The 144179-nt window shown below is 36.8% G+C and overlaps 2 protein-coding genes across 3 annotated transcripts; one reads left to right on the forward strand and one right to left on the reverse strand.

Annotated features, from left to right (window-relative positions):
- Positions 1–43121: 43121 nt before the first annotated feature.
- Positions 43122–110958, forward strand: MSR1 (macrophage scavenger receptor 1). Of its 2 annotated transcripts, none has more exons than XM_070044626.1 (10): positions 43122–43167; positions 51075–51181; positions 52652–52765; positions 58577–58989; positions 63302–63488; positions 75169–75249; positions 78176–78265; positions 83624–83677; positions 100640–100828; positions 110772–110958. In XM_070044626.1, exons 2-10 carry the CDS (start codon positions 51079–51081, stop codon positions 110903–110905), a joined length of 1365 nt encoding a protein of 454 aa, XP_069900727.1. In that variant the 5' UTR covers positions 43122–43167; positions 51075–51078; the 3' UTR covers positions 110906–110958. The 2 variants fall into 2 exon arrangements, with proteins under 2 accessions (XP_069900727.1, XP_060147583.1); XM_060291600.2 differs by lacking the exon at positions 43122–43167 and adding an exon at positions 46451–46511.
- LOC115839813 (axonemal dynein light chain domain-containing protein 1-like) lies at positions 67609–69951 on the reverse strand. The gene is given in 2 exon segments (XM_030831999.2): positions 67609–69570; positions 69871–69951. Coding segments are annotated over 2 exon segments (2043 nt in total).
- Positions 110959–144179: the final 33221 nt, after the last annotated feature.

A 144179-nucleotide genomic window follows, 5' to 3' on the forward strand; every position in this document is an offset into this window, starting at 1 on the left:
TTTGGCCCCATTCCACTGGCCCACCTTTCCTTGGAATTAACTTTTCAAAAGGACTATGGTATAAGTTAGATGTGCTGACATTGGCATAATATTACAATATCACCTTATATTTCACACAAACTAAGTTACCTACCCTAGAAACCATAGGCTATCTGTTTATGTTTGGAGTAGAGGAATACCTGAACTTTTCTTTGGATTATGCGCTACTTCAGTCAGGATAGAAGGAACAGCATACATAAGGCAAAGATGAAGGAATGTTTCTAGATTTCTCATGTACCTATTTGGGAAATTGAACTTAAATTTAATAAGAATGTCATAGTAATTTTATGTTCAATCATATACATACTGATTTTATTTTTTCTATTTTTTCATTTATTTGTGGCCTCGTGACAGTATAAACCGCCAATAAAATGAAAAAGCAGCCTCACTGAAGATTGCCTAAGAGAAAAGCAATTTTTTATAAGCCTCTGTAGAGATTTTCAGAATCCTCCTTCCTCTTTTTAATTTTTCAAAGTTATTATATATATTTTTTACCATTTGAATTAACTTTGTATTTTAGAATTATTTTAAATTTACAGAAAAGTTACAAAGGTAGTACAGAGAGGTCCCATACACCCTTCACCCAGTTTCTTCTATTGTTAATATCTTACCATAATATATTTGTCAAAACTGAGAAACCAACATCAGTACATCACTGTTAACCAAACTCCAGGATTTGTTTGGATTTCACCAGTTCTTCCCAAGTTCTGAAGATGTTCGTTTTGCAATATGCATCGCATCTTGGTAAAATAAACAGTTTAATAAAAAGATACATAATATATTTCTCTGAGGAATGGTAACAAATGGGATATAAGTTCTACCTAAGGATAAAATAAATAATGAAATGCCTCTCAGAACATGAAGGAAATAAAAAAGAATATGCATTTTTATAGTGATTCATAACGTAGTGTTGAGTGGGTGAAAAAGTAGAGAACCAGCTTTGAATAAATGTGTGCTCTTTCAAAATAACATCCGTGAAACAGAAAGAACACATCCTACTTCTTGTCTCAAATTTCATAACTAATAACACATGATTTCTTATTATTCTCTATAGACTGAAAGGTACAGCTGGGCAAATAATATAGCTTAATTTCTTTCCCTGGAATATTTGGTACTTCCCACCAAGTTTGAGTTCCTTCCAGTCACTTGTGACACTGCGGAAGAATGGTAAGTACTCTCAGGCGACTGAAACAAATATGGCGCTGTTGAAACCAGGAGTTCCACAGTCCATTTTATCCTTCTATCTTTGAGGAGTTTATAGCCTGCAGATGTAAAGTACATTTTATCCTATATATGGAATTTAGTGCTATATAGAAATGGATGATAAATCACATACATAGGGAATATAAAGAGAGAAAATCATGAAAAACAGGGGCTTGAGAAACTTGAAATTGAGACATCAGATAAAGGATAAACTGGCAAAGGAGACCAGTAAAAGGGGCCAAGACTGTTGATGAAACCATGGAGAATACAGCGTCACAAAATTCAGTGACAGTGTTAAACCGTGTGAAATATTCTAAACTTACAAATCCAGTAATGGTTGGAATGTTTGAATAGGGATTGGCAGTAGGTAGGCCATTGGTGACATTGACAAGAAGCATTTGGGTGAATGGTGAGGATGAAAGCCAGACAGGAGTGGGCTTCAGAGTGACGTGTAGGTGGGAAAGTAGAAAGTTTGCCTGTGTCTTCAAACTTTGAGTAATTGGAGTCTCAATTGAAGCACAAAACAGGAGCATGACAACAAAGAATGCAGAGTTAAGAGCTTCTAATTTCATGAAAACAGTCAACAAACATAGGTTAAATGACTACTATAGTCCAGGCCCTCTTCCAGGTAATGGGACTATGACACTGACCAAGACTGAGAAAACCTGTCTTCTCATGGAGCTTACATTCCTGTTATGGGAGACAGAAAATATACTCGATAATTAAGTAAAATGTATATGTTCCTTGGTGATAAATACTAGTGAGAAAGATAAAGCAGAGAATCAGAGAAGGGCTATATAAAATGACAGGTGAGATTGGAGACATGTCTCACCGACAAGGTGGCTTTTCAGTAAAAACCTGAAGGAAGTGAGAGAGCTATCTGTGGCTACTGGAGAAGAGCATCCCAGTCGGAAGGAAATTCAAGTGCAAAGGCTCAGGAGAGGGAATGTGTCTGATAAGGTCCACCAACAGAAAATAAAAAACAATGAAAAAAACTACTGTAGCCAAACGAGAAAGAATAAAACAAGAGAAGATCAGACAGATACTGAGACACACAACACGCACATTCTAGCATTCTGGGGAGTCACTGTGGAAAATCTGTCTTCTACTCTGAGACGGGCAGACACTGGGGGAGTGACAGGCCAAGACTTACATTTTAACAGGCTTACTGTGACTGTGGTGCTGTGAATGCTCTCCAGAGGCCAGGGCAGAAGTCAGAAGATCAGTTGGGAGCCTATTTCAATAACTAAGGAAAGAACATGGTGCCGAGGTCAGCACAGGGCCTGCTGGGTTCGTGACACATTATAGAATTCTGTGTTTCTTTTTAAGGAAGAGCAGATAGGATTTGTTGATGGAACAGATGAGGCTTTTGTGGGAAAAGGAGGAGTCAAAGGTGGACACAAGGTTTTTAGCATCAGAAAGGGAAAGGATTGAGTCACCATTAAATGAGATGTGGATGGCTGAAAGGGGAAGATGGTCTGGAAGAGAACAGGAAATATCAGGGGCTCAGATTTTGTTAAATTAAGGATGCCACTTAGATGTCCACATGGAGACATCAGTTAGACTATCATTGGACATGCAGACCTGAAGTTCAGGGGAGACATATGAGCTGCAGGTATCAATGTGGGAGTTATCAGGTTGTACGTGATACTGGAAGCAATGAGACTGGATGAAATCGCTTAGGGCATCAGCATAGGTAGCAAGGAAAAGATGTTGGTAACTGAGACTAGGGTTACAGAATTTACAGGTTAACACATGAGAAGGAAGTAGCAAAGGATCTGAATAGGAACCACCAAAAATGGTGAGAGGAAACCCAGGTGATAGGCTATCCTGTGAAGGAAGTGTGTCCAAAGGGCAAGAAGATCAATTTTACCAAATGCTGCTGCATTAAATAAGATGAAGACTGAAAAGTTCAATCAGTGTCAAGCATGGTGGAAAAAAGTCAACATGGAAAGGAGATGAAGAGAGCCTGAGAAGTCAGGGCTGGGAAGGCCTCTTCCAGTGGGGTTGTCAGAGAGCTCTCACATTTGGGGTGAAACCTGAATGAGGAAAAGGAACCAGCCATGCAAAGATGCAGGAGAAACGCAACTCAGACAGAGGAATGTAAAGAAATGTGGCCAGAATTAGCTTGGCAAACTCAAGGAATGGTAAAAAGCCGAATGGTTAGAGCAGTCTTAGCGACAACAGTCAGCACAAGGGAGGCACCAGCAGAATGGATTGTGTAGATGTTATAAACCTGGTTTATAATTAGGAACATGTCTCAACTACAGTGAGATGCCACTGAAGAATTTTAAGTAGAGAAATAATATGTGCAGCAGGAACTCTGAGGCAAGAAAACAGGAAAAGAGTACTAAAGTCACAGTTTTGGAAGAGTATTGGTTAGTGACAATAAATCCTGGTTTGTTAGGGATTGTCCTGGGTTCTCCATGATGTCCCAGAAAAATTGTTAACATTTCCCATGTTGGATAGTAAATGTTCTGGTCTTTCTGCTATCAGTTCACGTATTGGCAACATTTTCTAAAAAATTTGTTATAACATTGCAACACAGAATATTTTGCTTTCATTCTATTTTGCAAATGATAGAGAGTGATTCTGGTGAGAATGATTGAGGCATCACTCCACCCAGATTCACATCATGCTTCATACTAGACCTCTTTGTCATTTCCACTCCAGTGCCAGGATTTTATGAATTATATTATTTCACATTAGGTTGAGAATTATGAGATAGTTCTAAGCCTGCTTCAAGAAATTATCCAAATGGATTGTAAATCATCTTTTTATTATCCCCACAGTTGCTGCTGAATTGTTTAGGTAGGAAAGAAGTATCGGCTTCTTTTATTAACTTGGACAAAAGTGGAAAAGCAATAAAATGACCAGAAGTGCCACACAGGGGCAACGAATTCATTATAAAAGTGACTAGGATTTTGTTATTCATATTTGCTGTTTGGTGTCCAGTGCTTAGAAATAGACAAGGGAACCTTATTTTATGGACAATAAATTATTCAAAACCTTTGAGTTGTGAAGTTAAAGTGCTGAAATACCAAATATTCTTTCTGGTCTGTTCTTTTCCACTTTCCTTCATTACCATGTAGCTAGGCTTTAACTATTTAAAATGGAATCTGAGAAGGAAAAGCAAATAAAGCATGAAGCAGCTTACTTCCACCAGAGCAATGAAAGGCAACGAAACTGTAGCATTAAAACCTAAAGTATTTAAAAATCTCAGAAATCCAATCCAATTGAAGTTTTCTAGGAACCAAGCCACACCCTTGCTCTGGGCAATTTTAAATGTTTTGCTATTTCCATATCCGCTGCAGTCAGATGTGATACAACTTTTCTTCTGAGTTTTTAATAGTTTATTTTTACTATTGTAAAGAATCTAAAGTATCAAACTTAATGATGTAGGGTCTAAAACACAAATTATGTGGAAATAAACTGTGAACATCATTATAAACAAAAGGGAAAAGGGTAAATATCACAGCTTGCATGTTCAACAAATAACCCTTGGATTTTCTCAGAAATAATTGTTTTATTCCTACTTTTGATCTGTGGGCATCACCATTTGGGACTTTCCTATAGGTTCTGTGATAATTTCAGCATTAGGAGAATGACTGACGGTCAACAAGTCCTTCTTGGAGACATCAACCTGAAGTGGGAATTATCTTTCTAAAACATTTATTTCCAGTCAGCATTTGGAGTGACCAATGAGGTCATTGCTCTCATTAAAACAAAACAAAACAAACAAGCAAACAAACAAAAACTTAATAATATCCAGTTATCCACAAGGTAAAACCTCTCGATAAGTTGTATATTGTGAAAACGTCATTTCACAGACCAATCATTCTGTCTTTAACTTCTACCACTCACCCCACAATTAAATTTCAATTCATGGGGCTTCCCTGGTGGCGCAGTGGCAGAGAGTCCGCCTGCCGATGCAGGGGACACGGGTTCGTGCCCCGGTCCGGGAAGATCCCACATGCTGCGGAGCGGCTGGGCCCGTGAGCCATGGCCGCTGGGCCTGCGCATCCGGAGCCTGTGCTCCGCAACGGGAGAGGCCACAACAGTGAGAGGCCCGCATACCGAAAAAAAATTTCAATTCAGTCATGCATTTTGCATACTTCATACTTTTGCTCATTTTATTTCTCTTCTGATGCTTTATTTTTAAGACCATATTAAATGCCTTCCTTTCTTTGAAGCCTTCCATGACTGTGAGCCCCTGGGAAGAATGAATCTCTCTCCCCACCATTTTCCATAGCACCCTGTTTCATGGAGGTGGCACTAAACTGTCTTGGGCACTATGCCTGGGTGGGTGGCTTCAGCTTTGTGACAGTATTAATCCTTAAGACTATACTGTGTGGAGTAGAAATTGCTTCTGCCACCCTAGTTAAAGCCACTGAGAGATGGACAGTGGCCATTCAAAAGGGAAACAGAGCCATTAGGAGAGGGAGCCATGATTCACTGCCAGTTTTGACTGGTTCCACACCCTGTGCAATTTCCATCATGTAGTTCGACCCTATCATATTTTATTATGGTTATTTTTCCAGTCACCTCGATAGGCTCATTTAATATTTGTGAGTGCAAAGAAAGAGGCTCATGTATTTATGTCTGAAATATTTAAAGTTCTAAATTACCTCCAATGTCCAGCTTAGGTCTCACCCCAGGGCCCAGCAGGCACCGCAGCCAGCCCAGCCAGCGTGGCCCTTGTAACCCACAGCTTAAAGTTGAAGGGGCCGAGTTCCACCATCCCTCACCTCCCTCCAGCCCTGCTGCCTCTGAGCCTTGGTTTTACCTGTTATCTGCTGGAGCAGCACTGGCCAAAGGCATGCCTGGCCCACTACCAGATCTGCCTGAACCAAAATGGAGGTCTGGAGAATGGGTAGTTTTCTCTTCCTAAAACTTCCCTTTTCCAACAAGCTTTCTAGGCAATTCTAAATGCCTCCACCTGGGCAGAGGAGAAGGCGGGAGCATGGAAATCTGCAGAACTGGTCCGCTTAGATGCTGTGCTGGGTGATTTGGAGAGGCCAGCTGTAAAAAGCACAGTCACGCTTTCTCTGGACCATGCTCTATACACACTGGGGTGTATTCTCCTTTCCGGGTGGGTACTCAGGGATGCATCCTCTTGCTTGGGGGGCACACTTCTGCCTCTGCATTTTCTCTTGGTTCATTAGGTTGCTAAACTTTCAAATAACTTTCTCATAAGACCAAATCAGGGGAAAAAAAAGAAAAAAAGGTCCTTGTGTTTTAACATTTGTAGATGTGACCAGGCCTGAGGGTGGCACTGTCCTCAGCTAGACACTGATTGCAAGCGCTGGGCTTTATTCGTCTTATTACAGTCCTTGGAAAAAATTAAGGCCTGCATGATTGTTTGCTAAATGAATTTTAATGAGGTAAAATATGATTTCTATTTGAATCATCATTAATGAAGAAGTTATATTATCCTCAGGGACACATAGCATAGCAGATGTGTAATTTCAGAGAAGTGTAATAGTCACTTAAAACTTCACATGCTGCTATTTCTGATTCATAGGCTCTGTAAATTAACGGTGTGTTTGGGTCATTTTCCACCTCTTTTTTCTATTTTCTTTTGTATATTTTACCAATGAGTGTTCACCAACATTGCTCAAATCACGATTCCATATCTTCAGAGATGTTTAGTCCTCATGCAACCCAGAGAGATATATAGGACGGCTGTGCCTTCACAAACTATTTGTTTTTAGACATACAATTCCATGGACTCCTCACACCTTTCCCTTGTAACCTGGAAATTCATTCGTTTCTTCTGAGCACCTATTGTGTGCTAACCAGTGAGGGCACAGTAGTGAATAGGTTTTTAAGCTGATCTCCATCATTACATTTTTTCCCCTTACAATCCATTCTTCTCAGAGCAGCCAAGGTGGGATTTTAAAAACAGAAATCAGAAAATGCCATTTCTATAGTTAAACCCTCCAGTGGCTTCTGAATGCAGTAGTCTAGGCTCTTGGCCAACATTTGCCAGGTCCTTCCAGATCTCCGGTCCTTTTAAGGCTTTGCTACGTGGGTTACCATTTGTTCACTACTCTCCAGACACCCAGGGCTTTCAACTCTAATACACCACACCTGTCCCTACTGCAGGGCCTTTGCATGTGAGGTTCCTCATCTCAGCCATAAAGTCATCTCCTCAGAGAACTAATGCCAAATCCGTTTTTCAAAAGTTACTCTCTGCCTCTACCTTGGTACCCTTAGTTACTTGGTGGCATGTCCTATGTTCTGCACAGCAATTATACATGAGTGACAGTATCTTACGTATTTACGAATAATTTTATGTGAATGCCTTGTAGTTTCTTCTACACCTACCTTATTTCTAATTTCAGACAAGGGACTCTGTGGCCATGGAGCTATGGAATCTGCCATTGCACTTGCTTAATAAATACCTGGTGGGTTACAGTCTTCACATGGAGATGAGGTTAAGGATATCGTCTACAAAACTGTGCTAGGACTCCACTGCCATCATTTCAGGAAATGACATTTTATATGCTTAAATGATCTCAGCTCTGCTTTTCTCATCTAAGTTACTCTGAATATGGGGCTCTTTTTTTGTCCTTGTAGTTTCTTTTGTTTTGCTGTCTTTGTCTTGAGATGTTAAATGCTTGTTTAGTTATTACTTGAGGATCTATCTATACATATATATGTGTGTGTGTGCTTTAAAAATTATTTTAGGTACAAGTCAATGTATGTTTGAAATAGCATTACTTTTCAAAATGCAAAGCAGCCTGCTGGAGATCATTAACATACATTTAGTGTTTAGCATACATCTGTTATGGTTTATTAAAGATATGTATCCTGAGGGAAGGTGGCAGAAATACTCAAAGGCACATTACATGCTAAGATTGTAAAAGCAAAAATAGTTTTACTGGTTTTCTTCAGAGAATGTTACATTTCAAATTGAGTTGCCCTTGGTTATGTACTTTTTTTCCTTTATATGTATAATCTTTAACTTATAGAATACTGTTTTTTTTCTTAAAATGATTTGCTTAAGTATTTATAAAGAATTACTCATAGATGATCCATATCCTCCTATCTAATCATGTTTCTGAATTTCTTTTTGAATACTAGCCTTCATATATTAGAGAAATACACCAAAAGTAAAATAATACAATTCAAAAACATTGAAATATTTGGTAGCTTTATTTTTAAAAACTGTGTCTGAGAACTGATGAAAAATATTTCTAAAAACAAGCAATGTATCATTTAAAACCTTCAGGTAAATTTTTATACGTGAAAACAGAAGCAAAATTCCTGCTAACACACTGGCTTTCTCTATTCGTTCTACGGAAAGAACCTTTGTCGAAATAAGAAACAATCTGACATGAAGGGTTCAGTCAGTGAGAAGCTGTTCTCTTCCTTCCCCAGGTTGTCTCACTCCATTGCCCTCTATCTGTTCCTGTGTTATCTTGTCTGTTTTAATATAGTGTCTTTCTTATCTACATGAATTATGAAAATTCATTTGCTAACTAAATCTTGTAAAATTCTGTTATCAGTGACATAGTACATGTATGAAGATTTGGCATCAAAATCCTTTAAAAATCAATTCATAGGATTTTGTTTTTTAATCACAAATCAAAAAACTTCAATTTATTAGAAGGTAGAGCCAACAGATGTAGACTTGGCAATTAGGATTCACTTAAAGTCACTTTACATCTGTTTTCAGGTTTTAACTCTTTCACAGAAGGACTTAAAAAATTTTAATTTAATATTAGTATTGTATTATTTTATATATTATATATTACATGTTATTTTTTTCTGGAAGTTTCATCCTCCAACATTTTACAATCAATTTATAGGGATTTTTAATTTAAGATTTTTTTTTAAATTGAAGTATGGATGGTGTACAATATTATATGAGTTATAGGTGTACAATATAGTGATTCACAACTTTTAAAGGTTGTTCTCCATTTATAGTTACTGTAAAATATTGGCTGTATTCCCTGTGTTGTACAATATATCCTTGTAGCTTATTTTATACTTAATAGCTTGTACCTCTTAATCCTCTACCCCTATCTTTGCCCTCCCCCCTTTCCACTCCCCACTGGTAACCACTAGTATGTTCTCTATATCTGTGAATCTGTTTCTTTTTTGTTATATTCACTAGTTTGTTTTATTTTTTAGATTCCACATATAAGTGATATCATACAGTATTTGCCTTTCTCTGTCTGATTTATTTCACTTCGCATAATACCCTCCAAGTTCGTCCATGTTGTGGTAAATGGCAAAATTTTATTCTTTTTTTGGTCTCTATTGTCTGTCCATTTAAGAAGCTTCCCTGCGTTCTTTTCTGAATTTAAGTTTTATGCTTCCATATGTTTAATACAAGTGACTTAAATTTTATTTTTGTAAATTTTTACAAATTTACAGGATAATATTAAGGATATTAATATCCTTAATGTAAGGATACGATAAATTATATAAAGGATAATATTAATGATAAAAGTTCACCATATAATAAAAGGAGATAGTTAAAAGCATTCTAAATCTACCACCCAGAGGCAAATACTATAAACATTTGGATGAACATAATTTCAGATATTATCTACTTATTTATCCTCTCTCTCTAGCTATAAATCTATAAAATCAGAATCACTAAGAATATTCTTTTATAACTAGGCTTTATTCCCCTAACAGTGAGCCATTAAAAGTTTGCATGTCAATAAATATACAGAAACATACATATAGATACATATATAGAGAGATATGTATTTTTATTTTAATAATTACTAGATATATAGAGAGATACATATATGCAGGCATATGTATGTATTCAGAGGCATATATCATAATATTAACAACTGGATAATTTATTATATCAGCCATGAAATATCTAATAAATATGTAATATTGTGTATAATATATAGAGTGTAAGTAATAATAATAAAGTATTTCTCTGCCCCCCACACACACACTTAAACAATAGATTATTTATAATTGCCAAAACTTGGAAACAACCAAAATGTCCTTCAATACAGGGATGGACAAACAACTATGGTACGTTAATGCAATGGAATATTATTTGATGATAAAAATAAATGAGCTATTAGGTCACAAAAAATGTGGAAGAACTATAAAGGCGTATTGCTAAGTGAAAGAAGCCAATCTGAAAAGGCTACATACTGTATGATTCTAACTACATGACATTCTGGAAAAAGCAAAACTATGGAGACAGTAAAGAGATCAGTGGTTGCCAGGGGTTATGGGGAAGGAGGAGGGATGAATAGGTGGAGCAGAGGGGATTTTTAGGGCAGCGAAACTATTCTGTTCATACAGTGTATGACACTGTAATGATGGATACATGACTTTTTACGCTGTCAAAACTTACAGAATGTGAAACACAAAGAGTGAACTCTAATGTAAACTATGAATTCTAGCTAATAATAATGTATCAGTGTTGGCTAATCAATTCTAACAAATATCTCACAGTAATGTAAGATATTAATAATAGGAAAAAACTGGGGGAGGGGTGAAGGGAAGGGGTTTATGGGAAATCTCTGTACTTTCTGCTTAACACTTTATGAACCTAGAAGCTCTTCTAAATAATAAATCTATGAATGAAAAAAATAAAGAGTATCACCAGTATTTTTGAAATTCTCTGGTGTTCACCCAGATTGCAGGCTGAAATTTATCCATTCATGAGCCTGAATCTTGAGTTAATAATTCATCCATTTTCCTTCATGGTTTTGCCAGTATTCTCCAGAATAAAATATTTATTTTTTTCCAGTTTTAAAATTTTCATAAATGTAATCTAATTATATGTATCCATCTAGAATTAGCATTTTTTCTCCACATGTTCCTGAAATCCATTTATGGTGATTAGCTCTTGCTTGTTCATTTTCTCTTCTTAGAGTAAGCCATTAAATCAATAGACCCAATTTAGTTATTCATCCTACTGGATATTTGGATCTTTTTGTGAATTTTTTGTTTGTTGTTTTCTGCTATAATGAAGAATGTTCCTATTAATACTCTTAGGAAAGCTTCTTCCTAGTCTGTAAGTTGTCTTTATATTTTCCTAACAGTGTCTTTCAAAGAGCAGACATTTCTAATTTTGGTAAAGTCAGTTTAACAATTTGTTATTTTATGAATCATGCTTTTGTTGTCACATCTAAGAAACCTTTATCTGCCCCAAAATGTTAGCAAACTGATTCAGCAACCCAATGACAAATAAAATAAATTGTTAGGAAAAAAATTTGGTTTCCTCTAGGATTGCAAGGTGTTTTTCATGAGAAAATGTATTAAAATAAATTAATCAAATTAAAAATTAAAGTGAAAAATCATATTATTATATCAATAGACCCAGTATAACAGCATTTAATACAATTCAATGCAATTATGATAAAGACTGTCAGTAAACTAGATGCAGAGTTGAATCTCCTTAATCATCAAAGATATCTACCAAGATGCAGAGAAAATGTAATTCAGAAATGTTAGAAGCATTCTCTTTAATATCAGAAACAAGTAAGAATGCCCCCTATGAATACTTATATTCAACCTTGCACTTGTAGACATTGGCAGCCTCCAAAACAGGATAAATGTCTATATTCTAAAATATTTTAAAAGAAGAAACAAAATTGTCATTATTCACAGCTAATAAGCTTTTATATAGAAAACCGAGAGAATCAGCAAGAGAATTTAGTAAATCATTGGTTACAAATCCAATATATAAAAACTAAATTCATTTCTACACACAGGAAGCAATTATAAATGCTATACTAAAGGTTGTATTTGCAGTAACAAAAACTCCAGTATGTTACCTATGAATAAATCTAATGAGAGTATGCATCATCTATGGAGAAAATGAAAACTTGACTTAAGAACATTGTCCTAAGTAAATAAATGGAGAAACATACAATAGTTATTGATAGGAAGGCATAGAATTTTCAAGGTGTCAGTTGTGCACAACTGGATCTATAGATTTAATGATATTCTAGTTAAAGTACTAATAGATGTTTTTGGTAGAATTTATCTCTAAAATTTATATCAGTGAGTAAAGAGCCAAGCAGAGCTATAATATTCCTAAACATGGCTGAAACTCAAAATAATTATTCTGAGTAAAAGAAGCCTTAAAAAAAAAAAAGAACAGTACTATATGATTCCATTTATATAAAATTCTAGAAAATGTAGCCAAATTTATTGACAGAAAGTAGATCTCTATTGCCTGGTTAACAAGAAAAATGTGGAAAATGGCAGGAGGGAAGGATTACAAAGTGGCATGAGGACATTCTAAAGGATAATAGATAATAGATAGGTTTTTTATCCTAATTGTGGTGATGTTTTCAAGGCTGGATGCAGGTCAAACATATCACATTTTATACTTTATATATTGATAGTTTATTGTATGTAAATTATACCTCATTAACATTTTAAAAATAAGTAGTCACAAATTTTTTAAAAAGTAGATGCCCTTGTTTGTTTGATCTTTTTCTATACAAGATAAACGGCCATGGAAGTATGCAAGCAATGCAAAATTTTAGAAAGGCACAGTAAAGCTGCATCCCGCTATCATCCTCAGAAGTGCAAAATGATGACTAACAGCGCTTTTGTTTGTCAACAAGACCATTAGAAACTAAAAGCAGCTACAGATGCTCAGTGGAGCCAGTCTGGACCATAGCTAGCAGGTGGAATGCATTAACCTGTTGCCTGCAGCTCTGTGTGAGTATTTACGGGTCTTGACTGGAATCCATTCTCATTCTTATTTTAGATTTGCATGCCTAGTAACTGAAGGAAAGTTCTAACTTTCTGAGAGACATATCACAGAAACTGTTATTCACTTTGAATCCTCTGCTTATATATTATCCGATGACAGAAACAGTTTTACTGTAGGTGCAATATTACAGTGGTCTAAGAAGCATCATATACAATGGGCTTATCGTATACATATATATGTGAAAAGAAGAGGATTGATTAAAAATCAGAATAGTTGTTGAAATACCTACTTACTAAACCATCAGGATAAGAAAAGACTGAAGGGATGGCTTGCACAATTAAATGATAGTGTGTTAAAATTTAATATGCATGGAAATAAGGAGGGATCATCATTGGTTAGATTGTTGAAATATCGTGGGAAGATAGGGAAGAAGCGGTAAGAGATGACACAAGAACTTACCAACACATAAATTTCTTGCCTACTCCTATTTTTCTTCTCTTCCTAATCCTGTAGCACCAGGATCTGGATTGTATTTATAAGCTCTGGATGAAGGATTGGTTTCTAAATATTACCCATGGCACTTCCTCAAAATTTTACTATCCCAGTTCTTAAGCATGTGATGGCATGGGTTGTTTCCCTCACCTGCCTAAGCTGAGATCAATGATTTCTGCCTCTCTCCCATGTAGGAGATGAGCTAGTCCTACAAATTTGTACTTAATCCAGAGTAACCAGATTCATATTGCTGCCAATTCTGTGCATCAGTCCTTTGATGGAACCTGATGGTCCTCCCCACAGGCTCTGGTGAAAATTAATGCTAAATGGCAGGAAGCGGCAGTGACTGCTCTGAGAAAGGAAACCCATAAGTAACCATTCAAAAAAGTAATGCCTATATTCACTTGGTGCCTTTTGAGAGGCTGAAAACAAGATTATTATCTCTTAGCTATATTTGTTAATGCCCGAAAGACTTGGGCTATTTGCTTACAGAAACCGCCTCATTTGTTTTGAGCCAAAAGTCTAGTGTGGAGATTTAAGCTGATTTAAGTCGCATGCAACCTGGAGTCGCCCATATGCTCTGTGTCAATGACACTAACAACACCTTGTGAAGAAACACTGGGAGTAATTCTAATGCTACTTCATCTGTTCAAGGGTAATGGCCTGGGATCATGACAGTAGAAGCACAGGGAATGATTTTATAAGAGATTTATTGTCCCTCTAGCCTATGAGAATTAATAATTGGACAGTGTAATTTTCATAGGTGCTTTCTAACTGCCAAGGTCCACTTATAAACAAAAACCATATGCACTCAGCAGTGCGATCAAGTTATTAAACTTGACTAGGATTTTTACCAGTGAGGAGAAATGGGCATTAATTAAAGATTAGACCCAGTGCGAAACCATATTAGTACAACTTTATGGCATGAAACAAGGCATATGTCTACACCCATAAGCGATCTGGAATCCAGAATTAGCTGAAATTTACTTTTGATTTAGACCCTAATTCCTGACAACATTTCTTATATGGATAAGGGCTCCTTTGAAAAGGCTGGGATAATGCTATTATATTTAAAACTGACTAATGTTGTAAATGATCTTTTTCTAACTCATAATGGGACTGCTTTTAATCCTAATATTCGTGTAGTTGGTGCAATTAAATTGGATTGATAATACTGATATTGATATCAAATGGAATGGGAGATTGAATTAAAATCTTCACAAAATATTCTTCTGTTGGAAGCTGATTGGAGAGAGTAACTAGCTTTAGTTAATAATTGAATAATTATTAATTAGTTGATCTATTGATAGCATTCCCAAAGTTCAAATTTTGGTAGTGAAAGGAAGTAAAAGAGTTGTCAAGTTTTGCATGATTACAAACAAGTAGGGCTGGAATATTTGGAAATGGACATGTTTCTCTGAAGCAGTATACATTTCATTGAATGATACAAGTAATTATCATTTTTGTTATTGTTCTTTGCTTTTACTGTTTTGTAAGTGGTGCAAAAGTTACAGAAATGTGATGATGAACAGTTTATAATTTTAAAAATGTGAACATGAGTCAGAAGTGGGGAATGTATAAGGTAAAGGAATCCTGCAGCTGGATTGGGGCGGCTCTATGCTCATGTTTGAAGATGTCTGGAATTCTGGTACTGTCCCTAGGCCAAAATTAGGATGAGATGCGCAAACTAGTGATTGATGATGTGCTGTTTAAAGTTCAAAACTGTCCTTCAGACACCAGGGGCTAGCTTTTTTGTCTTATTTTAGGATATATGGAATGATGACTTAGACCTGGTCATACAAGTTTTACAGTCTGGCTTGGCTATGTGACCAGTTGGGCATGAAAGATCCCACTGGAAACTTTTGCTGAGGCTCCCCTGGAGCTAAGATTTCCGAGGCATATCTTGGTGTTTTGCAACCTGAAGATGAAACACCTCCTGTGCTCCCAAGAAAGGCCCCTGTGGGGCGGAGCCTGAAAATCTCTCTAATTCCGGTGCTGCCTGCGCTCACTTTCTCCTCTTCTCCTCTATCCTTTTGTCTTTATTAAGAGCCTGATGTGACTCAGTGGGCACTAAGAAGTCTGTGATTATCCCCAACTGATGTAAGTGACACATTTCAGTACAATTTTATCTCTATGAAATTTGTTTTTGTACTACATACAGTTACATCTATCAACAGTTTTATGGTTTCAGATTTTGCTAATATTAGTAATAGCTAATATTTAGTTGAATGCTTATTATGTGTCAGACACTGTTCTAGATACTTTTTAAAATATTAATTCATTGCTCCTCAAAACAACATTGCATGCAGGTTAAAAAAAAAAAAAGAGGAAACCGAAGGGCTGAAATCCTAGGAGTAGATTCTTCCAGGTCTGTCTTATTAAGATGCCAACCAAAGCAGCTGGGTCTGCGTAATTCCCTTCCATTCTTTACTGCCTAATATGGTATCATGGTATCAAGCTTAGAAAGCTTTTTCTCAACCCCAAATTATAAAAATATTTGCATATATTTTTTCTCCTGTCCTCATTTCTTTCATACTCAATTATTTGCAGTTTCTTAAACATTTAATAGTTTCTTATTTTGTTCGTTTTTCTCTTTACATAGAAGACCTTTTTCTGTGCCAAAGCCCCCTTTTATTTAATTCTGCTTGTTAGTTATGACTCTCCCCACCACAGCAGTCCAAGCTCAGTGCCCCTATGAAATGTCCCTGTGACAAACTCTGAACTCAGGTGCTATAAGGACTCTTAATGCTAGATTTTAACCTTTTTTTCCTGATATGCATATATTTTCCTAATGTGTATTTTAACCTCAAAATGGAAGCTTCTGAGATCAGAATTATGCCTTAATTTTTGCATCTGCAGGGCTCAACACAATTTCTGAGACATAGTAGTTGTTAATGAAATACGTGTTAGCTAAGCGTGCCAAGGTTTATATTTTTGTTTAAAACAATTCTGTCCGTTTGACAAGTTTTTACCATTTACCTTTATTATTTGGTCATTTACTTACCCCTGCTTTCTATTCAATCAAATACCACTGGTTTACTTAGGTTTTTCTTTATGGGGATTGCAACCACTGAACCATCAACATTCACTTTACTTTTTTTGGTTGAAACAAATGGAGTGTGCAATAATATATAAAAATGATTATCTTAAGACACTAAGCAAAATATAGCAAAACATAAATTGATATTTGTAGCAGAACATAAATTGATATTTATATATGTTAAAGTTATAATTTTCTAAGAGGAAAAAAACAGATACTACAGGTCCTACTTTGGGGGAAATGCTGAGTTTCCTGTTCTGTTCTAAACTCTAAAATCTCTTTCAGCTCATTCCAAGAATATGTACCATGAATTTCCTAAAGAATATTGTCAATTATTTCTTCTTTAAGAAAGGTGAAATGAGAATCTCAGTGAATATAATTAGGTTCATTTATTAGGTATGCTTGAGTTAGAATGCTAGGTCTTGAATTAATGAGTTGGAGACAACTTTGGACTGGTTTTAATCAATCAGGAAACTAAAGCAATTCTGATCTTGTTTAAGAGTCAATAAATCAGTGAGATTTCAGACCTGCATCTTATGTAACATCCTTTCAGTAGATTGCAGTTCTTAGCTTACAACATTCATTCTGTTTGGATACGACCCAATCCTACCCACTTATAATGGAAGCCACAGATTGGCCAAGAGAGCACAGCCAAGTCATATCCAAGGTGAGCCATTAGCATCACACTTGTCACCATTCTCATTTGGGTCAATATGAATAAGTACTTCAGTTAGAAGAGTTTCCTGCCCTACTTCAGGTGAGAGAATAATGCCATCTCTTATTCTTTGTATTCATAGGAGACCCCTTTGCTTTTTATTTCTACTTATTTATTTTTTAATCTTGATTTTTTTTCTTAATAAGTATTTAACTATTGTAGGGACCATCCTTAGCAATTGGTAACTTCATTTTAAAAATATTTCTCACTTTTTATAATCTCTTTCACTCTCCTTTCCTAAGACTCAGTGTCTATCCTGAAATCAATGAGGCTTCTCTGGACATACACATGGGGGTTTCTGTGTCAGGATGCCTGCTGTCTCTTATGGGAGGGAGACAGACACATCTTTAAATATCCCTGTTCATGGGATCTAGCAGTATTGGAGCTACTTTCCTCAGTAAATACAGGATCGCATGACACAGCTTAACTATCACCTGCAAAACCTCCATTTTAAAGTTGGGCTTCTTTTCTCCTATGATCCAAGTGCTTTTGTCCTTAAATCCCTCCTCCTGAAATATTTGTGAAGTGTGGAACTTTGCTGGTTTCACCTTTACTCTCACTTCCACCCATCTGTCAGTGAACCACTCTCTCAAGAGCAGTTCCTCTCTCTGCCAGAGGTCCGGGTCTTTGACTCTTGGTCTTTCTCTGCAACTCATCCAGCCAGGCTGTCGCCTGGTACCATTATCAAAACAATGTGGTCATGCTCATATCAAGATCCTCAGGGGCAACAAACAAAATCTGCCCTGTAAGCCAGTTCGCATTATTATTCCCCTTTCTGTGCTCCTCTGGCCTCACACGGCAGGAACATATTTTCCTGGAGTGGCTTGAGATGCTCCTTGGACTCATTCATTTCTAGATGGAGGAATTGTAAGACAGTCTAGTGGCCTTTTTTCTCTGGTCTGGTTATCACTCTTAAGTGCCCTCACAGGAAATCTAAAAGTGTGAGTCTAGGGAAAATGCCATTACCTAGGAAAGAGCACAGCTTCAGACCAGCTGAGAATTGAATTTAATTGTTCAAATATATTTCTCTGTGACTTAACCAGCCTTTGGCCTCATACACAGGAGGGGAGCCTTAATCTTTCATTGCATTTTGAATGCAAGATGTGAACACAAAGGAAGCGTCACTAAAATTCCCACAGCAATTCCGAAGTTAATGACTTGTAATAAGGTCTGGAGCCACCAATCCCCTGTTCCCCAAGCCAGGCTGTGATCTATGTGGTCCTTTATGAAGTACATCTAGGATGTCAGGGGGTCACAGTAGGAGCAAGGAAGATTCACCCTGATGAAATCTCATTCCCTGAAGTCTTTGTCACAATTCCAAAAAGAGAGTCCTGGAAAACTTGCTCTCCAATCTAGAGACTGGAATGAAATAAACTCAGTTCCCCTGTGATAGGAATGCATGTAAGTTTATTCATGCTTGCTTTGTCTTTTCTTTCCCACAACAGCAGGCTTTTGTAAAGATTTTCTGCATCCAGGAACTGTGCTAAGCCCTCTACAGGCAAGGTTCTAAAGGACTCCGCCAATACCCTATGGACTGACATTGTTAACACTTCTGTTTTAAAGATGAGGAAAATGATGCTTATAGAGATAGTGTCTCCATTTTTTCAAATTCTTATTTAGAGTTCAAAATGATCATCATCAAGAAGTTAGAAGTAGACTTTATAATAAAATTTTTTTCCCATTAGGGCACTTCAAAGTGCTACATTAGATGAGAAAAATAATATATGTGCTTGTGTACGTATGTATATATGTGTGTGTGTTTGTATATATATATATGTCGTTATAATAGCATTCAGAATCATAAAGTAAGTTTCAGTTTGTGCTTACCCTTTTTTAGCTCCTGTCCTAGCAAATATAACTGGCTTCCAGTGAACAGACTTAAAAAGGATTTTGTAGGGGCTTCCCTGGTGGTGCAGTCGTTGAGAGTCCGCCTGCCGATGCAGGGGACACGGGTTCGTGCCCCGGTCCGGGAGGATCCCACATGCTGCGGAGCGGCTGGGCCCGTGAGCCATGGCCGCTGGGCCTGTGCGTCCGGGGCCTGTGCTCCGCAACAGGAGAGGCCACAACAGTGAGAGGCCCGTGTACCGCAAAAAAAAAAAAAAAAGGATTTTGTAAAATTTACTTGATTAGTAAACTTGCCTAGGAAGGTATGGGAACAATTCTTTGCTTCAGTAATGATAAAAATTTAGGCAAAGAGGAAGGCAAGAGGCCCAGATTTATTGCCTACTCATGACTCTGGAATTTAATCACTGTTAATCCTGAAAGCTACCGTATTTCCTGCTCCCTGTCCATGCCCGTCAGCTAGGAGAACCATTTGCCAAATCTTAGGGAGATTCAGCCCATGAATGTCATCACCTCTGTTAGATGTGGCTGCATGGACCCAGCAGAAAATGCCATTGAGTGAAGTAAAAAGATTATGATTCTATTCTACTTACTGAAGTGTTCCACAGTGAGAAGTCCAGTGACTTGGAAACCCAGCCATCTCCTTTTTCCTTTGTTCAATTTTGTTTGTCTGTTTCATAGGCTGGCTTACATCACAACATGGACTCCCATATACTGGGAAAGACCTGGGCTTGGCTGGCTTACATCACAACATGGACTCCCATATACTGGGAAAGACCTGGGCTTTCCTCCTACCCTGAAGTGCCACTGAGGCCAAAATTTCCAGGCTAACTTACTAAGATAACTAGTTAGGTTTTTATTACCCTTGAAAAGTAGTCCTTCTTTCAAATGCTGCCGTATCTTCTCTTAAATTTAGTGAGATTTATTTTCCTATTTCTTCTTCATTCACACAATCTAAAATATTTCCTCATCTTGATTTAATTCAGTTGAAATTCAGAATTCTATAGACAGAAAATGTGGACCAACTATCTGGCATCATTTAATGTGAGAAATGTATCCATTTGCTTAGATTTATTCTTAACATAAACTGTATTTTCTTAAAGCTAAAAATTTGGATAAATACCCAATTTTGAATCAGTTGATGAAATAATAGAAAGTAAAATTATGCTGCAAATTTTCACTTTAATAAAAGTATGAAGGAGCAAATCCAGATTTCTTTACTTCCTGGGATCAGTTCATTTTTCCAAATCAGTCCTCTTAATCACCAATTGCTTATTCTTGATGATAATGGGAAGGGAACATATAAAGTACATAACCCCATAAAAGACTGTCATTCTCTATGAACATGAAATAAAATTACATTATGATTCACTTTTATCTGATTCTTTATATTTAGACCATCCCACTAATGGTTTTCACACAGAATCAATCAAAGAGCTAACAGGCATCCTAGCAACTATGTGAAGACATACTTTGGTCTAAATAACAGATTTTTATAAAAGTTTTGAAAGTTGCTCCTAGATTGTTCTTTACAGAAACTTACACAAATATGTTAAAAGCAGACACCCAAAAAAGGGAAGACTGCCATTCAGCAAAAGTTGGAGGCAGGTTTGTGCGATTCTAGGCCAAAGAAGATTTTAAGAGGGAATGATTAACGGGTCAAGGATGTGGCATTAAAGAGCAGATCTCAACTATATTTAAATACAGAGTGAAGAATAAGCAACAGTAACAACTGCCTGGTCTCACCCCACCGCCATTCCCTCCATCATCTGCTGAGTCCTTTACAGGTTCCACAATTTACAGGTTCTTCTGCTTTGGGTTAAATCATTCGTGCTCCTCCCTGCACTTCTGCCAGACAATAGGCCAGGGCAACCGGGCAACCAGGCAACCAGATTCCCCTCTCTCAGGGATCATTGTCTTGTGCTGCCTTGTGTCTATTATCTGAAAACTGTTTTCATGTATTTTATCTAGTTTTACAATTGTTTCAGGCAGGAGGAGAAATCTAGTCTCTATTACTCCATCATGACTGAAAGCAGAAGTTCTGTTTATTTTCCATCTTAGGAAAAAAAGAAGCAAGAGAAAATTAAAATTTACATCTGTGTTTTATATTCATATTGAAAGTGGCAGTTTCATTTAGTCCTTCTGTCACATGCTGTATCAGGGGTTATCTTGAGATAAAAATGTTTCTTAATGCAGGGGGTTGGTAGTGGCCTTATTTCCTTTTCAGAGTATTGAAATTAATATAACATTTCTGATTAAGAATATCAGGAGTTTCTGTTTTCTAGTTTTAACTACCATGAATGGCCTAGTATTTGAAAATATTCACCAAAACAAACCATATATTGAAGATCATTAAGGACAAGGGAATAATAAAAAAAAGTCTTTTGTTGTCATGTCTACTCTAAGTATGAACTCTTCATCAGCCTCATTATGAGGCAAAAACCTTGATGACCTAATAGAATATGAGAAGTTCCAAAAAAAATAAATTATTGAGTGTTCTGAAATACAAAATTGCACATATTATTGTGAAAAATAAATTGGATTGTGAATGGATTCTGTGTTTGAGATATTTGCTAATAATACAATGAAAACTTCATGATTAGCAAGATATTTAAAGAGTACAACAAAAAGACCAATAAAACAGAACAAGAGCCCAGAAGCAAACCCATACACAGAGAGTCATTTGATCTGTGACACAGGTTACAATGCGGTGCTGTTGGGTAAAGAATATCTTTTAAATAAGTGGTACTAGGTTAATTAGATTTCTACATGGAAAAGACCAAATCAAATCTCTATTACACAAAATACAACAATCAGTTCCAGCTGTATTATACAGCTAATATTGAAATAAAATAATAAAGCTTTTAGGATAAAGCATAAGAGAATACCCTCGAGACCTTGATGCAGGCAAAGATTTCTTCCAAAAGCTACAAAGTTAAAGAAGAGTTAAAAGAAGAGTCAACTACTCTCCTGAAAGATTATTTTCTATATATGTTTGACAAAGAACTTACATAAAACATAGAAAATCTCCTATAAATCTAAAAGGCAAAGTATCAACCCAGTAGAAAAACAGACTAAAAACTCAAATAGCATTTCACAGATGAGGATATCCGAAAGCCAATAAACATATAAAATGGTGCTCAAATTGATTAGTCATCAGAGAAAGGCAAATTAAAGTCACACATATAACAGAGTGTCTAAAATGAAAAAAGCAGAAAATACCAAATTAATAAGAATGAAAAGCATCTGAAAACTAATTTCCTGATAGCATGGGTGCAAATTGGTACTAATAGTTTGGAAAATTGCTCATCATTACCTACTAAATCTGAATATTTGCATACTCTGTTATCTATAAATTTCACTCTTTCGTATTCACACACACACAAAATTTTAGTGTTTATAGATACTTTTTATCTCGGGATAACCCCTGATATAGCATGTGATAGAAAGACCAAATGATACTGCCAATTTCAATACGAATATAGATGTAAATTTTAATTTTCTCTTGTTTCTCTTTTTCCTAAGATGGAAAATAAATCGAACCTCTGCTTCCAGTCATGATGGTGAAACATACCAAACACATATACAATAATCTTTATAGCAACATTATTTATATTAACCCCAAATGAAAAAAAAAAGTAAAAGTCAATTTAAAGAAAATTGTACAACAATTCAAATGATTTCATTTTAAAATTTGGTGTTCAAAATAGCAGAGGGAATCTTTCCATAGGCGAAGCGTTAGAGATCCTTCATGGGTACAACCAAGAAAAATAACTATCAAGCAGGGGCATCTGAGCTGAAGTTGAAAAATGTTATATGACAACGTGTGCTTGAAACAAAATGTTTTAAGAGAAACATATAATATTTTTAAATATTATAAATGTATTAGAATAGAAATGTGTAAGAAATAAAACTTTGTTTTTAACTTATATTGTGGTTAGTTAGAAATAGTTGTTTGCATGAAGAGATGAGAAAATGAAAAGGCAAAATTAATGGTACATTTTCTCTGACATGGATTTCAAAACTAAAAATCTGACCCCCAACACCTATGGATTATATCCTACATTGAGTCTGATCATATGTAAACATGCAGTGAATAGAAAAGGGACCAGGCAACAGCAATATGTCCAAATTTCTAGAGAAGAGCTAGATGGAAATGAGAAGTTTGGTACTTCAAGTGTTCTGGTTTCTTGAGCAAACTGCCTGCTGTTAGTTCTGTTTTGAGTCAGAAAATAAAACAGCCTGGAGATGGGACAATTTACATGGAACCGTGGAACAAACTAAATTATTAGACTCCAGTGCTAATCTTTCCATCTAATATATTTGCTGTGATTCTTGCTAATAGAGAAATGGTCTGAGACCAGGGTCCCCCTCAACCTTGCCTCTTTTTTTCCATCTTCTGTACATGGGATGAGGAAGATTTGAGTGGGGAAGTTGTATAAAAATGAGAATCAGGAGTTACAAATCAGTAGTGAAGCTAAAAGGAGGAGTTCTAAAGATTAATTTGGAGAAAAATGACCCAGAGGCATTTGATCCACTTAAAATGCATCTATTTGTATGTGTATAAAAGTACCTGAAATACAGGCAAAGTTCATTGCAATAGTATATTCTTAGTAGTTTTGTGGATAATTTAAATTCACTTGTTTATAACTTCTCTATTTTCCAAATTTTCATAAATGAAGAAAACAAGAAAATTTACAAATGTTATTTTCTTTTCTCATCCATTCATTGTATATGAAACCATAAAGACTTGGAGTGAGTATTAATATATACTTTCTTCACAGTAAGGCGAGTCAAGACAATTGTCTTGGGAATAAAATCTTGGTGTAGATATAGATATCTTATACATTTTGTATGATTTAGCATAAAATTTTTATTTATTTTTTCATATTCTTTTCCATTATGGTTTATTACAGAATACTGAATATGGTTCCCTGTGCTATATAGTAGGACCTTGTTGTTTATCCATTCTATATGTAATAATTTGCAGCTACTAACCCCAAACTCCCAATCCAACCCTCCCTCGCTCCCACCTTGGCAACCACAAGTCTGTTCTCTATGTCTGTGAGTATTTCATAGATAAGTTTGTGTCATTTCACATATAAGTGATATCACGTGGTATTTGTCTTTCTGACTTACTTCACTTAGTATGATAATCTCTGGGTGCAAAATAAATTTTTTATTGATTTTAATTTTTAAATTGTCACATTAAAGTACAGTTATGGTGTTTTAGGAATAATGAACCATAATAAGCTACAAATAAGCCAAAAGGTCAAGTATTTTACTTCCATCCTAAATTTTTATGTAGACTTGGCCTCATTGTTCAAGTTATTGTTTTTAATATTTATTATTTTATTTATTTATTTATTCATTTTGGTTATGCTGGGTCTTAGTTGTGGCTCTCATGCTCCTTAGTTGCAGCTCATGGGCTCCTTAGTTGTGGCCAGTCGGCTTCTTTAGTTGCAGCACATGTACTCCTTAGTTGCAGCATGTGTACTCCTTAGTTGCAGCTTGTGGGATCCTTAGTTGCAGCGCCGGCTCCTTTAGTTGTGGCACATGAGCTCCTTAGTTGTGGCAGGTGGGCTCCTTCGTTGCGGCTTGCAGGCTACTTAGTTGTGTTTCACAAGCTCCTTAGTTGTGGCACGTGAACTCTTGGTTGTGGCGTGCATGTGGGATCTAGTTCCCTGACCAGGGATCAAACCCAGGCCCCCTGCATTGGGAGCACGAGTCTTAACCACTGCACAACCAGGAAAGTCCCTGGTTACGTTATTTTGAGATTAAAGATCCATCCCACTACATATACATATATATTTGCATAAAGCTGTATGTTAATATGCATAAACACTCTAATATGGTGACTAATTCTGCATAAAGTTAAAAACTTTAAAAATTTTCATTTAGTGATTCTTATTCATGATGTGGTAATGCTCATTCTTCATCAAGGTGGAAACTTTCTTATTTATACCTTGCAGTTGCCATATAAGAGTTCATAAATTTAATATGACAATTTTGTCTGTACTAACATTTTAAGATACAGTTTCCTAATTGGTTACAATGTATTGCTGTCATGTTTCTAGAGTGACACTTAACCCCAAACAGTTATAGCCAATTACAGTAAAACCTATTGAAGCACATCTTGCAATCTTCAATAAAGAAGGGGGATAATGAGGGAAGAAGACACTCCGTGTTCTTCTCAGAAATTTTCCTTCTACCTGGACTATCATTCAGTGGAGGAAGAAAAATTAATTTAGCTCCTTGCTGCCTGAGTGACTACCTAAGATTGAGTACAATTATTTTTTGATCCATTCATTCAAACATTTGTCATTAACATTTACTCTGGATTGTTCATAAAGAAAGGTGAAAGATTAAAAAGATATGGGCAGTATAGCTGATAGTCTACTGTTCACCTTGAGACAAAGGACTTCTCTAGCTCAGCAAGTGAAGAGCCAGTTGACACAGGCCAGATAAAAGCGCACGGAGGATTTGAAACAGTGGGAGAGGAGGGTACAGCAGGAGTTGTCTGGTGAGGAAAGATTTCAACTTGATAAATAGCTTGTGATCATTCTCATTCATTCTTTAGTTTCAGCTTCACCTCAGGCAGAGGAATAAAATGTGCACATACAGGGAGCAACTTAATGCCATTTACTTTATTTTAGCTGCCCTCCCCCACTCCCCATGCCCAAGGTAAACGTGATGCGAACACTCATGTGCAAGCAGTTTTTTGTTTGTGTTTGTTTTAGTTTTAGGTTTTGGCTGATCCTAGGAAGAGACCTGGAAAGAGAAAAAAGGAAGGAGTTAAAAGAGTACAAGGATATTTTATCAGGTTGGCCAGTATTATAGCTATGTCTATGAGACTCAAGCCCAGGCCTGAAGAGACTTAAATGATGTGTCTCAGAGTAATCTACCTGAAGAAAGGGAGAAGACCATTTAACCGCCAGTTTCTGTCCCTGTTGGTCAAGGCTAACCTTACTTCCTTAAAGAACCCTCCAAGGTTCCAGCTAATCCTTGTATCAGAGTGACATCATCAGCAAAACTCTGGGATACAAAGCAAGAGGTACCTGGTAAGGGCTTTCGGAAAATCTGGAGGGGTCTCCAGTTTGTGGGTAAAGCCCACTGTGAGCTGGATGCTTCAGTAGCAGCCAGAGCAAAAATTGTGGCCCAGACTGTGCACTGGTGCAGAGGTATCTAATGAAAATTTCAAATATTGTACAATAAAGCATTACTTTTAAGAGCATACCTCTCTAGTAAAGGGAAGCCTAATAGAATATTATTTGAACTTAATATGAACTTAGTATGATTTTGTCAATGTGCACATTAGGGTGGAGGAAGAAAGGGAACAAGCCCTACTTCCACCTCATAGTTTTCCAAAAATGTGCCTTATTATTTTCCAGCATGATTTCTAGACTAATTTAAATGTCCAAACTGGGGTTTAGAATGTTGAGTAAATCAGATGGTGCCACATGTCTTTGTTTCTCTTTAAATTTAGACAACATAATGTGCCATACACATTTAGAAACTAATAAATTTCAACACAGAAATGCTAAACCAGTTATAATAAAGAAGCCTCAGATCTAGTCTACTCAAATTTATTTTCAAATTTTCATAGGAGTATAAGGAATGTGCAGTGAACCAGAGACTCAGATCACAGAAATGCTAAAAAGAGCTTTACAATTCTATGACATAAAAGCAGGCTGGGGACAAAGCAATCTCATAAGCTAGGGAATTAAAACTCACTTGTCTTTTAACCTGTGTGCACACATCTGCAAAATGCAGAGCAAATGCTATAGTGGCACCATGGGAAATTGTCAATATTGATATTGCTTATAGATAAAGGGAACTCACAATGTGAAAACAGCCTCAGCAAATCAACTTAACTATGTCACAGAATTCCAATTAAATCATTTTTGAGAACTGCTCCATTTGAATATTTACCATGCCTTTGATTAAATGTGTCATTAAATCTATATCAGTTTAATTTAATTATAAATTGTTTGATTTTAAAAATGGTAAGTTTGTATTTAGCTTCTTGATCACACTGTTTCAGATCACAACTCATAAAATGGTACCATCTTGCTGGCAGTGTTCAGCGAATCAGAGCAATGTGTTTAGATTGTTTTTTTCTGTCATTATGTCTGATATTTTAGAAGGAAATTGTCTACAAATAACATTTTTCTTCATGTAGACTATCATTATCGTATCTTAATTCTGTTATGTTTTCACAATATGTGCAAACTGTCAATTGGATAAAACACCATTTCACCATCTTATAAAAACACCCACTTAGGAATATAGACAGTGCTCACTTTGAATGGTAGTGTGGGACAGGGAAAGGACTGTGCCAGTTGAAAATGTTATCAGCAAATTTAGTTAATGAGAAAAGACACAAGAGTTCCATTAACTTTATGCTTTATTTATTTTTTTAAAATTCTGAATGTCAGCTACAATACTTGTTAACATTTTTGGAACTATTTCTTTATGAATTTTTTTTATTATTTTTACCCTCCCCTTCACCCATTTCTACCACCACCCACCACCCACCTCTGGCAACCACCAATCTGTTTGATGTATCTACATGCTTGTTTCTTTTGTTTTTTGTTTTTAATAGATTCCGTATGTAAGAGACCACAGTATTTTTCTTTCTTTGTCTGACTTACTTCACTCAGCATAATGACTTCGAAGTCCAGCCATGTTGTCATAAATGGTAAGATTTCATTCTTTTTATGGCTATATAATATTATATTCTCTATATATACCACATATTCTTTATCTATTCATACGTTAATGGACACTTAAGTTGCTTCCATGTCTTGAAAATTGTAAATAATGCTGCAGTTAAAGCGGAGGTGCATATATCTTTTAAACTTAGTATTTTTGTTTTCTTTGGATAAAAACCCAGAAGTGGAATCCTGGATGATATGGAAGTTCTCTTTTTAATTTTTTTAAGAACTTCCATTTTGTTTTCCGTAGTGGCTCCACCAATTTACATTCCCACTAACAGTGCACAAGGGTTCCCTTTTCTCCATATCCTCACCAACACTTGTTATTTCTTGTCTTTTTGATAATAGCCATTCTAACAAGTGTGAGGTGATATCATACTGTGGTTTTGTTTTGCATTTCCCTGGTTATAAACAATTAGCATGTTTTCATGTACCTGTTGGCCATCTGTACATCTTCTTTGGAAAAATGTCTATCCAAATCACCTGCCCATTTTTTCATCGGATTGTTTTTTGCTGTTGAGTTGTATGAGTTCTTCATATATTTTTGGTTATTAGCCCCTTATCAGATTTATGATTTGAAAATATTTTCACCATTCGGTAGGTTGCCTTTTAATTTTGCTGATGGTTTCCTTTGCTGTGCAGAAGCTTTTTTACTTTGTTGTAATCCCAACTCATTTATTTTTGCTCTTATTACTTTTGCTTTTGGGGTTAGATTTAAAAAATCATCTCAAAGACCTATGTCTAGGAGATTACTGCCTATGTTTTCTTCTAGAAGTTTTATGGTTTCAGGCCTCATGTTTAAATTTTTAATCCATTTTGAGTTAATTTTTATGTATGTTTTAAGAGAGTAGTCCAGTTTCATTCTTTTGTATGTAGCTGTAACTGTAGTACAGTTTTTCCAACACCATTTATTAAAAAGACTGTCCTTTCCCCATTGTATATTCTTAGCTCCTTTGTGGTAAATTAATTGACCATATATGTGTGAGTTTATTTCTGGGCTCTCTATTCTGTGGCATTGATCTGTGTGTCTTTTTATTGCCAATACCATACTGTTTTGATTACTATAATTTTGAAGTATAGTTTGAAATCAGGGCGCATGTTGACTCCAGCTTTGTTCTCCTTTCTCAAGACTGCTTTGGCTGTGTGGGCCCTTTTGTGGTTCCACACAAACTTTAGTATTATTGTTCTATTTCTGTGAAAAATGTCATTGTAATTTTTATAAGGATTGGATTGAATCTGTAGATTGCTTTGGGTAGTATGGACATTTTAACAATATTGATTATTCCAATCCATGAGCATACAATATCTTTCCATTTATTTATTTCATCTTTAATTTTTTTCATTACCATCTTATAGTTTTCAATGTATAGGTCTTTTACCTCCCTGATTAAATTTATCCCAAGGTATTTTATTCTTTTTGATGCAATTGAAATGGGATTGTTTTCTTAACTTCCTTTTCTAATAGTTTGCTATTAGTGTATAGAAATACAACAGTGTTTTGTGTATTGATTCTGTATCCTGTAATTTTACTGAATTTGTTTATTATTTCTAATCATTTTTGATGGAGTCTTTATAATATCATGTCATCTGCAAACAGTAGTAGTTTTTTTTTTTTAACTCTTTATTTTATATTGGAGTATAGCCGATTAACAATGTTGTGATGGTTTCAGGTGCACAGCAGAGAAACTCAGGCATACATATACATGTATCCATTCTCCCCAGAACAGTAGTAGTTTTACTTCTTCCTTTTCAATTCGGATGCCTTTTTATTTTCTTGCCTAATTGCTCTAGCTAGGACTTCTAATAATATGTTAAACAAAATTGTTGGGCTTCACTGGTGGCACAGTGGTTGAGAATCCACCTGCCAATGCAGGGGACACGGGTTGGAGCCCTGGTCTGGGAAGATCCCACATGCCGCAGAGCAACTAAGCCTGTGTACCACAACTACTGAGCCTGCACCCTAGAGCCCGCGTGCCACAACTACTGAAGCCCATGAGCCTAGAGCCTGTGCTCTGCAACAAGAGAAGCCACCACGATGAGAAGCCTGTGCACTGCAATGAAGAGTAGTCCCTGATCACCGCAACTAGAGAAAAGCCCGCACGCAGCAATGAAGACCCAACGCAGCCAAAAATAAATAAATAAATACATTTAAAAAAACAAAAAAACCCCAAAAGTGGTGAGAGTGGGCATCTTTGCCTTGTTTACTGGACATTTACCAATTGGTTAAAGCTGGATAACTTTCCTTACATGGAGCAAAGAGAAGTCTTGGAGCTAGGTTAGGTAACTTGTGCTGAGCAGGCAATTGCTGATTGGTTGGCATAGGACCTCCTTTTCTGTGACAGCTGAGCATAGAAAGTTAGTTAAATTTTGGTTTGCTAATGTGGGTCTTAGCATGAGTGACTTCATCTTGTTCCAATCTGGTTACTTTAACAATGATAACTAGAAATCATATCAGAATCATTCAAAGTGAAGATGACCCATTCAAAGACACTAGTAGGTTAAAAGTTAAAGGATAGACAACAATATTCCATGTCAATACACACAGACACACACACATGCACACATGCACATGGACACTGGATATAATAATATCAAAAAAGTAAATTTTAAGAAATAGTAACAGGCTTAAGAGAAATTGTTCATAATAATATGGTCAATTCAGGACATAAAAAACATAAATATGTAAAATCTAAAAAAAGATACAAAATACATGAAGCAAAATCTCTTATATCTGGAAGAAGAAATAGATAAATCTATAAGCATAGAGATTTGAACATCACTTTCTCAATAATTCAAAAAAAATTGGTAGGAACATTTGAACAGACCTAGTTGACATTTATAGAATAATTCACCAAACAACAGGAGAATACATATTCTTTTAAAATGCACACAGATTATATACCCAGATAGATGATACTTGAGACCATAAAACAAGTCTCAATAAATTTATAAGTATTGAAACCATAAAAATATGTTCTCTGAGAGCAAGAGAATAAAAAAACAAACAAAAAAGAATGTCACTAATATTCCCAACACTTGGAAATTAAACAGCATGCTGTTGCATAACTCATGGGTCAAAGAGAATATTAATGGAAAATTAGGAAATATTTGGAACTGGATAAAAATGGAAATACTACCATCAACAATTTGTAGAATGCAGCTAGACCACATCATTAGAAATAAATTTGTAGCAGTCAACATTGTATTAAAAAAGAAGGGCAAACTTAACCTAAAAAACAGGAAAGAAAAGACTAGAAATTAGTGAAATTGAAAACAGAAAAACAGTAGAGAAAAATCAGTCAAACTGAAAGTTTTTTCTTTGAGAAGGTGAATAAAAGAATAATCCTCTCACCAAACTAATCAGTATAAAAATGGAAAACACATTAAAAAGTTGGGTGAAGAGGGTTAAAGATACAAACTTCCACTTATAAAATAAATGTCATGGGGATGTAATGTACAGTATGATTAACAACACTGTATTGCATATTTGAAAGTTGCTAAGAAAGTAGATCTCAAAAGTACTCATTACAAAAAAAAATTGTAACTGTATGGGGATGCATGTTAATTAGACTTATGTGATGATAATTTTGAAATATATAGAAGTACTGAATCACTATGTTGTATACCTGAAACTAATATACTGTTACATGTCAATTATACCTCAATTTTTTTTAAAAGTCACTGGATACCTAAAGAAAAGTACTTAATCCTAGTAACTTCATCAATCTTCCTTACCAAAAAAAAACCAAAAAGGGAAAACACAAATTATCAATATCTATCATGATATCTAGCAGTCAAGGTCTAAAGACTTTAAAAAATAAGTGTGAAATAATATGAATATCTTTAAGACAATATATTTGAAAACTTAGAAAGAATAAATAAATATCATAAATGACACAAACTAACAAGCTTCACAGTGGAGAAAATAGATAACCTGAAAAGCCCTATAACTTTTTTTAAAAAAACTGAATATAGTTGATGTACAATATTATATGTTACAGGTAAACAATATAGTGATTCACAATTTTAAAGGTTATACCCCATTTATAGTTATTATAAAATATTGGCTATATTCTCTATGTTGTACAATATACCCTTATAGCTTATTTTATATCTAATAGTTTGTACCTCTTAATACCCTACCCCTACATTGCCCCTCCCCACTTTCCTCTCGCCACTGGTAACCACTAGTTTGTTCTCTCTATCTGTGAGTCTGCTTCTTTTTTGTTATCTTCACTTGTTTGCTGTATTTCATAGATTCCACATATGTGATAACAAACAGTATTTGTCTCTCTCTGACTTATTTCACTTAGCCTGTAATATTTATCCTCTAATCAAATAATTTTAATAAGCATAATTGTTGCTTTTATTACATGATCAGGTGGATTCTCAATATTGGCTCACTGAAAGTCTGTCCATTCTACCCTTCTTCTAGATGAAGATATTGAAAGTAAAAAAAAAAACAACAAAAACTACATTTCACATTTTCCAGATTCCCTTGTAGATTGAGCCTGAGTAAAAATTATCCAGTAAGAATAACTCCTTTGCAAATTAGAAAGTACAATAGGTAGAGCCCATCTTCCTGGAGTCCTTGCCTTTTGCTTCTGAGAAGCAAATACATGCGTCTGTACAACTTTCCTGCAGCAAAGTTCTGGAGAATGGTATTCATTATTCAGCTCTTTGGATGAGAAGCAGTTGAAGAGGCAGAGTCCTGGGTCCTCTTCTTTGGGCCCAGATCCCTCCTTTGGGTACCTCAGAGGTAGTAGGTACCCTGAAAGTTCACTCCTAAATTGTCTGGGAGACATTCCAAGAGCCCCAGCCTAGATTTGGCCCCTTCAAACCTTTCAACAATTTTGTAGATATCTTATTCCCTGAATTAAATACCTTTCTGCTTAAAACTCCTAAGTACTTTAAAGATCATTAGGTCTCTCTTTTGGTGCACTGAACTCCTGAGTGAAATTCAAAATATTTAAAAATGAATAAATTAATAGAAATTCTTTATAAGCAGGGGTTAGCAAACTTTCTCATATAGGGTCAAATAGTAAATAATTTAGGCTTTGTGGGATATGCACTCGCTGTCACAAATGCCTAATTCTGAAGTTGTAGCAAAAGCAGCCATAGACAATATGTAAACAAATGGACATGACTGCATTCCAATAAAACTTTATTTATAAAAACAGACCATAGTTTACTATAAGGATAACTCAGGTTTTAATAAATATTTGATTCAAATGTCTTGAAAAACAAGTCTATTTTTTAAATGACATTATTTTATTAAATTCCATGACTCAAAATAGATGCACATACATTTCAACACTTTTCCTTTTGTTTTAGTAAATAACAGAAAATATGATTTGAGTTCTTGTGATTCATGAATAAAATGTCATTCTTTTTTGCAGAATCTGTGAATATCATGAAACTGATTGCATTCTAAAGACGTCAAAACATTTCTGAGAGTTCTGTTAAATTCATTTTGTTTGGAATTTTATAAACTATTCTTACGTTTTGTGAAATTCTCTAAAATTAAGGTGTTTTATTTTCTTTGAAAAGAGACAAAGTTATTAATCTAACGAACAAATTATCATACTAAGAAATAGTATTTTCAATACTAATTCAAATATGTTATGTTTTGTGCATGTTATGGCATGTTATTTTTGGTGTCATGTCATTTTCTTTATAATGTGTAATTTGATATTGAATAATCTTTACAATCTTAAGATTCCATTATGCCTTTCTGCTTGAACTTGCACTTTTCATTGCCTTAGCCCCAAAGTGACTCATATTACTCTGTTCGTATTTTTTCAGCCATAGCAGTCACATGACCCCACAAGTGGGCTGGAAAGTTTGATCTCCCAAACACCCAGGAAGGAAAGGAGAACTCACTGTTGATGAGTCCTAGCATGCCTTCCACATGCCCCTTCTAGATTCTAAACCCAAGCATAATGAGTGTTTTATTATATTTATTCCACCTACATGTCTGTCAAAGCAGCTAACTCATAACAGATCCTCAATAAACATTTTTTTGAAATATTGACAATGTCAAAGAAATTGACATCCACAAAAAATTACAGAAAGTATATATTTCACGGGTCCAAAAATGGACACAAAAATTAAAATATAACGATGTCACAAGAACTATTATAACAATACCGATTATAACTGGTATTAGAATAATACCAATGAATACTTATGATTATCTGCTCTGTGAAAGCACAGCTATATAAACTTATTCAGTTTTCACCATAAAATATGAGATAACGTTCTCCTTCATCCTGTTTTAGAGATGAGGAAGACTGGCACAGTGAGGTTAAATAACTTGCCCCAAATCACGTAGCTAAATAGAGTAGATCTGGAATTTGAAGCCAGGTGGTTTGGCTCTAGAATGTGTGACTTTTTTCCCATGTTGTCAAAATGCTAGAATTCATGAGCAAATCAACCATGATGGTATACATAACAAGAATCTTTCCAACCATTTTAAAGTTTAAATGGTTCATTTAAATTGCTGAATTTTCAAGGACAAGAATAATTCAGGAGAGAAGTAAATAAGAATATAGAAAATATAACAATCCATCTTGCTGACATCGAAGTGTACTCAGGTGAATGTACTGGGTAAAATAGTATGCCAATATTACACATGAGTTATCAGAGATGAAAGAAATTTGCTAGTCAGTTTGTCTTTCCTAAGAGATTGCTGTTTTAAGAAAAAGTATTGTAATATTAATGAAGAAGATTCAATGTTGGTTTTACATTTTCCAATTCTAACCTTTTAATTTACCGTATACAATGTAACAATGTACTCACGGAGGACATACCAGATGCCAAGCACTGTTAAACGTGCTTTACAACTATGAACTTATTCAATTCTAATAGATCTTTTTGAAAATCAACTTACAGATGAAAAACTGAGATAAAATAACATGCCTGATGGCACAGTCAGCAAGTACCAGAGGCAGGATTCAAAATCTTGGCAGCCATTCTTTATTTATTTATTTATGGTACGCGGGCCTCTCACTGTTGTGGTCTCTCCCGTTGCAGAGCACAGGCTCCGGACGCGCAGGCTCAGCGGCCATGGCTTACGGGCCCAGCCGCTCCGTGGCATGTGGGATCTTCCCACACCGGGGCACGAACCCGTGTCCCCTGTCTCGGCAGGCGAACTCTCAACCACTGTGCCACCAAGGAAGCCCTTGAATAGCTTTTTACTAGCTGATTTATACTCTATCTTTGAAGACCTCATCTTGCTTGTTTTTTCCTATGTTGTATGAATATAGCAAGTGATTTGGATGCAAAGAGTTTATTTTGAGACATAATAATCTCAGTAACCAATTTTCTAACAATTCTCCTTAATCTGTCTCAGCTAAGTAGGTATTTTGAAATGTAAGAAATACAGTGTTTGGGGTATAGGTTTTGGAGACGGGCTGGAATATTTGATATGCCACTGTCTCCCACAGTAAAAACAAAATGAAATGAACAAATAAACAAAATCTCTTCCATCTGATGTAAAAGCAACCAGGGAAGACTATTCCCTTTGGTTAAATCAGTGCAATGTGAAGTCTGTGTAAACTTGTTGTAAGCATTATGACAGATGGGAAAGAACTCATTTAAATTTAAAAAACCTTTTGCCTTGCAAAGGAATTTTCTTAAGATAATTTGTATTCACATCTAAATAGTAGGAGCCTGAAGATTAAGCATTGCAATTGCCATTTATATTACAGAGAAAAATGCAATCTTGAGCAGGTTATATGAATTCCATTTCTTCATTTTTCTGAATCATCCTCTTCTTTGAACTATTATTTGGAAGATGGTGTTGCTTTTTGTCTTTTATGGGGTTTCTTCACTTCGGTTGATGATAAAAAGTTGCCATTTCCTTTCATCCTCATCATGTTCATTGTTCTCCTTAGTTGGGTGCTTTTTGGATGTTCTTGTCCTGCAGAGAGCTGCAGGACTCCCTCAGATCTGTTCAGGCATCAGAGCCCAATTAACAACGTTCTAACTATTCTTTTCATCTTAGATATGGGTAAATTAAGGTGTTTACCTCTAAGTAGCTAAGGATTGAGTGCATATTTTTAAGTGGGTCTTTACTAAAGATCACAAAGCCTATCTCCATATTACATATCTAATGAAGAGAAATAGAATATGACCAATTTTTATGTAAGAATTCATTTATTCATACTGCCCATGATTCAGTAGAGACAGCATTCCATTTATAAAGTTACCATTGAAATCATGTAAACTATTAAACTTTGAACTCTTTTAACAACTGAACTGGGGAAAAGAAAAAAGTCCTAGACAATGGTGATTAGCCAGAGAAGAATATGTATTCTTGAGACCATCTGGTTTCTCTACATCGGCTTCTATTTGGTTATCATCATCATTGTAGTAGTAAGAACTCTGGCTAATGTAAGCAGCAAAAAAAAGGACTTAAAGACTCTCTGGTCCCTCTGGTCCAATTAGTGGGAAGATTGGAGAGCCCAGCTTGAGAAGTAAAGTGGACTAAGCACGCAGGCCCAAAGCCACCTTCAGTTAAGGATGTTACTCATAGCATCACCCACATGGGATCCTTGATAAGAAACTTTTCTCTGGACTCTCATTCCCACCATTGCTATGAATTGTTTCCTACCTATCCTAAAGTCTTTGTCTTATTTTCTCAACACTCAGAATTCAGGCAGGATTGAGTCACTGGCCTGGCCTCCAGTTTTCAAGGAGCAGGAAGAGAAACCTTCTTGAACTTGCAGCCTTGTGGACCCTGGCTCCCCAGAAGATATATACTCACAGTGGGGGATTTACTAGCAACCAAAAGTGTTTCTAATGCTCTTTAGCCAACCTCTTTGGACCCATTTCAGTCATCATTATCATATTCACAGGTAGTATAGTATTGCAAAGAATGATCAGTTAACAAACAATTTGGGTTTTAATTCAGTCATTTACCATCCTGATAGTTTTGGCTAAGGAAGTTATCTTCTCTGAGCCTTTGTTTTCTCAGTTTTAAACTGGGATAATACTATTCTGTCTAGAATGTAAGGTCATTGTAAGGAATGATATGAGATAACCTGTGTAATATTTCTTTCGATTTTTGTCCATTCAAAAAAAGTATTAAGGGCCTACTAGGTGTGGGACTGAAAAAAAAAAAGTAACAATATGTGTCCTAAAGAATATATTATTGTGGGAGTTCCCTGGGAGGCCAGAGCTTAGGACTCCACACTTCCACTGCAGGGGCATGGGTTCAATCCCTGGTCAGGAAACTAAGATCCCACATATCGTGCAGCACAGCCAAAAAATAATAATGATAATAAAATAAAACAAAATAAAAAGTTAATCAACATTAGAAAAAAGAAAGTATTATTGTAAGGTATTTTAATTAACATTTTAATTAAAAATATATTGAGAATATGCATGTTCTCATTCTGTTTGAAAAATGGGACAAATAGGTGAAAAGTCAAACAACACTATGATAAATAAGAAATTTAAGAGAACAGAAAATTATTGCTAGGATATTCCTGTACCACCAATGTCTCTTCTGAGACATATTTCTTATCCTAATCCAACCACTTTATTTGTGAGAGAGCTGGCATTCTTATAAAACCCCACCTCTAGGGGAAAATGAATGGTCAAATGTAACCAATCAGAACCCATTCCTGAAGCCTTTGAAGTTGGAACCATTTATAAAATATGTGCCTTGGTCAGAAAAAATCTTGTGTAGAATACATCAGTGTTGAATGAGGGATTCCGTGTATCTGTTAACTGGTGCTGGGGAAAGCACTGAAAGCAGGAAAGGCAAACCCACATCCTAAGCAAGTGTTTATTCCAGTGAGGATTAAACATTCTTCCCTGGAAGAAGCCAGATTAGGTTTTAGCATTAGCCTCTGCTGTTGAAATATTGGAAACTCATTTGCAATATGCAGATCATCCTTCTTGAGAGGAAGCCCATGTTGTTCAGCTCAGGAGCCACTTTCATCTCTTTTGCAATATGACTTACACGTGTACTAACTGCGGGGAAAAAACTGGCTGGCTTTCACCAGAGAAAGTCATTTTGTCAGTCAGATTATTCGGTCCCCCAGTGGGTGCCCTCTAGTGGACATTTACACCGGAAATGAGTGTTTTCACGTTTCATTCATATATCATTTCCCCAGAATCACAGCTTTGCGACATTAATATTTGATTGTGCCCTGATCTCAAGAGTTTTCCTAGTGATGCAGGAAGGCTTTTGGATGACTATCCTGATAGGGAGGGGAAGTTTCATTAGCTGCTATTTGACCCTTTCCACCATAAGAGGTTTTGCCCAATAGATCAAGGAACCAATGTGCATTCGTCCAATTGTTAAATATATCTATTCTCAATACATATTTATGACTGGAGAAATAACCATAGGATGGGTCTGTAGACCCTTAGGATCCACTGTGAAATGGACTTGGGCCAAGAACGGCATGAGCTCTGAGTCTCTATTTAACAGACACCAGTAAATCACCTTGGTTTATTGCCTTAGGAACCTTTGGAGAGGGCATCAAGGGAGGTTTATGATATAGTTTTTGTTAATAAACGGAATCGTGTTCTCCCCAAATTCATATACTGAAGTCCTAACCCCTAGTACCTGAGAATGTGGCTGTATTTGGAAATAGGGCCTTGAAAATGGTGATTAAGGTAAAATGAGGCCTTAATCCAATATGACTAGTGTCCTTATAAGAAGAAGAAACTTGAATGATAGACACCAGGGGAATGTGAGCATCAAGGGACAACCATGTGAAGGAGAAGCAAAAGGGCAGCCATGTGTAAGCCAAGGAGAGAGGCCTCAGGGGAAACCAAACCTGCTGACACCCTGATCTTGGACCTCAGCCTCCAGAGCTGTGAAAAATAAATTTCTATTGTTTGAGCCACCCTGTCTATCTAACGCGGTGTTTTATTATGGCAGCTCAAACAAAGAGTCCTGGGTTAGTTTTCTACTGCTTCAATAACATATTAACAAATTTAGTGGCTAAAAAGAATACAAGTTTATTTTCTTACAGTCCTCTAGGTTCGATGTCCAAAATGAATCTCACTGGGCTAAAATTAAGTTGTCATCAGGGCTGCATTACTTTCTCAACACTTAAGGGAACATCTATGTTCTTGCCTTTTACAGCCTCTAGAGGGCACTCACAGGCTTTAGCCTGTGGCCTTTTTCCTCCGTCACCAAAACTGGAAACTTCCTCTGACCCTCTTCTTCTGCCTCCCTCTCCTACTTTTATGGATCCTGGTTATTACCTTGGACCCACTCAGATAATTCCAGAATAATTTTCCTAAGTCAGCTGATTAGGAACCTTAAATCCATGTACAAACTTAATTCCCCTTTGCCTTGTAACATAACATTCTTCTGGGAATTAGGATGTGGATAGCTTTCTGGGGGAGGACATTATTCTGCCAACCCTAAGTCCTATCACCAGCCATTGGTTATTCTTAAAAGGTAGTGGATATTTTAGCTATCACAGTTCTGGAAATGGGTATGATACTGAAATCTCCACAGTAACAAGAGGTTTCTGCCTAACAGAAATTTTCTGCTTACATAGGTCAAGTAGCCCTTAAGAGGCCACCAACATTCCCAGGTAATAAGTATTTATTTCATTTCTAGACAATTAACATGAAGAACCAACTCTCCTTCCTTTCACAAATCTCCTGCTGGGCTGCCATTTGCCAGACCTCATCGGAAGCCAGAGATCAAGAGAGCTGTGTGTTTCAGCCCAGAAAGTCAAGCTCCTGGGGAAAATAGAAGGGTAGAGAAAGGTGGAGAGTGGGTCTGGAGTAGTAAATGAGAAAAATTTAAGCCCACCATCTCTCACCATCAAATCCATTATCAAGTCCCATTAAATTCGCCTTTTAATATCTTTCTCCACTTCTCCCCTTTACCACTGACACCACCCAAGTCCAAGCTGCCATCAACTTTCCCAGACACCATTGCAGTAATTTCCTAACTAGTTGACTTGTGCTCAACCACACTGCCCACATCCAACTTGTTCTCCATGTTGCATTCAGTCAACTTTTAAAACCCAAATATGGCTCATTCATCCCACTTCAAAATCATTAATGCCTTTCCACTGCTTTTTTGTTTTTTTTTTAATTTATTTTTTTTGGCTGCGTTGGGTCTTCGTTGCTGCGTGCGGGCTTTCTCTAGTTGCGGCGAGCAGGGGCTACTCCTCGATGTGGTGCGTGGGCTTCTTATTGCGCTGGCTTCTCTTGTTGCAGAGCATGGGCTCTAGGGCATACGGGCTTCAGTAGTTGTGGCATGTGGGCTCAGTAGTTGTGGCTCACGGACACTAGAGTGCAGGCTCAGTAGTTGTGGGACATGGACTCAGTAGTTGTGGCTTGTGGGCTCTAGAGTGCAGGCTCAGTAGTTGTGGTACACGGGCTTAGTTGCTCTGCGGCATGTGGGATCTTCCCGGACCAGGGCTCAAACCCGTGTCCCCTGCGTTGGCAGGCAGATTCTTAGCCACTACACCACCAGGGAAGTCCCTCCACTGCTCTTAAGATAAAGAAAAACTCCTCAGTTCATGGCCACCTACCCAACGCTCAGCCTTAGGTGGAACCTTGCTTGCCACTTTTTCCATTTTTACCCCGGCCACGTTGGCCTTGCTCTGGTCTTTGACACTCTTCATGTTCCTGTCTTTTTCAGGCATTTGGATGACTGTCTTTTGCACCCAAGGCAGTCTTTCCCCCTTTTCAGCAATTCAGTATCCACTCCCTCTTTGGATGGTAAGTGTCCTTTTCTGAGTTGTCAGACTACATAGACATCCACTATTGCTTTTTGCCTCACTACACTTTTTCTATCTTTCCTGTGCCCCACGGGAGATGCCAGGAACTACATTGCTCAGAATCACCTTCCCCATACGATTCCTGGTTAGAGTCGGCTAAGGAGTAGTGTTTTCAAGAGATCTGGAAGTCAAAGAGAGAGCCCTTTATTCTCTGAAAGCTAATGGAGGCAGATCAAACAGGAAAAGACAGATCTGAGCTTTGGAAGCACTCCTGGAAATCATCAGCCATAGCTTCTGAAGATATGGGAGAAAATGGAGATGTAGAGATGAGTAATTATGTGTGTTCATGAAAACTAAGGATCCAAGTGGCATAGTGGAAAGAACAACATAGAATATAGATTCTAGTTCATGCTCTGTCACTGGCCAGGTGTCCCTAGATAAATTTTTTGAAGAGTCTTTAAGTTCTCTCATTTTAAAATGAAGAATTTTTTTGCTGTGAGTAGGAAAGAATATGGCACATGTAAAGTTGCTATAAAATGAGTGATACTCAGTTTGCTGCCATTCTCTTAGCTGTGGTAGAAAGTTCTGTTCTCTTTTGAGCCCCTAGCCTGACATCTCATAATGATTCCAGGAGACTTCTGGATAAGAATTTGCTTAAGGAGGGAATTCCCTGGTGGTCCAGTGGTTAGGACTCCAGGCTCTCACTGCTGAGGGTCCAGGTTTCATCCCTGGTAACTAAAATTCCACCAGTCGTGTGGTGTGGCAAAAAAAAAAAAAAAAAAGAAAGAAAAAGAGGAAGAATTTGCTTAATGAATTTTGCTCAAGCTTAAATTGACACTTTTACCACATTTAAGCTTATTTAAACTACATGCGTCTGTCCCTCTGAAGCCAGACTTCCCTAAATTCAGGGCATTCATGTTTTAAAAGTATCACTTAAAAATATCACAATCACTTTTTTCTTAACTGGCATTTTTGTGTCTCACGAGGAAGGGGTGATTTGTTAATGTTGCTTGAGGGAAATTAGTCACTAGTATTTTGTACATACTCTACCCACCCTTACCCCTCACCACTTCCCTAACTATCCAAGGAACCTGTGACTTTTAGGGCCATCACACACTTTCTTGACTTGCAGCATGTCTTTTGTTGAAAACTGGAGTTGATACGTCAGGTCAGGTATAGGAACTGAGGTGAACAGTATGTTAGTGTGAAGTTTTATGGGAACCTCACTAGGAGTTGGGCTGTGTTTAATATTTGCTGGAGCTGGAGCTGTCGGAGGCTAAAATTTCCTCCAGTGTCTGTTTCTGTCTCCTCTGTAGTTTGGGGGTTTCCCTACAAACTTCCCTTAAAAAAGAACTTTTTGCAGGTCTTTCCGCTCTAATCCACTCTTATCCTACTGGAGCCCAAGAGGCGGTAAGGTATGGGGGAGGGGAAGTGTTCTATAACTGATTAAATCCCAGTCTTTCACCGGACATTTAAAAATGCTTACTTTCCCCTCCCTCTTCCAGAGGCGCCAATTGAGTTTTTGAGTTTTCTTGGCTCTTCGCTGTAAGAACCTGGTGGGGTTCCTGGGGATAGAGCCCAGGAAGTTTGGGGTCCCGCCTGAGACTACAGCCCCAGGAGTCCCTCACTCTCACACTGGCCCTCACTCAGCCTCCAGCAATTGGTCCAAATTACAATTTAAGTGTTCTCGCTGGTTTAGGATTCTAGCGGCTCTGCTCCAAGTAAGCGGAACTCAGCTGTGAGTTTGCACTGTTCCTGCATTCTCTCTACCAGGCATGTTATCTCCTGGGGGCAGGTAGTGTTCTGTGGTGCCCATGGGCAAGGCAAGGTCATTTTGACCATCTTTTGGTAGAAAGTAGATCCCTCCCTGTTTGGAGCACCAAGAAGTATCCATGGAATATAAATTAAACACCTTCCCCCAAAAGAATCGATCTAAAAATTAGCTCATTCGTGTAATGTTGTGTGTTTTTTATTATACGTGTCCTACTGGAACTTGAAGTGATTAAATAAATGAGATTAAAAGTGTAAAACTCTGACAGGGGTAGAAGATGAAGGTCATTCCTTTGCTCTGATTCTATGCCTGAGACCCCTTTCCTCTATTATACTCTTGGGGAAATAAGTAACTTTTTAGGTGCTCGAAAGAGATCGATAGATAATGCTAACATCACTATAGACAGAGCTGAAGTGAGTAGTATGGGATTACTACTTTTACTTAGTAGGAATCCTTTCCTCCTGTGTTTTGTGTTTGAAGCTAGAGATAAGGGATATAGGGAAAAGGATTAAGAAAAACAAATCACTTAAACATGGAGTCTTCCCTCAAGGTTATATAGTACGAAAGAGATCATGAGAATTAGTGGAAGATAATGAGATTAATAGAAGATAAATAATAATGAGAATGTTATAGAAGGCAGACATATCTTATTAAAAGGAAAAGATCAGTCTGCCATACATTATGTACCCTGTTACATTAACTCCATTTCTTTTTCATTTTACTTCTCTTTTTCTTTTGTGAAGTCCTAGATGGGAAGAGGAATGAGTTATCTGACAAATTTAGATTTTGCAAACTTGTGCACTGAGGGGAGTACTATTGAAATACATTGTTAAGAAAGATTTCCAACATACAAATGTGTCATTTCCTTTTTCATGTGCCCTGCTGAAATATTATGTGATAAAGGCTTTAGGTTTCAATTGTTAAGAGAGGGAAGTGGATAAATCAGTGCTGCCGTCTTTAGGACACGGTAAAAGAAGTTTACTTATGCTTTTCCCAAATTGCTTCTATTGAGTGTATGTGTCTACTCTGTGTGTTTGTGTGTGTCTAAGCGTATGCGTGTATGTGATATGTGAGAGATATATACATATGGGATCAATAATTTGTGATAGAATTTTTTTATCGTATCCCTAATTATTTGATTTGATTGTTTCAGTGATAGATATTTCTGCTAGATTTTCTGTGGGTGAAAAATGTATATGTGTGCTGAACTAGCAAGAGATTTTTGGCATATAATTTTGCATATTTTATTACAAATTATTGACTTTATTCAAAATATGACTAAATATATTTTAATTAGTCTCATCTGCTTAGTTTTTACATGATACTTTTGACTTTGTACTTCATATTGTCTTTACTGCTCATATAGCAGATCTTGGTTGGGCATCTATTATGTGCACTTCCCTGAACTAGATATAGGGAAAGGACACGAAAAATAAAATATAGTCTCTGTCTTCAAGAAGATCATGACCTAAGGGAAATTGGCATAATATAATTTGAGCACTGTAAGTGGTGTGAAAGTGCTCTATATAACTACTGTGGGGGTACAGGAGGGCCAAACCTACTTCAAGAGGAGAAAGAAAAACCTTCATGGAGGTGTTAGAATTTAAGTTCACCTTGAAGAATGATTAAGATTTACACGACATAAAAAACGGGGGTTAGGCGTCTCATTGGCAATGTGAGAATAGTGATAGAAAAGTCATAAAAGTGAGATTATAAATGTTTTACACAGGGTTTAGGAGCCGTTGTTCTGGTAGTACACTGCCGACCTTCAGGCCCTAGCTCCCCCTCTCCCTAGCTGTGTTACGTTAACTAGGTACTTCAATGTTTTAGCTCTTGGTTTCCCAACCTGTAAAATAGAGAAAATACCTCATGGTGCTGCTGTGAGGATAAAATAAGAAAAGTTCATGTTAAAAAAACATTGGTGTTTTAAAATATTGGTGATTCATTTATTGGTTGTTCTCTGTGTACTAGACAATTTACAAAAGTTATTTTTAATTCTCATAATCTTTAAATTGATATTATAACCATATAAATGGTTATATATAGTCATGTGTATATATATATTTTATATATATATATATATATATATATATATATATAAGAATCTGCAATCAAATGAATTAAAATATTTGCCAAAGATCACATGGCAAGGAAAGGACACAGCCAGCATTCACATCTAGATCTCACATTAAAGAATTGATGCTCTTTCTCCTTCACTGCAGAGGATGAATATGGGTAGCATCAGGGGCAACATGGATGTTTCCAGGCCTTACCTTAATCCCTCTTACGGATGTGTTCTGTAAGTGTAGAGCTACTGGTTTCACAAGCATGTTAATTTTATGTTCACTTCATGTGGATTTTTAACTGTTCATAAAATCAGAGTTTTTGTTTTTAAATAATAAGATTACAAAGTTATTATTTACTCCAAATCTTAACAGTGAAATTAACATTGAGAGTTTGAAGATAAATTCAAATAAGACATAGTCTTAGAAAAAAAGAATGTGCATTAAATTATATTACGTAAAGAAAGTTTTTTTTCGTATCTATGTAAAGAAAGATACCCTGGGGAATGTATGAGCAATTGATATGAATAAACAAAAACTCAAGAAGAAAAATAAATAGTAAAAAATTACATGGAAATAGCCTTTCTACACTAAAAGTAAAAAAATGCAAATGAAAGCCACCTTAAGGTATCATTTAACTCTTACTAAAATCTAAATAATTCTAAAATAAACATTGTTACTGAATAGTGGTGAATTTGGTTTAAAACATAAGTGACTGGAATCTTTGTAAATGTGTACGATCTTTTTAAAGAGCAGTAAGACAGTAGATACTAAGAAGTTTGAGGTAGTCTTCCTGTCACCTGGTAGTTCAACATATAGTGAATTATCCTAAGAAACATTTCAAAAGAAGAAAGCTAAGTTATAAAAATATTTACAGCATCATCATCTATATTAGTTAAACATTGCCCTCCAAAGAACAGGGAACATTTTTCTAAAAAGAATTGTAGGAAAATGACTGCATAAATAAGATACATATATTTGATGAATTATTATATAGCCCATCATTTTAAATTTGAAAAAATAGTTCAAAGTATAAAGTTATTGATATGATTTTAAGGGAAATGCATAAGACCAAATGATAATGTACACTATGGTATCAATTTATAACAGGTATACACTCAATGTTTTTCTTCTGTTAGGGTGATGGGATGATAGAAGTTTTGTCCCAGCTTATCTTTAATAGTGTTATAATGTTTTTGTAATAAAAACAGGAAAAAAGAAGAGTGTGTTTTCAAACAGAAAAACACTGAAATTCTTTCATTGTTTTTCCTGTTGTAGCTTCTCTAAACTTTTCACCCATTTCATGAAAAGCTGATATTGCAGAGATGTGTTTCACTTCTCATGAGAACATGATTTCAGTAGATTATACAAACTCAAACGATTTCATAATTCTTTATCAGTGCATTGACAGTTGTTAGGAATAAATTTATGAGAAGTTAGTTTTCTTCTTAACTTTGGAAAAGGCATTTAAAGGCACACTTAGATTATGTGAATTGTTCACTGGCTGATAAAGCCTCACATGTGTATATTCTCTAACATTACTAAAACATGTATACTATGGAGTAAGGAACTGGAGGAACCTGGTAAGTCTCACGAATGTCTTTGAGGCAAAAGTGGGAACCTTGGGGGTGAGACTTTTTGTTTCAGTTTCCTATTTACACACAATTCAGAGAAAAACCTTTTATTTCCCAAAGTGTAGCAGAAGAATTTTTTATATTTCTGCATTAGTGAAATGCAGACTTTTCTTGAGGCATAACCCCGGGTCTAAAATCCAGTCATCTTGCAAAATATTTTGTCTTTCATTTATTTATGGAATTTCTCCTAGTGATGAACACATGCTAAGTGGCAGGAACTCTCTAGTCATTGAACCAAAGAGATAAAAACTCCTGAGTCATGGATCTAACTTGTGCAAAAAGAGACAGACAATAGACACGATAAACAAGGGAAATGTATTTCATGTTAGACGGTGGTAAGTTTGGGGCTGGGAATCAAGGCAGGAAGGAGAAGAGGAAGTGAAAGAGGTAGGCTGCCATTTTAAATCTGATGCTGGAGAATGGTCTGTCTGAGCTAGTGAGCTTTTAGTCAGGACCCACGCGAGATCGGAGAGTGTTCACATGTTTTGAGCAGAGGAGTGATATGATCTGACTTATTTTTTTCAGAGGAACATTCTAGAGGCTGTGTGGAAAGTAAAGTGGAGGGAACTGAATGAAGCTGAGAGACCACATAGGGAGCTATTAAAATCGTCCAGGTGAGAAAGATGATGGGGCTTAAGCCAGGATGGCAGGAGGGGAGGTGACGAGAAGCAGTCAGTTTCTGCTTAGGGTTTGAAATCAGACCAGCAAGATCTGATGGTAGATTGGATGTGGAGGATGACAGAAAGTGGGTGACAAGGAGACCCCTAGGTTTGGGCCATATTAGAAATCCAGATGGTGGTGTTGTTAGGGAGATGCATATCCAGGTCTGCAGTTAAAAGGAGTGGCCTGGGTGGGAGATGAAGATGGAGTCATCAGCCGTATAGATTGTATCTAAAGCAATGAGACTAGTGAGCTCACCGAGGGAGTGAATAAAGATAAAAAGAGGACAAGAACTGAGACCAGGCACACTCCAGTGTCAGTAGTTTGGGAGATGAGAAGAACAAGCAGGAAAAAATAACGCTGTCCTCAATGTACTGCCTCAGTACTATCTTCAGCATCTCTTCTCAACGGAAAAGCGAGAACATGACTAGATTTCCAGTGTACACTCAAGGCATTTCATTTTTATACATTTACTGCTTCTTGATTTCTCAGCATCTGCTTCTGCCTCTACCATATGAGGAATACAGCTCAAATTCCGTGTGGCAGGTTATGGGTGACCTGCATGTCTTGACATTCTTTTCTTTTTTCCCTGACCCTGACTTCCTGTTCTACCGTAGTGTCAGAGTTTCTTCCTTATTTTTAGTACTGCCATTCTTTCTTTACTAGCCTACTAAATATGTTTGTTTGTATCTGCCATATTTTTTCCCTGAAAAATAATTTCTACTCTTTGATTTTTTTCTCCTAGTCTTTGTTAAAGTGCTACATTTTGATGCTTGTTCATCAATTCTTTTGAATTTCCTCCTCCTTCTTAATGCCTCTTGGATTCGCCCCTCAATTGCCTACCCCACTGCTACTATCTAAGATGCCTGGCTGGGTAGATAAAAATGAACTGAAATCTAAAAATTGGGATCGAGTGGAAGGAATGGCTTTGAGGAAGTGAGGGGTTGCTATGCCACCAGATACGGGTCTTTGGGTGAGAGTGATCTAGAATGAAGTCCTGGCCTCTGGTTTGAATGCCCATGCTTTTCTAGCACTGCCATATTAATTCTGTATTGCCACACACCTGATTATGTCATGTATGCCTTGCTACACAAAAAATAGTAAAAAGTAGTAAAAAAAAAAAAAAGAATGATTATAATAATAAACAGATGATATAAATGGGTGGCATGCCAACATTAAAAATCCTGGAAAAAGAAAAGTTAGGTTGATGTGGAAAGTACACCATTGTAGCTAGCTGTATTATTAAAAAAAAAAAAATCTGATTCTGAGACATGAGATCTGAGCTGGATATATTGGCCTGGTCAGGACGCAGGTAGTGGTTCTGCCATGTAAATAGATGAGAGTCTCAGCGAGTATGGATACTAAGAATAAAAGAAAGAACAGAAAATGCCAGCAATCTTATGACAACGTCATCTATGATTAACTTAATCTATTTTTTAATAGAAAAAAGTATACTGATATTTCATACAGATCATGATTAACCCTTGTTTATACACTGCTCCAGAAAACAGACAGAACTCATGGTGCACCCAGAGTAGCCAGAGGGAAGTATTTTTCATTCATCATGCCACTCAACAGATTTTAGTGTTCATCTCCCTTTCACCCTCTATACCTCTATAGCCCAGTTATTTATTTATTTATTTGTTGGCTGCATCACCCAGCATGTGGGATCTTAGTTCCCCGACCAGGGATCGAACCCATGCCCTCTGGAGTGGAAGTGTGGAGTCCTAACCACTGGACAGCCAGGGAATTCCCAGATATGGTCATTTAGTCTAATCCACTTGTAGGCATTTATTAGAGGGTTTTCTTTTTCAGTTTTAATAAATCTACCCAAAGAAATCACAGTTTGAAATACAGTAATGTAAAAGATGTATATTATCCTCTAAAGCCCATAAAAGATAGATCAAAGTGTAGAGGGCTAAAGAAAAACAAAATTGAGAACGTCCCTGGTGGTGCAGTGGTTAAGAATCCTCCTGCCAATGCAGGGGACACGGGTTCAATCCCTGGTCCAGGAAGATCCCCCATGCCGCAGAGCAACTAAGCCCATGCACCACAACTACTGAGCCTGCGCTCGAGAGCCCGCAAGCCACAACTACTGAGGCCCACGCAAGCTAGAGCCCGCCCGCCGCAACTACTGAGCCCACGTGCTGCAACTACTGGAGCCTGCGCTCCACAATAAGAGAAGCCACTGCAATGAGAAGCCTGCTTAGTTGCCCTGTGGCATGTGGGATCTTAGTTCCCCGACCAGGGATCGAACCCACGTCCCCTGCATTGGAAGGCAGATTCTTAACCACTGGACCGCCAGGGAAGTCCCAAGGATGTTTCCTTTGTATATAGGTGAAAATGGAGTCATAATATCTCAACTATTAGAGCCAAAACCATAGTCAAACACGTAGAGAAGGGGCTGGTAGACAGACTGACAGGAAAAGATTTCTAGGTACATAGCAGGGGTGTCTAAATGTATATACTTTGTGAGCCCATCCTTTATAAACTGAGCTCAAAGTTTAAAAGCTTTGTCACAGTCCTAACTGCTTTTTTTTTTTCTTGGCTGCGTTGGGTCTTCACTGCTGCACTCGGGCTTTCTCTAGTTGCGGCGAGCGGGGGCTACTCTTTGTTGTGGTGCGTGGGCTTTGCACTGCGGTGGCTTCTCTTGTTGCGCAGTGCGGGCTCTAGGTGCGCGGGCTCTAGAGCGCCAGCTCAGTAGTTGTGGCTTGCGGGCTCTAGAGCGCAGACTCAGTAGTTGTGGCGCACGGGCTTAGCTGCTCCACGGCATGTGGGATCTTCCTGGACCAGGGCTCGAACCCGTGCCCCTGCATTGGCAGGTGGATTCTTAACCACTGCACCACCAGGCAGGTCCCCCAATTGCTTTGAATTGTAGTTTTAAAATGCATTTAGCTAAGTTTTATTGTCGTCTCATTTTAAAAACTTATTTGTTTGTTCATTTGTTTTCCATGGCAAGTAAAAAACTGTCATCCAAATCAAATAATAGAGTGAATTAAAAGGGGGGAAATGGCAGGAGAGTCTGGACCTGAATTAATCAATTTGGTTTCCTATAATAGTGAATGTTCCCAGATAATCGTTTATTTAGCTTCACCTCTGCCTTAGAAAAGAGAATGTAGGTTCTATAAATTCCCCCTCTGCCTGCTTCCTCCAGAGTGGCTGAAGCATTTAAAGAACACACTCCTTGGTCAGATCAATAGGATTTACAAAAAACTAAGATCAGGTTACGGAATGATACAGGTACAAACTGCAAAATAAAGAACCTCCTTGGTAATATTTTTAAAAATACATTGACAGGAGTTGAGTCACACCCTTACTTGTCAAAACCTCTTCCCAAAGTAGGATGAACGTTTGCATATGAATGGTTGTCCTTCAGTTTCTGGAGGAGACATGAGTTTGATGTCCTGGAGCTGCCAGTGCACTCAGTTACAACTTCAGCTCTGCTAAATCCATAACTCATCATTAGAGAAAATAAATAATAATCAGAAGATGTTGGCTTTAGGCCAAATTTATCAATCAAATGAACTGAACTGTTTCCAAGAAAAAGTCATACAATTTCTCTTCATGGCAAATGTTCTTAAAATGCAGTCCTCAGATGGACAGCAACAGCATCACTAGAAAACTTGTTGGGATTGCAAATTCTTTACCCCACCCTGGGGGTGGGGCCCCTCAATGTGTTTTAAAGGAAGCCCTTCAAATGATTCTGATGCACCTTAAAGAGACATAGACATAGACTGGGTCATAAAATATAGTAGATTGTGCTTAAAAAGATACAAGCACATATTTGAGATGCTGCCAATGTATATGGTGAAGGAACCCTGAAAGAAAAATATGTGAGAAAGAAAAGAAAAAAGGAAGCAAAGAGAAGAGAAAGGAAAGGGAAGGGAAGCGAAGGGAAGGAAAGGAAGACAAAGGAAAAGAAAAAAGCTGGCTCCTAATCTGTGACTAGACTTTGTTAAATCTTTCTAAAGGAATAAAGCTGATGCCTTGGCAAAAGAAAACTTGGCTCATGAAGCTCTGATAAAAGATCACAGGAAACATTTTTTCCAAATTTTGCATAACTGTTTGCTCTATCTGGAACCTCTGATAAAAGATCACAGGAAATATTTCCTTCAACTTTTCAGCTACTGTTTGTTCTAAGGGAAATTCTTTTTTTTCTTTTCGGCTGAATGGTTGTTTTCTGCCAGTTGGGTTTTTTTTTGTTTTTTTTTTTGGCTAAGAGAGCAAAGTTACCTCTCACTCTAAAAAAACACACATCTACAATCACAGGTACACATTTGTACATAGAAAGATACATGAGTGGATTCATGTAAATCTGTCCTTTAATGTTAAAATTAAAACTTATGGGTAAGTATAATATGTTGCTATATAGGGCAGATATGTAAATTTAACTAACTAATTATACTTGTTCCCTTGCTAAAATTGGATTTTAATTATAAATGTCAATTTGAAACTTTTTGCCAAAGGGCCCTAGCAATTCCATGTGTAATTATCATATTTCTCCACGTGTTTGATAGAAGTATGGAACCGTGGGAGAGCTTTCCCAATCAACAGGAGGACACTAATAGCTGTACAGAATCTGTGAAGTTTGATGCTCACTCAATGACCGCTTTGCTTCCTCCGAGTAAGTAGAATGAGAGTGGGGTGCTCGTGGAGATTGTCCTTAGAGTTAGTGACACTATGTAAAATTATGGTCTTGAGACTTACCCTAAATGTGTACATTCCATCTGCCAGGTTAGATTTCAAATTTAGTCACCTGACAGATGGAACATCCCATCTTGCTTATCGTGTGGCTGCTGCTTCTCTTTTTAAAAAATGTATTTATTCATCTATTTATTTATTCATCCATTTTTGGCTGCGTTGGGTCTTCCTTGTTGCGCACGGGCTTTCTCCAGTTGCGGTGAGCAGGGGCCACTCTTTGATGTGGTGCGCAGGCTTCTCATTGTGGTGGCTTCTCTTGTTGTGGAGCACGGGCTCTAGGCATGCAGGCTTTAGTTGTTGTGGCCCGCAGGCTCAGTAGTTGTGGCCCACAGGCTTAGTTGCTCTGCGGCATGTGGGATCCTCCTGGACCAGGGCTTGAACCCATGTCCCCTGCATTGGCAGGCGGACTCTCAACCACTGCGCCACCAGGGAAGCCCTGCTCCTTCTCTTTTTTCCTTCAATTTTCCCCCTTTTCTTTATTGTTTTCTTCTCTCTACTTAATTCTTTTCTCCTTTTTTGTTCAATCCCTCATAGAACGTTATTGAACAATGTCTAAACTTTTGTTTTAATTTAGGAGTTTACAACCTGAAAACAAAATTTCCTTCCTTTTGATTAAACAATAAAAACAATGGCCATAGGAAAGAAATTTGTATTCACTTAATCAGAGAAATGTCTTCCTTTGCTAGTAAGTTTCCCCTCTACATTGAGTTATCTTTTCTACAATTAGCATCCCATTATGTGAATTGGTGTTCCATATAAACAAATAATACTAAAATATTACAATGTTCTGAAATATCCAGAGAATGGGCTTCATTGATCCATTCCAAAGTTTAATCAAAACGTGAGTCATTTTATTTCATTTTTTTCACATTATATTCAAATCATAAGAAGCATCCAAATACAAAACTATTGAGATGGAATTAGGAGAGACAATTTGCATAATTATCATTGACAATAATGTTTCTCTTATCTCACTTAAAATCTGAAAAAATGGTATAAGTACATAGTTGCATGAAGAATTTTATTTTCACCCAGAATATATTCCCATGTGAAATAGAAGAATGAAATTTAGGTTTGCATGTATGTTGGTATGGTATCAATACTAAAGTTTTCCAGCTAGTGCCCCCAAATGAGACAAGTACAACTTGCAGAGAATAGTAACTTTGTCCTGGATGTTTAGTTAATGGATAAGACAATCAAATGTCCATACTGATACCTGTATTGGCTTCTTCTGTGACTGTCCCTTTTGCTTTGTACTGAATAAATAAGAACCTATTTTTTTGTTCCCTTTTTATTCCAATAGGTTTGATACTAGCAATGTAATTGGAGATTTCAAAAATTTTAAGTAAGAAGAGTAAGTTTTCTAACAGTAGGTTGGGCTTTTGTTTTTCAGATCCTAAAAATGGCCCAACTCTTCAAGAGAAAATGAAGTCTTTCAAAGCTGCACTGATTGCCCTTTATCTCCTTGTGTTTGTAGTTCTTGTACCTATCATCGGAATAGTGGCAGGTACAGTATTCTAGAGTTCTGAACCTCAGCAACTCATCTTGTGAATTAATTATTGCAGGAGCAAAAAGAAGCATTCAGTCTTTTGTATATGGGAGATTCATAAGGGTGACTTCACATCACAAAGTGTTCCTCAGAGTTATTTCATGAAAAAATAGATTCTGCAAAATTATTAAGTAAAAAAAAATGTTTTTAAATAGCATAGAAAATGGAAGTTTGAGATAAAAACATAGATATGAAAAGGAAAGATGGAAAGAATTAGACCATTTCAAAAATATTACCCCCTGAAGTCCTATATATTTCTAATGATGCATCATAAATTTCATGGTAAGTATTCTGGTTGCCAATGTGAGGATATAAACATGATCATTTACATTAATGATGCCTAAAATATAAAAATAAGCCAGTTGTTCAAGAAATACACCTAGTATTAAGAGCAGAAAGTATTCCTGTGAGTCTTCAAACAGAGGAAACCTCGTAAAATAATGGCCTATCCCTCAGTAATACTTGTACAGTTTATATGGCCACATATTTCATAAGGGTATTATTTAAAACATCTCTAAAAATAACCTGCTAGCATCCTTTCAAAAAAAATAAAAATAGAACACTTTGCTTGGGTTCTACATGATGTTTTTAAGGTACTTTTTTTTTTTTTTTGGAGAGTTTGGCTTGAATTGGGGATAAATTTGAGGATTTCTACAGAGGTGGATGGCTTGCATATAACTCAAGCAAATCTGTAAATATTGTTTTCCTCAGGAGCATTTTTGAGGGATTTGATTGGCATTTGAATTTATATACCTTGTAGCTCTCCTCTTTGTGAGTGGCAAAATGGACATATGCTCGAACAAGAGATAGGCTGGGAGGAAGATATATTTTTATGTGCATACTAATCAGATTAATAAGAAAATTCTCCTAATAAAGGCCAAACCTCCTCCACCAAGAGAAAACCTAAAGAATATTCCAAGAGAAAGCCAAAAATTCTACTAAGAAAGAAATGATAATGAAAACAACAATAACTGTAACATTTTTGTAATGCTTCTGAGCATGTACTATGTTCAGGCACTAGGCTATACATTTTCCACAGATTATCTCAATACACCTTACAGTTACCCTTGAGCAGATGTATGCCTACCCTCATCATCCACAAAAGGAAACTTCAGCAATGGAGTTGGAGTTCCCACCCATGGCTCCTGACTCCTAACTTCTGTGGTCTGTTATCTCCCAGTGCAGTCGGGGTTTTAGAACAAAATATGGTTGGCCAATAAAACAACAAAACAAAACAGAGTTGTCATAATTTTAGGCAGGAAAATATTTTCTATATGTAAAAATCAACTCCTATTTTGAAACAAAAACATTAGCCAACCACAACAAACTGAACCAATCAGCCTGTCAAACCAACCACTGCCATCTAAGTAAAAGAACCTGATATGTTTGTCATTAAACAACTAACTTCCTGATGAACTGAGATTATCTGTGTGCTGTTCATGTATATGCTTATCTGTAGTTTGAAATGCATAACTGAAAGATGTGTCATTGTTAGGGATCATTAGCTAACAGCCAGTTAGAATTCGGTACATTTCATCACTTTTATACAAACCGTGGCCTACAGAGCCAACCTCAGGGAGTGCAACTTCTTTCTACTAGGCCCAGGCAGAATACGAACTGAAGTCTGGAAAGACTTCAGGGTTCTAACCAAGTTCAAAAATCTCTGGGCTATTAGAAAATACTACCAAGTCAACACATTTTTTCTAGGGTTGACAATGACTGATTTGAAGTAGCTTTGTTTCCTGAAGCTGTAGCATGTACCTATTACGACTGACAAAAAGCTAAAAATGTTCAAATCTTATAAGTTCCCGTTAGCACCCAAATTCACCAGAATTTGAAACAGATCTCCCTGTGTCTATCATACTTGAATAATAAACACTGACAATCCATTTACAGCTGTAAGTCGTAGGTCAGAATATTTTCCAAAAGAAAACTAAAGTGCAATACATATCTCTACTTGATATCCAAAACTTTCAAATATAGACAAAATGTATCCCTGAAATGATAGAAATTACTCTGTTTTGGCACATATAAATCAGTAGATAAAATAAAGTGTTATACATGAAAACTCTATTTAAAGTGTCTTATACATCGAAAGATATTTCTTAATTATAAAATCTCCTCCATGCGCTACCTTTTCTTCAAGAAGCTACTAGATCACTATCACAGTACAGTGACATAGAATAATGTCTCTGAAGAATAAGATATAATCTAAGATTAATGTATATAAATTGTTACTGATACATTGAAGATCCTTTAGCTCAAAATAATATAAATTTTTGGTAGGAGAAGGTTTTGCCAACATGAAAGAGCAAATGTGATCTGTAAAATCAAATATAACTCTCTCCCTAGGTCTTTGCACAAGCCATAAAATTTGTCTCCTTTCAAATGTAAAATAGAAAAGTCACAAAATGGCATCTCTCTGATGATAATGAAAGAAATGAACATTTGAAAATATGAACTCTGTCATTCTTTACCTAGATTTCTGATACAGTATTAAATTTTTTAAAGAAAGTAAGGATTAAATTAGTTTTCATTCAAGATTTGGGAAAATAAGCAATATTGTGTTTTTAAGTCTATAAGCAAAAAATAGCCTTTATTGTCAGTTCATGTTGAACTTGGTATTAAAGAAAAATCCTTGGTTACATGACATTTTGTTAAATCAAGTCTTCCCTTTCTATACTGTGAAGAAGTTTTGCTTTACCCATATGAAATAAAAAGTATTTCCAGTGAAAGTAAAAATTATATGGTTGAGTAATTAGATCAATATGTCTGTTAAAGCACATATGTGCATTAATATATGATATTTGTTTTTCTCTTTTGGGATTGACATATATATACTACTATGTATAAAATAGATAACTAATGAGAACCTACAGTATAGCATAGGGAACTCTACCCAGTGCTCTATGGTGACCTAAATGGGAAGGAAATCCAAAAGAGGGGATATATCTATATGTATGGCTGATTCACTTTGCTGTACAGCAGAAACTGACACAGCAGTGTAAAGCAACTATACTCCAATAAAAAATAAATAAAGCACAGATACTACCTTTCTCATAGAATACTCAACGTCCTCCCAATTTTTTTATATTACACAACATTAATTCCCCTTGTTATCAGTATTGGCCATACAGATATTGAATCTGAAATATTAATAATAATTAAAATATTGAAAAGTATCAAATGTGTATTATGTGCCAGGAAAAGATCTAAGCACTTTGCATATATCAGCTCATTTAATTATTTAAACACTGACTAGTAGTATCCTATTTATACAGATAGTGAAATGGAAGCATGGACCAATTAATTTGCTCAAAGGCACAGCTTATAAAGGAAAAAGCAAGAATCACTAATCCAGGCAGCTCTCCTCCAGAACTTAGATTATTAACTGCTACCTAAAAAAGCAGTAATTATCACAAAAGAAAAATTTTTAAGGGACAAGTTTGAGATAATTTTGCAAATATTGTTAGTTTAGATTTCTTATTGTTAAAGTCAAAGTCCATTCCCAGTCATTTTCTATTCCCAGAGTCGCTCAAGCGGTGCTTTATGTATAGTAGGTGCTTAATAAATAAATCATAGAATTGATGACTCCATGAATGAGGCTGTCAATCCAAAACTTGCTCCCTACACTTAATTTAATAAATGTGATGAGATCCAAGTAAGAAGTATACTATTTTGTATAATTTATTGATAAATTTAGAAATGTAAAATAATGTACATGCAATATGGTCTCGGTTGTGGATTATATCAAAATGTAGTTACATATTTTATTAATTCAAATAAGCTAATTTTAAAGAGAATGTAACTAGGAAAATATGATATGTGTTTTATTTTTAATTGGGATTTAATTGCATATGTAGTTTAATACTTAATATAATCATAGCTACAATGACAACCATCATCAAACAGCTTCCTTAAGTAAAGGTGGTGAAGACTCTGTAACTAAGATAATATCTTTCAAGGATAAGGCACCTTAATTTGTGTAGAGTTTTCACACGTGCCATCTGTGTGCTACTTGATTTACATGGCCTATCGCATTCATCCTCAGCACCGCTGTAAGATAGTTATTACTTTTAGATCACTGGGGAAACCTAATCAAGGAAAAGATAAACAATTTTCTCAGAGTAATCCAGCTAGTAATGGAGGAATGGAACTAGATTCCGGAACCAGGCAGCTTGTTCCTGTGCAAATATCAAACTCTCATTTGTGTAACAGGTACCCTGAGCTCAGGGTGGAATATAATGTTTTTCATGTGTAATCTCATTTAAGTCTCAAAAACCTATAAAGCTGATACTATTGCCATATCATTTTATTAAGAAAACTGACAGATCAGATATCACTGTTTATGTAGATATACTTTTAAGCAATATTAAGTTACTCTTTATTACTCAGTAATGGTCAAATATGGAACTTCTTATGCACTCAAATTAATATGGATCAGACTGATATATACATAGCTAAAAGGTATAAACAATATAGATATATAAAGAGAGATGAAAAAAACAATAAAATCTTAACCGCCACTGATTGTATAAAATGGTGTTTAACATTTTCTTCATTGTGTATAATTGTATATTATTTTTATCTGCAAAAGTAATGTTTATGCTTTTCAGTTTTTGAAACTATAAACGTATTTCTCTAGACCCTTTCAGAAGGATAATTAGCTTGTTTAAAGAACATATGCCCATTTGGAAATATATATCAGCACTTCCGTATGCCTCCAAATACCATTTAGTAGAATTTTTTAATTCAGGAAATAATTACTTATAAGATTGTTCATCAAAGTGTTCAATATATTAGTAGAAACAGAGGCAAAGTAAATGTTGGAGTTTTGTTAAATAAATCTGGTAGAATCACACATAGAATACAATGTAGTTATTCTAATTATTTTTGTAAAACAATATTAAATAATATGCAAAAGTCTATGATAGAGTACTAATTAAAAGCTAGTTTCCAGATTGTATATAAAATCTTGCTTTTGTGATGATAATATGATAGTGGGAACAGAAATTTGATAGGCATATACCAAAATGTTAGCACTTAATTCAGGACGGTGAGACTAATGGTAAATTATTTTTCCTTATTCCTTGTCTTTTCTAAATTTTCTGCTATAAATATATGCTTTATAATAAGTAAAGAGGAGTCTTATAAAAACAATATTTTTTAAAGATAAAAAAACTTCTTTTATCCAGTTTCCTGCTCTACCAACAGGAAATTAGTTCTGTGGAAACTGAAAATGATAACTCTCTGCTAGCTTAGTGACAGGATAAGGAAGACGAGCCAACACTTTGTTCGTACAGTGGATAACACTAATATTTCTACCTTTATTGATACTACGTATTGTTTCTGTCACATTATCATTTGTCTTCATAATAACTAACCTACTCAACATGTTTACTTCAGACACTGTGCTAAGCATTATCTCGTTTTACTCTAACAGCACACCTGAGGACCAGCATACAGTGTACTTCATGATCTCTAGAATTTACTCTTACTCTCAGAGCCGTGTGCCACGACCCAGAAGATTATCTAAGCAGCAGTTCAGAAAGAGTGACTTAACTGTGGGATAATGTAAAGTGGGAAAAGGAGACAGTTTCCCTCTCAGCAGTATGCCTACCTTGGTTCATACTTTGTATATTTAAAATACATACCTGATTTAGGATAGTGTTCAGAACGTTAGAATGGGATGAAGTGTTGTGGAATGGAATGGTGGATGCATTGAAGGTTACGGGGCATGACTCTGTTTATTTTTACTTAAATACGCAGCTCAACTCCTGAAATGGGAAATGAAGAATTGCACAGTTGGTTCAGTTAATGCAAATGATATATCTCCAAGTCTCGCAGGAAAAGGAAATGACAGTGAAGATGCAATGAGATTTCGAGAAGTCATTATGGAACACATGAGCAATGTGGAGAAGAGAATCCAGTATCTTTCAGATAATGAAGCCAATCTCATAGATGCCAAGAATTTCCAAAATTTCAGTGTAACAACCGATCAAAGGTTTAATGACGTTCTTTTCCAGCTAAGTTCCTTACTTTCCTTCATCCAGGGACATGGAAATGTAATAGGTGAAGTCTCCAAGTCATTAATAAGTCTGAACACCACACTGCTTGATTTGCAGCTCAGTATTGCAACACTGAATGCCAAAGTCCAAGAGAATGCATTTAAACAACAAGAGGTAAGAGGTTTGTATTGGAAGGTCATACCTGGGATTGAATCCATCTAGATCCTATCTCCTCAGGTAGTCCAGGGAAGAGAAAAAGTTGCAAACCCTGTTTCAACATCATTCTACTTAACCCTGATTCCTCTTGCAATCTTACCAGAAAGTTTCAAATGGATTTACCCACCGCCTTCTCCAGATTCCCAGCAAAAGGGGAAATTTGTTTGTTTGTTTGTTTTTCATTGAATATAGACTCTCTTAGTGTATTTTAATTTTATAAATACTGTTAGAATGCCTCTTGAGACTCTTGAAACCAATTATAGTTGTTAGATTATCTTAGCCGATTTGGAAAGATAGATACTCTGCATTTGCAAATTTTATATGAAACCCAAACTTTCTTCATCATCAAAGGAATGAAAACCTTATTTACATGGGCGAAGTACAAAATCTAAATTTTAAAATAGTTTGTCACTCCCAAGAAGCATCCATAAGTTTTTATGTGTAAAGGTAACTATAATTAAATAATTAAAGTTTGAATAATGTATACAACATCTTATTACCATCACAGGATCAAATACACAAGACAAGAGAGCAAAGCATCTTCCAGACCAGTTGCTAGCAAAAGTTTCTTTTCAAAGGCCCAGGTACAACCCTTAGGCTTTGAGGACCACATGGTCTCTTTTGCAACTTCTTAACTCTGCCACTGTAGCACAAAAGCAGTCGTAGACAACACATGGACAGATGAGTGAAAATGTGATCCAATAAATGTTTCTTTTCAGAAAAAGACTTTGACCCATGAATCATAATTTTCTTACCTTTGCTCTAAACTATTCTCTGGCCAACCCTCTGGGTGACTTTGTTTTGATGAGAAAGAAATTAAGAAGCAAGTTGTTTAGTTCAATATTGAATTATTTTTTGTTGTTGGGTAATTATAATTGTTCCATTCCATGAAAAAATAAGCATATGGATAAAACTTCATTACTCATGTAAAAAAATAATCTTCATACTACTACAATCTTCAGTACTAAAATCTATAAATTTTCCACCATTAGCTCAGCAAGGCTGGCGTCTTTGTAGTAGATTTTACTTGAATAGACCACTTCTTTATTAATGAGGTTGTTTTCTGTATAGATACAGTGTTATGCCATAGTGATTGTTAAAAATGGATGTCCCTTATAGAGAACAAAGAGAAGCCTCTGAAATTGTAACATCAGGTGGCAACCAACTAAATTATTGACTAGAGAATAGACTAAACAGGTTAAGAAAGAACACCCTACATGTTTAGTTTTTGTAAAATGCAGTCACTGAGAAGACAGTGACATTGCTATTCAAATATGGAGACTGTTGGTGAACCTCATCATAACACCAACCTTAATATTCTCTCTCTGATCCTTGTCACATCTTCCAAAATCTGACTGTTAGTGTTTCCCACACGGTTAATAAGTACCCAAGCATATCAGATGCTATTGGAATATCAAGGACTCAAGCTATGGAGGAGTTAGAGAAAATTCTCAAAGAAGCAACTGTCTCCAGGGCTGAGGAACGGAGGAAAGTAAAATGTCAGCTATGGGAGTAGAAACTGATTAAATTGGAAGGAAAGAGGAAGGGAGAAGAAATATTACTTTGTGTGGAAACAGGATCAGAGGAACAGTGAGACAGGGTGTGGAGAAAACGAAGATGGACACGATGAAAAAATAATATATTTGATATTAGTAATATCCCCAACTCATTAGAGGTTATAGAGTATCTGTGAACCCATGTAAATGAAGAATTGAAACCAAAGTGGAAACCATTTGGAAGGCAGTAGAAGTCCTGAACCTGTTTGAAGTGATACTTAATAGAAATAACCAAACTCTGGTGATCAGTGAGCTATTCGGACAGATTGCACTTACATTTTGGAAGGGGTCACAGTATTAGATGTGGAGGTACAAGGGAAAGGAGGAACTTCCAAAGTTAATTATTTTTTCAAAGCTTTCTTTTTTTTTGAGACAGTAGTCATCTGTGGAGATTTGGAATCTAGGTCAGTGCTAGTGTGTGTGCGTGTGTGCTTACTCACTGAAAACAATATTTGGAATCTCATTCTCATTGCTTAAAACAACTGTATTCATCTTTGAATCTTTAGCCCAATGCAGGAATAAGTAAATTAAATGAATGCCTCAATCAGTAAATGCTGTTTGAGGAAAAGACTTATAAGTAATAGCAGCGTAATATTTAGCAAGGACAGACCAAGCATTAATTTGAAAGAAAAGAGAACACTGACACAAAATCAAAGAGAGACGTAGGATTTATCCTCTCCATTGTACGTACAAAGGACTGTAAGAATGCAAAAATAAATGCCTGTTTCTAGCAGTGCCACTGGTGATGAACTGTGGACGGTGTGTGTAGGTGCTGTATAGCACTTTAAAAAATATATCAAATGCATTTTCTCTCTTCCTAATAAAACTTATTTCAAGTGAAATATGGTTAATGTGAGCACCACATGCAGTTTTCAAAGAAGGAAAAAAAAGGCAGCCGCAGCTTTAGGTATGAAAAACATGGGCGGCTCCCAGGCCTTAGGTAGCAAAATCACCAGCTAGTCCTGTGACTTTTGCTCTGTGGATATCAGGAACTACCTGACAGCTGGAGCAATTTGCAGCCACCTAAATGACATCGAGCATATTTACCATGTTGCTGCACTCTGCAAATATCCATGTTCACTATCCCACCTTTATACCATAGTGTACGGAAAATGCCAAATAGGGAGGGAGGCGGTAGAGGGTAGAGAAATTCTAATCTAGAACAAGGTTTTGGATGGGGAAAGCCATTGGAGCAGTAAAAATGGATGTCTCTCTGCTTGAGTACACTGCTATTGTAGAGGCAGATCTGGTACATGTTCACTTCTTTCCAAAGGTTTTACTTGACTCTCTTGATCCTCTCACTTCAACTTGTCCAGTCCAGTGAAGGGAGGTGAAATTTTCTCTTCACACCTGGATTAATTAACAATAAACCACTGGTTTATTTCTTTGTGCAAATGGGAGATGAGAATCTATCAACAGTTAAACCTAGAAGTCCTTAGAAAAGTATAGAGCATACCATGGAAACAGAGGATGCAATAAAAGAACAGAGAGACAGAAAACATTACCAGGATAGATGAGAAGGTTAGGTACATTGGAAAGAGAAAGCCCAGCGCCCAAAGGAAAACCAAGCAAAAGACTTGAAAGGAAAAGCAATAAAGAAAAACATTGTCAAAAACTTTATGACTAGATACTTCATTTGAAAAACAAATTAAACAAGGTTTTATTATGTTTACTCTTACTCTACAAAGTTAAATATATTGATGAATACCTAGGATTTGAGTGCAAAAGTAAGCATTCATGTACACTGAGAAAGATTTAAAAAATGGTCCCATATATTTGGAGGGTGGTGTGGCAGTAGTGAACAAAATTTTAATATTTAGTCCCTTTGATCAGATCCACTTCCAGGAAGCTGTCCTATAGAAGTGCTTGTATAAATATGTAGATATATATAAAATGGTGTTCATTTCAGCATTATTTATGTGCAGCTCAAAACTCTATCAATAGATATCAAATAAATTATGAAAAATACATGCAATACAATTCCACTAAATTATAGAAAATAAGGCAGTCTCTAAGTATTTTAATAGGTAAATATTCTTATATTATTGAGTGAAAAATAAAAGCATAATCCAGAATGTAGTACAGTCTGTCTTGCTCAGTCTCCAGATATGCACGCATGTATGTAAATACGCACAAAATATATATGCATTTGAAACCGTAAAATAATAATGAAATCTCAATGCAGAGGCAATAAAAAAGCTGAACATGAGGTATTGTTAATGCTAGTTGAGATTTTATTGAATCTGAAAAGCTATCCTTAATGTTCATTACCACTGAGAATTATGACATTAAACTTCGTTATTGCTATAAAACAGTTTAATATACAAATCTATTTAATTTAAGGAACTGTAATTAAGTACAGTGTAAAGAATTTCACTTCAGATAAATTAAGAAACATATGACAAGTTTTTAATTTTATTTTTAGCATTTTGACATGTATATATTTGGGAATAGAAGCATACCTTAGATATATATTTAACCAATTTTTTTCTGGCAGAGGGTGTGAAAATTCAGCCATTCAGTTAAAAGAGGAATGCTTCAAAACCAAAGAATTACTATTTTAAAATTGTTCTCTAATTTCTATATTCTTATTCCATAATATTACCGTAATATTTTACATTTTTTAAAAACCCGACTTGTAGAGCTTCTTAAACTTATATATTTGATAATTATGTGTGTAACAAAAATTGCGGACGTTTGCTTATGTTTCACAGGAGATGAGTAAATTAGACGAGCGTGTGTACAATACGTCAGCAGAAATTAAGTCTCTGGAAGAAAAACAAGTGCATTTGGAACAGGAAATAAAAGGAGAAGTGAAACTGTTGAATAACATCACTAATGATCTCAGGCTGAAGGATTGGGAACATTCTCAGACACTGAAAAATATCACTTTAATTCAAGGTAAAATATCCTCTCATTCTCCAGATGATGATGTACTAAAATGCACTGATATATGCAGAAATTTGATATGGGAAACTCTCTGGTTTTAAAATAGTTTACTACAAATTTTACCACAAAGATCCAGAGGAAGGAGCCTTGAGATCATATCAAGACATGTTAAGATGACAGTATCTTGGTATCCTTTAAATGGTGATTTTAAAAAAAGCAAAAAACAAATGAAATTGCTCTTACGGGTTAATGAATTATTGTTCAGAATTTCTCATATGTACAAATACAAGTTTTCTGTGAGGCACAAAGTTCTCTACCTGTCTGTAAATCAAGCTTGTTAATTCTATTTTTCTAAACTTACAGATTTTTTCTTCTTACCTGATCAATTGTATTATTAATTAGAAAGGTCTTTTGAATTCTCCAAAAAAACAATGAGTTTGTCAATTTCTTCTTTAGCTCCTGTGAGTAAAACAAGGTGAATTGAATCTTACTGACTTCTAAATTAGTATATATATCATATATATTTCTATACTAGGTTTTAGTCATTATTTACATTTTAACTTTTTTTTTCATATTTTACTTTTCAACCTTTGTTATCATTTGTATTAGGCTTGTCTCTTGTAAAGAATAGTTCTTAATATTTACTATGCAATCTGGCCATCTCTTTTCACCATATTTATTTCTACTGTCATTTTATGCTCCATTTCTGTCCAGTCCCATGTTCCTTTTGCTTTCCTTCCATGTCAACTTTAGTATTATTTGAAATTTTTCTCATTAAACTTTTCTCTCTATCAAGGGCACCAAAAAGATTTTGGAAACCTTATATTTATTTTTATTTTGCTGATAGTCATCTTTAAAATTTATCTTAAAGTCACAAGTTGATCAGTATCTTCACCTTCATCCTCAAATATACAAGGAAATTAAAACACTCTGATGACCCTCTTCCCTGGTTTCCTGCTGTCTTTGAGTATAGCTCATTTCTATTTTATGTATTTTTTAAACCAAGAATTAAGTCAAGATTGTTTTTCTTACATGATACAGACAATATTTATATAGATTAGCCCATGAGTTTGCCAGTTTTTCCTCCTCCTAAATGTATCTGTGACATCTCTTCTGGGATCATTTTTTTCTTCCTGAAGTATTATTTGGAGATTTGTTTAGTGAAAGTCCATTGGTGGTGAGATGTTTTGATTTCATTTTTTCTATTTTGTCCTTGATCTTTAAAATTGTTTTACCACATACATATTTCTTAGGGTAACAGTTATTATTTTTATTCGTATTTTCTTCTGGTTTATGGCCTTTCTTATTGCTTTTAAAATGATTATGACCACATTGCTTGCCATTATCTTTGTCTTTAATACCTACAATTTCATTAGTCTGAGTTTTTTATGTCGACAGTTTTTCCATGTGGCATTTGTTTTACTTCATTTTCTTCCTAAATCCACTTACATTTGTGGATTAAGTCTATCATAAATTTGGGAACATCATCAGCTTCAGTCTCTTTGAATATTGCCTCTTCACAATTCTCTCTATCCTTTCCTCTGTAACACTAGTTAAATTCATGTTGGATCTTCTTATTCTAGCTACCATGTCTGTTAAGCTCTACTTTACACTTTCAATTGTTAATTCTTATTAGAATAAGAGAAACAGAAACCCATGTGATTTCATCTTACATAACACTAGTTTAGGATAATTAGGAACTCTTAATATCCAAATTTTTACAAGAAAAGAAAAATTAAAAAAATAAGTCCCAGAGACTATTTACAGTACGATTTTTGTTTCTAATGCTCATGATTTAGTAAAAGTAAATAATGTGTATTTACACATACACATTTAATGAGAATGGTTGTTTTTAAAATGCAAGAAAATGAGAAACACAAAATTCAGGTTAATGATCGTTTTTGAAAAGGAAGAAGATGAGCGAGATGGGAAAGCGGCTAAATAGCTGTTTGTTGGGTTGTAATGTTGCAGGTATATTTATTATTATGTTTATAGCTAACTGGTATAGAATATATTGCATGTATTCTTTTTTTTATAAATTTCTTTCTTTCTCTCTTTCTTTCTTTCTCTTTTTTTCTCTTTCTTTCTGTCTTTCCTTCTTTCTTTCTTTCTCTTTCTTTCTTTCTTTTAGTTGGGTCTTTGTTGCTGCATGCAGGCTTTCTCTAGTTGCGGCTAGCGGGGCTACTCTTCTTTGCGGTACATGGCCTTCTCATTGCATTGGCTTCTCTTGTTGTGGAGCACAGGCTCTAGGCGTGCGGGCTTCAGTAGTTGTGGCACACGGGCTCAGTAGTTGTGGCTCGCAGGCTCTAGAGGGCAGGCTCAGTAGTTGTGGCGCATGGGCTTAGTTGCTGTGCGGCATGTGGGATCTTCCCGGACCAGGGCTTGAACCCTTGTCCCCTGCATTGGCAGTCGGATTCTTAACCACTGCACCACCAGGGAAGCCTCTACTGCATGTTTTCTTTAAGTATTACATTGAAACCAATGATAAAGAAAAATTGAATTAATCAGCTTTCACTCTAACAGTTAGACATTCCACTTGGGATTTCGAATTCCACTTGGGATTTCAATTAAATATCCCCAACTTTACAAATCCACCCTCCCCCTCCCCCTCCCCCTCCCCCTCCCCCTCTCCCTCTCTTTTTTTTTTGGCCATGCCACACGGCATGTGGGATCTTAGTTCCCTGACCAGGGATCGAACCTGCGCCAAGCCCTTAGTTCTTGAGAGCACCTACCCTCATCCACCCCTCAAATCTGTTGGTTCTCTAGTCTTATCTGTCAATTGAGTCATTGTCCAACTAGTAACTCACTCCAAGGTCTTGGAAGCAAGCTTTGATTTCTCTCTTTCTCTCACTCCCTGTATCCAATCCATATATGAGTCCTGTTAACTCTTCTTCCATATGATAAAACTCCTTCTCACTGTCTCCTCTGCTATGACTCTAATTCAAGCAACTGTATTACAGCCTGGTGTACTACATCAGCTTCCCAATTGTTCTCCCTGATTCTACTCTTAATCCATTCTACAGAGAGCAAAAGAGTGTTATTGAAATAATAATGTTAATAACATATGATTAGATCTTTTATCTCTTAAAACCCTCCAATATCTTCCCATTGAGCTTGGAATAAAATCTGAACTCCTACCTGATCTGGCACCCATCTCCTTATCGGCCCTCTTTTCTAATTTTCCCTCTGTCTAGCTTGGAAGAGCTGGAAGAATGAAAGTGCCATTGAACAGTATAAGTTAACAAGCAGGAAGTGCTGGTTTCACTTCTTGCTGTCATAATGTGCACTAGAGAGCTCTCTCCCTTTAAATGTTCTCTTAGCTTTCTGTTCTCCTTAGATCCACTCAAAGTTACCTTTCTAGTGATAATTTCTCCCTCCCCATTCTTACTATCTCTCTATATCATGGTGTGCTTTAACTTCCTCATAGTATTTAAAACTACATGATACTGTTTCATATATACATTTGCTTATTTGTTTATCACAGATCTTCTCGAATAAAATGCGAATTCCATGAGGTTGGGTCTTGTCTCTCTTGTCTGTCTCTCCATACACAGCACCTGTTAGAGTGCCTGGTATATGGTGGGTGAGCAAATGTATATGCCTTAAAGTAACACTTCCCTTTTATGAAGTTACACTTTGTTTTTTTTTTTTTTTTTTTGAGAAGAATGAGTTTTAAAATCCTCTCAAGAGATCAACTTCCAACATGGCAGTGGGAGGAGAAAAGGTGACCCACTCTCCAGTGAAATTAGTGAAAATTACTAAAACAAAACAAAAACCATTGAAAGCTTCTGGAAATGGTTCTAAGGACAAACAGCAACTGAAGAAACTTATATTCAAGACAATTTATGAAGATTCAGTAGGAAAGGCAAGAGTCTATGGTATTTGAACCGAAACTACTCCCGCTCTTCCCCTTCTCAGCTCAGGGAGGCAGAAACTCCACCCTAGACTGCTGTAGTTAAGAACCCAGGACTCCCTCACCCTCCAGCTCCCAGTCAGATGGCTTTCTTACTTGGAGGAAGAGGATGTCAAAGTTTTTTATCTGACCCCAAATACCCATTGCTGAGGCGAAGTACTGAGAAAATGCAGTTGAGACGTGGGGATCCCCTTCTACCCAGCAGAGAGCTATGGGAACTTACGAGCCAGAATCCACATCTATGTACTGCGGAACAGTACCAATAACGTTTAACGATGCATCCAACTGAGATTTCATTTCATTACTTTTTTCATTAAGTCCCTCCCATTCTTCAAGAAGCAGTTCAGGAAACTCCAGCAGGCTTTCCAACTTGAAAGAACAGAATTCAAGAGAACTAACCAAACTTGGAAGAATTTTAGAGATACCATTATCCCCATTTATTCTTATTTCAAATTCTTTGTAGAGTCTTCCTGTACTTTTCACAATTTCCTCCATGTGCTTCTGCTCTGGTGGTAACTTTCCCTCCATACTTTTATGGTGACTAAATATCCCAAGCCCAATATCTGCCCAGCTTTCCTGTAAACGTTTAATAATCTTGAGACAATCATATTTTGACACTAGGAGATCCCCAGAAAATTTGTCTTTGTCTTCAGTCAACATCTTTTGCCACTGCTTGAAGTCTTGAACAACTGATTCAAATCTATTTTCTTTACTAGGGGATAGAATGTCTTTTCCAATATTATTTCTGAAGAACTGCTGCCATTTGATGAGGCCATCCTTAACACTTTGCAATTTTTCTCTTGTAGACTCTTCATTTTGTTCCACTTCCTGTTTAAATTTATTCACTAAGTTTCTCCATTTCTCCGTCAACTTCTGCAACAGTGCAAGGTCTGCAGTGTCCTTAGTTGACAGCAGTATGATGAAATGCTTAGTATATTTATTCCAGCCTTTTTCATTGAGGTAAAGTCTTTTAGCCAACATGACTTTATTTCTTTCAATTACCTTTATGGACAATTCATATGTGGCTGAGCTCCAGATATCTCTTTCTGCCATTAACTGTTTAATATCACTCTCCATCCTTCCTCTTTGTAACGTATATAAGTCATGATATTCTTCTACAATTCTGGCATTCTTTTCAGCGTCTAAAAGAGCTTGTGCCAAAGCTCTGTGGGCCTTCTCTGCTTCCTTTGTTAATTTCATATCATGTGCCTGAACCAAACACAGCTCCCTGATCAGTTCCTCAATAACATTATTAAAATTGAACAGTTCTTCTAAAATGCGCTGGTCCATCACTCGCTGAGTTACCATGTCTTTGTAGAAGTCAGTCATATGCCAGGCAATTTGATCAAGCATTTATACATACCGCTCTCTGATTTTGGATAGTAGTTCTCCTCTATCTGCACAGTCCACACTGACTTGTCGAATAAGTTCATGAAATACTATATTATAAATGGTCTGTTCCTTCTTCAATATATGAAGTAGTTTGTGCATCTTGGTTGGCCCTGTATATGCCTGATTTTCCACACCAGCCCTCTCTAGCATAGCATCCATCACATCATTCAGCTGGACCACTTCTACTCTTTTATTAGGTTTCATGGATGGGAAGAGCAATAGTCTATTTTCACTATCTGTGAGGAGAGTAGTATATTTGTCATCATAACACTCCAAACCTGAAACTCCTGTATTTGACACAATATGAAATTCTTCAGGAATCAAAGTATCTGTTAGTTTCTTTGGCTTACGAGGCACAAGGACACCATCACGTGACTGTAATGAACAATCCATTTGTGGGGAACAAACTGCGCTCTCCCTAGTCTCTCCTTTAACATATTTAACATCGTACAGAAAAGAAATATCCCTTCCAGCTCCCGTTAGGGAAACGGGATGGTCAATCAGATATTTGAACTTATTTCTTCGAATAGGGTTATGCCAAACGTGGTCAACAGGGCGTGGAAGAGTACCCTTTGGGGTTTTAATTTTCTTAGGAGGCAGTAAGTTTTCAGGACAAGGACCAGCATTGGCTGTATAGGTCAGAGAAAGTAGAACTCCCTGAGGGATGAACTCATTCTGAAGGGAAGTAGGAAGGGGTTTCGACGGATCCACCAGACTTTTTTTCTCCCTTAGTTTAGGAAGTCCTGTAAACTGTGCTTCTCGCCAGATATCTTGTAGCCGCACCTTTTCCTATGAAGTTACACTTTGTAATGGCAATGTCATTCTTCCAGATTTCCAAGGTAGAAATTTTAATTGTTGTTGTTATTTTCTCCCGGAATACCATTACTTCTTATGTTCCACATTCTCTAACCCCTTGTCACTCCTTTATATTCTGTGTAAACTATTCTTATCATTACTCTGCCAGACTATTGAAATAGTCTTGCAATCCTTTCCTGCCTCAGTCTTTCAGACTACAATCCTTTCTACACTCTTGTTAGAATGCAGCCTTCCTAGAGGGACACCCTAGATTGCAAAGAGACTCTCTATCACCTCCTTATTACACATACACTTTTCTCTGCAGCGCTCAAGTTCTTCTGTAGTGCTTCTCTTAACTACTTTTGAATGCCTCATTCCCTGTCTTTTCCCTTTTTGACACCAAATATTTCAATTGATTTTACTGTGATTCTGACATGCCCAATACTTTTTACATCCTGCCTCATGGCTTTTCCTTCACTTGAAAGAATATCTTTCCTCTTCTATTTGTATCTGAAAATATCTTATCTATCATTAATGTCCATAGATGACATACATGCAACCTCTTCCATGAAGCTTTCTCTGGTCCCACTGTAGTAATACTCTTGCTGACATTTATATCTTGCTTACTTTTGAACATTAAGTATTCTTTCACAAGAGAATTCCTAATATGATTGTCATATCTAAAAATATCTCATACTGTCTTCTATCGAAATGTTGTCTCTTACTGGAAACAGTAAGTTCATTAAAATTACGGGCTAGTTTTTATATCCTCTACAGCATCTAGTCATAATTTTTAATAAATATTAAACTATAACCCAAGAGAGACATTGTATTAATTAATGAGTGCTTTATCTAATGTTGGTTGTAGGATCAGTGTCATTACTTGGTGTCCCTCCTCTTTTATGTTAGCAATTACTAAATATTTATGAAGATTAAAGAGGTAGAGATATTTTAATATATTTCTCAAGTAATTATAGCAATTAAAGTCTAAAGGACTAAATGAAATTTCATTGTTGAAATGAAATGGTGAAGCAGAATTTGGTGGGGAGTGGGGGATAACATGACTTTAAAAGACAAAGTTGTTAAACATTTGAGGAAGGAACTTAAGAGAAATTAAGAGAAATAAAATATGACTCATTGCTGAAAGCAGTGGTTATGTGGAAAAATTTTAAGCATATTTTTTTTCCAGAAACTAAAAGCACCAAAAAGAGAAAAAAATGTATCAGTTGATCAATTGTCATGATAAAGAAGAAGAAGTGATTGATAGAATTTGAATTTGGAGATTTGTGCAATTAATTATTGGGATTTAAGAAATGAATTGTGTCTTTAACCACTATGTAAAAGAAAAATTCATCTCAGGAATAATGAAAGAACAGATGCCCAAAATGAAATCAATTAATTTTGGAAAAGTATAGCCTAGAACATCAGGAAAGAAGTATTCTAGTTCTGATTTTACCCAACTGGCTTTAAGACCTTGGGAATTCACTCTCAGACCTCTATAATTATGTTTGACTAAGCAAGCTTTAAGGCTTCGTCCAGATTAAACACCTCTAAGTCAGTGAGCATGAAAACTGGAAGAAAAAAGAAAAAAAATAAAGAGGTTTAAATAGCAGCAGCCTAGAAGACTTGGCGGATTTTTATGGTGATCTACATGTGAGGCAGGATTGAGAACAAAGTAGGAAATTTATGATCGTAATGAACACGACATGGAGAAGAATAGCTCTGGAAATTTTGGCAGATATTATTAGTGCTATGTTATCATCTGAGGATTTTAAATGATGTGATGTTCCTGGGTTTTCTTTCCCAGTAAATTGGGTAATTTTGATCTATGATATTTTTAAATTACTGAGTATTTTAAATCAGTACATCTCTGTGGCTAAGTAGATGTCTTAGTTTTCCTTAAAAACAAAAAATCATAGGGAGACAGCTAATAGCGGATTTGGTGGTGTGTTTTATAGAGGGAATTGTTCATGGCAAATTACTGCTATAGCATTTATGAATTATCCCTCTAACTTTGCAGTTAGATGGTACTAAAGATGATGAAAAATAGTGGAATTCTTATGGGTTCTTGATCTAGGGCAGATCAGATGTTTCGAACAATATTAATCTAGTGTCCTTTGACATATGTTAGCAAGAGAGCTACCAGGAAGCATTGTGTCCATTATTGATGCACAGAGGTGGTTGTTGATGTGATTACGGGACAGAATTTTGAAAGGTTAAATAGTAACTCAGAACCAAGAAGGTGACTACAATAGACTTGAAGTCTCAGACTTAAAGTTCTTCATTCTTTTTTTCCATAACGTGGCAGAATAAATGGCTACATTTCTTTATGTAGAATGATACATAAAAACAAATGTCTGTTGATGCAGACATTTGTTTTTAAACTGAAATAAATGAATGAATGAGGGTGGAATAGACAAAATATATTCACACCAGATTTTAATAAAGAACCCTCTAGATTAGTCCAGCTGCAGTATGATAAGGATGTGAGCAACAGCAGGATTGGAGAGACCAGTTTTGGAAGGTAGATGAGAGCATTACGTTGATAATGTTCTCAAAAGTTCTACATAAGAAGCTAAGAGAAAGTAGTATATGATCTGTGTACTTCTATCCCTCCAAACTACCAAAAAGACACTTAAACCATTGAGATGCTTTCCACAGTTTGCTCTAGGCAGTCGAAGACACATAACAAATTACAGAATTTAAACAGAATGTAATGGGTGAGATTAATGTTACATGAAGACTAAGATAACAATAAAAATGTAACATCCAACACACTCAGAACTCTTGAAGGAAAGACTTTACCTGGTTTTCTTACTCTGGGATTCAAGTACCTGGTATCAGCATTTTTATATAGAAATAGACAAAGAGGGATCTTTAACCCTGAATTTTATAAAATAGCATAGATGTATTTGTTATGATTGAGTTAGTGCTCCAACATTTGAGCTGTGTACAGTTACTATACATAGTTACATGCAAAATAATTGAAAAGATAGTGAGTTCCATTTCTTACTTATTAAAGAAATGGTGAAAACTCTTGATCTCAGAGGCTAAGAGCCCAGAGCTAATCTGTGTCCCTTGTTTCTTGTCTCACACCTTCTAGTTTTTCCTGGAATGTCTGTCTTGCTTTAGAGCCCTAATCACTGAATCACAGTCTTTTCATGTGCAATTTTTTTTCAAAATGCCATCCTGGAGTACTGTGGATTTGCTTCCCTTTAATTTGCTCAGCAAAATTCAAGCTGCAAATTGAGTCTTTCTGTCCTGCTTGCCCCCTCCATTGTCACTGTGCAGAGATGAATGAACCGCAGCTGTGTTCACGGTTGTGGGAATTAAAACCCCTTTGTTGGGAGAAACTACATTCTGCAGGAATAGAAGATGCGTAGATTCCCATTGATGTAGAACCATGACATCTCTTGTGGACACCTTAATATATGTTTCCATCATTAAGCTATAGCTTAGGAGAATTTGCTAGTTGTTACTACAACTACTTAATGCCCAGTAGTATGCAATTTGCATGATGATTATGTAAAAAACAAAAAACAAAAAATATACAACAAAAACAGAAAATAAATGTTAGTGATTATTCTCTTAAGATGATAGAATTATGTATTATATTTTCCTCATTTTTTCTAGGCTTTTATATTTCCTATAGTATGTAGTTACTATTGTAATGAAAATGCAATAAAACCTTACAGCCCAATGGTGTGTATGAAGGGAAATGAATGATGTGCCATTGAGAAGAGCAACGATATCTGGAAAATTAAGTCACCAGGGAAGGAAGGTGCTAAAACTCAAGTTGGACCTTGAAAAATCAGAAACAGATCAGAAAAATGGAGAGAGGCAAGGGACAAGGATTTCAAAAGAAGCAAAGAAAATGGACAGAATATATTTACTCATAAGATTATCATTATTTATGGAGCCCCTTCTTAGAATCTTTCAAGTATCATATCTCCCCACCCGATTAAAATTTGTAAACAAGTGCTCTCTAACCAGTGATGCTAAACATAGTTGTGTGTTATCCTTGCTGTCCTTGAACCACGGAAATTGAAAATGACTCTTTTAAAACATCACTATTTGATTATTCTATGGTATGTCCAGGTTCATTTCTTCCTTTTGGAATTGAAAAGAAATTGCTAAGTGTTCTGCTTTAAAGGAAAGGAATAACACTTGTCCTGTGGCACTCCATGTAGAAGAGGGACATACTCAGTGCCATCATTCTAAAGAGGTGATCACTAGATATCTGTTTTGCTGGGCACAGAAAATTCAAATGACTAAATCAGTGTTGATCAAACTCAGTACTGGGGGACACCTTGGTAATTGTCATGCCAGGTAGTCAAAATTTTCCCTGCAACCTCTCCGACTTATTTTATAATGTCTATATCTATCTAGGGATTCTACCTAATATTTTACTTGAAAAGTTATTCCTTTACTCATTTTCACTTTCCTGCCCTTCCCCGCATCTTTCTACTTACCCAGCATTCTCTTTCTTCTCATTCTCCCCATTCTTCAAAATCCCCTTCGCATCCTACCTCCTCAATTAAGTCTTTTCAACCACTGCTCCTCTTGCTGATCTGCATTTTTCTAATATCCGAGGGTATCATTTTCAATGATAGGGTTTTTGGTTGTCTACTTTGTGTGGATTTTTGTTTCCCTTGAGGGTATCACACATGACTTGACTTATACATTTTCCACAGAGCATCTAAATTAATATAGTGAAATCTGCCTGGTGGTGAGGTAACAGGGTGATGCTCCCAGAAGCTTAATCATCAACCTTCTGGTTCCAGCCAGTGTGGGGTCTACATACTAGTGGTCAGCGTGTAGTCACCATCCTCCACATGGGTGAAGGGCTTAGTTTCTACAGATCGACTAAAAGATATGTGTCAGATTGTCATGTATACCCATTGAGGAGGAACTAGGACTCCGAACTATCATTCTAGCTACCTTGCTTGACTGCTTCTCCTTTGTTTCTGCATCCCCTCACTCCTCTCATTGTTAACTCCTTGTGCCTGCTCTTTGGGGCTCAGGGAAGGCCTAGGAAACTAAAGCCTTTTTTCTGCAAACAAGAAACAGGGCACCTGGAGGGTGCTTTTGTACCCAGGAAGGCCCTGCAGGGTCCTGCTTGGTTTCAATCCCCCTTTTCTTTGATATTCCTCAGTCCTGAGGGGAACAGGGGTAGGTCAAGAAGGGGAATAAAATTTTGGATAGAGAGGTTAATCATAAACTTGGCAAGGGAGCTCAGTTTTAGGGGCACTGGGTTTCATACCCAGTAGCTACACAATACTAATGTGGATTTGTGCCATCATTGATTGACTCACTGTCTTTCTCTGCCCCCAGCATCTGAGAACCTAGTACACTGCTTGGCACACAGAAGTATTTAGTCCGTAATTAGGTTGTCTAACTTAGAGCTATCTCATTGCACTACTCAGTAGCAGGGTATGCTTCCATTCAGGAAGGTTAGTCTCATTCATTCTGTGTAATTGTGCAACAAATAAAAGGCTTTGGATTTACCTACGTAACTGTCTTGACAAATGACAAATCTATTTTACCTATGCTTTAAGCCTATGATCAGTAATTGTCATTTATTTTTTAAAGGTCCTCCTGGACCTCCAGGTGAAAAAGGAGATAGAGGTCCCACTGGAGAAGTTGGTCCACAAGGCATTCCAGGTCCAGTAGGTACGGTAACTACTCCATCATATACTGCAGGGCTAGGTAATGTACATCTGTGAATGTGTGTAGGGGGAATCAGTTATTTGACTGGTTCCCTGTGTGGCATGTGTGTGTGTGTATGTGTGTGTGTGTGTGTGTCCGCATGTGTATGTTTGTGTGTGTTGAGGGCATATCAAATGATATCAAATGATAATCACTATCATGTTCTGAATGGTAAGCAGTGACTCTTGATTTTTAAAGAAAGTTAAGTGCTTTAACAACATGGGGTTGTTCATTAGTCTAGAGAGTGCTCACCATATCACTGACTGCAAACAGTATTTGGCCGACCTAGTTTTAGGTCACATGTGAAGGAAAATATGAAAACCATCTTCACATTGAATATATTTGGAGGTTACCTGGTTTTTAAGATACAAAAAAAAAAAACAACTAATGTAAATCAAAGGCAAATTGGATTATACTCCTTATATGGTCCTTAACTGGAATTTATCTGCTTAAACCTATGCAATCTCAATGTAAATACTGACTAGAATACAGATGACTTTTCCCTTTGCTGTCAGCCACTCTCTGTATCTTACTTAGAGCAAAATTGTTTCAAATTATTTTCTTCTGTAATCCTGAAAGCAATATTTTGAAAGACAATAATAGAAGACAGAAAAAGAGAAAGAGCATGAACTTTCTTTGCTTTCAAAAAAATAAAGATAATAACAGTAACATGATCATCATGTTATTCATGGCTAGAAATCAAATACCTGCATGCTTTTTGAAGGTGGGGAGTATACTGCTCCGTCTAATGATAACTAGAATAGTTTGTGCTGCTAAAGAAATGTCTAAATACCAGGGACTTGATCTTAATTTTCTGTGTTTTGATTATATAAACTGTTCTTCTTTCTGATCAATGTATCAACCAGCCCAGGTTACATCAGAAAAACAATTTTTAAAAATGAAAAGCATGAATTTGACACATGCCAGCCCTTTATATCATAGTGCTTAAAAAGCCAATATATAAAGTTTACCTTAAAAAAAAGCTTTTAGAAATATATATATATATATATATATATATATATATATATATATATCAATTGTTGGTTTGCCTTTGAAAGTAATACCAGGTAAGATTCTTTGTTCAGAAAAGTCTTTCTACTTGACTGGCACCCAGCAGATCTTAGCAATGGTGCATTAATGTCATAAGCAGGGGAAGTAACCAGTGTTATATTATCTGCCAGAGCGGCTATTGTCAAAGGTCTGTCAACTCCTCCATTACAAATTGCAATTATCAAAGCTTTATAACTCAACCATAAAAGTTCAGTCTGGGCTACAACTTGCCTTCCAAAGCTTCATCTTGGGAACATCTTTTGTAGCTGTTTCGGAATCAAATAGAAAGAGGGATTTAAAAGTTTCAGCTTTTGTTATCACCCTAGACAGATACCGTTGCAAAGCTGCTTTGATTCTTTAAGTGAGGGTTTAGTCTGCTGCTGTTGGTATTGCTCATATACACAAATAGGCATTATCTGGCCCCTCAAAAAAGAGAGGTAGATTTCATTGTTGGAGTGATAAATTGACTCTGTTAGATTTTTAGGTTGCCATTTGAGTTGGTGCACTGCAGCAAAAATATTCAAGTTACTAGGCATCTTTCCTACCTGATTGCTGCAATCTGTTTTTTTCTTTGCCAGATTGCCTATTTGCCCCATGTTTGGTAGGGAATCAGGAAGTTAAAAGTATATGATGGACTGTCTTGATAATTCTACTTCCTGATTTAAGCAGGCTTACTAAAATCCCACCTATAGGGACTTCCCTCGTGGTCCAGTGGCTAAGACTCCGTGCTCCCAATGCAGGGGGCCCAGGTTTGATCACTGGTCACGGAACTAGATCCCACATGCTGCAACTAAGAGTTCACGTGCCTCAACTAAAGATCCCACATGCCACAACTAAAAGATCCCATGTGCCACAACTAAGACCTGGTGCAGCCAAACAAATAAATAAATAAATATTACAATGGGAGTGTTTAAAGAAAAGACAAAAGAAACCCTGTACCAACAAAACAAAACAAAAACAAACAAACAAAAAATACCTATACATGCAAATGAGCCCACTAAACTCAGCTTGACTCGAAACCATGATATGAAAATCTGAGAAGATATACGTGCTTAGTAGTATTAAATAATCAGTATATTAAATATATTATAATTGTTACTCATGTACTGGGGTGGATATTATATTAAACTGTGCTTTATCTCAAAATAATATAATAGAAATTCATTTCAGCATGCCATTTCCTTGGAAGCATGCCAAGGAGAATTACCTATAACCTTTTACTTTAAAAAAATGTTTAGTGAATACTTTCCCTGTGCCTGGGACACACACACACACACACACACACACACACGGCTACATTATTGTTTGGGATTACAATGGAGTATGTAAAAACAAGAGCATGAGAGATAGAGTAATATATTCCTGCACTAGGGCCTCAGTATTTTTTTAATAAATATTCTTTGATACTTCTCATTGCTTGACTTGTGATTTTTCTGGGACAAATCTTAAAAGTCCAATTTTTAGCTTACATTTCAAAGTTATCATTTCAGCTGTAGCAAAATTCTGCCATTTGAAGATTCCTGATTAGACTATATAAGGCTTCCAGTTAAAACTCTAAGATTTTTTTTTCTTGTGTGTTTTTATTTTTAGTGACAATCTGTTACATATTGAATATCTACAGGGTACTAAATGCACTATGTTTCTACTTACTGTTACTGTTATCTATCAATTTTTACACATGAAAGTTTAAGAAAGACATTGTTCCTCCATTTGGAGATTCACCTCCTTCATATCCATTAGTGAAATTAGATTGTTTCATTATTCTCTCAAATCTTCATGCAAAATGAATTATTACCACTGTTCTGGGTTTTTTTTTTTTTTTTCTTCATTTACCATATAGGTCCTCCAGGTCTTAAAGGTGATCGAGGATCCATTGGTTTTCCTGGAAGTCGAGGATTCCCAGGATCAGCGGGGAAGACCGGGAGGCCAGGTATTATGATAATGCATATTTTCTTCACAGAATATGTAAAATAAACACCAGATCATAGATATTCCTTTCAACTTCTTAGATAACAAAAACAATGGTCATCATAGTATGAAAAGCAGCACTCACATGCAGTTTATTTTCTGATCTGAAACATTTTGAAACTGATTTCTGTCCACCTGAGGAAAGTTTCTATGTCCAAAAGGAAAACAGTTCCATATAAAATCACAACAGAGGATCTGTCAACTCCACACCACTATAAATCACCATGAAGAATGGTATCTATCTTAGAATAAAGAGAGTGGAAAGACTGGTAGAGAAAAACAAACAAGCATAGTATTAACACCCCTTTAACCAAAACCGCCAAACCCTGTTAAGTTACAGTTAGCAAAATACAGGCAGACCTGAAATCCTATCCTTTACAAGATAACCTGCCTGCTACTGTATATTAGTACTTAATAATCACCATGTTCGGGCCCTTTACAATTTACATACATGATGATATTATTTCTACTCCTTATGCCGCTAGCCTAAGCTTGAATTGTGAACTGTACACAGAAATTTTAGAAGAGAGCAGGGGACAGAAAAATGCAGAACCAGTTAGCTGTATTACCAAGTGGTAAGTAATAAAACATTTGTAAAGTGGGACAAAACTAATGGAAGCTGGAAGCTGTGGAAGTAGAAAGTAGAGTGATTAACTCTGTACAGCAAGACAAGATGTTACAAAGAAAGTCGTTAGAGCTGGCCTAAAGATGCGCAGAATTCCTTTACATCTGTGGTTCTCAAACCTGAGCAGACATTAGGATTACCTATAGGGCCTGTTAAAACAGCTGACTGGGCTCCGCCTCCGGAGGACTTTCTGATACAATAGGTTAGGGATTGGGCTCCCTGGGGAATGTTTACTCCTCACAAGTTTCCAGGTGACAGTGATGATGCTGACCAGGGAGCACACTTTGAGAACCACATCTTCAGGTGAAGAAAACTGGAGAAAGAGAGACTGTAAAAATGAGAGCAGGGGTAGAGTAATAAATCCCTTGACAAAAGATATTCTCCGGATATTACTTCCTTATTAAAAGACTCAAATTTGGTAGAAATATGAGCAGCAGTGCCTGGTACTAGTTTAGTTATACTGCAGATTAAAGCAGTGAATGCATTCTTCCTCTACAAGAGTCCAAAGAGGGTAACAAAATTAGAAATAAAATCTACTAATTGTCATTTTCTAATTAATGACACAGCCTGGACTATCCGAGTAATATCAAAGCAAAGTGATTTCAAAGCAAAAAGATTAAGAAAGAGCAGCCCTATTTATTTTCTATTTTCTCTCCTGCTCTCCTTTTCTTCCCCACCCTGCCCTCTTCCTTCCACATGTATTAAGTACTCAATATATATATACAAGGGACAATGCTTGGTACAGGGAAATGAGAAGTAAATAAGACACAGTCCTTAACTGATAAAGTATACAAATATAGGAAGAGAAAGGGAAGACTTTCTTCTTGATCCATGGCAGATCTATAGAGCATTTACCATCTGACAGATTTACTGCAGAGAGCTCGGAGGATTTAATTGAAGTGTTATCTTACATATCTTCAAAATCCCTAGAGTACTCTGAACAGAACCTCATTAAATGAACTAGGTTTTCCAGCAATGTAAATAATGTGCTTCTCTCCAGTTAGACTCCTGGAGTCCATTCAAAGTCTGATTCTAAGGGTGAGTTATGGTCTTTCTTAGGAATGTCTAAAATTATAGACCACAATGAATTCCTTTATTTATTTGACAAACAGCTATTGAACACTCTGTGCCATTCATGGAGATATTTATAGTCGAATATATGGGTTTGGAACTCAGAGGGGAAGCCAGAGGTAGAAAGACAGAGTTGTAGCTATGCTCATATAAATGTTCACTGAAGTCAATGAATTTTAATAATCATTGATTTTAGTAATATTTTATGGGTAGGCAACAGTGAGAAGAGAAAGGGCCTAGGATAAAGCCTTGAGTGGTTCCAGACGTACAGACTGAGCAGAAAGAGCAAAGCAGCCGGAGTGAGGAAGAAAACCCAGAGAAGGTGGTGTGGAAAAAAACCAAAGGAGTTCCAAAAGTTGGTCAAGTGAGATGCAGTCAACAGAAAGCTTCTTCCATTTGTTGCTGTGAGGATGTTGCCTTTACTGAGAGCAGTTTTGGTGGGGCTGGGTGGAGTGGGGTGGAAGCCAGATTGGGGAATGCCCAGGGGTGCCGGGTGATGAGGCTGGTAGACAGCGGGGTAGAGCAGTCTGGCTCTTCAGAGGGGGAGGAAGAGATCAGGTTTTTCATTTGATTTTGTTTTTTCTTTGAAAGTGAATTTGAATACTATTTAAATGCTGACAGCAAGGTAAAATAGAGAAGTTGTTGAAGATACAGAGGAAAGAAGGGTTAAAAAGATTGTGGAAGGTTAAGAAGGTTGAAGGTGAAGAATTCAGGAAATAGAAAGAAGCATTAGGCAGAGGAGGGAAGATGTCACATCTGAATTGAAGTAGGTGAAAAGAGCTGGGCTGGACTAAATGTGCCTGTGTGTGAAGATGAGGAACCCAGTGCCTAGCTCATGGCAGGGGCTCTGAAAATGCTTGAAGTCACAATGATGCTGTTGAAAATACCTCCTCTTATATTGATATTTAAAGTTAGAGTGGCGGTATATTACATACCATCTACTTCTTACTTTTCAGTGGCTTTCAGAAATATTAGTTCTTTATTTTTGACAGAAGAGTGACATATCTGACAGGAGGTGGTTAACTCCAGGTTTTGACAAAGCCCTTGGGCTCGTTTTTAGCCTAAGATGTCATTATAAAGGAGGGAGGAATCCCTGTTCTCTAGAAAGGATGTTTTTAATGTGTTCAAGTGTGAGAAAAGATTTCCAAGTGTCGTCTGTGAGGAAATCAAGGAATCATGCTAAAATGACATAAAACATTTTTTTTTTATTTATAAGAAGAAAAGTGGGTCATTTGTTCAGCTCTCTGGCTTGAACAGAGATCAAGGTATCGTTAAAATACCTAAGACAGGGACTTCCCTGGTGGCGCAGTGGTTAAGAATCTGCCTGCCAATGCAGGGGACACAGGTTCGAGCCCTGGTCCGGGAAGATCCCACATGCTATGGAGCAACTAAGCCCGTGCACCACAACTACTGAGCCTGTGCTCTAGAGCCCGAGAGCCACAACTACCGAGCCCACGTGCCACAACTACTGAAGCCCACATGCCTAGAGCCCATGCACCGCAACAACAGAAGCCACCACAATGAGAAGCCCACGCACCGCAACGAAGAGTAGACCCCACTTGCCGCAACTAGAGGAAGCCTGCACGCAGCAACAAAGACCCAACTCAGCCAAAAAATAAATAAATAAATTTATTTAAAAAATAAAATACCCAAGACAAACTACAACATGAAAAAACTTCCCAGAGTAATTTTACAATTATTTTCTAATTCTGAAAATAACGCTAGAATGATAAAATTAAGCTTGTTTATTATATTATCTTCTCTGAAAAGAATTAGAACTGATCAGTTACACCATTTTAACCCCCCTCCCCCAATTTTTGTTTAACATCTTAGATTTTTCCTCTTGAGGAAATCTAAAACTTTGGTATTATATCTTATAAAAGCCTACCGTCCAAAAAAAAAAAAATAGAAAAGGTTTTAGGTACTTTGTGCTAAATTAATGATTCTTGTCAATTTAATATTACCTGAAATGACTGAATCACAATTAAAAAATGAATTTAATGATGTACAGTGTAATCATATATGCAAAGCAATTAGAGACTATTATACCATGATAAGGAATGGTTGGCATTTCAAAATAAAATTTTAATTGGAAATAGCTTCAGTTTTTAAGTGCTAAATCTCAATTTTCATGTTACTCATCACACATTATTTTGTATTTTTTTTAATCTGGTAAATTGGAGATCAAAAAAGTCTTCTCTAAGAGGTGAATAAGGACAAATGTTCGAAAACAAAGCATGGATAAGGCAAAGTAAACTAGAGAAACAGACCAAAAAAAACAACAAAATAATGATTAAAACTGCAAAATAAAATATAAAATAATTTTGCCATAAAAAAGTGAAATGAAAAAATCCTCTCATTCACTGAAAATAAAATTAGCTAAGTTATGTTGTAAAACAAATAAGAGCTACCATGTCTTACATGCATCTCTTAAGAGCAAGGCCCTTTATAAACATTGCTGCTAATTTTCAAGGCAAGTTTGCAATGGAGGGTACTATTTTTTCATTTGAAAGAAGAATAAACTTCAGCTCAGAAAGGTTTAAAGACTTGTTCTGAGCCACATACCTGATAAGTGGCAGAGCAAAATAATTCAACACAAGAGAATCTAAAATTATTGTTATTATTCCAAAGCTCATGATCTTTGAACTATGCCCTTTGAGCTCTTGGATGAAAAGAGAACAGTCCTTGATTTTGCTGGAGGAAATCAAGAACATTAATGAAGATTTTGACTTAGAGATAGATGGCTCTATGGTCAGTCCTGCATTTATGCCAGGAAGGTGATTACTTACAAGACATATCTGACGACTCTTGGAAGAAGAATCGATATGTGAGAACAGCACCCCTCTAGTGAGATGCAGTTGTCATCGTTGAATTTTCTTGTTGGTACTAAGGGCTTAACCTCTGGATATAGCTTTAGGAACCTTAGGTGAAATAACAACCCATTAGCAAAGAGCAGGGTCTTAACAATGTTTCCATATAAGGTCCTGACCCTTATTAGCACAGGGTCTGTAGCACACCTCTAAAGTATGTGAATGAGGTTTCTCGAAGCCGAAAGTAACTATCTAGAGGGTTAGACACCCCTCAGACCTTCCCAGCTTCCCCCAAGACTGAGGTAATTGGGATCTCACCACTCCCAGAAATTCATTCACAGCTCCATCTTTGCTAGGCTTCACATAAAAGAAATAGAAAACAAGACAGACAAATTGTAATGGGAACAGAAAAACAAGGTTTGGGATAAGATGGAGGATACCAGGCTTTCTGGGAGAGGGAGGAAGACACAAAGAAGGAGGAGGAAAAGGAGTGTGAATAATCCCAAACAAACTGCTTACACCTCAGTTTTGCCTACTTTAGGAAAATGGAACATTTAGTGTCCTGGTAAGTAATCTGAGATAATGTATGTAAAGGACCTACCCATATAATGCTAAGTTCATAAGAGGGTTTCTAAAATGATAGCTATTAGTATTATCATCATCATCGTCATCAACATTATTATGTCTGAAAATCTGTAGATTGTTATACGTTGTTATTCTAGATGACCTTGTGTTGCTGTCTCCATTTCAAGTGCTGTGAATTGCCTAAATTTAAAAAAGTTTTTTCTTTTTATTTATTTTTATTTTTTTAAAGGAAATTCTGGACAAAAAGGCCAGAAGGGGGAAAAAGGGAGTGGAAGCGTGCTAAGTAAGTTTATGGTTTCTTGGTTTTTTTGTGTGTGCCTTTGTAATAAACAAGCTTGTGATAGTGGTGGTCTGGGCTTGAGGCAAAGGTTGAGAACTTCAGTGTTGATCCATGGGGATTCTCTGGAAGTCAGCCACAGCTTTCTACAAATAAACTGTGCTAACTGGTGTAAAACAAATAGATTAAATTATACTACTCTAAATCTCATTACCCATTTGTATTTAGTTTTTGTGATGAGTGTAATTTTCTAAAAATTTCACATAGAAAATTGTTCAATTTTCAAGCCAATTTCAATCTGCTGAAAGAGAATCAAGCTTATGAATAGAAACAATACAGCCTCCCTACCTACTAACTGAAATAACTGAAATGTTACATATAGGAATTTGAACAATCTAAGAACAGGCTAATTCTCTGACAGCTGGGGTATTTTTGTGTGTTTTGTTTTGTTTTGATAAAAACTCGAGAAGTGGTATTCGATATCCCAGACCTTCAAAACTGCAACAGAATAGATTTCACAACAGGGATCTCTGTGGGTGGAATGCTGACCTCATGTTCCAATGTAGAGAATCTGTACATTGGATCTTGAAAACTAGATATTAGATAAGATATCTTCAGTAGTCACAGTGCCATAAGTCAATGGTTGTGTGTCTAGGCCAAATCTACCAGATATAATGAAAGGATTTTGAAAGGGAATGAGGAATCCACACTTGATTTCTCAGAAACCAAGGGTTCCTCCTCTGTGTTCCTAGTTGGAGCTGCATGTAGTGTGTGTGTGTGTGTGTGTGTGTGTGTGTGTGTGTGTGTGAGAGAGAGAGAGAGAGAGAGAGAGAGAGAGAGAGAATAAGTGATACACACACAGCTATCATAATCTTTACCCATCAAGGGTCTGTTTTAGGCAGATTTTCACAAATCCTTTAATGGATCCCCAAATCTAGCAGTTTTCAGTTGTAATTATTGTTTAAAAAATACAGTCCCAGTTTCTCTGTCGTAGTAAAAATAATTATTTTTACCTCATACACTGTGTTGATGCCACATTTAGGCAACTTAGGGTCACCATTGTGAATGCCAGCCATTTAAGTGTGGTGTAACTACATGATGCTTTCTACAGTTGTTTTCATAATTGTTTGCATTGTTGAAGTGTGTTTGCCCCTAAATTGAACAACACTGAGTATTGTGTGTCTCCTCAAAGTGCTTTAGTGTTAGTCAATGATTATTATTGTTGTTATTATTATATTAAGATAATAGAAACAATAGGAAAAATTCTCCTTTGTGTCCATTTATTCTTTGATGTGATCACTTTGATCTGTTGTTTTACTTTTTATTCCATTTCTTCTCTTTTCTCCTTGTCACTCCATTTATTTTCTCTGAACTCCTGTGTAACTCTTCCCTATCTGCATGTTTATTTCTATCTTTATCTCTACCTTTATCTTTGATTCTTCTTTATCTCCTTTTCTCCTTTTCCTGAGACTTTCTCTGAGCTTCTTAACCTTGACTCTGGTTAAGCTTGGCAAATAAGGGACACCTTTATTTTGTAGCCTGTTAATCTAACACCCACACTGTCTTTTGTTACCTGAGGTTATCAAATGCTTTGAATTTTTTTTTTTTCAGATACGTTCAGATATGTTTTCAGTTACAGATATTTTCATGGCTGTTTTGAAGTTTACGTGCTTGCTTTCTTTGAGGAAGTATTAAGAGAGATTTCTGTGTATAAATGTGTGTGTGTGTACATAGCCTCCAGATTCCTCTCCACGTACCCAGCCCCTCATGGAGAGTATATAATGCCTTAATGTTTCAAAAAGACAGAAAGAATCAAATACAGAAACATCTATACAGTGTGTTCTGTTTTCTCCTTATTTAAGTTAATATGCCAGTCATCTGCTATGGCAGTGTATGTGGCTCTTTTCTCTCAGTGGCTACACACTATTCCATTATATAGCGCTACCATAATTAGCATAATGTATCATTCAGTTCCCTAGTCATGAACACTTGATGATTTTTCTTTGCTTTAGCTTGGCTTTAAGAAACAGTGCTACATTCAGCACTCTTTTACATGATCTTGTGAGAATATTTTTTAATAGAGAATTTGCTAGCAGTTGAATCAATAGTTCAAAGGTGACGTGCATTTTACAATTTGATGGATTCTTACAAATGGCTTCCAAAAGGTTGTGCCAATTTGTTCCCTGTGAAAGTGCGTGATTCCCCACATATTCAATTAATTCTGGTTTATGAAAGTTTATATTGAATTATTTTGCTGTACTTTTAGAAAATATTTTTCAAGCATGATTTAAATATAACAAAAATAATCATTGATTTCCTCTTTTGTTTTTTGGTTCAGCTTTTTAAAATTAATTTTTATTAGAGTGTAGTTGATTTACAATATTGTATTGGTTTCTGCTGTATAGCAAAGTGAACTAGTTATACATATAGATATATCCACTCTTTTTTAGATTCTATTCCCATATAGGTCATTACAGAGTACTGAGTAGAGTTCCCTGTGCTATACAGTAAGTTATTATTAGTTATCTATTTTATATAAGTATGTATATGTCAATCCCAATCTTGAAATTTATACCCCCCCTTCCCCCTTGGTAACCACAACTTTGTTTTCTACATCTCTGACTCTATTTCTGTTTTGTAAATAGGTTCATTTGTACCATTTTTTAAGATTCCACATATAAGCAATATCATATGGTCTTTGTCTTTCTCTGTTTGACTTACTTCACTCAGTATGACAATCTCTAGGTCAGTCCATGTCACTGCAAATGGCATTATTTCATTCTTTTTTATGGCTGACTAATATTTTATTGTATATATATACCACACCTTCTTTATCCATTCCTCTGTTGGAGGACCTTTAGGTTGCTTCTATGTCCTGGCTGTTGTAAATAGTGCTGCAATGAACATCGGGGTACATGTATCTTTTCGAATTATGGTTTTCTCTGGATATATGCCCAGGAGTGGGATTGCTGGATCATATGGTAGCTCTATTTTTAGTTTTTAAAGGAACCTCCATACTGTTCTCCATAGTGGCTGTACAAATTTACATTCCTACCAACAGTATAGGAGGGTTCCCTTTTCTCCACACCCTCTACAGCATTTATTGTTTGTAGATTTTTTAATGATGGCCATTCTGACTGGTGTGAGGTGATACCTCATTATAGTTTTGATTTGCATTTCTCTAATAATTAGCGATGTTGAGCATCTTTTCATGTGCCTCTTGGCCATCTGTATGTCCTCTTTGGAGAAATGTTTATTTAGATCTTCCACCCATTTTTTGATTGGGTTTGCTTTTTTGATATTGAGCTGCATAAGCTGTTTGTATATTTTGGAGATTAATCCCTTGTTGGTCACTTCGTTTGCAAATATTTTCTCCGATTCTGTGGGTTTTCTTTTCATTTTGTTATGGGTGCCTTTGCTGTGCAAAAGCTTTTAAGTTTAATTAGGTCCCATTTGTTTATTTTTGTTTTTATTTTCATTACTCTGGGAGGTGGATCAGAAAAGATCTATCACATCTTGCTGTGATTTATGTCAGAGAGTGTTCTCCCTGTGATTTCCTCTAAGAGTTTTATAGGATCTAGTCTTACATTTAGGTCTTTAATCCATTTTGAGTTTATTTTTGTGTATGGTGTTAGAGAATGTTCTAATTTCATTCTTATTTCCTCTTTTACATATGTGTCAGGACCAGCATAACTCCCTGATCATATTAGGGCAGGCCCCTTTGAAGATCAGGTGGGTTGGGCGGGACACCCTGTGCTACCATCTCACTAAAAGGACCTTCACCTCTGGACAAGTCACAGCACAACTGATTCCAAGATCCCTTTGTGGCTCCTCCAGACAACCTTGGTTCCCGAATGGTGCCTGGCTTCCGCTTGCCTTCCTCTCCTGGTCCTTGGTACTGTTTGGCTCTCTGCTCCCTTGCTCATACCTCTACCCACTCCAGCACCCCACCATCACCACCGTCCTGAGCTGGGACGCCTCCCAGGTACTGACTGGCGGGCTGTTCCTACCTTCCTCAGAGCTAGGCCAGGAGCCCTCTGCCACCCACTCATCTAGTGTCTTCTGAACCCATCGGGTTCCAGGAGAAATCTCATGGATACCGATTATATGTGCATTCTCTACCCTCAAAAGTACCAGTCTCAACCAGAGATAGGGATGCCCTAAAAGAATCCGTTTGTTCATTCAGCATATGTTTATTGTGTACCTCCTGGAGCTGGACTAAACTGCTTATAAGATAGCCATTGTCCCTGGACTTCCTGAACTAATTGTCCCAGGAACACATAGACGTGGAAACAGGCAGTTATATAATAGAGCAGAGGTATATGGTGGGAAGGAACAGGGCTCCATAGGTGTTCAGAGTAGGTCAAGATTTTTTAATTCCTTAGAATTTTAAAAAGGTAAATTGACTTTGATTTGCTTAGTTTGCATTTATGTCTTCTTATTCTCCAATTTATGGCATATTTGTTTTCAAGTTTTATAGTGAGGTCTAGTGGAGCTGGGGCAGTTCATTCAACATTTTTGAACCAAAAAACAAAACTTGTTTCCTTAAAATACCGAGCTGTTTCAAGCAACAATATTTTGATCATAAAAAAAATTGCTGAAAAAAAAAAGATGAAATTGTTTTAGTCTAAAAAGGTCTTTTCACCAGCCTGCTGCATTTAGTATCCTTGGTAAAAGCACATGTAAAAAACAAAGTTCCTAAGTGTGCTAGTTACGTTATTGAATAAAAACTGTAAAAAAAAAATTTTTTTTAACACAACTCATTGTACTTCATGCTTTAAATATCCAGTATAGATCCTGGAGAAAAATAAATATTTCAGTAGAACTGGAGATATTTTGTGTAGGTGAAGAAAGGGCTGACAGTGAGAAAGGAGAAAATGTAAGAAAAGGCAAACTAAAAAAAGGAAAAATGTGGGATTCCATGTTAGTTTTGAATGTCTCTCTATTAATCAACAGATTGACTTTTCTCAACTCTCCTTTCCTTCAAGGTTTAACACATAGCCCCAGGATTCACAACATTAATGTTCTAGTAGAATTCTCAGTAGTGTCCCTATGTGTGTCTCCCCACTTCCATTCATTCCCCAGTGAAATGGGCATCGTATTGCCTACCTCACTGGATTGTTGTGAGGGTCACGTAAGATATTGTATGTATGCAGATGCTCTGTAATACTATAAAGTGCTTTACACTCATAAGGCATAGTTCTCAGTGGTCATGGTCTCTCTGAACTGGAGCTGCTCTTCCTCGCTGGTATAATGCAGACATTTAAAATCTGTAATCAGGACAGGAGTGAGAGCCAAATGAAAATGCAAGAAGCTAAATAAATGCCATGGACAAAAAGAGGTGCTGGAGAATCAGATAAGATTTTACATTAGATAGAGCAACGCGAGTATGACCAGATCACAAATCAATGAGTTTGAGCCGAGCAAAAGAGCATAAGTTATAAATAAAAGGAGTGACTAAACAGAGTGCACGCCAGAGGCCAGAAGCTGTCAACAGAGGTCAGAACAAAATGTCAGGCTAATAAAACGGGAGTTCCAGTCTCTGAGGAACAAAGCGTGAGCCCAAGACGCTGCTGATGAAAAAGCTCCGAGAAGTGTTGAAACAAATTAGAGTTGTCAGTGGTACTCTGGGTCTGTGCTGGCTTGACACCAAAGTCTCCAGGAAAAAAAGGGGCAGAGAGGAATCAGATCATCCTCAGTAGTAGCAAACTGGCAACGATGACGAGCCAGTTAAAGCAAACATCTGAAGATGAGTTGTATCTCTTTGCCTGTGGTTTAATTGGGTAGGACTTCCTACCCCATTCTGTACCGGGGAACAGGCAGCACCTGGGAGCCCTCTTCTTCTGCAGCAGTACTTGGTCCACACTTGCCACTGACGGCCCTGATCCCAGGGACCCTGGGGGACAATGCCAGGGGGTTCGGTTCACCAGTTATCTGACACCCCAGACTGCAGAGGGATTCTTAAGTGTGTCAAATACGAACCTGAACTTTCCAAATTAGGGGAGAAAGGCTGTTTTCTTTAGACAGAAGTAGAGGCTGAAATGCCCAGTTCAAATGCACAAATTACACCAAATTTAATAACATATAATAAAAAGAAAACAAGTCCGCACCAAGTTCTAAAGCTTGTCCTAATAGTTTGCTGTGTTCTCACCCTAACTTGAAAGTGTATGTGTTTCAAGCAAACAGAATTCCAGCCATACAATGAAACACTTTGTGTGAGGTTCTGTCCTCAATATACCAATTACTAATGTGTCATTTGTTAGTGTTTTCTACTGTGCTTTTTACCCAATAAGACTGTAATCAGGATGTGAATTTAGAGTAAATGTCTTATTTTGAAACTCATACAATGATACGAAATATCTGTGTGTCTTTCATTTAATTTCTGCTGAGGGCTCAGCACAACCTTAAATGAATTCTGGTCTTTCTCTAAGCATTCAGTTGACCAAAGTAAAGGCTTCTCTTCCAAACATGAAATAAGTATAATAATGAGCTTTTAGAAAATATTTACTCTCTAATGCAGGGACTTTAATGCGTTATCTCATCTGATCTTCAGAAGAGCCTCTGAGGTAAGTCCTATCATCATTTCCATTTTATAGATTAGAAACTGAAGCTCACCACTAAGTGGTAGAACAGAATCACAAAGCCTGGTGTATTGATCTCCAAAGTCCCTATTTGTAACTGTGACTCCATTCAACACTCCCACAACTAGCTTTATATATTTTTTATATATAAATACCACAAATATGTCATACGGAAGGTGTGGAGAGAGAAAGAAGGAAGGGAGAGAAAGAGATTTGTAAAGAGCAATTTGGTTTTCTAGAATGAGCCTAATCATTGAAAGACCTTAACATAAGAGTTCTTACAATATGAACTCCATTAGGTCAAATTCCCCAAAAATATTCTCAATTAATCTCTGTTAGTTTATGTTTCTTCCTTCATATCCCATTCCAGCCATTGCCTCCAGTCTCTTCCCCCAAGTATATTAACTCAGAAACATGGTCTTTCTAGAATGCTTACCTAGCCTCCATTATTGTATTGAGAATTACTCATATGCACAAGGGGAAGAAGCTACCTGCTAATATTCTATCTTTATTTCAGTAACTGGCTCAATTTGAACATTTTTTTTTCAATATAATGTGATTGCTTTGATGTCCTCTTCTTTTATTGTGTCTCTTGTTTAACTGCACTGTCCTTTTCTCAGTAGCCCAGCTAGGCTTCAGCAGAGCAGAGTGTGCCTGAGCAGTGTTGTCTCCAGCTAACTTAGACAAATGCTGCTCATTCTTGACAGTTATGTGGTGTTTCAAGCTTTATATGATTCCATAAATGGGCACTAAAAACATATAGTATTCCATTAACACAGTACATGTGTTCCTTTGTAGTACGTATAACTAATATGTCTTGTAAATTGAAATAGAGATTTAAATCAGCAGTGAATCCAGTGATTAGCACTGGTCCTGTTTAGGAGTTATCTCAGCTGACTTACAGCCTGATTCTCACAGAGCTAATGAGACGGAAGAAAAAAAAACATCAATACGATTCCAGCCAGGTCTTTTGCATTAGCAAAATTTGAAATTCCTTCAGTTATGTGCCGGAATTCAGATAGAGTAGAAAGACCCAACACGCCACTCCCCATGCCTCCACAACCTCGGAGGACCAAATGGCTTTTTTCAGAGAACCAGGTCCTGGCTTCCTGTTCTGCAGTACATGTAGTCTTATACTAATACAAGATTGTTTCTTTTGTTCCAATTCAAGCACTTTCCGAACATAGGTTATAGGTTCCAGCCTTTTTTTTGGCCGCACCTGGTGACTTGTGGGACCTTAGTCCCCTGACCAGGGATTGAACCCGGGCCCTCAGCAGTGAGTGCATGGAGTCCTAACCACTGGACCACCGAAGTATTCCCGGTTCACAACCTATCATTTGCTCCCTTAACCTGGCTTCTCTGGCCATGCATTGCCCTACAATGTGAGTCTCAAGACGAGATTCCCTAGAACAGCAGTTACTTGCTTGCACATGAAGTGTCCCAGAAATATCTCCCACTGTGGCTTAACCTACAGGTCCTGACCCTTTCCTGGGGTACTACAGTTATTTTCATCCCCTGCTTCACCTGAATTGTCACTCATATCCTGCTTAACCCACTGCGAAGTAAGAACTTTTAAGTTATAATAGATTTACTCAATATCATCTGAGGTTTAGTACAGTTTATTTTGACGCAACACATTCTCAGTCTTTTAATTATTCAGTCGCTGAACTATGGGTGTTCAGTGTCATCATGGTTAACTTTGCTAAGTCACTAATTTCCAGTGTAACCAAATGTCTACTACCCAGCTATTCTGCAGTCCTCAAATCTTGGGGGTCAGTTCTTTAATATTGAAATAAAATTGTTTGAGCACCAACCTCACATTCTAAGGCAATTCCAGTGCCTCCTGTCTGAAGTAGATTGACGAAAATATGGAAAAATTATATTCCCCATGTCTCCTCATTCAAATCCCTGCCACGGCTGTGATAGTGGGTTTAGTAGGGTTTCTAGAAATTCAAGTGCTCCTGAAACCTCAGGATGTGACCTTATTTGGAAGTAGGGTCTTTGCAGATGTAGTTAGGCTAAGATGAGGTCATGTTGGATTCAGGTGGGCCCTAAAGCTAACAACTGGCGTTTTTATAAGAGGAGGCCACAGAGACATGGTGAAAAGCTGGAGACAGAGGCGGGGATTAGAGTGATTCGGTTACAAGCCAAAGAACACTGAGACTGGCCGGAGTCATGAGAACCTAAGACAAGGCAAGGAAGGATTTCTCCCCAGAGCCTTCAAAGAGAAAACAGCCCTGCGGACATCTTGATTTCAGACTTCTGATCTCCAGAACTGTGAGAATAAATTTCTGTTGTTTTAATTTGCTGCACAAATTGTGACCATTTAATATCGTAGCCCTAGGAAACTCACATGCCTATGCATCTGTGATCGCTCCTTTCCCTCCACGTCACTCATTCCAACACAGCACCACACCTCTCCTTTCATTTGAGGATGTTCCCTAGCTCCACCTGGGGATCTAAGAGAATTTTACTGAAGACTTATTCATAACAGGAAAATGTGAGCAGAAGAGTCTACAACTTTCAAGTTGAACCTTAGACTTTACTGTGTCGAAATTCCTGGCTAGATTAGACTCCATATTTTCCTCACTGGCCACTCTCCTCAGTCTCTCCCCTGCCATCAAAATACTTTGCATACTCGTGCTCCACTGAAATCTTCTCCCTCTGGTTTCTCCTCTTTACCCTGTTTGGGGGCTTCCAGAATACTTGTTTTTTTTGACTGCTGGAGTAAGATTCAAAATCTGTTAAATTATTTTTCCAAGAAATTCAGCCTATTTCTCCAAACATCTGATATCCAGTGTAAAAAAATAATAATAATCAGTCAATCTAAGAAAGAAATGGAAACTTTTATTCGGGCCAAATTTGAGGATTATGACTCAGCAAGAGCATCTCAGGTCTGAGAACTGTTCTGCCCATTAGAAGTCAAGGCACAGTTATATAAGTTTTTTGAGGCAGAGGGCTGTACATCAAATGATGTATTATTGACAGTTTACATAATCCAGATCTAAGGGTCATCGTGGTAAGTCATGTGATCCCGTACATGATCAAGAAGGAATGTTATCTTTGAAGGAGTTGTCTTGCTAATACTAGGAGAATGTTGTTCTTTATGGTTGAGCAGGTATTTCTGCTGATGGGGGAGGTCTGGTCGATGCATAAGTCAGATACACAATGCACAGTAGAAGAGAGAGTGGAATCCAAAGGGCAGAGAAAATTTTTTTATGTTTAAATTTTTCTTGTCTTGCCATAAAATGAGTTTTATTTCACACCAGGATGTGCCTTTCATAGTTAAATACCTCATTAAGCTAATTATCTTAAATTAAAAAATCAGTTCCCTTTCTAGAGGAATTTTGCCATATTGCAAGGACTTCTGGGTCAACTTGCAACCAGACTTTTTAAAAAAATGTTACATTTGAAACAAATATAATAATTACTATTGAGTAATAAATTTAACCCTAAATCCTAATTCCAATAAATGATACAAAAAAAAGAAAGCACGACCATGAGGTAAACAATATGATAATAATTGAAATGAAATGGCTACACTCCTCAAAAGTCATTTTACATTTTAACCTCAGTTCTTTACTTCCACTCAAGTAGCAGTGATGGACACAATGCAAAGACACCCCATAGTCCACATTCTTCCTGACTTCCCTTTTCAAATTAAAATTTTGTCTACTAGAGCTTGTTGCAAGAAAGAAAGTGGGGCACGAGAGGATGGTCACGTCCCAGGTCTCGCGTGAGTCCGTGGGACTACCACCAAGTGTGGGTTCTTGGCTTTGCGCAGGAAAGAATGCAAGAGCGAGCCATAGTAAAGTAAAAGGAGTTTTATTCAGGGAGATACACACTTCATAGACAGGGTATGGGGCATCTCAGAAGGCAAGAGTCCCCAAAATATGGGTGGTTAGTTTTTATAGGGCAATTTCATAGGCTAATGAGTGGGAGGATTATTCCAACTGTTTTGGGGACGGAGCGGAGATTTCCAGGAATTGGGTCATCGCCTACTTTTTGGCCTTTTATGGTTGGCCTCAGAACCGTCATGGTGCCTGTGGGTATGTCATTTAGTATGCTGATGGATTACAATGAGTGTATAATGAGGCTCAAGGTCTAGTAGAAGTCAACTTGTCCGCCATCTTGGACCTAGTTGTTCTAACAAGTTTGTTGTGTCTTCAATGGCTATGTCATTCTTTTAAGGGTTGTGCCCTGACCCCTTCCTGTCTCAAACATAGTAGATTCATAATAGTTTTTCCTAACTTTAAAGAAAAGACTTGTATATGAAGCATTTTTATAATTTATTTTGGGCTCATAGATGGCTCCGTCAGTGTCCCCATGAACATGGGACTTTAAATAAAATAGATTTCTTCTTTAAATAAAATAGATTTCAAATATAAAGAAAAGAAGGAAGAACATTTACAACAAATAGCTAATACATAGTCGTGTGCACACCACCCGCATTTTAGAGGTGTTGTCTTTTTACCATACGGACTACACATATTTCTCTTTTAAGAAATATCCTGTTAACTAGCACAGATGAAGCCCCATTTATACCTGCCTCCCTTGCTTTTCCAGGTTAAACTTCTGTCATGGAGTTTACATGTGTCTTTCTATTCGTGTTTTTATATATTTACTACATATGTATGTTTGCATAAATGATAGATGGTATTATTTTCTGTGTTTTATATAAAGGACATTATACTATATCTCTCATTCTGAGCTTGTTCTTTCCCTCAATTTTATGAATTTCAGCTTAACTTGAATCATAGATCCTTTAAAACAGTAAGGACATCAGTGACTATCTGGTCACCACTTATTTTAATTAAATTAATCTTAGTTTTAAAAATAATATAATTTCAGAAAATAAGAAAAAGATTTTATATTCAATTTCTGTCCCCTGTACAAAATTACTGTCAATATGCTTGGATACTTCCTTCTAATCTTTTTATATATCAATTTTTTTGGCATATTAAAATGAAACATTAATGTTAATATAGTCACTTAAATTTTATATTATCATTTTTCTCTATTTTCTGTATGATTCTTTTAACAGGAATGTTTAATGAGTCTAAAACTATCCATCTAATGTATACTATAATTAATTTAGCTATTCCTCTATTCCGAGATATTTAATATATGTTTTACTTCCTCCTTTAAAAATAAGCCTTCAATAAACAAAACAATAATAACTAGTGAACTTGTTAACTTTCACTATATTTGAAGTTATTTTCTCAGATTAGATTAGAAAACCTTTGTAAATTATCTACTCTATTATTTATTTTTTGTCTGGTATCTTATAAAAATATGAATGAGCTATTTGTGTAATAAATATTTTATATATTTTAACATTACACACAGGCTTTTAAAAATATATAGAAATTATCAGTACTCTACACTTTCCTCCAAATCTAGGGAATAAGAGTAAGATTTCCTTTAGAAAGTTAAACTGTAGTGAATCAGAGCAGAGATATGTCAAACCACCTAACTTGATGGAATATATTAACATATATAAAGAAAAATGTGTTAAGCAAAGAGCACTGGCCAAACCCAGAGGCAAAATCTCATAGCTATGTCTCATTGTAAATTAATAAATTAATTAAACGAACAATTCACTGATTGTGATTTGACTTCTTGTGCAGATTGCCCACAGAGAGAAAATGGCCTTGTCAAGTAGTTAAAAATATTCCCGTTTTTGAGGCAACTACCTTTCTGGTTGTAAGTTGAATTGACATTTAGTCCTGAGAGTCTGTTTAACATTAGTCTGCCACTAAGAGATAAATCCTCTAAACCTACAAATAATCAAGTTTTGGAATATGTGAGGTTTCTGATCAGACCCTGCCACCAGACCGGTCCACCTTGGAGGGCTCTTCGTGGACAGCCACATAGTTTTTTCCTATAATAGACTCACGTTTAAATCAACCTCTCCTTCGCAATTTCCTTTACTGCTTCTACACATAGAAACTATATTCTCTCTAGAGACTGGTGACATACTAAATTCTACTTCTTTCAGTGTTTGATATTTGAAGCATTTGCCAATTTAATCCACTGAGGTAATAGAGATGGCGTATCAAGAAGAGGTCAAAATTCATTCATTCACACCATAAACTCTTCATCAAGTGACTTCATCAAGTGATATTTGGTCAGGTATTGAAAAGATAACGGGAAGGACCTCAGTCTGGGAGAGAAAATTACCTGGTTCACGGTGCCTTGCAGGGCAGTAGTGCTATGCGAGCCTGAGAAGGGATACCAGTCCAAACTGGGGGCTGAGGGTGAAGAAATGGGAGGTGCCAGTGGTGGGGAGGGGAGGAAAGGGTGGGGGGGATTGAGGAACGAAAGCCCCAGAAATAAAGGAGAGCAAGGCTTATTTGGGAATGTGAGTAATTATATAATTGAACTAAAGGGAGCAAGGAGAGGGGGTGGAGAGGTTTTCAAAGAGTTAAACTGGAGAAGTAAGTAGAGATTAATCGTGACCTTATTTGTTCCAGGGGTCACACGGCAGGATTTTTCCTACTGAAATCCTCTATCATACTAGTCTTGTGTTTTCAATTATATCAGGGGTTGGCAAGCTTTTTCAGAAAAGGACCAGCTAGTAAATATTTTTGGTTTGCATGCCAGAAGGTCTCTGTCACACTATTCAACTCTTCTGTGTAGCCTGAAAGCAGCCCTACACAGTATGTAAACTAATGGGCATGGCTGCATTCCACCAAAACTTTATTTACAAAATAGACAGCAAGCTGAGATTGGCTTAAGGCCATAGTTTACTCATTACTGGTCTCCAAGAGTCTCTTCAAGGTTTATCATGTTTGGAAATAACAAAGGTCAAATACACTCACATCTGAAACCATAGGGTAGGTTTTGTCTATCTGTAAAATGTCATCCTACTTGGTTAAGATCTCCTCTTTGAGAAGGATAAGTATTAAATAGGAGAGTAGTTAAAAAATTAATAAGGTGATTAATATCAAGATAATATATTCATTCTAATGCTTTCTCCACAAAATGTAAACCTCAAAATTTTCAAAACTTGTAAAAGTAAAACCTTTACATTTGTACTTCATTTTAAAGAATGAACTATTTAACCTTCAAAATAACCTCAGAAATACTTGAATCTTGAGGGCAGGATACATGCTTTATTCAAATAATTTCTGAAACCAAGGAAAATGCCTAGCACAGAGAAGTTGTGTTTAGATGCTTTAACTAAGAGCAAATACCATTTTCTCTTTTTAACAGTTGGAAAATTTGGTCCTAGAGAGATTGAATAGTTTAATAAGCTCACATAAACAGTGTCAGAGGAATAAGTAAAATCCAGATTATCTAACTCGTGGATTTTTAATTTCAGTTATACTCTACAGTCAGGGATATTAAAAGAACACCAGGCTAAACATATAGTATAATGAATATTCATAAGTACACGAAGATTATTAAAATGTCTGATGAACCGGGCTTACTGTCTTTGCTCAAAACTCACCTTCAACAGGGAAATGCCTCTCCCCTTCCCCCATTCCAGGAATGGCATGTGAATGTAACTGACCCTGTCTTTGGCCCAAGCTGTTTAGTCCATAGATGGGCATCTCGCCCAAACTAGGTCATAGGAGGACTTCCTTGGATATTTTAGAACTGTCTCCGAGAAAGAGACTGTAAAATATAAATGTAGGACTTGTTAATAGACGTGTTCACTGGGGAACAAAGATGGCCAGCTTGCAATCAAAGGAAAGAATGAAGCAGCTTAACAGAGAGGCTCTTGGATAAAATTTGGAGAGAGAATCCTGAGCAGATTCAAGTGATGATTCAGCTGTTCCAGGTGACTAACTTAAACCGTGTATCTCAGATTGGGACTTGAACCCACAGTCTTTTAACTGATACCACACACCTGGTCTCAGAACTTAATGAAGCTCAGGTTCTTGATGTCTCATCACAGAAAGAATTCACTGAGAGACCAAGTGATAGGTAAGAAGTGGATTTATTTAGAGAGAAATGCACTCCACAGACAGAGTGTGGGCCATCTCAGAAGGTGAGAAAGGCACCAGGGTACAGGGTCAGTTTTTATTGGGGGGGGGTGTAATTTCTTAGGCTAATGAGTGGGAGGAGTATTCCAGCTATTTTGGGGAAGGGGTGGGGATTTCCAGGAACTGGGCCCCACCCACTTGTTGACCTTTTATGGTCAGCCTTGGAACTGCCATGGAGCCTGTGGGTGTGTCATTTAGCATGCTGATGTGTTACAGTGAGCATATACAGAACCTCAAGGTCCAGTGGAAGTCTCGTCCCCATCTCAGACCTAGTTGGTTCTAACCAGTTTATGTCATGTCCTATGGCTATGTCATTCTTTTAAAGGTTGTGTCCTCTATTTACAATAGCCAGGACATGGAACCAACCTAAATGTCCATCAACAGATGAATGCATAAAGAAGATGTGGCACATATATACAAGGGAATATTACTCAGCCATAAAAAGAAACGAAATTGAGTTATTTGTAGTGAGATGGATGGACCTACAGTCTGTCATACAGAGTAAAGTAAGTCAGAAAGAGAAAAATACTGTATGCTAACGCATATATATGGAATCTAAAAAAAAAAATGGTTCTGAAGAACCTAGGGGCAGGACAGGAATAAAGAGGTAGGCATAGAAAATGGACTTGAGGATACGGGGTGGGAGGGCGAAGCTGGGGCAAAGTGAGAGTAGCATCCACACATATACACTACCGAATGTAAAATAGTTGGCTGATGGGAAGTGGCAGCATAGCACAGGGAGATTTATTTTTGACTTATGTAAAATAATTGGGAGTGGCACTAGTTACTATTACATGACTGTAATGTTTTAAAACTACACAATCTATTCCTGGATTATTATTTCCTATTTTTTTAGGCATTTACAGTGAATGATTGGGTCACCCAGGTATTTTACTTAGTAATTGGAAGTTTGAATACTGCAATAGCAAATTATTTTCCTTTCTAAAAATGTTTTTAATGTTTGTAACTCATGTTTATTAAGTGAGGAAGGGCTTATGCACCTGGACATTATTACATTAATTCAGTATTTAGCACTGAATTATATTTTGGATGAATCAAGAAAATAATTATAATTGTAATACTACATGTTAATGTTTGCTTTTCATGTTTCTGAGTGGCTCAGTCAGGCTTGTAGGAAATTGTTTATTTTGTTTACATATTGTTGGATTACTGTTCCAACAAAATTTGCTCAAATTAGAAAACAAAAGTTACTATTTCTTTAGTTAACTGAGTTCTGAAAACCCATACACTAAAACTCCATTTTCACATTACAGAGATATTTCTGTTGTAAGAATTGCATGTTGCTTTTTTATATTATGGTGTTCTTCAAACTCATATTTGAAAAGATATATTTAAATAGAACTGTATTTATTCATTGGCTTTTCTAATTATTAGAGAATATTTTATTTAGCACTAAGTAAATTTTAAAAATTATTTTCTGTCTTTGCCTTTTTCTGTTCTTCAGCCAAATGATTTTTTAACAAATACTTACTAGAATAGTTCAGGCTGTTTAAAGAAATTTTCTAACTCTAAGTGAAATTTTTTGTGATACTATTTACACACTTTATCTGTTCTTAGGTTCAAAATGTGTATGTTAGTTTTAAAAATGAGAAAGAGACATTTCATATTTATGTAAATCACTGCACATGATCAAAGTTTTATAAAAGTTTACTGTATATATGGCAATTTTGATTACGTAGGCATTGCAGAACAAAGTTACTTTGTTGTAAACATGGTATATTTCTTCCCAAAGTTTACTGATTTAGCGATTTCTCAAAATAAACAAAACTTGTCTGATTTCTATCTCATTAATCCTTTTTCAAAACAAGAAAAACACTTTGGGACAAAATCCAGGGGGCTTATATCAAGGAATATCTTTGCTATTTCTGAATTGATTTTGTCATTATAGTTACCTTGTTTTTCTTGGTAAAGAACAGGACGTTTGGTCTATTTTTATGTTTATGATATTATAAAATATCTTCTCCTCAACCTCCTGTATCACGGAAAGTCACTGGATGTATGTTCTAGTTTGTGTGTTAGTGCGTCAAGAAAGCAATCACTTTGTTAAAATTTTTAAAAATAGTATGAAAAATCTCTATAACATTCACAGACTTGTAGCTGTAAAATTTTAAAGTCACTGGAACAAAATCATTGCAGTGTTTTCATAGATGTAACTTATAAAAAAGCAAGAGTAGATTTACTCTTCAGATCTGACCAATATGTACAATGTTTGCAATTAAACTCTTTACCAATAGGTGGTGCTAGAAAGTTTAATATTTATTCCAATAATTGAACTTGCTGGAAAAATGTGCTCAAATGCTTTTTTTTTTTTTTAAAGCATAAAGCAATATGTACATATATGTAAAATTAAGCCCTGCTTGTTTCTGTGACAGCACCGTCTAAGACAGTTCGACTGGTTGGTGGTAACGGCCCTCACGAAGGCAGAGTGGAAATTTTCCATGATGGCCAGTGGGGTACAGTTTGTGACGACCGCTGGGAATTGCGTGGAGGACAGGTCATCTGTAGGAGTTTGGGATACCAAGGTGCTCGAAATGTGCATAAGGGAGCTTATTTTGGACAAGGTAATTTTTTTTTTTTAATGAAATGTAGGCATTCTCCAGTACATACAATCAAGTAGAGACAGGAACATGTAGAATAGGAAGCAGGATTCTTTTTTTAAGGCCTTTCCTAGAAAGTAGAAATGAAAAGATAGAGATTAAAAAAAAAGATGCTCTCAGACAACATTTAATGTCTAAATTTCGTTTAGACTCAATCAGTTAGTTGGACAATAGAGGAAAATATGGAAAATTCCTGGTAAAGCAGATGAACAGGAACCAGTGAATTATATAGACAAGGCATGACTTCCTGGGAAACTCATTTACATATCTGGGTCTTGCGGGCAGCTGAGCAAGTCCACGTGCTCCCCCATTCTCTCTTCTGTGGAACTGGAGGGTGGGTGGTGGGTACCAGCTTCTGCATTTACTTCCCAAAGCTTAGTCCATGATGGAGCACCTCTATTCTGAAAGGACAGTGAAAAACCATGAAAGAGAAAGAGGCGATTTTACGGGTTCTCTATGCCTACTAATTGTGACTTCTCCTTTAAGGAACTTGATGAGAAATAAGGGAAGAGAAAGGTTACTTTCCCCTCTATTTGAGGTTGAATTGAATAATGTTTTTGCTGCATGTATATCTGCATATTTTCATCTGGATGACTCAGTAACTTGTTCTGTGAATGTATTGAAAGAGCTAGGAAGAAAATTTGCTGGGGACAAAATGTTTGAATGTTTACCCATGATATTTTTATTACCTCATTTTTTTTTCTAAATTGGCACCTAATAATTGGTTTTATGTATAATTAAACATATATAAGTGCTTCAATTCTGAAGGACAGATTAGAAAAAAATAGCCATATATAGGTAAACTAGAATTTTATAGTCAATATTTCCTCTTTATTTATTCTACTGTCCATATGTGATAGATAATTGGTATCTCTGAAGTTCATGTTGACCAAGAAAAAAAAAAAAAAGATTCGACCATCTTGATTTTGTGTTATTCTCCTAGATAGATATGGGCAATAGGAAATTCTATGCAAAATAATAGAGATAAAACAGCAGTATTACCAGATAATCTTGTGTATGATGATAAAATAGTGGAGTATGTCAAATTATCAGGCCAAAAGACTAAACAAGATAAGATAGACTTCTTAAGTTCATAAAATAGATTGTTAAGTACTATTATGCTACAGTATTGAGTAATAACTATGTGTCAGGCATTGTGCTAAACAAGTAAATAGTATTAATAATAAGATAAGATAATAATAAGATCACAATTATATCCTTTATTCCTTTACGAAAAGAATTCATTTTATCAAATTTAAGAGGTGAATTTTAGCAGGGATCCAGGTTCTAAAGTCTTTAGAGACCAGAAACTTGATTTAATTTCATAAAGAGGCTAAGCACAAGACGGAAGAGAGTGATGATGTTGAAAGTTTCTGTACCAGGTTCAAGCCTCCGGCTGTCAGTTTTTACTTTGTGCCTTAGGGTTTTGAATAGAAGAAACAAAGGAAATAGAAAACATCCATAATTTGCCATCATCCAGTAGATCTTTGGAATTTCCAAATTTTCCATTTCTACTACACTTTCAGAACTTCTTCCCCATCTTGAAAAGTGTCAGACCAAAATCATCTTTGCACCTGTAAAATTTACCTCCTAAATGAATTGTTTTAAACAGCAATTTTCCCCACAGAAGGGGAAAAGAAAAAAATCCCTAACTCTTAGTCACTAGAAAATCAAATGAATCAGTGAATTGTTTAGGAAGACTAAACTGCCAGTCTGGGTTTCTGCAATGTTCTGTGAGGAAAAAATCCATTTCTGTGGTAACTAAGATCCATAGCATGAAAGGCCATTTATTTAAAATACATAATTGTATAAAACATTTCAAATACAATCTGTGGTGGGAAAGTGAATAAGACGTTATACGCCAGCTCTGTTCTTTTTACGAATATGAAGCCTTGCCATAGATTTCAAAGCTGTTCTTCAATTGAGGTTCAAACCTAGATGGTAAACACACAATTGGAGACTATTATCTTAAGATTCCATTAACTTGCAGGCCTAGTCTCACAAGTAAAATATTCTTTTCCCCACAGCTTTTATTCATTCTTGCTTATACCTCTAGGGATTTCTAGTCTAAAGCACTGGTAAGAAAGGAATAAAATACATATTCTGAAGTACTGGCCAAAAAGAAGGAAGTTCATTATTTATATAAGAAACAATAGAGTTTAGTCTCCTGTGAAATGAGTCATTTGGCTATAGGGAGACGATTCTCTCAAGTTTTCTTCAGGTAACTGACTATTTCTCTAAGCTGAGCATCCATTGTCAGTGAGGCTTTGTATTCATGGTAGCTGGTGACCCTATACATTAAACTAGAGTTTTATTATAATAAAACAATGAGATATATCAGAATTTTGTTTTTCCTCTCACATTCTCAAATATCTACCAAACTGAACTGGAAAGACTAAAAGTTTTATAATATAAACTAAGGAGATAGGAGTTGAAACCTTAGCTCTGATACATCTCAGACTTTCAGTTTCCTTTCCAATAAAATGAGAATAATAATAACAACCCAGCAGATTTATTTTAATCTGAAATGAGCTGCGTATAGAAAGTGCCCATTACGAAGCCGGACTCATAGCATTGCTCAAGAGTGACAGAGATCACTGGTAGCAGCACTGCCAACTGTATAATTACAAGTTTATTTGCAATCCTTGTTGAATGGTAGAAAAGTCAGATCCATGTTATACTGTAGAGCGATACTCACGATGTTCCAAGGGTGGTAAAGTTGAATGTGGTTTTTCCCACAGTACAGAGGTGTGATTTAAGAAGCATTCTGTGTAACCTTCTCTTCTAATCTTCCCACAGTACAGAGGTGTGATTTAAGAAGCATTCTGTGTAACCTTCTCTTCTAATCTTCCCACAGTACAGAGGTGTGATTTAAGAAGCATTCTGTGTAACCTTCTCTTCTAATCTTCCCACTCTGCTCCACACACACCAGCTCTGTTTCAGCTCTCTGCATATTCAGTCCCCCAAAATTGAAGAATGATGATGAGAATTTTAAAATAATAAAGCAAGATGAGCTGGGAGAAAGAATAGAACTGAGGTGATTTGTTCTGGAGAAAAAGAATCTAAAAAATAAATTTCATGATCTGCTTCATTGTACATTGTATTTTAAGAAACAGGCTTGCATCGTAAACTGATGTTGGATTAGTCATGGTAAACCACCTTTTCATGTAAAGCTGTTTCAACGCCTCCTTTTTCCACTCCTCCACCTTAAATTTGCAGTTTTACTCAGGAGGAAAAGAAAAAGTAATTTTGAATGCAGAACAGAGACTGGAAAGGAAACTTAGAAATATGAGTGGAGGGGTAGAGAGAGGAGGAGGAATGCACTAGAGTTTTAATTATGTGTCATTCTTATAGGAAAGTAAGAAGAATCAGATTAATACTATATTTTGCATTATTATCAAAATTGAAACAAGAAGATAAAAGTAGAAACTTATCTCCTTTGTATCTCTCCTCCCATTAAGGAAAGAATACAATTTTCTGGACACAGTTTCCCCCTCTCCTTTTTTTTTCTTTCTTCTTCTCATTTTAAAATAGCAAACCTGGCTTACCAGAGATAATCCTTATTAGCTTTAAAAACAATGAGTTTTGCAGTTACAAAGAAAATGATTTATAGAAACAAAGCTTAAAGCACACTCCTTTAAATGGGTTCTTTCATCTGGTTGCACCATTTGCATAAAGTGGAATGTTCTTTCTTTTTCCTGTGTAGACAAAAAGGTTAAATTAAGGAAGCACTGAGAAGCTTCTGGTGCTTGCCATTGCACGGGGCAGGGAAGGGGGAGGGAGGCTCTGCTCTCCCTATGCAAGCTTTCCAATCTCTCATCCTGGTGGTCTCCCTGTAGCAAACTTGGATGAGCTTTGTCAAAGGACAGTGGTAGTCCGGGAGTTTGTTCCAGGCATATCTGAGCCTGTCAGCTGACGCAGGAAGTAAGAGCTGGATCTGGAGCAGCTATCTCATCTTCTCCTAAATTTAAAGGAGTTGGTGCTGAAGCTCTGAACTTAAAAGCAGAAACAAAAGAAAATTCTAAACATAAATGCTATCTTTTATTCATTACCCCCTTCACATTCCATAATCAATTTTCTGAGTGGAATTTTTAAAAAATTTCGAGAATAAACTGAAGGAGATCAAGAATATAACTCTGCATCTCTGAACTATCCATTAGTGATTGGAAGTAAAAACAATCTCAAAGATGAATAAAATATATCAATAGGTCAGAACTCTAATTCTTATGTACTGCTCCCTGCGCACTGAAAGTTTTGAAACGTAAATGTTTAGATGTTGGGTATTATGGAACCTGATATAGAGCCGTTATAATAGGGTTCTTAACATGTCTGTTCTGTTACTTACAGTAACAAAGGCAATAAATACTAAGTATGGAATAATACTGTTTATCAGGTGTTTACTACATGATCTCATTTAGTGCTTACAGTGCCTGTGAGAAATAGATATTACAGCCCCACTTTTCATGTAAAATTAAGTAAAGCTGACAGAACTGTCACAAAACATGCCCCATTTACATAGCTATTGTGGCAGTTGTGGGGAGAGCACTCAACATCCATCCCTCACCCTGTCTCTTCACTAGGCAGACTGTCCTAAGTTCTTTAACCTTAAAAACTTCATTTCTAAAGAGTTTGCTTCTTCAGAATCTTAGGATCACAGAATTTTAAAGGGAAATGAAATCTTAGAGCTCTTTCGACCTCCCACCTCTCTATTCTGCATATATATAATAAAACAGGGAAAATGACTGGCTTCTCCAGAACCACAAAACTAGAATCCAGAACTATAGTGTAAGTTTACCCATTCTCTATTCTGATTCCCATTTCATTTTTTTTTCTTTTTTCATTTTTTTGCGGTACGTGGGCCTCTCACTGTTGTGGCCTCTCCTGTTGCGGAGCACAGGCTCCGGATGCGCAGGCTCAGCGGCCATGGCTCACGGGCCCAGCCGCTCCGCGGCATGTGGGATCTTCCCGGACCGGGGCACGAACCCGTGTCCCCTGCATCGGCAGACGGACTCTCAACCACTGCGCCACCAGGGAAGCACCCCCATTTCATTTTTAACATTGATCCAAAAACAAAAACCCAGAATGCTTTTCTCAAAGAAGAAACTGTTGACAAAGCACTTCCCAACTAGAAGTCTTAAAGTGATATAAATGCATGTCACCCAGGCTTGACTGGATTTAATTAAAATTCATTCAGGGACTTTAACCATTAGTGATTTTTGCTTCCCCACTTATCCATTCAGGAGCTAATCTCAAATCTCATCGTGTCACTGTATATCTGGCTGATGTTTGAAATATGATTACTTTTTTAAATAAAAGCAGTGTTACCGAAGATTAAGGAAACTCAAATCCCTCAAAGAAATATCAATATTTGTCTTTTTAAAAGAGAGATTAAGAGGAAATGGTATCAGCTGTCAAGCATACTCTTAAGCATCACAAACCAAGCTCATAAAATTCCAGAAGCCATGGACAACACGGTTATTTTTGTCTGCTTTTGGAAACACAAAATTGGTCAATCTGTCTTCCTTATGTAGCCTTCAAATTGTAAAGGGAATTGTAGATATGTAGATGGTTAGGTAGATAGATAAATAGATGATAAACAGGACTAGAGAATAAAAACATTTCTAAAATATATACATCGATTTTGCATAGGTTTCCACTAGTAGAAACGATAACTCAGAGGCAAAAAATAACAATGACAGCAGCAAGAAAAAATATCCTTGAGTAACAGTTATTACCTAAAGAAATAAAAACAGATCTCTTTTTTAATCTTTGAGGTGCACATGAAGATTAAATTTTAGGCATTTTATGCTGCCTTGGCATTAATTTTTAATGCAGAAAACAATTTGGAAGGAGATGGGACATGAGTATTAAATAATTTTTTCCTTAGGCTTGATAGTCCCAAATATATTAATATAAAAATAAAACAGCATATCCTTGAAAATTATTTTTATAACTATCTGGGCTTCTTTGTAGTCAATGAATAGCCCTAAGTTTTAAATGTCATCATGTTCTGTTGCTTGGCTCTATTCTCTCTGTTGTTTTGAGAAAGTCATGCATCCTTTCTGAGTCTCAGTTTATTTACCTGTGAAATGGAAATAATTGCCAATATTTTACAAAGTTATTAGAAGTAAATTTTTAAAATTATATGTGAAAAGACCTAGCATGTTCACTGTGTCTGAATCTTTTCCACATAGCATAAGACCAGAGTTACTGAATAATACAATATGTTTATCACATCCATATGTTCTTGGTGAGAAAAGCACTGAAATATGAGTTAGGGGTTCTAAATACAAGAATCAGCTTTGCCACTAATTACACATGTGACCTCAGTTGCTGCATTTACCTAAAACAGAAGCCTTCACTAGAAGGTCAGTCCAAGAGAGAATGGATTCTGATTTTTGTTCACTCACATAGGCACTCAAAAGAGATTTGTTAAATGACCAAATCTAATAATGCAGGGGATTGCAGTAAATCTTTGATTAAAGGCACTGACATTAGGCAGACCCATGGTGGGAATACTGGCTCCATTAGGCATTAGCTATGTGACCTTGGGTGGAGTTACTTTTTCTCTCTGATTTTCACTTTCCTCAACAGTAAAACGACATTATAATAGCATTTATTAACTTTTTAAGGTTGCTTGAGAATTCAGTGAGATAACAACTCAAAAGTACTTTGAATATTTTCTGCCCAGTAAATTCTTAAAAAAGTGGGCTTAAATGTTCATTGTTATTACTACAGCTTTGGTATTCTAATATTCATGGTTTCCTCTACTATGGTTTCTAAAAACTTGTGCTCACATGTCAGCACATTGACTGAATAATATCTATCTTGTGCTTCCCCTATGGGGATGCCCTCTGGATACTTCAGACATTGAGAGGATTGTCACCCTTAATTCTCTTTTCCTGGATTGTAAAAATTCCGCACTGCTGAGACATAAATCTGGTGACTAGATCCACAAAATGTAGAGTGAAAGCATCACTGTCCCCTGGGTACAGAAACCATGGAACCATACTGTTCTCATGCTCCCAAACACAACAGAACCATGGCTTTCACCAAAAGTTTTATTTATGTTTATTTATACAATTTATAAATGTTCATAAATGCAATAAATATAATACATAAATGTCCCACTGTTTTGGTTCCTTTACATGTTAAAATGGAAGTAGTTTTATTATTTGTGCAATTGTTATTGTTTGCCTATGTTTTTTGATGAAGGTTTTACTTATTTATTTATTTATTTATTTAGCTGTGTTGGGTCTTCATTGCTGTGCGCAGGCTTTCTCTAGTTGTGGTGAGTAGGGACTGCTCTTCATTGTGGTACACAGGCTTCTCACTGCGGTGGCTTCTCTTGTTGTGGAGCACAGGCTCTAGGCATGCAGGCTAAAGTAGTTGTGGCACATGGGCTCAGTAGTTGTGATTCGTGGGCTCTAGAGTGCAGAGTCAGTAGGTGTGGCACACAGGCTTAGTTGCTCTGCAGCATGTGGGATTTTCCTGGACCAGGGCTCAAACCCATGTCTCCTGCATTGGCAGGTGGATTCTTAACCATGGAGCCACCAGGGAAGTCCTTGCCCATGTTTTTTGAATAGCCCTTTGGAGCAACTTCCAAAAAGTTCAGATAGACTTTACATATTTAAAATAAACACACATTCACAAACATGCTCATACATACAAACACAAACAGAAAAGGGACCATGATATGCCTAGTAAGAGCAATTTGGAAACCAAAAAGTATTCCTGGCAAGGTTTCTGACTTTGAGATCATATTCTCCTAATCTTTTCCTTTTTATCTGCCTTAAAATTTCAAGTTGAAAAGTCTTAATACTCTTATAAAAACATTTCAGAAAACACTTGAGCTGTCCAAGTTACTACTCTTATAATTGGTCAGCCCAGGAAAACCTTTGCTTGTCTAATAGAAACATTGTTTGGATTCTATTGATTTAATTACTATTATATGAAATGAAACCTACAATATTTCCAGTTACCTTGATAATGTAAACCTAAATATAACTTGTCTTGTATTTGGATATTTCTGGTGAAGGTACAAATTATTCAAAAACTAAGTGAATGAACCTATTTATTTTCTATGTGGAAATCAAAATTTCCTAGTTCTAAGGGTAAATAAAAACATGTCTTCACAGAAAATATCTATATAAACATCCTATTAACTGTTCTTTTAGATTATAGATTTTTTCTTCTTCAATCCAGCTTCCACATTTCTGCCAAACATACAATTCTAAAATATAGTTTGATGATATTTCTTTTGGTGACTCACAACATAAAATTCAAAAATGTTTATAGCATGGTCCCAGCTCTCTATCCAACCTTCCCAAAGAGTCCTCCTCCCCTCATTAATATACTTTGTGTTTTAGATGCCAGGAGACCATTAACTGTTCTAATACATCAAGCATTTTCATGCTGCCCCCACTATATGGAATGACTTCTTTTCCATACGCAGAAAACCTCCATTTTTTAGGGTTCAGTCAAATGTTATCCACATTGTGATTACAAAATTTCCAATATCTTGGAAATTTATTCATATATTATAGGCACATACTGCTATACAATGATGCACATTATTAACCATGCACATGTTGTTAATTTTTATTTCTTGAACTGACATAATATTTGAAAAATCAGTTAAGAGTAATGTAATTATATGTGCCATTATTTATGCCTCTGTGAAAAACAAGTGTTCATTTAACTTTTAGAACTACACAAAGGTATGTTTCTAAGTCTTGAAGACATTTCCAAATATGCTTTATATAGCTCTTGTGACTGAAAGAGAACCTTTTAACATATTGATTCAAATGGAAAAAATGCATTGTTGATTATGCTTACAGTATTAAGATATTTACTTACCATCTACCAGTTTTGCAAAGGTGTTTATTGAAATTTTGCTGCTAAATCATCAGTTTCTTGACAACATGAAATGTTCTTGAAAATTCATTAGGAGGTTTGCAATATTATATGTTTAACAAAACCCAATGAAATCATTCATTTAGAAGTTTTTCAAAGGTTCTGCTCCCAAATGTCTTAAGTATAAAAGAACAAACTTTTATAGTGATACACTTAAAAAATCTTTAGAGAATATCAGAAAAACATTTCCAAACATTCATTTTAAAGTTATCTTTTCCTGCCATGAATTCTTTTCAGAAAAACAGTTGTTTTCTTATTCATTGATAAAATAATGTCCTTATCTTGAAAGTGGTGGTTACGTTCATTTAGTTAATTGTCTTCTAGGTAGCCTATGCTGACAGGTCATTTTTCCTTCTAATGTGTCTGAGGAAGAATTCGGACAAAAAGAATAAGTGTTAGCTGTGCCATTTTCTTGTTGTTTGCTTGTGTTTGCACTTAATAATCTATGGTGTTCTTGCAGGATATTTTATAAGCCCTTTGCTGATCATATTACTCTTGGTTTAATTAAAAATAGATAACATGTCTGGTAAACCAGACACATGCAAACTGAAATACACTGGAACCTAAGAAAAGAACTCCAGGATTGCTTATGTTCTAGATATGCCTTGTACAGATACATATAGATCATTAAATCATTGTATGTATCTATTATTATTAAAGTTTATTTCCTTCCTTATTTTTTAAAATCAAACTATTAAATCATTAGAGGAAACCAACAGTTCTTCAATCTACGATTTCATAGAACTCTGTATGCACCTTTGTTACACCTCTTATTACTTAGTATTTTAGTTGGTTACACAGTGACAGAAACTAAAATTTTCTGGGGCAGGGGGTTAATTTTTGAATCTTAATAAAGAGCACAGAACTTGTATATGGATAATGATCAACACATTTTTTTTTGTTAAATTGGTGAATAAATTAATGGCTCTTTCCCACTCAAACATAACCACTAAACTATACTTATTAATACAGTTGTATCTGATTTTTGCAGGTACTGGTCCAATATGGCTGAATGAAGTATTTTGTTTTGGGAGAGAATCATCTATTGAAGAGTGTAAAATTAGACAATGGGGTGTGAGAGTCTGTTCACATGCTGAAGATGCCGGGGTCACTTGCAATACATAATGCACCATATTTTCATTCACATTTATGAAATTGCTGCAAAATGATTTTTATTACTTTGCTTCATTAAAATCAGCTTAATGAATATTTAAGAGATTAAGAATTTTGTCCACGGAAAAGGAATATTTAAAAATCAGTGGATAAACATATAAAATACCTTCATAATTACTATATGTCTATATCTGAACCATTCTAACTTCTCTAAGTTTTCAAATGGAATTTTCTATTATAATGACTTATGTATTGAATATATTGAAGTTTAAAACTTCTAGATTACAAATGCCAGTGATAATGGAAACACATCTCCATCACTGGCTACAATTTATATCTTCACAAGATTACAATTTTAGTCTCCTTTGTAATCTATTTAGTTCATTTTAATGTAATTACTTTCTGAATAATGAGAGGGTTGGAAAGTTTTCTTTTGTGCCAAGGTGGCAAAATCTCCAATCCATACACATTTCTAAAGGAAGAATCTTATCCAGCTCTCAAGATCTCTGTGCAGTAACTTAGCTGTTAGATAGCAATGTTCATGATATGTTTTGGCCATGATGAAAAACTCATCATGTTTTACATACTCATATATTGAGATGGTCATTAATAACGTGGCTAATAGCATGGTCATTAACAATAACATGTTTATTTGACATGGACATGTATTGACAGGTTTTTTTTTTTTTTAACTGCACTATAAAGTGAGTTGAAAGCAGGACATATGAGAAAAGGCACAGGCCCACCATTGCTATATGTGTCCAGCTAATTAGTGGATCAAAAATGTCATTTTCAGCATGGAGCTCAGTTTGCTATGCATTTTAAATTAATATGAGTAATTACTTTGTTACAGCTTAGGACACTGTGTTTAAACAGTAAATATATTTACTTATTCCACTTTAACTAACAGCATGCAATGCCTTGAGTGCAGAAGGAGGTTTCAACAACCCTCCTCTCTAGTCTTTCATGAAGTGAGTCAATATTTACAACCAGAGAGAGAGAGGCATCTTTAACCCTAAAGGGTTGATGGCCCTGAGCATGCCAAAATAGTGCCAAGTTCACCCTGGAACCTGGTGATTGTGCCCTGCTGTCTAGGTTTACAGGCAGAAAGACCAGTGATTGCTATTGAAATTCAACTAAATCTAATCTCAGCCCTGAAAAACATAATTTTCAAGTTTCCTAAGCCCAACTCAGAGAAACTCATGATTAGAAAATAGTACTAGTACAGAATGGCTCTACTGTTCTTTCTTTAATGGTGATAAGCAAAAGCATGGGCTTAAGCATTTTTTCATACCCTGAAGTCTCAGCTCAAGATAGTAACCAGATTATAGACTCCCTGCCCTCTCACTTGCAAAGGCAAAATTGTTGCCTTGGAATTGGGACTATTGGAAATGGTCTGCTGAAAATGCATTTATTGTGGTACATTCTTCTACCTGTTGAACGTAGGTGATTTTCTCCAGTGGTGTATTTTTGTGATTAAGTGTTGAAGGAGTGCCTCAGCACAGAGCCAATCTGCAAATGCTGGGAGAGGTGGGTTTTGTTGTTATTGTTGTTGTTTTTGTTTGGGTATGTTTGGTTTTTTTGTAGGGTTCTGTTTTTTTGTTGTTTTAGCTCCTAACATTCAAAAACACTAGCTGAACACAAGCTAAAGAACAGAGTCTTCAGTGACTACCCACAACAAGGAACATAGTCTTTGCAAAATTGTTCAGGGATGTAACTTTACAAATAGACTCTACAGCCTTCAGCAAACAAATAAACAAACAGAAAAATCCCCAGCAAATCTTTGGGAAGGGGGAGAATCTGCTTTTCACAATTACTGCATTATAATATTCTTATGTCCAGTGTCCAACAACAGCAGTTAAAGAAAAAAATCACAAGGCATATAAAGAAACAGGGAAGTATGACCCATTGAAAGGAACAATATAACTTGACAGAAAAAGTCACTGAGGAAGTTTAGGTGTTGGGCTTACTTGACAAAGTCTTTAAAACAACTGCTAAAGTATGCTAAAAAAAAAAAAAGACAAACAATTAAAGGAAACTGAAAACAGTGTACTAACAAAATCAGAATATCAGTAAAGAGAAATTGTTTTACAAAGCCAAAGTGAAATTCTGGATCTGAAAATTACAATTACAAAAATGAAAACTTCACGTGAGGGATTTAACAGTACATTTTAAAAAAAGAAGAAGAATTAGCTAATTTGAAGATTGGACAATTGAAGTTATTGAGTCTGAGGATGAAGAAAACATGAAGAAAAGTAAAGTAAGGTACCTGTAGGTTGCCCAAATATGCATTATAGGAGTCCCAGAAATAGCAGAGAATGAGAGAGAGAGAAAGGAGAAGAAGGAGAAGGAGAAGGAGGAGGAGAAAGGAAGGGAGGGAGGGAGGAAGGAAGGAAGGAAGGAAGGAAAAGTGGGAGGGAGAGAGGAAGGAGAATATCTGAAGAAATAACGTGCAAAACTTCTCAAATTTGATGGAAGATCCAAATATACATATCCAAGAAATTCAACAATATCCAAGTAGGATAGATTCAAAGTACCCACAGCAAGATATATCATAATAGACTGTTGAAAGATAAAGAGAGAATCCTGAAAGCAGCAAGAGAGTAGCAACTTGTCACGTACAAGGGATCCTCAATAAGATTAACAGCCAATTTCTCATTAGAAACCATGAGGCCAGAAGACAAGGTTTAAAGTGCTGAAAGGAAAAACCCATTAACCAAGAATTCTATATCTGGCAAAACTGTCTTCAGAAATGAAGGAGAAAGTAAGACATTCCCACATAAACAAAAACTAAGGTAGTTTCTTACTACTGGACCTGCCCTATAAGAAAAACTAAAGAGGTGTCCTTCAGGTTGAAATAAAAGAACACTAGAAATTAACTCAAAGTCATAAGAAATAAAGCAGCAGGAGTAGGAAAGTAGCTCTTTTTTTTTTTTTTTTCCTAACCAGGAGATGCTTTACTAATCACTGATAATTGTGCTAGGAACTTTGAATTTCTTATACTAAACAAGTATTAGTTATATAACCAGACTTTTTAAAATTGAAAACTAATAATTTTAGAAATTATCTTGTGCATTATTTTCCCTTTTTTCAGATAGAACAATTGCAGCACAGTAAGACAGATTAATTGCCAGAGATTACCCAGTTTTTACAGAGAAGTCATGCCAGGTTTCCCTATTCTCAAGTCGTTTTTTCAACTAAGCAGGAATGCTCTGACTCTCCCATAGACTTGTAGGGGAGATACTGGGCAAATCACCTTCTACATAGATTTTGTTTCTTAAGTGCAATTCCACAGATCAGAAATTACAACAGTTGTATAAAAGGGGAAGAAAAATAAATAATCTCTATCTCTTTCACAAGAATACTATAGTAAAAAAAAAAGACTTTAAGACAAAATAAAAAACAGTGTCAAATCAGTGATATATGACAACAATAATTGGTGTGGTAGTATTACCCAACTTTCTCCTCCTCCAACTTACTAAAACACAAACACAAAACAAAAACAAACAGACAAAAACCCCTATACTAACTAGGCCAAATCCTTCCTGCTGCTGGATTTATATTGCATCGATGTAGCTATGGAAGAACTGCACTTTCCAGGATTCTTTCTCTCCTATGTTGTTCTGGTTTATCATGGCCCACAAAAGACATTTTTGCATGGGATTGGGAAACTGAGAGTTTAGCAGCAGCCATGGTCCTTTTTATGCTCAGAAAGTCACTGAGGGGCAGCAAGGCATGGACACAGCATACACAGATGGTGCTGTGCTGATGGCTGACTGGGTTTGCAGGACAGCAGAGCCTGTAGCTCCTGAACTTCCCTGTGGAGCCTCCTGCAGTTTCTCTCCCACCTGAGCCAGGTGCACACTGAGCTCTGTGATGAATTTACTACCTTCTCCTGCATGCCACCTGGGTCATCAAAGTTGGAGGAGCGAGAAACTAATGCAGGTTCCAGCTCATCTATAGGGGTTCCATTTTGTCCTCACTCTTTCCCAGTTCACACCCATCTTCCCTCCTAAACAGCCACCACCTGGCTTCAGACCCAGGACCAGGCACAAACACAACACACTTGCCTTGAAAGCTCAATCATCAGCCACAATCCACAACCGCATAAGATTGAGTCTCTTGAAGGGAACAAAGGAACAGTTGCTCTGGATTTTGAGACTGGTCTTAGGCAGAAAAGGGGACCGGAGAATAGAGGACATTTAATCATTGCAATGGGACTTCACCGGCAGTCCAGTGGTTAAGACTTCGCCTTCCAATGCATGGGGTGTGGGTTCGATCCCTGGTCGGGGAGCTAAGACCCCACATGCCTCATGGCCAAAAAAACAAAACATAAAACAGAAGCAATATTGTAACAAATTCAATATAGACTTTTAAAAAATGGTCACATCAAAAAAGAAATTTAGATTCTCTTCCGGTTTATAAAGCATACAAGTAAAACATGGAATTATTTTGAACTACTTTGGCTGTTGAACAAGCTTTCTGAAAGCAACACTACGTTGAAACTGAAACACATGGGCCCAGGTTCTAAAAGTGTTAAATAACGTATGAAACTGTTGTGCTGTAGGTTTTTCTACAAAAATGTCAAGCACCCAAAGAATTTTTAAAAGGGAAATTACTGTATTATTTTTAATAACTCTAGAATTGACTGTAACCCTAAAGCTCTTTGGAGTTCCCTGAATGAAAAACTTTAGAATTACATGCCTAGAGTAATTTTAGGTTAGGGCGAAAAGAAAAAACAAAGACTGAAATACATTTGTTAATCATCCATTAAGAACCTCCCTAGGGCCAAGTCAGTTCAATCAAACCTACTGGAAGACATTTGAATTGTTTCAAAAAATGTCTTTGATGTTTCATGCTTACATCATTTCCCTAAAAAGACTGATAAAGTTAATGACATAAATTGCTCATTTATTTTCTTTTATTAAATGGCATAACATTGTCCTACTGTAAAGGTTCAATGGCAGAATAAAGGGAAAACACAGCTGTTATTCTGAATAAGGGCCTATTCAAGAAGGCAAGGCTTGCTGACTTGGAGAACTATTATCTCATATCCAAGTCAGCTGCCAGAGTGATTATGGGGTAAAAGGGATAACCTGAGAGTTCAGTATAAAAGGAAGGAAGGACGGGAGGAGGGGCAGTAGGCGTGTAGGGCGGTAGGAGTGAAGGGCGGTAGGAGCGAAGGGAGGTAGGAGCAAAGGGAGGGAAGGAAAAAGGAAGGAAGAAAAAAATAGAAGAGAGGAAAGAAGAAAAGAGATCCAAGGAATAGCAAGTCATACTAATCACCACTTCATTATACACCAAAACTTCTGAATTAGAAGGTAAGTCGGTTTGTGATATTTTTAAACTTCTTATGCTGAAGAAATGAGGTAACAATTTAATTGGAGAAAAAAGGCTCTTGGGACTGTGGTAATATTAGACAATTATTTTTATCTTAATATTCAGATTCTAAAGTTGACTTCCTACCTAAAGACAGAGCTTCACTCCACATTGCAGATAGTAAGGGAACCAAGAAATACAGGGGAGCAAATTTATCACATAAAAACTTCCCACCAGTGGCCGTGGACTCCAATTACACTTGGAAGAAATCTCCACCCATAAACTTAGGTTCACAGTGTGACAACAGAACAAACATTTCCTATGCTAGAACGCCATTTGTTGTATGTTTCATTTTTAAATAGAATTACCGTATATTTTAATCCTTAACACTGAGAAAACATATGACATTAAGATGAAGCACAAATGTATAATGTTCTCTGTGGATTATGCGTTTCTCATAGGGGTGAAAAACTTAAGCAATTCGTTGTAATTTACTAAGTGTTTTCTCCACCAACAAGACATTTCATTTTCGTCATTTCACCAAAAGGCTACTGTTTATTAGGAAGCCCTGTGATATGGTCAGTGTACTGGGCTAGAAGGGAAAACCAGTCTTTCTCTCCTGGCTCTGCTTCCTGCTGGCTGTACGTTCTTTAGGGAAGTCATTTAACCTCTAAATTCTCAAACTTTAGTACATAAATGGGAGTAATTGTATGCGATTTACCTAAAACTCAGGACATGCTTGTGAGGAGTAGATGTGAACATGAATTACTGACAGAAGTGATTCAAGTACCCCTAATAATTACTAGCCCTCGCGTGTTTGATGGTGTGAATACTAGTAAAGAAATGGAATGATTTTGAAGTTTCTTTTGCTTTCTAGACTGTGCCCTTTTCATTGGAACATGACCCTGAGACCCACACACACATAGTATCACTGGGGTTCAAAATGTGACAGTGTTCTGTAAATTCGAATAGAAAGTTTACTGTGTATCTAGAACTTTGAATTGACTCAGATCTTTTGGGAGGAGAAATGTTGTGGGAATAAGTTTAGTTTAACCTGGTAAAGGAATTACCTGGTAAACTGAAAAACATAATAAGGGGGACATTTCCAAGGCTGCCTAGGGATACGCACCTTGTCCCCTACAGAAGCAGCTTCAGGCCTGCACGGGAGTCCAGAGAAAGAAGACAGGAGAGAGACAAAGAAATTTGCAGACTGATTCTGAGCCACAGCAGAAATCTCAGATGAAGAAGCCAAAACACTCCCCAGGTGAATCTCCTTCCCTCTGCCTTCCAAAATGTCAGTCCCTTTACTGAGTAGTTTTCTCTCCATATCATTTCTCTCTTATCTCTGCTGTTCCTTTCCTTTCCTCTCTCACCCTTGAAAAGGCCTGGGGTTTTATTGAAAAGCCACTAGACAAACACTGGCCTGTCCTAGAGAAGGCCTGCCAAGGTCTCCATCCAAACCACTTACTAAATTGAGTCAGCCAGCATCTGATACAGCACACAACCATCCGAGTCAGGCTGGGGAAAGTTACAGACACTTAGGAAAACAAGAAAGAAAGAAGGAAGAAACTTGGGCCCTTCTTGGGAAGTGGTTATGGTCTAAAGAAGAAAAATGTGGTTTGGTACGGAAGAGGTTCTTACAAGCAGGGCCACGAAGGGGTAAAACTTTTAACAACCTGAGAAGAACGCTAAGAGCTGAAGGAAATTCCTAGAAGGAAAAGAACTCCGGCTCAGGAGTTTTTAATTGGATTTAAGAAGCATCTGGGACCCATTGTAAAGCTGTGGAAAGGAAAGTCGTATCTAATGATTGTGGCTAGAGAGAAGCTGGTTATCTGCAGGCTTGATGGGCTGGTGATGCAAAATACCAAACACCTGTTTAACTCAATAATGGGCTCGTTCAAACTCAAAGTGATTGTGCTCTCTGCTACTCCACAGTCCCTGAGAGCAGCTCCCCAAACTGGGTTGAGCTACACAAACCCCCTAAGGAGTATTGTGAAGTTAAACAGGGTGATGACACTTGTTAGGCTTCACATTTATTCATCTTTAAAATAAGATATGTACACCTGGAACTCCTACTTTACAGTGCCACTGTCGCAATAATATTAGACTCATACGAAAGTATGGGTATGCTGTGTAAATGTTTTAATAACATTTAAATTAGCTTTATTATTATTGCTGTCTAGGAGGAGGAGGTGAGAGAGCGGCAGAGAAAATGTGCTTCTTTTTCACTCCCAAGGAGTGAGTCTGGCTTGGGATAATTCCAAGTATAGAATTATACGTGTGTAGGATGAATTTTTAATATATGATAATATAAGTTTCTTGGTAGTTCTGATTAATCATTTTGGCATAATTGCCCTGCTTTATTGTATAATTCATGTTATGACATTGCCAGGTGCCAGCATCGTTAGTAATAGCGATTCTGCTTTCGTTTCCATATTTTTCTTAAATGGTTTAAGCAAGGCCCACCTTTGGCCTATATAAGGCACAGTGCTATGTGGAAAATTTTGGGGACAGATCGTGGTGGCTGGGCTCCTACCTCACTTACCGGTTCCTCCTGTTCGCTGATGGTCAGATGTGAGTTTGGTGCTGGTTCCCATATACAAGTTTAAACTACACAAACGTCAATCCAGTTTTCTCATATGTGTATATGGTGAAAATAAAAGTACTTACAGACTTGTTAAAATCAATAAAATGTGAGGAACAACTGAGGGTAATTTTTAAAGATTAGTATTATTTAAGAAGTCGTTTAGAAAGGATTTCTCAATGTCAAAAGACAGTGCTGAAGAGGACTTTATTAAAAGTAATGAGGACAAGGGACAGGGTTCTTTAGATCCACTGTAATTCCTGGGTGTTGCAGTTCTAGCTCTGCACACCTAGAGTCTCAGATAGACTTTTAGGGTATGAAAGTACACAGGAGGATGCTAATTTTAGAAATGCATTACCTTGAAGGATTGTAAACGTGTTTTTATAGTGATCAGAAGTTCTTTTAGATCTGAATATATGTATTTTTTTGGAATATGTCTTTTTAAATGCCAAATGCATACTGAATTACAAACTGGAAAGATGAGTAGAGAATTTCTTTTTGCTTTTGTTGTCTGGAACTGAAAACTCCTGTAAAGTTAAATCCAAACATTAAACAAATTGATTTCCCTCCCAGCCAGCAAAGGGAGACTTAGGTCCCTCTCAGATTTACTGGAGGGAACCGATTAGAACTGATGCTTCACCTGGTCAACCTGGGATTCCCATGCCTGCTTCTTCTAAGTTAAATTTAGGGTTCAGCTTAGTGTTTCAAGAGTACATTTCTTTTTCTGCATTGCCTCATTATGGACACCATTCGAATTCCTCTGTGTCCAAAATAAAACATACAAAAAGCCTGAGGATTCAAAGAATCAGATAAAATTCCCAATAATGTTAACAATACAGGACCAAATATTAAGCATCCCTGTTGTTGAAGCCCCTACCATCGGGAATGTCTCATCGAACAATCTTACTTCCCCTTTGCTTCTCAGATACCTACCTGTTTCCTCAATTCTTTCCCATCCTTCTTAGGCTCTAACCCAGCATCCAATGCCTATTAATTGCTTGTGCATCACAGATCTTCATCTTACTTTTTCTCATTATATATGTCCTTGACTAAGGCTTACTTTCCTCCCCTAAATCTACCGACAAACATTGACCTAATAGTTTTCCTTCTCTCTAAGAGGACCTGTTACAAGCTACTGAAACAATTTTCTTCCTTACCTTATAGGTTAGTTTCAAATAGAAAACACAACCATGCATTTTCTAAGAACTCAAACTAGGCAAGCATTTATCTAGCTAATATGGGGCCAAAAAATGAATAAAATATAATTGGTAAGTAAGAGGTGGACAGGAAGAATTACCACATAGATGTACTGAGTTTATTATTCATAATTTGTAGAAGGCTGTAGCAAATAAACAGGCTCTGTTATTCAATACTTAATGACTCAGTCTGGCCGCTTCTTGCAATAAGACTGAACACATTGGAAACCCAGTTCCCACCAGCAGGTGTGATCTCTGATGACAAGCATAGTCATAATCCTGGTATCCATCCTGTTTCCTGAGAATGCTGAGTGTCCTTGTACCTCCAAAAAGAGGCTTTCTTATTACTTCTACTACATAATCTGGCCAAATGACTGGATGTCTTTCTCAGTGCCTGATGATCACAGGGGTCCCCCACTGGCCTGGAGGACTACAGGGTCTCTGCTTGCTGGGGTCTTATGGTCCCATTTAGTCCATGTCAGCACACTCTCCCTTTCAGTCAGCTGGGTTTTCTTGTCCTGTAAACCCTAATGTACCCCTGTGTATGTTAAGAGAGTCCATGAAAATCACAACCCCATCCATCCTGATTTCTTGTTCTGTGACTTACTATTTGGACCCAACTAAAATATCAACCCTCCACATATCCTAGTCAGCATTGGAAAGGGGCGGAGCTCCCCACCCAACTCCCTGTGTTTCCTGTACACCAAACTCATTGATCCCGTAGTATCTCTCCAGCTATCATTTGAAAATAGTTCAACTCTTCAATCACTTTATTCTACTGACGACATCATTCCTAATATCACAGTCCGGTGCTTCTCAACAGTGCTCCATTTAGAAGCTAATGGGTGTAACTACTAGTTCAAGCACAGAACTGTTAATAGACCATAAAAAGGTAGTTGTTCATGTAAAGTGTCACTCATTGCTTTCGCATCATATCCTTTATCTAAGCACTGTGTTGATGGCTCTGCAGTAATAATTTTATTTCTGAACTTTGAAATAAGCCTTCAGATGACTTAAGCATCTCCTTAGCTGAGGCATAACCTTCCCTGAGTGTTGGTTTCAGTGCATATTCAACGTCTTCTGACTTCTCATGGCATATTTTCATAAATTAAAGCTAATGGAAAGCAATTTACAACTTAGAAAATATAGTAAATTAGTTTAAAACTTTTTCTTTAGCTGAGTACTCTCTCAGATAATAAATCTGTGATCTGAGAATCAGTAGCTTTTATCAATGGAAATAGATAGAAGGGATTAGAAATAAAAAAAATTTTGTAATAGAAAAAATGATTTCTCAACATTTATAATTTCTGAGGATTTATCAATAAAGTAGAGTAGTAGGAGATGGTGAGGGGTAACACCCCTGTTTTCCCTGGACACAGTGAGACCCAGGGGGAACCCGACTGAGAGAGTTGTCAAGGCTTAATTACACACTTTGCACTGAGGCATCTAAAGAGATGCAATAAGATGACCCAGCCTGGAGATTGAACACAGAGATGGGGAACTGAAGTGCATAGCACGGTAGGTGAAAATGCACCGTGGAAAGGGCACAGAGTCCAAAATCCAAGAATCCTGGGTTCAAATCCTAACTCTGCATTTTACAAGTTTACGTGTAACCTTAGGCAAAGTACTCAACCTTCCTTAGACTCACTGTCTTATCTCTCATAGTCATGTAATAAGAATTATCATAAAGAACCATGGTCATCTTCTAGCTCACTGGAAGCCTCACTTAATGTTATCACTAGTCTGGCTCAGTCCTTGGGAAAGCAGACCAGTGATCGCCGTATTTGCTGGTAAATAATAGGGTTGAGGCTTCCGGACCAAAAGGGAAACAAAAGGATAGGGTCTATTGAAACTCAAACTGATGTTAACAATGGAATGAAAAGAGATGACTCTCCACCTAGGAGCCTGCCAAGTTGAGGCAGCATCTAAGTGGGATGGGTTTAATCACCCCAAGGAGGGCGCACAACTTGGGGTCCTAGCATTCAGCCTTGGGACATGATGAACTGCTGAACTCTGCAGCAAGAAGCACTGTAGGCAAAGTGCCCAAGGCAGCCAAGGATGTGGCCGTGTCCCAGCCTCACCTAACAGAGGAGCAGCTGAATTCTAAGAGAATTTTCTATTCTTCTGCCTGTAGGTTGTTTCAGAACATCCTGCCTCGAGGTTAGATTGGTTTTCAACTAAAGGCTGTTTTGTCAGAAGAGGAGATGACTCATTCTTGACTTCTCTCCTGGATTTATGGATAAACTCATCCACTATTTATCAAGTCCTCAGCAAGTGGTCTTCATTACTTAGGGGTCCATTGATAGGAGGTGCCTCCTGGGCTGTGTTACCCAGCAATGGTTTCTTGTCTAGGAAGCTGGGTATTGTTGAAGTACCACCTCCCAAATCTCAGAGATGGAAGCCATAGGACCTGTCTCACTATAACAACATCCCCAAACAGAGGTTGAGAAGCCAAGACTGGGTCTAGAACTCTGTTTTTCAGTTTCAGGTTTACAGAACCGGGTTCATGTGCCGTCCCTGAGCTCCGCTGCTCTGCGATTCCTTGTTCCTTAGTCTCTTTTTGCAGGCAGGGGTCAAGAATTCTGCTCTTTTCCCTTTATTATCCCTGCAACCTCAGTCTTAGCTATGAGGTAGAAGATGGCCAGTGTGGTTCCACAGATCTACAGGTTGCTGAACATGGTGTACTCTTTCTGCTGCTTTTCTAAATCTTTTAGGTAGGGAATAGCATGTATTAGGCAAGTCCTCAAAGATATATGCTAGTCCCTATATTCAATCTCTCTACCACCAATAGCAATCAAGAAGTATGATTTTTAAATCTTAAATGTTTATTAAAAAATCTCATAAAAGTCTGGAAATAACTTTGAAAATCACTGTGTTTGGGTGATTTGCAAGAGGCTGGCACCTAGATGTAATTAGCAATGAAGTAGATTGATTAGAGGGAACATCTGGAGGATAAAGGGGAAAGAGAGTAAACCTTAGACTGTGATGTAGGTTTGATACTTGGGGAAGAAATGAGGGAAGGAAGGAGGCTTGGGTAGGAGAAGACCACAAAGCAGTTATAAGAAAGTTTCTGCCAAGCCAATGGGGAGTCCCTGAGTCAAAGTTACCTGTCAGAGGAGACTTGAATTAAGCAGGACTGGGCCTGAATTTAGTACCCTGTGTGCTCCATCACTGGCTGGGAGCAACCTTGAACAAGTGCAAAGTCACCTGCATGAACTTGATGATAGATCCAGAGAGATGTCAACCAGGGCCTTCATCCATCCACTACGCTTTCTACACTAAGAGACCAGAGAAGTGCATTTCCATAGTCACTACAATATTAAGAAAGCTACAAACAAGGAGCAAGGGATTCTATCTTCATGAATAGAAAGTTTGGCTATCATTTTAAAAATCCCCATTCTTCCCCAAATGACCTAGAGTCAACACAGTTCCAATTAAAATGGCAACGGGATTTTAAAATTTATTTCTTGTTTTTGTTGGTTTTTTCAGTAGAGCTTGACAGGTGACTCCACAATTCTGTGGAAGAGGAAAAGTGGGGGGAAAGACACCCTTGAAGAAAAAAGAACTGGATAGGAAAATTTGCTTTTCCAAGTCTCAAATATCATCACACTACACTAAGAAAGGGTGGTATTGGTTCTGGAATAGACAAATAGCACAGTGGAATAGAATTTAGAGCCTGGAGTAGACCAACCCATATTTGGAAGTTTGATATGTGATAGAAAGTTGAAAAAGATGTTCTCTATTATGCTGTGAAAACGAGTCATCCATGTATAGTAAAAAATGAAATTCGTTTCTGACTAACACCAAGTACAAAAATTAATTCCTGGTTAATTAAAGATCTAAATGTTTAAAGCCAGCCTGTAAAACGATGAGAAAAAAACACAGGAAGACATGTTGATGACTTCCTAGCAGGGAAATATATCTTGAATGGGACAAAAATTATAAGCTATAATGAAAAGATTGATGAATCTTACTACATTAAAAAAAAACTTTATAGGAAACTAAATATATAAAATGGAGAAAGAAAAGACAAGCCAAAAACTGAGATAAAATATTTGCAATGCATATAATCATTTTAAAAAAATGGTTTACATGAAACTCCAGAGCATCTAAAGTCAATATAGAAAAATACAGACTCAGTAGAAAAGTGGATAAAAGATAGGAACAGCAACTGACAGAAAGCAAACCCAAGTAGTGACTACAAAAAGCAAACTGAACCATGGTATCATTTAAATTTGGGGAAAACTTTAAAAATCTAACAGTTGTAAGTACTGGCAAGAGTGTGGACAAAGAATTCTCATAAGGTTCTGGTGGGAATTTAACTTACAACAGTGTATTTGTAGAGCAAAGTTTCATTGTCTAGTAAATTCTAAAATGCACATTCCTTATAACCATCTATTACACTTTAGGTTTTTTAATATTAAAAAGGAGTATTATAGCATTGTTCATAGTAGCATTGAAAACAGTTGATAGAGAAAATGGATTTTTAAAAATTGTGGGGAGAATTTAAACACAATTCCATCATGTTGTGTTAAACAATCCTTTTCTGCCCCATAGTTAAATAAAACTGAGCCATGTTAACAGTGGTCCTATGTTAAGCAGTATTGAGAAAAAGCAAAATAAATTAGCTTGTTCCAAGAAATACTTGCTCCTGGAAATAAGCCTATGCACCATCTAAAATAAACTACTTTACAAACTAATAATTCTCCTATCATCTCAAGATTATCAGACTGAGCAAGATGCTCTTCAAAACCCTTGTTCCAAAGACATAATGCCATAAATCCTGTTCAATCTCAAACTGTTTCCTTCCTCGTAAGGCCCACCTTAAAATCACCTAGCCCAGTACTTCAAAATGCATAAGTATTCGCCCTGGTTTGTCCCTTCTGAAATACTTTAAAAATTGTCAGTGTTGTTTCTGCTTTACTACAGTAAGTCTAATAAACTTTACTTGATTAGCAAGTTTTTCTGGTGGTCTTTTGGGCAGTCAGCAGTAGTAGATTTAAACAATGAATGTACTATAAAAAGAAGTGGTCTATAGCTATACAAAGCAATATGAATAAATCTGACAACATTTAACTTAAAAAAACAGTAACAATAAAACAAGAACTGCTATAGATATAGTTTAGCTCCATTTATATAAAATTTAAATAAATGCATGTCAACAGTCTAAATTATTTAAGGATACATACAAATGTGATCCAAGTTGAGAAAATGAAGATAGATGATACTGACCATATTGAGGGTTTGGGGAATGGAGAGAGAGAGAGAGAGGGAGAGAGAGAGAGAGAGAGAGAGAGAGAGAGAGAGGGGCTTGCAGTCAGGAAACATGTGGGAAGTTTGAACTGTTATATTGTTATATTGTTATATTTTAATTTTCTTGAGTTAAGGTGGTGACCTCAGAGGTGTTCATCATAGTGTCATTTAAACTTTTTTTGCAATTTGCATTATTCCACAATTTTAAAGGAAAAAGTATTGTAAGGCACAATATTTGATGGTGATTGTTTTCAGAAAGAGGAGATGATAGTATCATGCTGCAGAGCATTTTAAAATGAAAAGCAGAAAGTGTCTTTAGGAGTTAAGAATCTAGCAAATTCTTGTTGACTTGGGGGCAGGGGAGAGGGGTGGTAGCAATGGAGATTGAGAAGAGGTTGGAATTTATGGAGGTAGAGACAGGGAGTATGGACAACTTTTATGAAAGAGATGTTTACTCCAGTTGAACTGTTGTAAGATGGTCTGGGCACAGTTCAAAAGCAAACCTACCATGAAGAGATTTACCATGCATGCTTTTCTCTGCATATACCCTTGTCACACTTTAAACTAACAGACATTGTCATTAGTTCCTCTACTGAGAAGCATCAAAAGCACAGCAAGTGTTTATAGTCTTGCATTTTTCGAGAACTTAATTGCTTTGAGTGTAGGCCACTTTTGAAATGAGAAAGAGCCAGAAAAGGTCAACAGGATGGGGGCACTGGAGTAAAGTTACCTGAGTTTCCAGTTGTTGGCACAGCTGTCAGGAGAGCTGGAGACAGATCCACAAATCAGGAAGAGACAAGAGAAAAACAGGAGAAATAAAATAGCACGAGAAGAGAGGATTAGGGAAAGCCTTCCTCAATTTGCAGTTACTGACCCATGAGAACACAGTTAATACTTCCTTTGCCTCCAATAAGTATATTCACAATTAAAAATGCATTATCTGTGCCTAACACATTGTAAAACTATGTGCTCACTTCTTGAAGCAGCCAAGCTCAAGTATGTAATGAAATGCTTACAAAGATGTTAATCCTGTGGCAATGATGTCCAGAAAAATTGTAAACCAAGTGAAGTCAGAAACAAATGATCACAAATGAAGGTTAGACCAGAACATCATACTCAAATGTGAAGAATACTCAGTGATGTGTAACTCAAAGGAGTGGTCAGAATCTGGACTCATAGCACCTAATGAAAGAACAATAAATTTGTAAAGTGACAAGGCAAAGGCAAAGGACTTCAAGTTTCTAAGGGTAGAACGTATTTTAATACATTGGATTTTTCTAAAACTTTCCTTGTTTTATTATTGTACTTGAATATTTCTATTTCCTCAGATTTCCTCAAAATAAACTATACTTGTAATCAGTACTTTGATTTTTACTGAATACAACCTATTAACATTTTTAACATTTCTTTCTTAAGGCAAATAGCTTTCTTCTGATAAATAACAGTCTATTCTTTTCCCAGTGAGGTGTATATCATATTATTGATTATATTAAAGTACAATAGCTTCAGTCTTCCCAATATCACCAGAAGAAGTACAAGGTTTTGCAGTAAAACTGACATGGAACTTAGTCCTAGCTTCAGTACTTTCTGCTGTGTGATGTTATACAAGCCACTTTAGTTCTGAATTTCAATTTTAATTTTGGTAGAAGTGACCTAAATAGAACTCAGTACTTCATAAGTTTGTTGTGAAAGTTAAAAAACACTAATACAAGCAAAGCACTTAACAGTGTCTGGCTCATTCTAAGTGCTTCTGGTAGCTCTTGTCAGTGGCGAGTCTTAAATCTGATCCTTTTTCTCAATTTTAGGAAGCACTGACTTTGATCACACAGGCGTTCACCATCATTTGGGATTCTTACACCTTCTCTGTAGAAGGGAGAGCACAGAGCACGTAGCAAAGTGGAAACAGTTGTCCTCAGGAAGATTTCCTGTGCCTGTCTCCATTCTTCCTCTTTGATTTTGCCGTCTTCTTCGTCTGTCTTAGCTGTTCGTTATCTTTATGTTGTTCCCCATTAGATGTGTCATAGGAGGATGGGGAAATTTTTTTCTTGGTAGAAGATCACTTTCCCAAGTATCCTACAAAACTTCTATCTTCAGACCTACTTTCTTGCAAACCCTACCTCTGGTAGCATTTGTATGAACGAATCTCTCTTACCTTGTCCATTGTGGCAGAGAAAAATAACATGTATCAAACCTATTTGCCTTCCTCCTGGGAATGCAGTTGCGGAAGTTACGGCCATGCTACTGAGTTCTGACTAAAGGAATATAGGAAGAAACTATATCTACCACTCACAGGCCTTGCCCGTAATATCTCCTCCTCTCTTCTGTCCCTTCTCTCTCCCTCCCTCCCTCCATTTTCAGTCTGGAACACACCCCCAAGATAACCTTCAAAACCATATTAAAAAGATAAGAACATCTGCCAACCTGGGTCCTACTCGATTGTGGGAAACTTACCAACCAGTAACATATCAGGGACTCTTATACAAGTGAGGAATGAGCAGTTATCGTTTATAAGTTGTTAGTGTTGAGCCACTAATATTTGGGGGTTTATCTGTTAGAGTACTTAGTGAGCATTTCCTTAACTAATACACCCATACAACACATGATTTAACATGAGCTTTAAATTAACCACCCAGAAAAGACACCAATAAAATTTGGGACAAAACGATGGGATTTTGAGGTAAAGGATACTTTTAGATGACCTCCTTTGGTCATATCATCTAGTTAGATCTTTAATTCCATATTAGGCATATCTAGCCTGGTGGGGGGGGGAATTACACTCTTTCCTCCATGCCACAATCTAGCTGATATACTCATTGACATTTACACTATGCCCATGAACAGATACGTATCATCTCTGGGGAGGAGGTAAGGTCCAGGATGTTGTTGGTGGATCAGGAATGAAAGATGATAAATTACCCTATAGCATCTCTCCCCCCGACCCATTAGATTTAGGATGGGAGCCTAAAACTGAGAGGAACGGTTTATTAAAATCCTTATAAGCATCAAAATTTGTATGAATAAAATAAAATGAAGACTTGTATGAGTAAAGTAATATGATTGTAGATCATATGAAGCAAGAGGACAGTTGACCTAATTAGTCAGGGACATCTCTGGGGTGTTTCTCTGGGATATGTGTCTATAGAAACAATCTGATTAAAAATGTATTAAAAATAACTGTGAGGTATAGTCTTTTATTGATAAGATTGAGAATAATATGTAGAAAAGAGGGACCCATTTACTTACTGTCCAATCTGTACATGTGACAACTCTTTCTAGATGTCCCCGATCCCATCCCATCTTCCTCTCTGAGCAGAATCCCAGTCCTTCCCTGTCGTCATTAGTGGGCTTGAGTGCATTCTGTTCTTTCCATCTGTCCCCTTCCAAGGACTTCTTTTCTATTCCATGTGTCCAAAGTAGAAAATAACCTGATGCTCTTTAGAAGTTCTGTTAAACTTTTAAGTATATATCTCTGCAAATGGAAATTATAAAGTAAAAAGTCAAACACATATACATGTATATAGCCATAAGTTCATCTCTGTAAGAAGTCTAAGTTGATAGTAAAGAAAGGAATGAGTTTAAATAGTTACAGATAGGGTAAGGGCTGAAATAGTGATGAGAAAAAAATTATATTTAATATTATGGTAGAGCCATTTGTCACAGCATAGGGCTTGGAATCCTGAGAAGATGGGTAGGAATATTCTTCCAAGAGATTTGGAAGCGAGGATGATCTGGTAGCTGGGACTGATAGGCCAGGCTTCTAGCATTCATTTCTTTTGTCACAGCTGCCTTCAAATGGATGGGGAGAACTTTAATCAGGCCACCCAGGATAAATCAGTCTCTCAGACCACTACCACCTCAGTATTTCCTGAGGAGACCTCATACTATCTTTCATCTGCCTACAAGTCAGAAAAGTGCTTGGACCCAACTGTAATCCATATAGGGGCACACCTTTTGTCACCCAAGAGCAATCAGAAAGCCCTTTTGGCCCTCTTTCCTTTCCAGTACCTTCTTGTTCTCCAGGTAAAATTTGGTGAGAAGATGGGGGAAAGAATGATATCTTTTGTAGAAGTCCTCTGCCTTGGGTTTAGGATCATTCTTAGGAATATGTCAGGACAAAATTATCTTTTGTTGACTATTTAATAGAAGATGAAAAAACTAAACTTAGGATAAATGTCACTCAAAAAAGGACATTTTTTTTTTAGTTTCAGAATTAGATTTTAAAAAATAGGTCAAAGCCTAGGCTACATGCTATCAAAAATGTGGAGGTGCGAAGCATGGTGAAAAAGCGCCCTTCTCTGCAGACTCCTTATGTGTGGTGCACCCTTAAACTGCCTGCAAGGAGCATACAGACCTCAGGGAGGAAAAAAAAAAGCTGTATTGAGTGGCTGCTGCAGGAGTGATTATGTGTGGACTGTAAACTCTGCTGACTCTGCTTGGTAGAATGGAAGTGAGAATACTAGTCAAATGGCTACAACATCTCTGTTCCAGGGGGCAAAGCAGGACCCATAGGGAAAGAAAAAACGATTCCTCTTTAGCTGAAAGTACAAAAGAACAGGAGAGTAGCCAAACATGGCAACTTCCTAGGGCTGCCACGTATCAAGTGCTTTCTCGGGAGAACATCATCCTCAGTAGATGGGAATAATGTTTTTTTCTAACGTTGTCAGCTATTTTCTTCCAGGAGGCAATTTATGGTTAAAAACTTTGAAATGGTTGATACTTTCTTTTTATTTAATTACAAAGTTTTATTGAGATCTAATGAACCTATAACATTATACCGATTTCATATATACAACAAAATGATTTGACATTTGCCTGTGTATCTAAATCATCACCACGAGTCATTTACCTCCATCACCACACATAGTTAAAAATTGTTTCTTTTGTTGGGAACTTTTAAGATCTATTGTCTTAGCAACTTTCAAATATACACTAGAGTATTATTAACTAGAATAGAATCGCCATGCTATACATTACATTCCTATGACTTACTTATTCTATAACTGACAGTTTGTACCTTTTGACTCCCTTCACCCATTTTGCCCACCCACACCCCACACCCCTGGCAACCACCAATCCATTCTCTGATTCTGTGAATTGCATTTTGTTTTTTTCTTTAGATTCCACATATGAGTGAGATCATATAGTATTTATCTTTCTCTGTCTGACATATTTTACTTAGCGTAATACCCTAAATGTCCAACTATGTTGTCATAAATGGCAAGAGTTCCTTCTTTTTTATGACTGAATAATATTCCATTGTATATATTTATACCACATCTCCTTTATTCATCCATTGATGGACACATAGGTTGCTTACATGTCTTGGCTATTGTAAATAATGCTGCAGTGGACATTGGGCTGCAGATAGGTATCTTTTCAACTTAGTATTTTTGTTTTCTGTGAATATATACCCAGAAGTGGAATTTCTGGATTGTATGGTAGTATTTTTAATTTTTTTTGGAACTTCCATACTGTTTTCCATAGTGGCTGTACCAATTTACTTTCCCACCAGCAGTGCACGACAGTTCCCTTTTCTCCAACACTTGTTAAGTCTTGTCTTTTTGATAATAACTATTCTGACAGGCGTGAGGTGATATCTCATTGTGGTTTTGATTTGCATTTCCTTGATGATTAGTGATGTTGAGCATCTTTTTATGTGTCCGTTGGCCATCTGAATGTCTCTTTGGAAAAATGGCCATTCAGAGCCTCTGCCCATTTTTTATTTATTTATTTTTTTTGTGGTACGCAGGCCTCTCACTGTTGTGGCCTCTCCCGTTGTGGAGCACAGGCTCCAGACGCGCAGACTCAGCAGCCATGGCTCACGGGCCCAGCCGCTCTGCGGCACGTGGGATCTTCCTGGACCAGGGCATGAACCTGTGTCCCCTGCCCATTTTTAATTGAAATTTTTTTTGCTCTTGAGTTGCATGAGTTTGCTATATATTTTAGATATTAATCCCTTATCAGATACATGACTTGCAAATATTTTCTCCCATTCAGTAGGTTGCCTTTTCATTTTGCTGATGGTTTCCTTTGATGTGCAGAAACTTTTTAGTTTGTTGTATTTCCACTTGCATACTTTGCTGTTGATAGATTTAATTGACTCTTCTCTACATATCGTATTTTTAATTGAGAAATTATCTCTCTATAGGGGCAAATTCTGCTGGACAGAAAGTATATTCAATTCTATTTTTTGCATTAAAATATATAAATATTTTAGCTAAAGTATTTTCATAGGTACTTTTTTTTTGCTTCTTTCGGAGGACCTTTCTACTATAAACATTTTTGTAAGATAAAAATAGTTTCTATTTGATACTTTTGAATGTTTTGTGAACTTTAGGTACTGTACAGTCATAGTGCTTCTTATTTCATACCAGTACAGAACTAAATATAAATATATCCAATTATTAAAAAAGAAAAGCACCTTCAAAATACTCTTTCCACATGTTAAGATATCCCTAAGCATACATATAATTTGAAAATAATATCTTTTGCACTAAGCTTACATCAATTAATTTGTTCATTTCCACCCTTGCTCTTGTTGGGATAACATTCAACATATTATTTGCAACCATTGTCTTCAAGACATTTTGGCATTTGTTGATATCTTTAGCCAATTGTTACAACAGCCTTCACAAAATCAGGTATTTCACCTTTGACAAGGAAAATCCTGAGTTATTGACATAAATGGTTATGGAAAGTACATCTTGAGAATACAGAATCATTCAAAATTATGAGGAAACAGCTGAAAAGAATAGCTATAAAACCTTCCCAGAGATCAGAAAAGGGTACATAATTTCCTATCCACCTATTTTCCATATACATTTAATATAGGTGCAGAAAAGAATTACTGACTTATTCATTCAAACTCAAATCATCTTGTCATTGCAGGCTTCTCATTGTGGTGGCTTCTCGTTGTGGAGCACATGCTCTATGTGTGTGGGTCTTCAGTAGTTGTGGCACGCAGGCTCAGTAGTTGTGGCTCGTGAGCTCTAGAGTGCAGGCTCAGTAGTTGTGGCGCATGGGCTTAGTTGCTTCCCGGCATGTGGGATCTTCCTGGACCAGGGCTCGAACCCGTGCCGCCTGCGCTGTCTGGCAGATTCTTAACCACCACACCACCAGTGAAGTCCTTGTTTTTTGTTGTTGTTTTGCCTTTTCTCTCAGGAGTAACATCAGCTCCTTTTCAATATATATTTTGTTTCACCTGTATAGTTCTCTTAGTTCTCTAATATCCCTGACTGATTTATAAGACATTATTCATGATTTATAAGACATTATTCATAATTTATAAGTTCTAGTTTTTTAGCTCTAGGGTTAAGGTGACGATTTTTTCCTTACTATGACTACTTCCTTTAGAAGGAACATTTTGTTGGCATCTACTCTCTAAATGATCAAAGATCACTTTCAATTTCCTGCAGTTTGTTTCTAAACTTCTTTCCTATAAAAGTCAGCCTTGAAGTCATTTCTTGCCAGAATGAATTATTTTCCTTTCTCTCTTTTCTTTCTAGGCTCTTCTGCTCCATTTTTAATAATAACCTTCACATCATCTCTCACTTACCTATGTTTTTGCTATTTTTTTAATGTTTTATTTATTTTTAATTTATTAAAAAAAATTTTATTGGCATATAGCTAATTTACAATGTTATGTTAGTTTCAGGTGCACAGCAAAGTGACTCAGTCATACATATACATGTATCCACTGTTTTTTAGATTTTTTTTCCCATATAGGTCATTACAGAGTATTGAGTAGAGTTCCCTGTGCTAGACAGCAGGTTCTTATGAGTTATCTATTTTATGTATAGTAGTGTGTTTGTGTCAATCCTAATCTCCCAATTTATTCCTCCCCCCCTTACCCCTGGTAACCATGTTTGTTTTCTACATCTGTGACTCTCTTTCTGTTTTGTAAATAAGTTCATTTGTACCCTTTTTTATAGGTTCCACATATAAGCGATAGTATATGATATTTGTCTTTCTCTGACTTACTTCACTCAGTGTGACCATCTCTAGGTCCATCCATGTTGCTGCAAATTCTGTCTATTTTTCTACACTGCATTACATCAGTTATTTAAAATTCATTATAGGTAACTCTTTAAGGCAGGTGACCCCCGTTTATGTATTGGAAAATATAACTTTTCCCTCAATCTACTTTCCCATTATTTGCGGGAGTAATTGTGCTCCTCTCTCACACAAAGTTGAAAAGTCTCAAAGCAAATGAGACTATGAACTATAAGAGAAAGGAAGGTAATAAGCAAATTTACTTTCTTGAGTTGTGTATTAAATGTACTAAAAGAGTAGAGGCAAATTTCTCCTCAAAATATTTAATCCTGATGGAACATTTTTAACGTAGAATATGCCAAGTAACATATGAGGTTTTCTGGGGGTTTGGGGAGCTAGAAAAAATGGTGTACATTTCATACATGCTGGGAGCTTACAGTTTACTTGTGGTAAGAATACTTACGACACAATATTTAGACAAGTAGACAAGAAAATAAGAGGTAATGCAAGGTCATATTTGATTGAGGCAAATAAGTAGACAAAACCATTACAATTCTAAGTCCAGAGAGGAGAAAGGAGTTTTATTACAAAAATCAAGGCTTGATTCTATTGCATTATTAATTTTAAAAACTCTCAAATAATAGTTCAAACTTTCCTATACATTAAAAAGGTTTTTTCTGTATACAAATATTGAAGCTAATAGTTCTTATTGATTAGTATAAACCAAACCTCTGTAGTTAATTTAAAAAGGAGGTCAGATTGTCAGCAATAAAAAGGGAAACCATAAACAAGACCAAAAGACAGAATGGGAAGAAATATTTGCAAACGAAGCAACTGACAAAGGATTAATCTCCAAAATTTATAAGCAGCTCATGCAGCTCAATAACAAAAAAATAAACAACCCAATACAAAAATGGGCAGAAGACCTAAATAGACACTTCTCCAGAGAAGATATACAGACTGCCAACAAACACATGAAAGAATGCTCAACATCATTAATCATTAGAGAAATGCAAATCAAAACTACAATGAGATATCATCTCACACCAGTCAGAATGGCCATCATCAAAAAATCTCGAAACAATAAATGCTGGAGAGGATGTGGACAAAAGGGAACCCTCTTGCACTGCTGGTAGGAATGTGAATTGGTACAGCCACTATGGAGAACAGTATGGAGGTTCCTTAAAACACTACAAATTGAACTACCATACGACCCAGCAATGCCACTACTGGGCATATACCCTGAGAAAACCATAATTCAAAAAGAGCCATGTACCAAAATGTTCATTGCAGCTCTATTTACAATAGCCCAGAGATGGAAACAACCTAAGTGTCCATCATCAGATGAATGGATAAAGAAGATGTGGCACATATATACAATGGAATATTACTCAGCCATAAAAAGAAACGAAATTGAGCTATTTGTAATGAGGTGGATGGACCTAGAGTCTGTCATACAGAGTGAAGTAAGTCCGAAAGAGAAAGACAAATACCATATGCTAACACATATATATGGAATTTAAGAAAAAAAAATGTCGTGAAGAACCTAGGGGTAAGACAGGAATAAAGACACAGACCTACTAGAGAATGGACTTGAGGATGTGGGGAGGGGGAAGGGTAAGCTGTGACAAAGCGAGAGAGGCATGGACATATATACACTAACAAAGGTAAGGTAGATAACTGGTGGGAAGCAGCCGCATAGCACAGGGAGATCAGCTTGGTGCTTTGCGACCGCCTGGAGTGGGGGGGGATAGGGAGGGTGGGAGGGAGGGAGACGCAAGAGGGAAGAGATATGGGAACATATGTATATGTATAACTGATTCACTTTGTTATAAAGCAGAAACTAACACACCATTGTAAGCAATTATACTCTAATAAAGATGTAAAAAAGAAAAGTTTGGAATGTTTGCAGTTTAAACAAAGGAGAATAATCACAAAATACGTGCATAAAACGGCAGTCTTTAATAAGCACTCATCCCCATTTAGAGCTGGAGACCTGAATATGTACCTGCCCTGGTGCCTGGTAATCAGGAATGAATATATGCTCACTGCTGGGATGCCAGATGCAGGAGGCAAGGGAGCCTTAACACAAGGGAGAAAATCGAAAGTGAAATTTAAACTAGTAGCTAAAACCATAGATTAAATTAAATAAATGATAAATAGCAGGGTTTGAGATAGAGGTTGTCAGTAAGTGTGAACCATTTTAACTGCTTTTTTTTTTAAACAATTTTCTGCAATTTCCCACTCTTTCTGCTAAAGCTGTCAAAGAAGATGACTGCAATTTTGTAAGAGATGTTCCACAATTTTCTTACGGCATTGATCAGCACTCAATAGCAAATGTTTCGAGCTGCCCCCGTGTGCACTTGAAAATGGATCACAATCACAACAAAATAACCAAAATCCTTCTCAAGAAGCAGCGACATTTTGGGTCAATGGAAGAATGCATTGAATGAATACCTTTATTCTGATACTATGGTGGATCCCGTCTCCTCCTGCCATTTTAGATTTTGATAAATAGGATGCTCTCAAATTATATGCTGAAGGGAGTGGACTTGAGCTTTGAGAAACTCGTAGCTAGAGGTTCCAGAACAGCTGTGAGTGAATCTCACAGACCGTGCATCTCCTCCTTGAGCAGCGCTGGGTACCGCAGCCTGACTTGGGAGAGTCCAGTGAAACCATTGGCACTCCCCCGGCAGGAGGTGCTCCTGGGTTCACAGTTCCAGGCTATTTGCTTATAAAATTACTTGGGAAGGGATCACAGATACGAGATTTTTTGTTTATAAATTTCTTTGAAGAGTCTGTAATCCACTATATGAAAAAATGATTTTTTAAGGTAAAGTCACTCTATTTACTATCTTGAAAACCCTTAAAGGAGTAAATTGCCTACAAGATCAAATTCACAGTGCCTACCACAAATTTAAATAAGATGTGATATATATACACAATAGAATTTAAAAAAGAATGAAATAATGCCATTTTCAGTAACGTGGATGGACCAGAGATTATCAAACTAAGTGAAGCAAGTCAGACAAAGACAAATATCATATGATATTGATTATAGGTGGAGTCTAAAAAAATGATACACATGAACTTATTTACAAACATAAATAGACTCACAGACGTAGAAAAGAAACATGATTACCAAAGGGGAAGGGGAGGAGGGATAAATTAGGAGTTTGGGATTAAAATATACACACTACTATATATAAAATAAACAACAAGGATTTACTTATACCACAGGGAACTGTACTCAGTATCTTATAATAACCTATAGCAGAAAAGAATCTGAAAAAATATATATATAGCTGAATCACTTTGCTGTACACCTGAAACTAACACATTATAAATTAACTGTATTTCAATAAAAATTTTTAAAAAACAAAATAAATCTTGCTTTACAACTAATGCTCCCCCTACTGCAAACACTACCACCCTCTCTGGCATGAGCTTGCCACGGCTACTCACAATTCCATAAACATCCTGTGTATTTTTATATCTTTGTACACTTGTTTATTTTTCCTTCTGCTTAAAATGTCCTCATTTCTTTGATAGACTCTTAAAAATTAGAAATTGAAAACATCTTCAATCATTCCACCCTATCCTTTGCCCCTTCAAGGAACTGCCCCTTCCTTTCTCTTGGTTTTCCCACAGTACCCGGGACATAGTCCCTTCCATAATCCCCTGTTGTAACACTGTTTTAGTTTGAGCTCCTCAAGGATGGAACTGTGCTTGAATCAAGCATAGCGATGGGCACATAGTAGAAAGTCATCACATAATTATAGAAAGAAAAAACAACAACAAAAAAAGGATAATGGAAGGGTGGGAAAGAGAGAAAGAAGAGGTAGAGAACTGAGGAAAGGAGGGAAGAAAGAAGAGAGGGAATCGGGGCAGGGGCAGAGAGGTGAAGAAAAAGAATAAAAAGTAGAGGATGGAGGCATTAAATAATTAGAAAATAAGTCTCCAACCAGCTGAGTAAAATAAACATGTCTCTACTCATCAAAAATGAAAAATCAAAATGTGTTAACTTATGATATACAGAACTAAGAAAGTAGTTAGCAAATCCCCATAAGAAATATGAGGGTAGGTGACACCTAGCCAATAGATATAAGATTGATTTTATAAAATTTTATTCCAAATTGTCCTGTACTTGAAGAGACTAATTAAGCTTTTGTCAACATTGGTCTACTTTTATTAGAATAAAAAAAAGAAGAAAATCAGTCAGCTGTCATGTAGAGGTAAAGAGAAAAGGTCAATTTATCTGACCCTGAAATAAACACTTTTTGAGAAACATCCTAACAACTTGTATCTCTGACCATCATATAAGGACTAATGACGTTTATTCTAAGCTAGCTACTTTTTAGAACTGGCAAGAGTAGAGTGATGATGATGGAAATAATAGGGTATGGAAAAGAGAGGGAGAAGAGAAAAAAAGATACTTTACCCTAATAGATCCATTTCTATACCTTAAGTCTATTTAAAATACTTCATATAACAAACATGTATTGGCCCATCAGGAATGAAAAATATGTCAAGTGGAACACCGATTTGAAGAGATGCAAACAATTCGGTGTGGTGTGGTAGATCCCAAAGTTCTCTTGTATTTCAGTAGCTTTTATTTTAATTGTCTTGGTGAGGAGTTTTATTTTAATTGTCTTGGTGAGGTGTCATTAACGGAGGAAATCTATTTCCCTCTCTCAATACAGATGGGTACTTATAGATTAGTTTTGTTAAATTGGCTGTACTTTTTATCTCTTTCTAACCTGCAGCCCCCTTCTCAGTATTTGCCTAATATATCAAGAAGACACTCTGCATAATCTTGATTTTTCCAGACTGTGCACTTCTTTATTTAACTTTCTGTCTGTGATGAATAGCGTATCTTAGTTCACACCCCTGTACTGGGTCTAGTCGTGTTTGCCCACTACACCGAAGTGTAGTGACGTTTTGCTCAACTGAGATCAGACTTAAGAGGGGAAAAAAGTGAAAGAGGAGTGATGTGCCTTTTTTCTTTCCATTGTTCGTCTCTTTATTCAGTCTTTCAGTAGATTGGGTTGAGAACAGGAAAGACAGAGCCATCTGGATAAAAGATAGAAGAGAAGATTGACAGGCAGTCTGAATTACACGAGGGGAGGGAATTACCTCGAAAACACCTTGCTGCAATTTTCTGCCTGGCAAACATGAGCTTCTGTTTAGAAGCACAGTTAGGGAACCACAGTTTCTTCCCAACATTTTCAAACAGTTGCTTTCTTCTTTCAAGACACCAGTAGTTAACGACTGGTTCTGGAAACTGTAATCACTTATGGCTGTCATTGGAATCACTGTTAGTGGAGCACCGGTGGAAGGTTCCAGACAGTTTCCAGAGACCAAACAAAGCATTAGCTTCAGTATTTTTTATAAAGCTCTTGTGGATGTCTCTAAATTCAATTGTGTATTATTTGTGACACAGGTTCCAAACATTTCTATCAAATTATACTGTGAAAAAAACTTGTTCAACACTGGCAAGGTCTCCTTGGGAATTCATTATTTTAACAACAAACTCATTTTGAAAGTTATGATCTGAAGTGAACTTGCAGAGTCTTCCATTAGGATCCAGTTACAAGCAGTGTGTACTTGAAATTGTTTTAATTTCATTCCTTCCTGCATTTACAGTTTGAAAAAATCTACTCATTCAATCCCGATGATAGTTTCTCTGTCCTTTTCCCATCTTAAACAAAAATATGGCTTAGTAGACCTTAGCCCTCTGATTGGCTGCATTTCCAGAATTTCTGATTTGCCTGAACACACTCACTGTCCCATCAACTTAAAGCAAACAAATAATGATTTTAACATGAAAACAGTTCTGTATATTGGAGAAGCCTTTTGCAATCTTTAATATAAAAGAATAGAAAAACATAGGATCCAAGGCCAATCAGCACGTGGCTGAGAGAAAGCTCCAACTTTATTATTCATGGCAGTGAGGGGAGAGGGGAAGTTAGGCTGAATAGTTTATATCACCAAATAATCCAAGCTTCTCATTTTGTCATTACTCCCGACTGCCTCCTCACCATTCTTATTTATGGGCAACTAACAAATAGAAAAACTGATGGATTTGAATTCCATCTTTTTCATTTCCATATGCTCTCCTTCACGATACTAATATCCAGTGAAATGGTCCTCAGAGCACAGAGGTAGTGTAGGTGAGGGAGTGTTATTAAACCGCAAGACTAGATAATTAGATCCTGAATAAATGGGCTTTCTGGAGATCTTGAAACCCCCTGGAGTTGAATTTAATGGGTTGATTGCACATTTCTTCTTGCCAGTAGTACAGTTAAAGACACGAAGAAGAAAATTCCTGTTGGATACAGCCTTAGCAGAAAGAGGACCTCACGGTATGGTGGGCTGCTCAGGGGGAAACGTTGCTTCTTGTTAAGAAGTGCCTGACTTATTAGGGACTCGAAATGAGTGATGAATAAATTAATGACAGAGGCAACGAGCAGGAATAAGAATTGTGTTCGTTCTTTGCACAGCCTCTTACTAGCTATGAACATGAGCACGCCATTTCACTTTTTCGAAAATCAGTTTTCTCATCTAAGAAGTGGTAACAGAAACAGGAGTTCTGGCTGTTTGAGTTCTTCTGAGCTTCACATGACAGAATGAATGCAAAAGCACTTTTTAACTTAACCTGTTACTATTGGAACTTGAAAAATGATGTACCATTTTCCTCAAGACCTGCTTACATGATTTATACGTACAGTCCTCCCTTCATGATCCTTTCATTTATCTTGAGCCCAGCAGCCAGGCTGGATTGGTTTGGTCCTTAATGGACCCGTATTAAAGCTCTAGTAAAGCCAGATTGGGAACATCCTCACCTGGTCCTGCTTTGCGTGTAGGTCTGTTAGACTTTGCCTGATGCACCGGTTTCTCAGAATGTTGATGCCCCTGTCTCATCTCCCTCTGCTCTGTTCTTTAAAGCCCCCACATTAAATGGGCTCTAAACTTTTGGCAAATCTTTGACAAATAGCTTTTGGGTCCTGCCCTGGAGCTGGTCTATCTGTGGATCTTCCCTCAATCCTTGCCCTCAACTCTGATTCAAGTGTCAGACTTCTTTTCATCATATAACCTTGGACCAGCCCCTACATACTGCATTAGTGCCCACAGATAGGCACCGCTGACCCTGGGTCTGAGCGTCTGCTAATCCTATTACAGTAGAGAATACCAAATCACAGAATCCATTCCCCCTTGGATTTGAGGTGGCTGACTTGGAAAGCCCTAGACTTCTGTTTCTTTTTTAAAATACATATCTACAAAATCAAAACCTTAGAATATATAATTAGATTTTTTTGTATATTTTTTGTGTATACTTTACTTCCCCGTCCTCTAATATTTTTATTTGTGTCTTTACCTGTCCAGTGTTTCTCTTCAAATAGAAGCAAATAAAAAGCTACACACGCATATTATTTCTCCCACATTCTTACATGAAAGTGACATACTGCACACTTGTCTTCCCCAAGAGTTTTTACTCAGTAATACATACCCATTAGTGTGTAACAGTATATAGATAGCCTGTCTTCCCCAAGAGTTTTTCTCAACAATACATACCCATTAGTGTATAAGAGTATATAGATAGCCTCCAAAATAGTTTTCAACTACTTGATCTGCAGTTTCTGGAAAGCATAAGTTAAATTCTCAGAATACCTTTTGATCCATTTATTTTCCCCTGGGATTCTGTCAGGTGTTACCTTTTATATCATGACTACATTTTCCTGGCCCAAATGTTTCTGATCAATTGTTTTTTTGACGGAGTATCACCTTTATCTGTATATAACTTCCTCTTCATTCCTTATGAGTTTTTCCCCCTTAATTCTATTTGATTGGCTGTTGAATTACCTACCATAGCTGCTGCTTGTTTCTATGTTTGCCTTTCATATAAATGTCCACTTACATTTATATGAACCCCAAGGAATCAGGATAGACATCAGCCCTGGTGCTAGAACAGGGTCCTGAGTATCATCTCTGTGTCAGGAATTTGAGGAGCTCCCCAACGAGAGAACAGGGTGGCCAGAGTAGTGGCCAGTTATGTTATTTTCCTTTTTCACGTCTGCTTTTAAATTATGTATCGTTTGGTTGGAAGTCTTTCTCTTATGGTATTATGCTTCTCAGATGTTTAGATATTTAGTCCCTTAAACTCACATTCCCTTGGAAGAATTGGCTAATGCGTTGTTGGGGGAAGGGTAACTGAGGCGAGGTGAAAATCCGGGTCCTAGCGTTTGCCCTTTCTGTCTACGTGGAGATTGCAGAGGAATTTGCTTTAGGGTAGAGTTTATGACATTCGATATAGTTCTAACACTTCCCCATCACACTTTCCCTCCTACCAACCACTCTTATCTTTCGGGGAACCTCTTAATATCTCAACTGTAGGTCCTGCTCTTTTCGAAAACCGACCCTGGGTGGATTCACCCACATGCGATAGATAAGGAAGAATCCATCGTGGCCACCCTATTCACACAATGTAGAATTTTATAGTCCCCTCATTACCCAGTATGTCCTTCATGCTATTCTGGTAGCTCCAGTCAGCACTGAACTGCTCCTGATGCTTTCCTGCCACCACATAGAGCTGGAACAAGAAATGATCCAACCAGGGCATAATCAGAAGAGCTGCCGAGGGGATCTATCCATTCCTTTCTACCCAGACTATTATTTTCTGAACTTATATTAGGACCCAATCACCACCTAACTGGTCAGAATATTTAAATGTTAGGTTCTGATAATAAACCAAATGTTCTCTTCTGTGACATCTACAGGGTGGTTTTGAGGGGTGGGAATCAGTAGTTATTCGTTCACTATCTTATCATGAATTAGACCTTTCATCACCCCCAGCCCCCAGTAAATGCATACTGCACAATTTACAACTAATTTCAGAGTATCTATCCTGGGATCATTGTAGAACATAAATGTTTTGGTTTTTTTTTTAATTCTCTAAGCCTTTATTGCATCTCTATTTTATAAAGAATGCAAACACATAGGCTTCTTGAAAATTGAGATGTATGATTGATTATTGTATTTTTCCAAATACCTGCCAAAGTTCTTTGAGCATAATAAGTACACCATAAAAGTTATCTGATTTAAGGGACATCTTCAACATAACTGAAATTCAGAAAGATAGCTTTCACACAAGGACAAAATGTATGGAAATTCATGCCATCTCAGATATGCCACCTAGGTTTTTTTTGCCTATGAGAAAGATATTCTCTATCATGCGGTTTCTGAAGGAAATGTTTCCATGGCTATTATAGCTTGAATTATCTCCATTTTATTAGTTTTAAAAGCCCAGGGCTTCCCTGGTGGCGCAGTGGTTGAGAGTCCACCTGCCGATGCAGGGGACACGGGCTCGTGCCCCGGTCCGGGAAGATCCCACGTGCCGCGCAGCGGCTGGGCCCGTGAGCCATGGCCGCTGAGCCTGCGCTTCCGGAGCCTGTGCTCCGCAACGGGAGAGGTCACAACAGTGAGAGGCCCGCGTAACGCAAAAAAAAAAAAAAAAAAAAAAAACCCAGTGTGGAAATCTAGTGTAAACTTCTTTCACTGCAATGTTGGAGAGCTATACTCTCCGATTCCTTTACGATCTAAAACAACCTCCCCACATACTGAGCCCAGAAAATGCAGTCATAAACTCAGTTTTTGGAGAAGACGTAATACTACCTAGGGTTTCGGGTTTTAAGACACGGTTTTTCTGTAATCACATTTTTGCTTTAAGAAAAACCAGCAGGGGAATTTCAAGATGTCAACCCAAGATAATGGACTAAAAACGGGATGTGAGAGAAAAAGTAGAGTCTAGGATAATTCAAAGATTTGGGCCATTTGTAAAATTAAGTTAAAATTAATGATCACCCACATGCCTGGTGGAAAACTTCCAGATTTTGTACTATACTGTATCAAATCAAACGTATGTATTTTTGTTGCTAGGATCTAGGTAGCTAAATACAACTAGAGACAATTATACGAGATAAATGGCTCCCATCATGAATGCACAATTATTGACTCTGAAAACTGCTTATTATATTTCTTTAGTTAAATCAGTTTTATGCTTCCTGCTATGACAATTAGGGCTAAGCATATTGGGGTATCTAGCCCCAGTTTGGGTCTTAGTTGTCGTGTAATCAGGATATGCTAAAATCACTTTCGTAGTCTATTTTTACTTTGATTATAGCTTTTTACAGCTTAATTAAGATTTAACTTTATTTTTTATTACTCTTTAACACGCTTTTCGCCGTATGACCGCGGTGGCTGGCACGAAATTTACCAACCCTAATTAACATGGCTTAGTCGAACTTTCGTTTATGGCTTAATTTTTATCACTGCCGTCTCCTATGGGGGTGTGGTTGATCAAGATGTTCTGAGCTACTGGCATAGTGGCTTGATACCTGCTTCTTTTAATCTTAGTGATTTAGAGGGCATTCTCAGCAGAGTGCGGAAACTTGCATGTGTAATTCTATTAAAAATTAATAGAAAGGCTGGGACCAAACCTGTGTGTTTATGGGGCTAGTAAGCCCATCTAGGCATTTTCAGTGCCTTGCTTTAGAGGTTGTTTAAGCTACATCAACTTGCTGTGTACCAGTGGTATTTATATGGCTGTATTGTGCAGTTTGTGTCGGATTTAGTATTAAATTTTTGATAAAATGGCTAATGGATCTAGGGGAGATGTCAGTCTATATGGGTGGTGAATATCTAAGTAGTTTAGTGGTATGATGGGGGTGTTTTTGAGGTTAATCTGTTTTTGTTTTTGTTTTGTTTTGTTTGTGGTATGCGGGCCTCTCACTGTTGTGGCCTCTCCCATCGCGGAGCACAGGCTCCGGACGCACAGGCTCAGTGGCCATGGCCCACGGGCCCAGCCGCCCCGTGGCATGCAGAATCCTCCCTGACCGGGGCACAAACCCGCGTCCCCTGCATCGGCAGGCGGACTCTCAACCAC

Source organism: Globicephala melas, chromosome 21, assembly GCF_963455315.2.
Source record: "Globicephala melas chromosome 21, mGloMel1.2, whole genome shotgun sequence".
Classification (NCBI taxonomy): domain Eukaryota; kingdom Metazoa; phylum Chordata; class Mammalia; order Artiodactyla; family Delphinidae; genus Globicephala; species Globicephala melas.

Excerpts from the sequence above, each read along its gene's own strand:
- MSR1 (XM_070044626.1), top strand. The coding sequence starts at position 51,079 with ATGGAACCGTGGGAGAGCTTTCCCAATCAACAGGAGGACACTAATAGC. Across the intron at positions 78,266-83,623 it reads GGGGAAGACCGGGAGGCCAG|GAAATTCTGGACAAAAAGGC; the intron begins GTATTATGATAA and ends ATTTTTTTAAAG. Across the intron at positions 100,829-110,771 it reads GGGAGCTTATTTTGGACAAG|GTACTGGTCCAATATGGCTG; the intron begins GTAATTTTTTTT and ends TGATTTTTGCAG.